The following is a 142,867-nucleotide window of genomic DNA, read 5'->3' as shown; positions in this document are numbered from 1 at the left end:
GTAACTTTATTTGATTCATTTCAGTGCTTTATTTAGATCAGATTTTTTTGCTAATATTCTTTGTTAGTTATTTGTTTAGGATATTTTGGTAATTGGGTCACACTGGGCACCTGGAGTCCCAGCATGCACCTGGGTGGGCCAATGTGTTTTTTACCAGGGAAAAGGAGAGAGCAGCAGGTGTTCTTTGTTCTTTTCTTTGTTTTATTGTTTTGAAATAAATAATCAGAAAATGCAAGAATTCATCTTGGACATTCATCTTCTTTTGCCTGCGTTAAACCACATTTCCCATGATGCATCAGTGGCCTTTTGATTTAAGTTTAATTTGTTTTTTATGGACAAATGGCCACTACAATCAAGTAAAAAACCATTGGCCCACCCAGGTGCATGCTGGGACTCCAGGTGCCCACCTACACAAATAGCTTCAGGTGCCCGGTGTGACCCAATTACCAAAAATATTCTAAACAAATAACTAACAAGGAATTTTAGCAAAAAATCACAACGAAAGATCGTCTTCATCCTCTGAACGAATATTATGAAAATATGATGCATAGTTCTCTCTAGAAATGCCATCGAAATGCGTACAAATGCAGATGCTTTCTTAAAATGTTGTGTCTTTCACAGAAAAAAGGTCGACAGTCGGCCATTTTCTTTTTTTAGCTGAGGGAAACTTGATAGTCACGTGACCTGGTCGCAAAGTAATGTAACTGAATTGGCCAAATAAAACGTGGTATTGTCACAATTTTAGGGTTTTCCCTTGTGGACCAACGTAGCTATTGCACGTTTTTCTGTGAGACTGGGTTGCACTTTCCCTCCTCGCTTGCCGGCTGTTTGATAGCGAGGTCAGGTTGATCCAGGCCCAACTCTTTCACCCGAAGCTTCCCCATCAAAGTTCTGCCCTCGAATAGGTCTTGAAGGAGAGATCTTCCAGAGTTGGGACGGTCTCATCTGGGTTGTCCTTCTGCCTGCTGTCATGGAGAAAAATGCTGCCAGTTGAGAGTAACTGCCTCAGTTTAGGTTTGGGGCGATAAAATTGTTGCCCTTCGTGGAATTATTTTGACAGCTCTGACTGGATAAATTTGTAAAATATGATTATGCTATGAATTGTTTGTAAAGCACTTTGAATTGTTTTGTACATGAAATGTGCTATACAAAATAAACTTGACTTTGATTATGCTATTGGCTAATCTGATACAAAACCCCACCTCCTCGGGGTGATTTTTTTTATATTTATATATTTTATGCTCATTATTGATATTTAGAAAGAGCTCAATTTTCTTCTTTTCAAACTGCTGCATTGATGTGCAACTGCTGTTTGCTGCAAGCAAGCAAATGGTTGTTCACTCACTCCAAACTCCAGCTGCTCTACAACTTAGGCAGACGTTAAGGCTGATTTAGAGCCTCTGTTGCTCCGTTGTCTGTTAGGAATATAGCACTAAGAAGAGTTTTGAGCCCAGTGGTTGGCCTCTCTTCAAGCCTCAGACTAAGGTTTCTCATCTTTCCAACCTTTCAGTTTTATAACCAGAAATTAGAGGTCCCAAAAGTTCCTCTTTCAACCAGATGGGCTAAAAGTGTGGTTTGTTTTAAATGGTGACTAAAACAACTATTCATATAAGCTATTAAATATAAATATAAATAAATATTCTACACCTGCTCCTATGTTCAGTCATCTTGACTCTGATTGTCAAATGTGTGTTCACTGTATGTAAATATATGTATTTATATGTATATGATCCCATTTGTGAAGACTGTGTTAAAGGAAATTAGTATTATCATTCTATTATTATTATTATTATTATTACGTTTTGCGTTTGTGAATAAGACCTTTACACAGAAAGAAAAACATAAAAAAAAAACAAGAAAACACTTGAGTCAGTGAGTGAATGATCAGCGTTGGCTTCCACTAACAGGGCAGCAGCGGTGGCAGCCGGAAGTGACGTTCCTGCCGCCATGTTTTGAGTTTCCTGTTCCAACCTTGAGCTTGGACTTCTCTGCCCCTCGCAGATTGGAACTTGTAAACCAGAGGGTTTTTTGGGACAATGGTCTCTCGCAATGTCATCTTCTGCCATATGTCTTGACGGCATGAAAGGACTGCTGTTTTATTGATCTAACCTTTCAATCAGAACCCTGTGACCTTGTTGCTATGGCAATATGGCGGCAAGGCGCGAAAAAGTAAATCTAACTTAAAAATAATAGGCGTTAAATCATATAAAAAATAATCACATTATATTACAACATACCCAGTGCTTTACACAGATTTATTTATTTATTCAAGTTTATTTTCCTCTTAAGTAGGTTAAATACATTTGAGCCCCTGTATTGCTGCTATTGGTTTAGCCTAACCCCCCCCCCCCGTCCGTCCGTCCGTCCGTGGAGTGGTATGGTCTGGTTGAACTTCTTCTTACATCGACTAACGGTCGGCCTGACTCTGAGAAGGTTTCTTATCGAGAAGTTTCTCATCGAGGATTTTTCTGCTAAAGTTTGACACGACGATAACTCAACAAAAATGGTAAGAACATTTTGAAAGTTGTTGAGAGTTTAGCTGGCCATATATGAGGTCTGATTTTATGTATTTGGGTGTGATTTGCTAATCAAACCGACCAACACTCAGTGGGTCTTAAATCAGCTCCTTAGCTGTGTTAAATATGTAAATATATTTTTTAAGTAAAGTTTTTTTTAGGAGATGTCCCGTCGTGCTTTTTTTTTTTTTTTTTGGTTCAGGAAGGGAAGAATGAACGAAAGCAGATTTGAGGGATTGAAAAACAGGCGGAATAAAGGGATTTTGCAGTCCAACCGCCGTAGCATTTTAGCTAGAAATGATTCTACCCCCTGTGAGCAATGGCCGTTACGGCAGTTGGCAGCAACCGTAGCCTAATTAATTGAAAGGGAGGATGTATATAGAAACCATTTACTACTGTGTAAGAAAACATGTTTGTAAGGGACACTATTTGGCTGATGAACACGTCATGTATCGATGCTAGTAAAGGTTTTTCGACGGTTAGCCTGAGCTTTAGTAGCTAACGGTTACCACTTTAAGCAGGGTTCACACTTTGGTGATTAAGGGGGTCAACGGTCTCATTTCGAACGCGGCAGCCTCAAGTTTAATGGTGAACGGGCCTAACCGTAGACATATATATATATATATGTGTGTATATTATGTCTATATATTTATGTTTTATATACGTAATATTATATATATTATATATTATGTTTATGGGCCATACCGTCTGCATTGTGACTGGTTGAAAAGCCTTTGTTTCCTGACAGTTGAGTTACTGTTGGCGCCTGAAACCATAGATACGAATAGAATGGCTAGATGTCTCGTCCGCGTTGCTGGGCAACGGAGTGGAACGTCCGCAGATGGCCGCCATCTTACCACAGGCAGCTCTCTTGCCGACCACATTGTGTTGATGGTGAAACATTCAAACATTCGAGACATAACTTGCTTAATTCTCAAACATTTAGGTTATTATAAACATCAAAGTAGTAAGCTAATTATCACACTACAGACGAAGTCCATATTTATTTATTTTTTAATAAAAACATAAATATTTCACGTTTATTTGCCCCATGACTCAACTTTATTTATCCCTTGGGATGACTCCCTCAGGGAAATTCAAGTCCCCAGTAGCTCCAAACACACACATAGGATCTCTATAAATCTAAAATACAGTATAATATAGAATAATTCATATAAAATATCATTAAAATATAGTTAATATAGAATAATCTAAAACAAAGTGTAAAAAAGAATATAGGCTATACAAGATATACAAAGTAAAGAGAGTTAAATAAAATAAGTTATAGCACTATGGTTGAGTTATTGCCCATATTGCACTACACTTGTGTTAATTACACATTGTATGCACATAGTCTGACCATAAATAGAAAATATATTGCACAGTAGTGACGTGAATTATTGCACAGATGAGCGAATAAATAAAATATCGCACAGGGTCTTTTATTATGTAAAATAGTGTAAAATCGTGGAGATTTCTGTGAGATAAGAGTAATAGCGTCAGAGCAGATCACTTACCGTAACTCAGTTTACCTCAGGTTTGACTGTTTCCCGTCCATCTCACCCTGTGGTAAGATGGCCGACTTGTGCGGACGTTCTAAACTCAGACGTAACACATCTAGCCATTCTATACACATCTATGCCTGAAACATCAACCGTTGAATTTGACCGTTATCGCGATACTACCGGGAAGACGTCACAAAGCGCGTTGAGAGTGGAGAGCAGTTTAAACTGGTTATGCTTCTATAATTGGCCATTGTTGATGCTAAATAATTGTTAATTTCTAAGTTTTGCCAAATGTAACTGTCATAAAACATCCTTTTTTGACCTACTTTAGTATATATCTGCAGTTTTTTTTCCAAATGTAAATGTATTTTATTTATACAGCCCTTTACAGACAATCCTTACGGTGTACCAAAGTGCTTTACAGCAGGTAATACATAAAGAGAAGAATAAGTAAAAACAATAAAAGAACAGCGAAAGCAATAAAATACAACAAAATCAAATAAGATAAAAGTGTCATCATACTACTACAAATGAAGAAGGACCCTGATTCACTGATGTAATGTTCTCTCCTCCAGCGCGAGTGTATCTCCATCCACGTAGGACAGGCCGGGGTCCAGATTGGCAATGCCTGCTGGGAGCTTTACTGCCTTGAACACGGGATCCAGCCAGATGGACAGATGCCCAGTGACAAGACCATTGGAGGAGGAGATGATTCCTTCAACACCTTCTTCACTGAGACTGGATCTGGGAAGCATGTCCCCAGAGCTGTTTTTGTGGACCTGGAACCCACTGTCATTGGTAAGTGTCATTTCATGGTCTGAAACTGATTTGGACACATTTCTGACTCTAAATATGTCTGAAACTGGCGGTTAACATTTTCCTCTCTCCCCTGCCCAGATGAGGTGCGCAAAGGGACCTACCGCCAGCTGTTCCACCCAGAGCAGCTGATCACTGGCAAGGAGGATGCTGCCAACAACTACGCCCGTGGGCACTACACCATCGGAAAAGAGATCATTGACCTGGTTCTGGACAGGATCCGGAAGCTGGTGGGTGAATTTAACTCTTAATTTAAAAGCTGATCATTAGAACATGAAAGTGAATCCCATTCCTGTAAGTAATGTTTGCTGTCTGCTCCTTCCTTTCCTCAGTCGGACCAGTGCACCGGCCTTCAGGGCTTCCTGGTGTTCCACAGCTTTGGTGGTGGCACCGGCTCTGGTTTCACCTCCCTGCTGATGGAACGTTTGTCCGTCGACTTCGGGAAGAAGTCCAAGCTGGAGTTCTCCATCTACCCGGCTCCGCAGATTTCCACTGCGGTGGTGGAGCCCTACAACGCCATCCTGACCACCCACACCACCCTGGAGCACTCGGACTGCGCCTTCATGGTGGATAACGAGGCCATCTACGACATCTGCCGCAGGAACCTGGACATCGAGCGTCCCACCTACACCAACCTGAACCGGCTGGTCAGCCAGATGGTGTCCTCCATCACCGCTTCTCTGCGCTTCGACGGCGCCCTCAACGTGGACCTGACGGAGTTCCAGACCAACCTGGTGCCGTATCCACGGATCCACTTCCCTCTGGCCACGTACGCCCCCGTCATCTCCGCCGAGAAGGCTTACCACGAGCAGCTCACCGTGGCCGAGATCACCAACGCCTGCTTCGAGCCGGCCAATCAGATGGTGAAGTGCGACCCTCGCCACGGTAAGTACATGGCGTGCTGCCTCCTGTACCGCGGCGACGTGGTGCCCAAAGACGTCAACGCCGCCATCGCCACCATCAAAACCAAGCGCACCATCCAGTTTGTGGACTGGTGCCCCACCGGCTTCAAGGTGGGCATCAACTACCAGCCCCCCACTGTGGTTCCTGGAGGAGACCTGGCAAAGGTGCAGAGAGCCGTGTGCATGCTGAGCAACACCACCGCCATCGCTGAGGCCTGGGCTCGCCTGGACCACAAGTTCGACCTGATGTACGCCAAGCGGGCCTTCGTCCACTGGTATGTGGGGGAGGGCATGGAGGAGGGGGAGTTCTCTGAGGCCCGGGAGGACATGGCTGCTCTGGAGAAGGACTACGAAGAGGTGGGCCTGGACTCTGCTGAAGGGGAAGGGGAGGAGGAGGGAGAGGAGTATTAGGACGCTTTCCACATGTTCTGAAACGTGTTCTGGACTCAGATGTTTGCCGCTTCGGTTCCAGATGTCGGCTCAGTTTTCTGTAGAGTTGGTAATAAATGTTATTTAAAGCATGTTCATTCTGTCTCAGTTTGATCTCATTTATTCAAACGATGAAACATCTCTGCTCAGTAAGGTCTAAAACCTGCTCTGCTGCATTCTCTGCAGAACACCTCAGGTAAACACTTTCAGTTTATATTTAAAAGCCAACATCTGGGGTTACATGAACCCCCTGAAGATGGATGGAAGTCTCTGCAGATGGACCCAGAACAGGAGGGTTTCAGTTACGTCATCACGGGAGCGCGCAAATTTAAGTTGGTGGGCAGGAAGCTTGACTACAGCAGCACCAACATGAAGATCAAATCAAAATCAAATCAAATTTATTTGTATAGCACATTTCATGTACAAACAGTTCAAAGTGCTTTACATAAAATAAAAGCATTGCAGCAGGGAGTGCAAGAAGCATTAAAAATACATAAAATAATATAAAGAGAAACAAATAAAATCATTTAAATGAATTTAAAATCAGGCAACAGTCTAGATAAGTTAAAAGATATTTCATGCATAGACACATGAGAAAAGAAATGTTTTTAACCTAAGATGAGTGATTATTGTAGTGGTTTGGAGCCGGCATATAGGGAAAGGTATTTGGCGTTAGTTGAGAAATACATTGGGCATGACACATACTTAATGAGAATTTTCGCAAGACCAGAACGATTTGCCGAATATAGAGGCTGTGGACATAACGAGCTACCTGGTTCTCCAGACGTCTAACTACACCAAGCAACAGATGAAGGCCCACAAAAGTTTGGAGCCATACAACTATTACCACAGCGGATGGATTATCAAACTGGGAGGAAAACGTCTACAGAATGATTGTGTTTTGGTGTTCGCCAGGGTAAGTTTGTTTTCTGTGTTGTTTATGGTGAATTATCCCAATGGAAAATGCAGTGTGTAGTGCAGGGCTGGGCAGTAAAGCAGAACTTAACTTAATGTTGAATGCCGAGCTGTGCATGTTGGCACTCAAATAACAATCAAAAATGTTTATGTTTTGATAAAACGGCATGAAAGGACATATTTATTTTTTAAACCCCAGCCAACTAGCCGGACTACCTTCATCAACACCAAAACGAGGCTGGAACTCTGCTCACAGGACGCAGCAGGGGGTAAGAAGATGTTCAGAAATGATGTTGCTGATATGGGATGTCATACAGCTTCATGTCAGAAGAGGCGAACTGTCCGTTTAATCTTCACAGGAGAGAAGAAATGAAGGTCCACAATCTCTTTTTCCTGGTGAACAGAACCAGCTTGATGGTGACGGATCTATGAAACCCTGTAGCACGTTAGTTAGAACCGGGGCCAGCTGCAGCGAGGACTATAGCCTCTGTACATGGGGCGCCTGCTCAGCCCACTACGCCACGGACCTGTTTTATTATTTATTTTATTATTGTAAAAGTCTGTAGCTCACAGGCTTTTATTTTGTAAAAGTCTGTTGCTCACAGGCTTTTATTTTGTAAAAGTCTGTTGCTCACAGGCTTTTATTTTGTAAAAGTCTTTTGCTCACAGGCTTTTATTTTGTAAAAGTCTTTTGCTCACAGGCTTTTATTTTGTAAAAGTCTGTTGCTCACAGGCTTTTATTTTGTAAAAGTCTGCTGCTCACAGGCTTTTATTTTGTAAAAGTCTGTTGCTCACAGGCTTTTATTTTGTAAAAGTCTGTTGCTGTCTGCTGTGGAACAGGAAAAGAAAGTAATCGGCGGATCCACCAAACATGGAGAAGGGTACGGAACTTTTACTCGGCCATTTTCATTTTAAAGTTCTTCCAGACAGCGGAGTCGACAGAACCAAAGTCATCTGTAAACTCTGCCAAGTTGAATTGTTTTCTCAGCGTAGTAGTTCCAGTCTAAAATATCACTTAAAGGCAAAACACACAACTGATAGCAGCAAGTCATTCAAGGAAACAGACAGTGGAGCGAGGCTTCTACATAAAAACTACAGAAAGATGCTGATGTTAAAAGTGTGTTTGCACAACAAATGTTATGGCACTTTCATTCATATGGCAGCAAATTTAAAATAAAGCTAAATGCTAAAAGCTATACACTACTTTTGGATTCATTTTGGGATTCTGCGTACAAATGTGATTAATCGTGATTAATCAGGGAAATCATGTGATTAATTAGATTAAACATTTTAATCGTTGCCCAGCCCTATTATAAACATTAAAAAACTGGGATAAACCTTGAAATATAGATACTTGACACATACCAAGTAATAAATACTTTAAAGTTTTAAATAAAGGGCAACATTCATTTAATTGCAGGGTCTTTTATTTAACAATTTCGTTTGTTTACCCAGTTATTTAATTTTTAATGCATTAAAAATAGTTTTCATGACCGCGCAGTTGTGATCATCTGTAGTGCCCTAACTCGGCCAAAGGGGGCGCTAAAGTAACAGGCGGAGCAGATTCCGTAGAAGAAGAAGTAGCGGAAGGAAAAAAGAACGAGAAGAAGAAGCAGCAAGGGTCACAACAATAAACACACGCAGAAAATATAGCCTCACCTGGCTTCTCCAACAGAGAATCTGCTGAATGGAGCTTCTTTAGGAGGAAACTGTTGGTTTAATCCGAGCCGACGGAAGGCTGAAGGCGCCATGTTGGCTCTTTTAACCCAGAAATAACACAAAATAACACACTGTTGTGATGCGCAGACGGTAGTGGACAGCTAACCGTTTCGTGAGTGTGTTTACGCCCAGCGAGCTGAGCTTTCCCCCCTTTTTTTCTGTTTAATGTCACTTGTCTTCGGTGCCGCCTGCAGACATGGAGAGTTTGTACAAGCGGAAAATGTTCGCGTCCATGCGGAAAACCAAAGTGGACGCGTCCAAGAAACGGCAGATCGGCCTGCCCGCCTCCATCCTGGATGACAGCGATGAGGGCTCCTTCTCCTCCTCCTCCTCCTCCTCCGGGTCCCAATCCGACTTCCAGAGCTCCCCGGAGGAGGAGTCCGGAGCCACGTCCAGCGACGACAGCCGGTCCGTCGCCCGCAGAAAGCGCTCCTTCCTGGGGGGCGACGACAGCTCCTCGTCGTCCAGCCGCGGCGAGGAGGAGGAGGATGATGAGGAGGAGGATGAGAAGGGAAACGGCAGGAGTCACCCGAAAAGGGCGGTGCAGCCCAAGAAGCGCAGCCGGCTGCAGCGGCAGGACGAGTCTGACTCTGAGCCCACGGAGGAGAAGCGGAAAGAGGAGGCGGAGAAGGCAAAGAGGAGGCAGAGGCACGACAAGCTGCTGGCGCTGTCCCGGAGGATGAAGGCCCGGGTCCCGAACCGCAACAGGAGGAGCCGCCTCAAGCAGGTACACCCCATGTATCCACATGGCTCCTATCTATCGAATTATATCGTATTGTATCGAATTATATTGTATCGAATTATATCGTATCGAATTATATCGCATCGACTCGTATCGCATCGTATCGAATTATATCGCATCAATTCGTATCGTATCGAATTATATCGCATCGACTCGTATCGAATTGCATCGAATCGAATTATATCGACTCGTATCGAATTATATCGCATCGACTCGTATCGCATCGTATTGCATCGTATCGAATCGTATCGCACCGTATCGTACCGAATCGTATCGAATTATATCGCGTCGACTCGTATCGAATCGAATTGAATCACATCTAATCGTATCGTACATGTACACATGGCTGCTCAATGTGACACCGAGATCTACCGGTTAATGAAAAGTTGTCATTTCAGGGCACCGGAGATGAGGAGGAATCCAAAGAAGGAGAGGAGGAAGAAGCTGGTGGTGACGGAAAAGAAACAGAAAACAACGGCAAGAAGGAAGGAACAGGAGGCGATGGAGGGAAAGAAGAGGAGGATGAAGAGAAAGAAGAGGAGGATGAAGAGAAGGATGAGAAGGAGGAGGAGAAGGATGAGCAGTAGATCTGCTCAGGGACCCATCTCAAAAGGACTCCCAGCTGTTGTTCTGTACAGTTTTTCTCTTTTTGCATTTAAAGGGAAAACGTGAGAACTTGACTTACAAGGATTTCATAGTTGCTGTAGATACGTACAGAGGTGGCATCGGTCAGAGAGACTGAGAGGGAATGTGGAGAGTCTCTGAGAACATGTTTAACATGTTTAAAGGGACAGTTCGCCTCTTCTGACATGAAGCTGTGTGACATCCCATATCAGCAGCATCATTTCTGAACATCTTCTTACCCCCTGCTGCGTCCTGTGAGCAGAGTTCCAGCCTCGTTTTGGTGTTGATGAAGGTAGTCCGGCTAGTTGGCTGGGGTTTAAAAAATAAAGCGTTTTGCTTCTCAGAACAATATGCGTTCAACAGAGTAATACATTTGCATCACAAAATGGTTCTCCAGGAAAAAGTCAGACCTCACATCGCTTGGCGCTATTTTTGCCTCCTTTGATATCAATGCGTCAAGCCACCTAGCGATAGCTGCACCTGTTACAGTGTTTGCTGCTCGGAAGCAGAGGACTGCTCGGTTTACATTGGACGCATTGATATGAAGGGAGGCAAAAATAGCGCCAAGCGATGTGAGGTCTGACTTTTTTCCTGGAGAACCATTTTGTGATGCAAATGTATTACTCTGTTGAACGCATATTGTTCTGAGAAGCAAAACGCTTTATTTTTTAAACCCCAGCCAACTAGCCGGACTACCTTCATCAACACCAAAACGAGGCTGGAACTCTGCTCACAGCACGCAGCAGGGGGTAAGAAGATGTTCAGAAATGATGTTGCTGATATGGGATGTTACACAGCTTCATGTCAGAAGAGGCGAACTGTCCCTTTAACAGAGTCTCTGTGGACAGCTGTATGTTTAACAGACTGAGAAGCTTCTGTCACACGGTGGTTCTTAGTGCTCAGACTCTGCTGATCTGCTGAATCTCCGCTCCCTGTAACATGAATAACTTGTGTGTCCTCTCCACATAACGAGCAGAACAACGGCTGCTTCTTTATCTGAGTTTCAGTCCTCTGTTGATGGGCTGCTGCAGCCAGAGTTCAGGGCCCCACGGAAAGCTGGTGAGTGGATCTTAAGTTTGTTGTTTTTTTGTTTGCCCAGTAGATCAGCAGCGATGCATCACTCAGGATCAGCACGTGACACTGAGAGGCTGTTCACATCTGTCCTGAGTTCACGGTGTTCACCTGGTTAACCTAAACTTACCCGCTCAGTATCCAGGTAAACATGTGATCTGATGCCGGTACCAGGCCTGAACAGCCTCTCAGATCAGAGTGCTGCTGTCTGAAACTGGGCTCTCCTGAAGCTGGATTCTGTGCTGCGTCGGCGTGATGGTGGGGCTTTTATCGGTATCTGCTTCCTGTCGTTGACCTTCTGCTTCTCTGTGTGAAACGTCTTTATATAGCGGTACATATCAACTTTAAGAGAGAAGCCGACCACGAGTCCCTCAGGGCTTTGCTGCAGGAGACATCCTGTCCTCAGTTTCCTCCCCCAGCTTCTCACTGAGCTCCGGTGTTGTGAATGTGATAAAACTCTGGGCTCTGGGCAGATCCCGGCCCCAGGGGCTTCTGGGTAATGCAGTATTTAGAGACTTTCAGTATACCCAACCGACTCTTGGATTCATCTACCTTGCACTCTCCTTTCCTTTCTTTTAATTATTTCTTTTGTTGTCTTAGCATGAGATTAAATTGTACCCCCCCAAAGTATTCACGGTCTGATGGAGGCTGACTGAATTCAACAGCCCCCAAACATGAACGCGTATTTAGTAGCTTTCTATTTATCATAGTTTATTTTTCTCAGTAGAAACATCCTAATCTGTGGGAGATTTCTGCATCTTTTATTTTATCTTCTATTTGTCTTTTATTTGATCTTCTATTTGTCTTTTATTTGATCTTTTATTTTGCCCCAAACTGCAGCGTCTTCACTTCTCTTCAGTCACTGTAAACCGGCTTCTGATGTTGACCAAAACGGGACATTTCAGGTGATTAAGACCTGGTCGCTGTTTGGCAACATTTTGTAAACTGAACGGATAATCAACAAACTATTTGACAATGATTCAGTGCAGAACAGTTTGGCAGATTTCTGCTCACAGCCCTGAATGGAGCTGACTTGGATTTGGAAGTTTGGACACAGGCACTCAAAATGTGATTGGCTGATGGCAGGAAATACATTCTTGTCTAAATTGACGGGTTTTTATTTTCATTATTCTCTCTCTAGCTGTTTATTTTTTACACGGAAGCTCTCAGACTTTAAACTTCCAACATTTCCCAGAAAGATGTCCTCTGGTAACATTCGAACCAAAAAAAAAAAGGCTCGGCTGCCTTAAAACTGCCTCGTTGAAACCTTCAGCACGATGGGTTGAGACTCGAAAAGGCTGAACTGAAATGTTCTTTGTCTCTGCTGAAGCAGATCCGTTTGATTCTGTCTGCAGAGTGAAACGATGACAATGAGAAAACATCGGCTGACTAATCTGCCTCGTCTCTCCTGGGTAGTGGAACGCTTTGGAAAATAATAAAGCGCGGAGGAACCCTTTAAAAGGTCCAAGAAAGTGAAAGATCTGGGGACTTCTGGTGCAGCTTTCTCTCTTTTCGTTTAGTTTCAAACCAAGTTAAATTAGCTGAATAAGCCTGTGAGATACGGGTGGTACTTCTAACTAACTCGGCATTCTTGGATTTACAAAAGATAACTGATGATTATGTTACATATTCAGTGTTTTTAATGACTAATGAACGACGGAGGTTATTCAAAGTGTTGCTCCTGTAAACCAAACTAAAACAATCGTCTTTGCCAAATCTGCTCCCTGGTTTTTACTTTTTTTTGCCCTCGGTGAAAGCTTTCAGGTCAGAGAAGCGCAGCGTAGAAAATATATTCAGTGACTTCTGTAAGTAGAGTTTGAGCAACTCACTCAAAAGCTCCGGCTTCCTGTTTCCATCTCGTTGGAAAACTGATGCATAAACTGGACGAGTCATGTCCATAATCAGAATTTGCTCCCAGTTTGTGTTCATTTCTTCTCTTTTTTCCCGCCTCTGTAATTATGTGTTATTATTATCATTATTATAATTATAATTGTCAAAGAGGACATGCCTGTGTACAGATCAGCGGCCATCGCTTAGCTTTGACAGCATTTAAATAAGCTTTCAGCTGCTGAGAAACTGGGCTGTGAGCTACGTTGGGTCCAGAATCTACAGAGTGTTTGAGAGCCTTGTGGCCTTTTTCTGCTTTTTTGTATTTTCAACAAATGGACTGTTTCTACAGTACGTATACCCGCAAATCATATTCACGTTTCCAGTACATTTTTTGGTCTTGTTTTTGCTGAATAAAGCTCTTCAGACCAAACCTCCTTTATTGATGAAGTCTCCTTCGTAGTATCAGCCGACATTAGATCTGAAAAGGTTTGTATTTTTTACTTTTTTATTTATGAACACTCAGTTCTGATCACATCTGAATCCGTAATTCAAAGAAAAATATGTATTTAATACAAACTATTAGTTGATGTTGAGTGATACATCTGTCATGGTACTTTGAGCACATTCATTCAGGTTTTTACATCAAAAGTGATGTAAAGAGACAAATGGTTGAGTAATTTGTTTGCTCGGTATTTTAATAATTTAAGCGTTTCGTTTAAAAATTATTCCTGTTTTTTATTTAAATTTTTTCTTCTTAGTGTTAATATTTCTCTGTATATGTATTATTTTTTAGTTGCTATTAGAAAATTAATACTTACATGAAGTTACAATTACCATTAGAGACATTACAAGTCCGAAAGTACGTTTTTTTTTTTTTCGTTGCCCTAAGTTTTTATTTATTTATTTATTTTAATTTTTAAATTTTTTTGTCTATTTAATTTTTGTTTTACATTACACATGAAGCATTTCTATATTATAAGTACAACGTTTCTAACACTTTCTCCTGCCCGTCAACCGCGTAGTTGACCTCTGCCAATCATATCTGAGGACGCGGGTCAGGTGACTCAGCTTGGCCGCCATCTTTGTTAGTGGCAGTGAAGCCTTTGCGGAGTGTGAGCAGAAACAGCAGCGGAGCTTAAAGCAGTCGCTATCCGAGCGTCTGTAAGTGCTCTCTGGACTGCCAGCATGGTTCAGACGTGCTCAGCCTATGGCTGTAAGAACCGCTACCACAAAGACAAAGAAATTTCTTTCCACAAGTAAGTTCAATTCAAGTGTTTACGTAAAAGCTAGTTAGCATTAGCCTTGGAAGCGTGTTTAAGCCTGTGTGTCGCACTGCTGATGGGACCCAGAGTCAGAAGTCTCTGGTTGCAAGATTGTTGTCAGTCGCACAGAAATGCAGAATAAGACAAGTGTGCAGATTTAAAATTTAAAATTGGACCACAGGTCATTGAAAAATGGAAATTTGTTGTATTTAAAGTATTTAATCTTGTATTTAAAGTTCCGTCAGTCGCTCAGTTCCCTTCTGCAAAAGTAACAAGTTACCTGGTCAAGTTTAGACGTCATCCTAATTAAATGGAATCACGGTTTCACAGGTTTAGATAATTGTAACACCCAATTTAACATGACATCACGCATGCGCTCTGAGGCACGATTCTAATCACCAGAATGTGTCAGAAACAGGAAAAGTGGATTCATTTAACTGACTGAGTGAATCAGACATGAGTCTTAAATAACTTAAATACCTGCAGTTCCAGAGCAGCTGTAACACCCAATGTTTGGTTTGATCAAATAAAATCAAATCAAATAAATTTTATTTGTAGCACATTTCATGTACAAACAGTTCAAAGTGCTTTACATAAAATAAAAGCATTGCAGCAGGGAGTGGAAGAGGCATTAAAATACATTAAAGAATATAAAGGGAAACAAATAAAATCATTCAAATGAATTTAAAAACAAGCAACAGTCCAGATAAGTTCAAAGATATCGTGCAGATTTCATGCATAGACACATGAGAACAGAAATGTTTTTAACCTGGATTTAAAAATGTCTCCATTTGGTGAAAGTTTAACCTCCACTGGCAGTTTGTTCCACTTGTTTGATGCTCATCAGTGCATCTTTCTGACGGGTTCCGGCAGGTTTCCTCTGGCACGTCCAGATGTTTGTGGGAAATGGGTCGCCGCGATGAGGAGGAACAACTTCAAGCCCACAAAGTACAGCAACATCTGCTCACAGCACTTCACCAAAGACTGCTTCAAGAGGGAGTGCAACAACCGGGTGCTGAAGGAGAACGCCGTGCCGTCGCTCTTCAGCCTGAACCTGAGCAGCAAGGTGAGGCTCCTCTGCTCCACACACATCAGACCAGAGGCATCAAACTCATGCGTTATTTATCTATCTCAAAGGGAAATCATACAGAATGGTATCTTCATGAAAGAAAACATCACATTAAAGCTTGTTCTTGTTTCACATTCTCTGAACTGTGAAAGTTTATTCGTATTCTTTAAAAATCAGTTAACTGTGAGGTTATTTCTTGCTGTTTTATGCATCTGATTTATAAGAAAAGTGGCTTATTTTCCACCTCTGCCCAGAAATATCTTCTGGGTCAGCTCTGCAGGCCCCAGCAGGCTCTGCCTGACATTGTTTGTTTGTTTGTTTGTTTGTTTGTTTTATTCAGTCACATAGAAAACAACAAATGTGTTCAGTACAATCATGACTGAAAAGGCTGAAGCGTAATGCTTATATTTAAGCCTGTCCTGTTGAACAAAATGAAGCTATCATCAACCTATATTTTTACAAATACTAAAGTAAGAAGAAAAAATAATCGTCAAAAGACAAAAAACAGAATTGCTTCCAATAAAGTCAAAAATAGAAGAATAATGAAGCAATATCATAAATAAACACAAAATCCTTCACAAATTATACATATATAAGTGATATTTTAGACTGGAACTACTACGCTGAGAAGACAATTCAACTTGGCAGTGTTTACAGATGACTTTGGTTCTGTCGACTCCGCCGTCTGGAAGAACTTTAACATGAAAATGGCCGAGTAAAAGTTCCGTACCCTTCTCCATGTTTGGTGGATCCGCCGATTACTTTCTTTTCCTGTTCCACAGCAGCAGACTTTTACAGAATAAAAGCCTGTGAGCAGCAGACTTTTACAAAATAAAAGCCTGTGAGCAACAGACTTTTACAAAATAAAAGCCTGTGAGCAACAGACTTTTACAAAATAAAAGCCTGTGAGCAACAGACTTTTACAAAATAAAAGCCTGTGAGCAACAGACTTTTACAAAATAAAAGCCTGTGAGCAACAGACTTTTACAAAATAAAAGCCTGTGAGCGACAAACTTTTACAAAATAAAAGCCTGTGAGCGACACTTTTACAAAATAAAAGCCTGTGAGCAACAGACTTTTACAGAATAAAAGCCTGTGAGCAACAGACTTTTACAAAATAAAAGCCTGTGAGCGACAGACTTTTACAAAATAAAAGCCTGTGAGCAACAGACTTTTACAAAATAAAAGCCTGTGAGCAACAGACTTTTACAAAATAAAAGCCTGTGAGCAACAGACTTTTACAAAATAAAAGCCTGTGAGCGACACTTTTACAAAATAAAAGCCTGTGAGCGACACTTTTACAAAATAAAAGCCTGTGAGCAACACTTTTACAGAATAAAAGCCTGTGAGCGACAGACTTTTACAAAATAAAAGCCTGTGAGCGACACTTTTACAAAATAAAAGCCTGTGAGCGACACTTTTACAAAATAAAAGCCTGTGAGCAACACTTTTACAAAATAAAAGCCTGTGAGCGACAGACTTTTACAGAGTAAAAGCCTGTGAGCAACAGACTTTTACAAAATAAAAGCCTGTGAGCAACAGACTTTTACAATAATAAAATAAATAATAAAACCTGCGTTAATGCGCGATAAAATATTTATCGGTATAAATAATTAACAAGTTAACTCGCCCAGCCCTAAAATAAATAAATAATTGTTCTTTAAATTTGTTTAATTGTTCATGGAGAAAGCAGCTTTCTGAATTCTTTCTGTCTCGCAGTCGGACCCCCTGGAGGACCCCTTCCCCTCAGAGATGGACTTCCCGCTGCCGCTGCTGCTGCCCGTGACCTCTGGCCTGACCTTGGAGGCGGAGCCCAGCAGGAGCCTGCCCGACATCTGCAGCGGCCTGGCGGTGGTCTCCTGCGACCACAACTACACGGCGGAGGACTCGGCGCAGCAGAAGAAGCGCATCGAGCAGCTGGAGGAGCAGGTGGAGCACCTGAGGAAGAAGCTGAAGACCACGCAGCAGAAGTGCCGGCGGCAGGAGCGGCAGCTGAAGAGGCTGAAGAGCGCCTGCGAGGCGCCGCGGTCCGGCAGCGAGGCGCCGCCGGCGTTCGGCGAGGGATACGTGATCCTGCCGAAATACATCTACCACGCGCTCAAAGGCATCGAGTGAAGAAGAGGAGAAGAGGGAGGGACGAAGGGCAGGCTCTCAGGTGCTGAGCTGAGCCCCAGATGTGTTCTGTTTGGGCGAACATCTGCACCACATCAGGCTCCTTTCTGTGTGTTTGGGTGAACATCTGCACCACATCTGGCTCCTTTCTGTGTGTTTGGGTGAACATCTGCACCACATCTGGCTCCTTTCTGTGTGTTTGGGTGAACATCTGCACCACATCTGGCTCCTTTCTGTGTGTTTGGGTGAACATCTGCACCACATCTGGCTCCTTTCTGTGTGTTTGGGTGAACATCTGCACCACATCTGGCTCCTTTCTGTGTGTTTGGGTGAACATCTGCAGCACATCTGGCTCCTTTCTGTGTGTTTGGGTTGCAGTGAAATGGCTTTTGTAGATCAGTAACTTTCGACTGAAACCGGCACCCTGGATTTGTTTTTCCACAGATCTTAACTCTCCTGAAACATCCCAAAGCTGCTTCTAAGTCGGCTCACGATGTGACTTAAGCTCCGAACTTCCCAAAGACGGGACGGATGTGTCCCTTCTGCTCACCAACACCGAAGCACATCTATGTTTTGCACTTTTCTAAGACTCTGATGTGGGCTTTGGGAGTAAATGTTCCACATTTAAACCTCCTCTGGTTTCTACAGTGTGCTCTCTCTCCATATAATCTGCATATTTATGCTCCACCTGTTCCCTGATGGACGCTCTGGGCCTGCAGACTCTGAGGAGGAGCCACGAACACCTGAAATGCAGGTTTACCTTACATGTGTGGACGCATTTTTTCCAGAATATTAGTAAAAAACTGATGATTAAAGATGAGTTTGCTCTCAGTGATTTATTTCTCCACTTTTTTCCCAATAAACTGGATGCATTTAAGCAAAGAAAACTCCTGAAAAGCTGCTCGATGAACCGATGGAGAGCGACTCAAGATATTCAGAAGTTTTCTCCTCTGTGCCCACCCTGGACTGTGAATCAGTTTTCTTCTGCTTTGGGCTTCAGGGTTGACTTCTTTGGGTTTTATAAATTTGTTTAGGTCCCATCATTGAAAGGAAATTAAAAGAAATATCCTTGATTATAATCACCATGTTGCACTAAATCCATCATGGATGGTACCACAAAAAAATCCTCCACCAAAACTCCCAGAGTGGGCAAGAAGGGCAATAACCAGGGAAGCAACAGAGGGACCAAAGCTAGCTTTCCACCTCCCTGAAGGAGAAGGGAAACCCGGGTGGGAACATCACGATCCGCACACTCCATAGAGTTTGGGTTTATGGGACGTTGGCCAGAAGAAAAGAAAAGTACGGAGCCCCTAAAGGGACCTGGAGGGATTTTTTTTTTGGCGAGATCTCGCAAAAAGTTTTTTTCCCACGTCAGTGAACCGGAAGTAAAACAGACACAGCGATGGAGGATCCTACCCATCATCTGTGGGAGAAGTTTATTGCTTTCTATTTTAGTAGTGGCCTAACATATAAAGGCATCAAATCCGTTCTTGCACGTAGACATGGCTTTGACATAAGTGAGAGACATCTGAAATGTCTGTTTTACTTCCGGTTCACTGACGTGGGAAAAAAACTTTTGCAAAAAAAAAAATCCCTCCATATCCCTTTAGGGGCTCCGTAAGAAAGAAAATTAAGAGTTGGCCCCAAGTTACCGTATGTGGGAGACTCCTCTGATACATGGAGGGTCTGCTGGTCAAACTATTTCAGGCACAAACCCAACAGCTCGTCTTCATTTAAATGATTAAACCTCCTGATTTTCAGCCCATGTGGCCTCTGATGCATTTATTGGTGTTTGTGTGCAAACTGCTCCGCCTGCACAACTCAAACTCTGCTGTAACAGAGTGTTTAAATGTGGCTTAATGTAAAGCAATCAGTGAAAAATGGATCAATCAACAGCTTTTTAAGCTTTTTAAGCACCGAAAAAAACAACTCATAAGATTTACTTAAAAAACCCTTTGTATTTGCACTCAAATGATTCAAGTAATATTTAATTCTGCAACATCAAGTAAATTTTACTCACCATAAAACATAACAGTTTTGAAAATATTAAGTAAAATTTACTTAATTACATCTAAGTTTTAAGTTATATTTATTTAAACAAATGAAGTCTACTTGTTTTTCATAGGCAGGAACATCATTTTACTCAAAATTTTAAGTAAATTTTATATATCTGTAGTATTTGCTGTTATGAAGTAACTTAGTAGATTTTAACGATACACTTTCAGAGTAAAGTTTATGTAGTATTTCTAGGTTTATGCACATACAACTATTAAACATTTAAATTGTATGAGGAAACCTAAGTAAAACTTACTCTTCCACCATAATTCATGTATTAATAAAATGTTTAATTTTACTTAAGAAGCTCTAGTTCTTACTGAATCTTAAAAATACAAGGTAGAGATGATGACAGTTACTCTAACAGAGTCCTACTGAGCAGCAGATTCAGATTAAAAGTGATTTAGTTGCTGCTGTTTTTCTAACTTTGTATTTTTTTTTTATTGGTTAAACTTGTGCTTAAACTCAATTATGTTATTTTCATCCAATTCAGTTAAGTTAGAAAACCAAAATGGTGTAACTTTTCCATCAGAGAGGGGAAGTAGATGTAGAAATGCAGCTTCCTGCCAGCAGGTGGCAGCACAGAGCTGTGAGTCAGTTTGGCCTGATGGTCAAAAGGAAAGCAGAGAGGCAGACTGTTGCTGGTTTGATGACTGAAACAGTTTTATTTTTACTGTACATCAGCTATGAATCTTGGTTCATTATAAATATGTGAATAAATGCTGAATTTAAGAGCAAAAGTTTACTGAAAAGGCACAAAAAGTCAGTGGAAGGTGATATTCTGACAGCGTAATGATGCATCCGTCATAAATGGCCTTTATAGTGGCTGTTCATCCTCTTGTGTCAATAATCAAAACAAAAAAATGTCAAAACCGTAATAAACTAAATGAAATCAAACGGCCACTGAGACACCTAGGGAGTGAATTTACGCAGGTAACATGAGTAAAAAAACGAGTTTTCTTTAGGTTTATTTCTCTAACCAAACAAACAAACAAAGAACAATCGGTCTTTGCTGCCTCTCTTGCCCTGATAAAAACTATCAGCCCTCCCAGGTGCCTGCTCATCTAAATAAACTCTCCCAGTGCCCCCCAGCTAACCAGTGCTTTCAAAATAAAAGCATAATCAAACTCAAACAATACTAAATATCATAAACAACCACAAAAGGTGTATCCCCCAAACTAAACCCCCAAAAGATAACTAAATAATAAGTGAGCCAAATATTACAAAAATAACAAATAGCTCCTGCAGCTTTTTTTTGGGAGGTTTCAGAATCAGAAAAACTTTATTTATCCCCGAAGGGCAATTAGAAGGGCGAAGAGCGGTACATTAAAAGGAGAGCAAGAAAATGGAATCACAAAGAAAATAAAAACACAAAAGGGGGTGACACAAAATAAATAAATAAAATATTTAGCAAATAAAAAAATAAATAAAAAATAAAGTATTTCGCAAATAAATAAAAATAAATAAAATATTTAGCAAATAAATAAAAATAAATAAATAAATAAAAATAAAATAAAATAGATAAAATATTTCGCAAATAAATAAAAAATAAATAAACAAATAAATAAAAATAAGGCGTCGATAAAATTAAAATGACAATGTGATTAAAGTGACATTGTAGTTAAAGTGTCAAGGTGATATAGTAGTTCTGCCACCAGGGCTGGAACATGTGTTCACTGTATTATTACCACGTTTTATTTCTGCCATTAGACGATGAAACATGTGGACTGTAAGTGATTCTGTGGGCTTTCTGGCAGCCCCGGTAACGGCTCGGGGGGCTTCTCGGTGGGGTTTCATGTCTCCTGGTGACCTGGACCCTCCTCAGGTCAACTCTGTGCAGCTGAGCTGGATCCAGGTGGACATGTTTTGTCTGAAGCTGCGACCCTGAGGCCGAACACAAGGTCGGCCCGTCCACCCAGAGAAGCGCCTCCGGCTGCAGGCTGACCGCTCTCATTAGGCAGCACCTGATGACCCACTGCTCCCAGCATGCACTGCTGCTGGAGGTAACACTCGGTTTGCTCCAGTCTTTATGTTCACAGAGCATTCTTTATTTCACATTTTACACAGAAAACGTGTAACACAGGTTAGGCTAATGTAAGCTGTTCTGATCACTCACAGAATATAAAATGTTAAATCAGAATAAAACCTCTTTTATCTGCATCAAACAAACAAAACTTCCAGGAAAAAAATAAAAAAAATCCCTTAAAAATGACATGAAATATCAAACTAAACATACAAAAGTGGAGTTATTTAACTCCTACATTCATTAAAGATGTAAAAGCTGTGCTTTCACAGTCATACGTGCATTTTTGTGATTAATATTTTTTATTTTCATTATTTCAGCAATACAATAACAACAGTAAGCCAAGCCACCACCATCCACGCTGATCCCTTCTTGGTTACCAACATCTACTACTGTGCTCCTTCATGTAGCTACACTGTTGGCATCAATGTAGACAACGAATAAATGAACTACAACAAAATTAGACACAGAAAATAGCTCCAAACAAGGTCGATACATCCAATGAGTAAAATAAGTGCTACGTCAGAGAAATAATTGGTTAACAGAAAATAAATTAAATAACAATAAGAAGAAGCACTGTTATGTATTTATCCACCACTACTTAAAACTTGCATCTCTCCACCATATGAACCCTTTCAGGAGCCCTTTAAAAAGTATTTGCCCCACTTTGCTTCATATAGATCCAGTCTGCCCGGTCGTTTATATGACATTTTTTCAAATGCTGCAACTGGTGGCATCTCCACAGCCCACTCTAGAAGTTAGGCCACCCCTCCGTCTTCCATCCCCTGATGAGTACTGGTCTGCCAGTCATGATGCTGGTTTGGATATAACTTTTGATATGTTTATCCTGTCCTGTCAGAACTGAAAGATCACCCAGAATAAATAATCTGGGGCTAAATGGCATTTGTATCTCTGCAATCTCACACAAGTTATCATAAATATTGGTCCAAAATAGTTGGACTTTATCACATGACCATAAAACATGAACTAAGCTACCTTCCTCAGACTTGATGTGGGTAATAATCCTAATCTAAATAATCTGGAAGCGATGTATAATTTTGCGCACTTTTGCATCCCTTGAAACTACTTTAATATTTTTACAGATTCTGTTCCAGTCTTCATCCCTACATGTCAGGTTCAGATCCCTTTCCCACGTCTTCTGCAGGGCTGAAATGGGCCAAGAGACCGAATCATCATAGAATAAGAGACGGCAGCCTCGTGTCCCTTTCCATAACTCTTTAATATTTTATCTTGGAGTTCTGCATCTTGGGGAGCCGATGCACCAGACCCAAACATACAGTCGTATGTGTATTAAATGTGGAAGTCATGAACTACCTTTAGAATTTATTCTTTAACTACAGATGAGCTTTTTTTAAAAAAATTAATTAAAATGATTTTATTTGTTTCTCTTTTTATTCTTTTATGTATTTTAATGCTTCTTCCACTCCCTGCTGCAATACTTTTATTTTATGTAAAGCATTTTGAATTGTTTGTACATGAAATGTGCTATATAAATAAACAAATTTGATTTGATTACAGAGATTTACTTTAAAGGCTCCGAACATTTATTCAACATATCTTTATGTTATAGAATAATCATATATCTGAGGCTACTGTACTGTATATATTATATATATATAATATCCCCCAGTCTGTGTGATCATGAGACTTTTTGCCGTTTTAGAGCTCCAGAGGTGAAAGATGAGCAGCGTCCACCTCGTGTTTCTCCTCAGATCAGATCCTTTTCTTCTTTTCTTCCGTTCAGACGCTTCTTTTCTGATTTCTGCTGCTGATGAATCTGTTCATCCTCTGACCCAGATGCAAACCGCACAGTTTCACTTCTTGTTCTCTTCACTCGGTTCTCGCTGCGTTGGGCCCGGAGCGCCGTGGCGCTCGGAGTAAATGGAGGTTAGCAGAATGATACTAATGACGATGTATATAAATATAAACACGAGTTTAAAATCTGCCCGGCAGCATCTGGCTGATCTCACCGCCAATAATCTGCTCCTTTCCTTAAAAACACATCAGCCCCCCTCAGGGCAGAAGCAGAGCGGAGGAGGAGTACGAGGGGTAGAAGAGGCCGAGGGCTTTAACTGTGGGCAGAGGAGAGAAGATCAGAAGGAGAGAGACCGAAACACTGGTGGGTTACACGGTGAGAGTAATTCCATTACAGCTACAGCTGGCTAATTCTCCTGGGATATATGGCGGTGAATGAATGGGATCAGAGGCACAAAGCGTGTCATAGCCCGGTATGATAGGTGGCGCTGTACCCATTCCAGCTGTTGCTCATAGAGCCACTTCCTGTTGACCTCTTCACCACCAACAACAACAACAAACTCAGGCGTTGGAGAAAGATGGAGAACGCAGAGCCAGATGAAGCTACGTCCCTCTACATTTGGTCTGTGATGAGCTGCTTGTTGCACAAACTCGATGCCCAACGGAGCATTCTCCATCGCGTTGTTTGTTTCTTTCTGACGGCGACAACAACAGGAATATCGTCTCCTTTGACTTCCGGGTCACGACCCCGGGAAAACATCTGGAGCATGCGCAGAACGCAAAGTCTGATTCACCACGTGCTTCAGCGTCTACAAGCAGGTTTAGAGTGACTTTCAACCCAGTTATCTCGGGGTCTGAATCCCATCCGATCCAGTTCTTAGTCAGATTAAGGTGTCTACATGCACTTAATAACTCAGTCTGATTGTAATTTAGCCAATAATCCGATCCGATCCAGTTCTTAGTCAGATTAAGGTGTCTACATGCACTTAATAACTCAGTCTGATTGTAATTTAGCCAATAATCCGATCCTTTCAGAGCCATGTGACCCCACTGAGTGTCCTCAAAAGAGAAAGCTCATGATCACCATGACCTGGATGATGAGAATCTTCACCATCTTCAGGAAGTATTCCTGACTTCCCGTTGGGGATCAAAAGTAAATCGATACCCGTGAACCATAACTGTGACCTTAACAAATCACCAGATGATGTTCTGTTTCCCAAACTTTAGTCGGGTCTGAATTGAGAAAGACTCAGTGAGATTGTTTGGTGTCGACACGTTCCGCCTTTAAAGCAACGGCAGCTGAAGTCGGTGCACATACTTTGGCTTTTTTCATGCTTTTTTCTCTCAAACCAACATGAGAGAACCTCAGTCTTTCTGGTTATCCCATTTTTACCCCACAAGAAGTCTATTTGAACACACGTTCACTGGACAGAATGAACCGATTGGCTCCTTTCTTAATGCCAGTTTTCACCGTCAGCCTTTAGAAACGGTCCAAAACTACCACCAACTATCTAAGAATGGGGTCCCACTGTACAGCGGAGGCTGCATTAGACCACAGTTTCTGATCAGTCTGAGATCATGGCTGTGTTCGAAACCGCATACTACGTACTACGTACTACGTACTACATGCTACATACTACATGCTACAAACTACATACTACGTACTACGTACTACATGCTACATACTACGTACTACGTACTACGTACTACATACTACATGCTACATACTACATACTACGTACTACGTACTACGTACTACATGCTACATACTACATGCTACAAACTACATACTACGTACTACGTACTACATGCTACATACTACGTACTACGTACTACGTACTACATACTACATGCTACATACTACATACTACATACTACGTACTATGTACTACATGCTACATACTACATAAAACATACTTCCATACTACGTACTACGTACTATGTACTACATGCTACATACTACATAAAACATACTTCCATACTACGTACTACGTACTACGTACTACGTACTACATGCTACATACTACATAAAACATACTTCCATACTACGTACTACGTACTACGTACTACGTACTACATGCTACATACTACATACTATGTACTACGTACTACGTACTACATACTACATGCTACATACTACATACTACATACTACGTACTATGTACTACATGCTACATACTACATAAAACATACTTCCATACTACGTACTACGTACTATGTACTACATGCTACATACTACATAAAACATACTTCCATACTACGTACTACGTACTACGTACTACATGCTACATACTACATAAAACATACTTCCATACTACGTACTACGTACTACGTACTACGTACTACATGCTACATACTACATAAAACATACTTCCATACTACGTACTGCATACTACATACTACGTACTACGTACTGCATACTACATACTACGTACTACGTACTAAATACTACATACTACATACTTCCATACTACATACAGTATGTAGTATGTAACATACTACATACTGCATACTACAAACTACATACTCATCGATCAGACAGTATGCAGAGCGTTCACCCACAATGCATTTCGCTCCTGTCCGAGCCGAAATCAGCCGGCCTGAAGCTGATTTCCCTTAAGCTCTAAACTCTGTAAACTTTAGCAACATTTGAAACATTTTCAGGTGAGAAAGTAGTCGTTTAGATCCCCAACGTGTTGAAAACCTGACAAAATACCGGCTGTTCACCATTTTGTTCCCACGAAATGCGTCTTGGGTAGTTTGAGTATGAGTAGTAACCTCATGATGCATACCCAACATTTCAGAGAATCTAGTATGCATCCGGGAACTTCTGCTTACTCAAACTCGCATACTAACTCAGAAAGTTAGTAGGAGTAGTAGGAGAAGTATGCGGTTTGGAACACAGCCCATGCCTCCATTTCCACGGGCCAGTTATATCTTTATTTTCACCACTTTTCTTCGGCCATTACGTCACAAAGGTCGTGAATGACGGAAAGCTTTGAGAATTTCTGCCTCTTTCATCACATAATCTGGCACTCTGACCCTCTCATCAGGTGAGAAAACTCAGGTCTCAGCCTGGATTAAGATGCTTCTTTCTGATTGGACCTTAAACTCTATTATTTTCAAACACTGTGAACCAGAGCTGTGTCTTTGCCATGTGTGCAATGCTCTGGAGGAAACTGGAGGAAACGCTTCTCAGGCCCTGGTTGGACAACGCTGCGCTCTGTTGTCTCAGATCGACGATGATCCTCAGAGCGTCGGCTCAGTGAACAGAAACGTCTTGTTGTGTCTGAGTTTGTGTCTTTTCGTGTCATCGTGACGCACAGCAGGGTGGAGACCAGATGACATCACTCCTGTGGGGTTAAAGGGCGTCACTGTGACACGCGGTAACCACGCGGTAACCACGCGGTAACCACGCGGTAACCACGCGGTAATCGCGGTAACCACGCAGTAACAACACGGCTTCACCTTCTCTGTGTGAGTGTGCTTCGGCCTCAGCTCGGCCAGGTGTGTGTTTTGGGTTTGAGTCATGTCTGACAGCTTAATTCCTGCCTGATGTAATGAGAAAGTTTGGAGGAAAACAGGCAGGAATGTCTGCTGTAAACACAGCAACCGACACGTTTACGGCTTCAGGGTGTTTTAAACTCTGCTGGATTCAGATATTTTCAGCTTTACATATGAGCTGCTAAATAAAGACGGGAGTATTAGTAGACCGAGTTTAAAGGGATAGTTCTCCTCTTTTGACATGAAGCTGTTTCCCCTGTTTAATTTCTCAAATGATATTATGTACATGTGACATTATTGTGGTCATTAACTCGTGTTTCCCTGTTCCAACAGGTATCCTTTGAATGGTGTTACAGTGTTTGTTGTCCCCTCTTTTCTGTCTTCTCAAACCCCAGCTGGTGGAGACGGATGAATTGGCTCTATATGAATGATTTGGATTATTTTATAAATAATTATGATTATAATGAATTTAATTCCAATTGGCTTGAATTGGACTTTAGTATCTAAGTGACTTGAGATGACATTTGTTGTATTTGGTGCTATATAAATAAAAATGAATTGAATATGACATCCCATACTGGCTGTCGGCCGGCGGCAGCAGGCAGTGATACGAAGGGAGAGAAAATAGGGCCAAGAGATTGTGAGGTCTGACTTTTTCCTGGAGAACCATTTTGTGATGCAAATGTATTACTCTGTTGAACGCATATTGTTCTGAGAAGCAAAACGCTTTGTTTTTTAAACCCCAGCCAACTAGCCGGACTACCTTCATCAACACCAAAACGAGGCTGGAACTCTGCTCACAGGACGCAGCAGGGGGTAAGAAGATGTTCAGAAATGATGTTGCTGATATGGGATGTTACACAGCTTCATGTCAGAAGAGGCAAACTGTCCCTTTAAGCAAATTGTTTATGAGTGATGGCTGGAAGGAGCAGGGGATGAATGGTAGCAGCTGAAGTTAGTCGCCTTCTGAGGCTGCCTTGGCTCAGCTTTAGACATAAGATGAAGAGTTTGTAGGTCAAAGGGAAAGCTTGAAACAGAGCTGCTCGACCTCAGCTGGTTTGGGTTAGTTAATTCAACTCTTTTAGTCTGAAGACAAATAAAAGTTTGAATTGATGATGCGTTTCTACAGTTCCTGCAGGGACAAACTCGATCCACTTGGGTCTAAAGAAATGCTAAAGGACTCTCGCAGCCCCAGCTTCTGGCCTCTTGGGCAAACAGAAATGGACGGTCCCATATGAGTATGACCTCATTTGGGAGTTTAAAGACCGAAGCATACACATGCACTACAAAGCTTTTCACGGGTTCTCACTAATGGAAAAACTCTGGAGGTGCCCGGGTGTAGCGCTAAGAAGAAGGACACCAGACAAATGACATTCTGCAGGAATCTAAAGGTTTCTGTTCTCTGCGTGTCCTCGATGGCAGAAACAGCTCCGAGTTATCCCTGATGGGGAAAAGTAGGGCTGGGCATTAATCTAATTAATCACATGATTTCCCTGATTAATCACGATTATTAATTAATCGCATTTGTACGCGGAATCCAAATCCAAAAGTAGTGTATAGCTTTTAGCATTTAGCTTTATTCTAAATGTGCTGCCATATGAATGAAAGTGCCATAACATTTGTTGTGCAAACACACTTTTAACATCAGCATCTTTCTGTAGTTTTTATGTAGAAGCCTCGCTCCACTGTCTGTTTCCTTGAATGACTTGCTGCTATCAGTTGTGTGTTTTGCCTTTAAGTGATATTTTAGACTGGAACTACTACGCTGAGAAGACAATTCAACTTGGCAGAGTTTACAGATGACTTTGGTTCTGTCGACTCCGCCGTCTGGAAGAACTTTAACATGAAAATGGCCGAGTAAAAGTTCCGTACCCTTCTCCATGTTTGGTGGATCCGCCGATTACTTTCTTTTCCTGTTCCACAGCAGACAGCAGCAGACTTTTACAAAATAAAAGCCTGTGAGCAACAGACTTTTACAAAATAAAAGCCTGTGAGCAACAGACTTTTACAATAATAAAATAAATAATAAAACCTGCGTTAATGCGCGATAAAATATTTATCGGCGTTAAATAATTAACGAGTTAACGCGATAATAACGAGTTAACTCGCCCAGCCCTAATTAACAGCCATCTGTATCTGATGCTGACTTTTGCATTCTGGCTGCTCTGCAAGATTAGAAACAAACACAAATAAAAACAAATCAAGGCTGCAGCGCAGGAGTAAAAACAGGGAATCCTTCATATGCACTAAAGAGATTAAAGCAATTTAAAGCCATGCAACACATGCTTGATTTTATTCTGCTGTAGAAATGTAAGCAGAAAATATAACTACAAAAGTAATAATTACCAAAACATGGAACTACAGAAAGCAGTAAAGGTGTTTCAGACACCATAATTCAGCTGAGATAAGAGGAACCTGGAACAGAAATAGTTTACTTTTTCTGTCTGAAACGTGTTTGGACAAACATGCAATCATCACTGTGTGTGTGTGTCGTCATAAGTCTCACAGCTAATAATAATCTGAAGGTACAGACAGAGTAAGTAATCACCAAAAACAGCTCACATGCACCTTTCATCACGACATTTTCTGGGTGTCGGATTTCATTCAGGATCAAGAGAAGCTTCAAATATTAAGGCTGAAGAAAGTGAAGCTGCAGATGCTCCAAAAACAAGTAGATATGAACTCTTGTTTTATGGAAACTACGCACAATAAAAAGAGTGCCAGAGGTGGGTGGAGCAGCCAAAAAGTGTACTCAAGTAAAAGTACTGTTACTTCAGAATAATATGACTCAAGTAAAAGTAAAAAGTATTCATCCAAATAATTACTTGAGTAAGAGTAAAAAAGGGCTCAGTGAAAAAACTCCTCAAGTACTGAGTAACTGTTGAGTAACTTCTGATTTATTTGTTAACACAAGCATTCAATCAGACAGACAAAAATACTAAATAATCATCTTTAGGCAAATTAGAGTTCATCCAATTGATAAAATAAATTAAAATGGATTCATTAATTACAATCAGTCTTCCAAAGTAAGTCTTGCCGTTCTGGTCTTTGTCTGGTAGTTGTATTTGTCTTGTAGTCGTCAAAGTCATAGTTATGGTTTCCCTATTTGCCTTGTTCTTCCATTTTCTGTTTTTGGATCTTGCCTATAACCCTTTTTGGTTATATTAAAGATGCCTTGTTCAAACTCCCTCAGCCTTCGATGTAGTAATATAAAAACTACTTTTGCTTATAAAGTATGAAAGTAAAAATGATCAAAAACAAGATATTTAAAGAATACTTGGAATATTTAATCATAAATTAAATTGATTTCAAAAGATGGAACAAAGAGAAACTCAGCCAGCATGAAATAACCTGGGAAATGAATGCGGGTCATTTTTTACCCATGTTGCGCATCAAAGGGTTAAAACAGCCGCATCACACCTTAAATGGATGACATAATCTTTATTGATACCAGATTTTAGAAAATCAATACAGACAGACACAGAAAACTTTATTTTAGTCAAGTTCAATGACTTTAATAAAAACAAATTAAGGTGAAAATCGTACCAAGTTTCGGTGCTTTTTAATGGAATGTGTCCTGGGAATAAATCTCTCTGAAAGGTTGGACGGCAGGACGCAGGTATGAAAGATGGATGAATGGATCCTCACACGAGTCAACTTCCTGAGGGAAGTCTGCATCTGATGTGTTGATTTCACCCTGTTAATTAGTCATCTTTTACCCTGTTAATTAGTCATCTTCGTGGTGATGATGAGCAGCTCGTTGCTTTGGGCTTTTGGCCTGAGTTTTCTTTCCCCAAATATCATTTTCAGCCTTGACTGAGTTGTGACGGCCCGCCGGGGCTCCACTGATGCCCTCTGACCTTTAGAAGCGATCTTAGAGAAAACAGTTCTCAACATCAGACCTGATACATGTTAAAAGATGGAAGTTTAAAATGGATATTTCGATTAAAAAATGTAAAATACTGTGAATTCATCTGTAAAGTCGAAGGAAAATATGAATGAAAGGCCGGCGAACTGCAGCCAGAATCCGTTGAAATCACTGAAAGCTGCTGTTGAGCCGGATTCTGACCTCCGCTTTGAACACTAAACATTTGAGGCATTATTATTTTTAGACGAGCCGCGACCACGACTGGGTGGAATTAGTTTATGGCTCCATGAACGTGCAGCGCCCCCCCCCCCCACACACCACCACCACACACATCCTCAGAGTCGACTCTGCACCGCTGGCCTCGTTCTGAATGTGGCTCTGATCAGATGTGATCAGTTTCCGCTCAGCTTGCTCTCCCAGAGCGTGAACACAAAGAGGCAGCAGCATGAATGTCTGCGCTGCTTTGCTCTGTAATTTAATGCAGTGCAGCTGCTGCTGCAGGCCTTTTCCTTCCACCGTCCGTCCGTCCAACAGGCCGACCGAGGGTTCAGGCCCAGCTGAGCAGGTTGCAACTCGACTCAAACTGGCATTAAACCTCTGGGATTAGATCATTTTATATCACATATATCTCACCGTGACTCCTCAGGGGAGACTGAGAGAATCAGGCCTCAGCTAAGCAACAGCAGCAGGACTCAATATGAACAAGAAATATGAAAATATGCACAATTTACTCAAGAAGAATTTACAGCAAAGCTGCTATGAATGTTCAGGAGTTCGAGCAAGTGTGAGGAACCACGGTCTGTTTGAAGAATGAATCTCAGGGTGAAATAAAGCTCTACAGGTGACTTCCTGTGTTCTTAAAGGGACAGTTCGCCTCATTAAAGGGACAGTTCGCCTCTTCTGACATGAAGCTGTGTAACATCCCATATCAGCAGCATCATTTCTGAACATCTTCTTACCCCCTGCTGCGTCCTGTGAGCAGAGTTCCAGCCTCGTTTTGGTGTTGATGAAGGTAGTCCGGCTAGTTGGCTGGGGTTTAAAAAATAAAGCCTTTTGCTTCTCAGAACAATATGCGTTCAACAGAGTAATACATTTGCATCACAAAATGGTTCTCCAGGAAAAAGTCAGACCTCACAATCTCTTGGCCCTATTATCTCTCCCTTCGTATCACTGCCTGCTGTGCAGACCGAGCAGCAAACAAGCGCGGCTGTCAGCAGGCGTATTTCCTTTCCTTTCCTTTCTTTTCCTTTCCTTTCCTTTCCTTTCCTTTCCTTTCCTTGTCTTTCCTTTTCTTTCCTTTCCTTTCCTTTCCTTTCCTTTCCTTTCCTTTCCTTTCCTTTCCTTTCCTTTCCTTGTCTTTCCTTTCCTTTCCTTTCCTTTCCTTTTGTTTCCTTTCCTTTCCTTTCCTTTCCTTTCCTTTCCTTTCCTTTCCTTTCCTTGTCTTTCCTTTCCTTTCCTTTCCTTTCCTTTCCTTTCCTTTCCTTTCCTTTCCTTTCCTTGTCTTTCCTTTCCTTTCCTTTCCTTTCCTTTTGTTTCCTTTCCTTTTCTTTGCTTTCCTTTTGTTTCCTTTCCTTTCCTTTCCTTTCCTTGTCTTTCCTTTCTTTCCCTTTCCTTTCCTTTCCTTTCCTTTCTTTCCCTTTCCTTTCCTTGTCTTTCCTTGTCTTTCCTTTCCTTTTCTTTGCTTTCCTTTTGTTTCCTTTCCTTTCCTTTCCTTTCCTTTCCTTTCCTTGTCTTTCCTTTCCTTTCCTTTCCTTTCCTTTCCTTTTGTTTCCTTTCCTTTTCTTTCCTTTCCTTTCCTTTCCTTTTGTTTCCTTTCCTTTTCTTTCCTTTCCTTTCCGTTCCTTGTCTTTCCTTTCCTTTTCTTTGCTTTCCTTTTGTTTCCTTTCCTTTCCTTTCCTTTCCTTTCATTTCCTTTCCTTTCCTTTCCTTGTCTTTCCTTTCCTTTTCTTTGCTTTCCTTTTGTTTCCTTTCCTTTCCTTTCCTTTCTTTCCCTTTCCTTTCCTTGTCTTTCCTTGTCTTTCCTTTCCTTTTCTTTCCTTTTGTTTCCTTTCCTTTCCTTGTCTTTCCTTTCCTTTTCTTTGCTTTCCTTTTGTTTCCTTTCCTTTCCTTTCTTTCCCTTTCCTTTCCTTGTCTTTCCTTGTCTTTCCTTGTCTTTCCTTTCCTTTTCTTTGCTTTCCTTTTGTTTCCTTTCCTTTCCTTTCTTTCCCTTTCCTTTCCTTTCCTTTCCTTTCCTTTCTTTCCCTTTCCTTTCCTTTCCTTTCCTTTCCTTTCCTTTCCTTTCCTTTCCTTTCCTTTCCTTTTGTTTCCTTTCCTTTCCTTGTCTTTCCTTTCCTTTCCTTTCCTTTTGTTTCCTTTCCTTTCCTTTCCTTTCCTTTCCTTTCCTTTCCTTTCCTTTCCTTTCCTTTCCTTTCCTTTCCTTGTCTTTCCTTTCCTTTCCTTTCCTTTTGTTTCCTTTCCTTTCCTTTCCTTTCCTTTCCTTGTCTTTCCTTTCCTTTCCTTTCCTTTTGTTTCCTTTCCTTTTCTTCTCCCTTCGTATCACTGCCGGCTGCCGACAGCCGCGCCTGTTACGGTGTTTGCTGCTCGGTCTGCACAGCAGGCAGTGATACGAAGGGAGAGAAAATAGGGCCAAGAGATTGTGAGGTCTGACTTTTTCCTGGAGAACCATTTTGTGATGCAAATGTATTACTCTGTTGTAATACAGCTTTTAGCTGTTATGCTGCTCACAACTGGAACAAACTACCAGCAGAACTGAAATCAGCCCCAACTGGAAGCACTTTTAAATCCAGGTTAAAAACATTTCTCTTTCCGTGTGCTTATGGTTGAGTTTGTATTTTTCATTTTCCCCTCTTCTTTGATTGCTTTTAACTGTGTTTTAATTTTTTATTCTATTTTTTTATTCTCTTTAAATTGCTTGTTTTTATGCTTTTTTTTATGTTTTATGCATATTGTTCTGAGAAGCAAAAGGCTTTATTTTTTAAACCCCAGCCAACTAGCCGGACTACCTTCATCAGCACCAAAACGAGGCTGGAACTCTGCTCACAGGACGCAGCAGGGGGTAAGAAGATGTTCAGAAATGATGCTGCTGATATGGGATGTTACACAGCTTCATGTCAGAAGAGGCGAACTGTCCCTTTAAAGAGGAGAACTGTCCCTTTAACATTTGTTCCACCCTGCTTTTATCCTTCTGACCCAGGGTCCCGGGCAGCCGCCCTAACTGCTGCGATCACTGCTCCATCTGGAGCTGGTTCCCTCTGAGTGACCGCTGGTTAGCTTCCTTTATCCGGGACTCCACGATGGTTCCACCTCTAAATTTCCAGCCTGCGTTTGGCTCGGCTGCGCTGATTTGTTTAGTGTCTGCAGATTGATCGCGCTGGTATGTGTTTAACCTACTTAGGCAGAGAGTGAACGCGCTAAGCCGAGTCCCCTGCAGGATTTAACATTTCCAACTGTCAGGATGAATTAACCGGCACTAATACCACTTTCATCCCTTGCTGGGCTCCTTCAGAGGAGTGACTCACGGCTCCGTGACGCCGAGCAGGAGGATGCTGGAACACTTCGGAGAGTTATTCTTTTAAATATCCATGTTGATTAGACTCTGATCTGCTCCTAGGGGCTTGTAGAGGGGAAAAAAAGCTTTGGTTCACAAAACAACTGTTTAGGAAGAGCCTATTATTAGCCTGCACTTCAGCACAGAGTGCATGTTGGGGGTGTAAAAAGCTTCTTTTGTTTTTTACATTTCATCACAAAACCTCAACTTAAACACGAGTTTAAATTCCTAGGTGATGTATCCCGAAAATGTTGGCAGCAGGAGGGTTCCAGGTTCGATTCCCGGCTGGTTCTTTCTGTCTGCATGTTCTCTCCGGGTCCTCCGGCTTCCCTTCACCACCCAAAAACATGCACGTTAGGTTCACTGGATGCACTAAGCCAGTGATGCTCACTATTTATTTCACCAGAGACACATTGGCAGCAAAATCAAGGGAAGAGACACTTTTACCACAACATACTAAAGTCCCCTTTAGTAAATATGCATTTCTATATATAAAAAAGAAACAACACAGCCAATACATTTTCAATTCAGACCACATTTACCTTAATACTGGGATGAGCGGAAGTTGGCGTGCATGTCCTCGACTTTCTTCATGTTGTATTTGTAGTTTGTTGTTGTAATCATAAGCCTCTTTCACACTGCGACCCGCTACTTTAGCGGGTCCAAATTGCACCTTCGACCCGCGTCGAGTAATGTGAACGCTTGGTGTGTCAGGGTGACCCGTGTCGCCTGAAGCCGAGTTCAGGGGGCGTGGCCTAGTGGCAGAGCGTCACACGAAACACATAAAATGCTGGGCGTGTACAATGACGTAGGCACAAGCCATGCGTCGGAGGTAGGCCTAAATACACCTGTCTGCTTCTAATTTTTCAAACAAACGATGGCGGGACACCTTGAGGACTCGTTTATGCAGTTCATGGAGATGTTACTTTACGGTGCGTGGGAAACCGCGCTCTCCCATCTTTCTGGCCAGCCCTTCCAGCAGAGGTCCATCTTTCACCGTCCCCGAAATGTGGCGGTAAATAACGTCCTCTGCTCGGAGGCTGAGGAGCTCGCGGACCTCCTTGTCTCCCCAGTTGGCCATATTAAAAAATGTCTCCAACTTGATGTAAAACAGAGTAAAACTTGTCCTCACCTGTCGCTGTTGTTCTGAATCAGCTGTCCATTCTGTCTTTTAAACTCCTCACGCCACGCCCACGTCCGACCCGCGTCGATTGCGTTCACATCAAACTCGGCTCGGCAAAAAGACTAGGGTCCGACGCGGGTCGAAAGATGAGTCGAGTTGACGCGGCAGCCCGGGTCGGCAGTGTGAACGCAACAGCGGACACGCTAAATTCGCGAATTAAACGCGGGTTATTCGGCAGTGTGAAAGGGGCTATAGTGAGACATTCAGGATGAGCATGGTTTTTCTGCTGGTTTTCTGCTGGTTTTTGTGCCGGTTTTTCTGCTGGTTTTCTGCTGGTTTTTGTGCCGGTTTTTGTGCTGGTTTTTGTGCTGGTTTTTGTGCTGGTTTTTGTGCTGGTTTTTGCCCTTTTTTTTTATTACAAACTGATCCATTGTGCCTTCATCTCGCGCTGGCTAAAGGAGCTAGCGTGCTCTGCGGTTTAAGCGGGCTGCGTTGCCAGGTTTAACATTTCCCCCTTTGGGAAACACCATTAAGCCTTAATTAATACTTAATAAAAATACTATGCGAGTGCGAGCCGCCAATTAAAGCTCGAGGAGCCGCGCAATGAGTATCTCTGCTCTAAATTGTCCCTAGGAGTGAGTGTTTGTCTGGTTTGTCTCTGTGATGGCCTGGCGACCCGTCCAGGTGTCCCCCGCCTCTCGTCCAATGACAGCTGGGAGTGGCTCCAGCCCCCCCCGCGACCCTAAATTGGATTAAGGAGGGTTAGAAGATGGATGGATGTTGGTAATCCTTGGGCTTGTTTCCTGAACACCACCATGAGGTCGACATGTGTTATTCTGAGTGCATTTAGCCTAATTTGCTCCGTACTTTGGTTTCTAAAACAGCATCAGCAGAACTGATGTTACCTTTATGTCTTGGTGGGAAGATTCTGTTAAACTTTCTTCTGTTTAGCTCTAAGACCAAACAGCTAATTCCACCAAAATGCTTGCGTTCCATTCAAATCTATAAACTTATATTAACCCTTTGTGCGGTCTTAACATTGTGTTTACTCCCCTTGTCATACGGGTCAGAAATGCCCCGCCCTACCAAAGCCCCAAAATAAAGCAACTTAATTGAATTTTAAATCCAAAATCTATTTTGTATGATGAAACCACCTGTTATTTATCTATTCAACTCAACTCAATACATTTTTTATCATGTAGTTTTTGTTACACAATACAAAAAGACAATCACCAGTTTTCAGGATTACACTTTTTTTTTTTTTAACCACAAACCAACTGTCAGTGGGACCAACAGTTTTCTTGTTTTCTCAGTTTTCTTTTACATAATAAAGGTTTATTATTGCTGTTATATAAATGTGAAGTAATTACTTCTGAATAAATTATATTGAAAGGGAAAAAAACAGTGAACTTTTTTCTGGTGTTTAAATGTTTTTATACTTCACGGGTCAAAAATGACCCATAAGACAATCTTTGTACCCTAGTGGTGTACAGCCCACATGGAAACATAAACAAAAATAAAGTGTGACTTTTTCTAATGATGGGGTCCCTTTAGGAAAAGTCATAACATTTCAGGTTGGAAAAAGATAGTTTAAGGTATTTTTTCTGCAGCTAAACATGGTGGTGGCTCACTTTGGACCCGCAGGACAACAGGAGGGTTAAGAGAACATATTGTGACGCAGTTTCCAGACAGTTTCACCGTCACATCTTCTGTCTTGGAAGAATATTTGTGAAGTGCTCCTCGCTGTAACATTAAACTTTGGTCTTTACTGCTGGTCGAGGTGTGAAAGATGAAAGATTAACTTCATAAACTGATCAAACATACTAATAAATGTTCTCTTTAAACACTCCACGCTGTTAAACTTTCTTCTGTTTAAACAGCTAATTCCACCTAAATGCTTGCGTTCCATTCAGATTAAAAACTTCTATTTATAGAACATATTGTGAAGCAGTTTCCAGACTTCAGATTAATGTGAAACGATAGGTTCTGATTTAAGGGGCTTTTCTGGGGATGAATATGCATGAGGAGGAAAATTGCAAGGATTTGGAGCTGAGGATTTTAGCCTTTTTAATCAGATTTTAAATCTTAATATCATCTGTCTGGTTCTTGTTCTTTTGGGTTATGGTTGACCTTGTAATATTTTTTTTTGTTTATTGCCCTCTGAGGGAATAAATGAAAGAAGTAGAAATAAGTTTGTCCCCATAACCCAGAGACACACAGTGTGGGGAAACATTTAGATTAAAGAACCGAATTAAACGGTGAAATCAGTTTAATTGCAGACACAGAGCCTCCTCCAGCACCACATCCACCTCACATTCATCAGACTGCGTAAAATTCAAATGAGCCCCTCACTCGGCTCCAAATCCTGGAGAAAATACACCTCCATGAATTATAGATGAGCGTGAAGAGGATTAATTATAGTGCAGTGAAACCTGTAGCTAATGTGCTGCATTCAGAGCGACACTAATGCTAATGACAGAGACAGAATATCTCCACACAATTTTCTCTGCGGGGTTTGGATTTTCATTTTTATTTTTTACCTACAGACTGGCTTCAGTTACTCTGTGGGCAAAAATATCCAAATGAGTTAATACAGGCTGTCCTGTTTCCTCCGAGGAATAAATATCACACGCAGAATCTTTTGGGCTGGTCCCAGAGGTGTTCAGAAGTTTATTAAACAGTGGAAATGAATGTGATCCAAAGTACTGAAAGTAAATAAGGAAAACCCAGTGAACAAATGAAACAAGAATAATATTCTTGCTCATTTCTGAGTTAAGTACGTGACCCTCCATGATAAGCAGCTCATTTTAAGCTGATGTTAAGACAATCAGTGGGAATCCAGATTGATCTAAAGTGAAGAATGTGTTAAAGTCTGAGCTTCACAACATGTTTGTGGATCCATAATGAACAAAGAAGTTTTTCATGCTCATCAGGCTTGAAAAGGGGAAACAACATCTCTCGTTTCACCAAATTCGTCTGTACAGATAAAACAACCAACCGAGTAACAGAATCCGTAACCTTCAGACAGAATAACCCTTGTGTGGTGTGCTTGTTGGGATATTAAATTGCTTGAATACCCACTTCTCCTTGGATAAGAAAGATTTACGCCTTGACTTAAAGAAACTCACGACTTGTTGGTGCCAACTCTGATTGTTGGGCTTTGTGGAAGCGAATAAGATTCGGATTCTCCTCCTACGTTCTTGACAATTCTATCTTTCTTCCTGTCAAAGAATGCGCCGTTCTCTCGGTTATCAGTCTGTAGACGTATGAGACGGCCACGCGTCAGGGCACCGATCTGCAAGAAGATACAAGATCCTTTCTCCAAGCCGTGCAAACCCAAAGGAAAAGCATGATGCATCGTCCTAAAGTGGAGGAAGTTAGGAACTGCCTGGCCAAAGTTCATTAAAATGAACGTAACCATAGAGCCAGCGGTCCCTATGAATGAGTTATTCTCATGGTGGAACCTTACAGATGGAAGTAATTCTCTCTAAAAGGCACATGAATTCGCTTAAAGTCATCTCAGTGCTTTGAACTGATTAGATAATGTGACTCTGAGGCCACAATTAGAAAACCCAGCAATGAGGGTGCAGGATAAAGCCATCGATGGTATGTATCTCATGTGTGAAAAGGGCTGATGATACCGCAGGGGATCATTAAATCGGGCCATTAGACTCGGACTGCACTGCACCACAAACCCTTTTAGCGCCACTTTCCCACATGCAGCGTCAACATCAACATGCAAAAAGCTCATTTTAAGACGAACAATAATCTTTTTTCCGCACTCCAGCCAAGTTATTTGATGAATAAACTGATGTCACTAAGACCAGGCAACGTTTCGCCATGATTGCACTTGGCTGTGGTGTTTTGGTTGAGTTCTGAGTTTCAGGCAGGCTGAGCAGGTATCCAGGAAGTCAGGGGCGGAGTCAAGGGGCGGAGTCTGGACCAACACACCTGTTGTTAATCTTCACTCATATAGAGCAGCTTCTTAATGATCTCCAGTCTTTGCCAGATTGTTCTCACTGGCTGCGTTCGAAACCGCCTACTACTCCTACTACTCCTACTAACTTTTTGAGTTAGTATGCGAGTTTGAGTAAGCGAGAAGTTCCCGGATGCATACTAGATTCTCTGAAATGTTGGGTATGCATCATGAGGTTACTACTCATACTCAAACTACCCAAGATGCAACGTAACGTGACGTCGCCGATCGTCATTTCCTGTCAAAACGGCAGTTTCAAGCTAGCTACAACGAGGGTAGGTTCACTTCCTGTTTTCAAAACAAAAGCACCAATTGTATGGTAATGGCTTTCCCTATGATAAAAGGCAACGGGTATTTTATTTTGTGAAAATAACCGGAAGTGCGTTAGCTCACTGCGGCTAGCTTTAGTAGCGCCGAATTTGTGGGAACAAAATGGTAAACAGCCGGTATTTTGTCAGATTTTCAACACGTTGGGGATCTAAACGACTACTTTCTCGCCTGAAAATGTTTCAAATGTTGCTAAAGTTTACAGAGTTTAGAGCTTATGTTGAGTTTCTGCTGAAATGTGCGTTTGTTTTGGTTGACACAGAAGACACATAATGTAGCTGCTGTTTCTCACTCTTTGTAAGGTAAACATGCTTTCAGTATGAGGCCTCGTCTGCGTCTTCATTTCCCACCGTTGGTTCTGACATTTTTCATCTGTTTCTTTGTTTGTTTGCTACGACTGCTAATGCTAAAGCTAACCCGTCCCGCCGCTGAGATCGAGTACGGTCACGTGACCAGACTGCACGGCTGCGTCTGATTGGTGGAACACAGTCAGGTCGTAGAGCCTTTGGCGGAAGTCTCTCTCTCTCTGTCAGAATAAAACATTAAAATGAGGCGTACGCGGGGGGATAAAAATAATGAGGCGTAGAATACCAAAGAGGTAAGAAGAAAAGTAACCAGCTCATTGTAGCCTAATGTAGCGGAGTAAGAGGACAGTTTCTGCTGCACACATCTACTCAAGGAAAAGGAAAAAGTATAGAGATTTAAAACTACTCCTGGAAGTATAATGCTTTCAAAAACTTACTCCAGTAAATGTAACTGGTTACTACCCACCTCTGCTCATAACACCAAACTGAAGGAAAGGATCACAGACACTTTCATGACGGTTGGCTTGTAAATTCCACAGAAAAAAAGTCATTTTCTTACAGTTCAGAACAGAGTTGGAGGATGTGATCATCCACCATCACACCGCCGGCCCACATACGCTACACCAGTGTGTGCGTCTGCAGGCATCAGCCAGCGTAGCTGCAAGGAAAAGGCATCCACACACACTTCTGTGAGGAACACATGCAGCATCTTAAGTCTTCTCACCGGTTTAATGAACACGGTTCATCTATTTCCATCATTTACTCGATGATCTGCAGATGTTCTCCAAAGTTTTCTGCTGTTGGAGGCAAAGTCCAGTCGGGATTTAAAGAGCTAAAAGCCCCGTTTATCAGCACCCATTCTGGGATTTTTTTAATAAAAACAGTTTAATTGATGTATATTTCCAGAATGTAAAAGTGAGAAATTTAATTTCTGTGATGGCGCAGCTAACAAAGAATCAGACCTGATGTATAAACTGCTGCGTTTTTAGGGAATAACGAGCTCCTGAAAGTTCCTTAACCCCTTAACAACTATTGTCGCATATATGCTACAAACCATTTGACTCAATCAACCAGCTGAGATAGCATCTTTATTCCCCCAATGCCGGTTAGTCCATATTCACTACGGACCTAAGATATAAATAAATATGTAAAAAAAAAAGGGTGAATAAAAAAACATTGTTTATTCACTGTTATATTACTGTGTTGTTGTTATCTTATTATTGACCATTATGCCTGGTGTTGCAAATTTGCAACATACCAAAATTTCTATTTATTTTTTGTGCAAAAGTGAAATTAATAATCTCAGCATTATTTACCAACTACTTAAAGGCTAAAACACACACAAAACATTTTTTTATATACAGCTATATACATACATGTGTTAAGTGGTTAAGTATTTCTTTTAACCACCAAACAGCACCTGCACTTGAACTATTCTGATTTTAGCACAAACATGCAACAACTCCTCATTATAATGAGCAGAACAGGCTGAGAGGTGAAGCTCAGGGTGAAACGGCAGCATCTTCTAAGCCCCTGTCTGTTCCCTAAATCCCTCATCTTGTACGGATCTGGAGGGCTTAAAAAAGCACATCCACTGGTGGGCAGATGACAGCCTGTCGGCAGAAAACGGTGTAAGTTCGGCTGTAGGAGTGCACGGACGGTATCCTGCAGGCCTTAAGGCGAGACACGGCAGGCAAAAACAGGGATTTCATGCAGTGGTCAATTTTTAGATTTTGGGCCAGTCTACTCCTTCAATATGTGTTATTCCAAAACATAAATTAAAATGTTTATTCCATCACATTTTGTTTAATCGTGGCCGTACGTTTCGCCCAAATTTACCGAAATGAATTCCCCTATTTAAATCTTTGCCGTTGCATGTTGTCGCCGTCAGAAAGAAACAAACAACGCGATGGAGAATGCTCCGTTGGGCATCGAGTTTGTGCAACAAGCAGCTCATCACAGACCAAATGTAGAGGGACGTAGCTTCATCTGGCTCTGCGTTCTCCATCTTTCTCCAACGCCTGAGTTTGTTGTTGTTGTTGGTGGTGAAGAGGTCAACAGGAAGTGGCTCTATTAGCAACAGCTGGAATGGGTACAGCGCCACCTATCATACCGGGGTATGACACGCTTTGTGCCTCTGATCCCATTCATTCACCGCCAGATATCCAAGCTCAGTCTGATTGTAATTTAGCCAATAATCCGATCCTTTCAGAGCCATGTGACCCCACTGGGTGACTGTCTGGACTTTGAATTATAACTGCATAAGAACTGCAGGTAAGTCCTCTTTCATTCACAGCTCTGAATGAGAAGCCAGAGTTTTTATCTCAGTGTTTTCACAGGACCCTCGGGGGACTCTTCCTCCAACATTAGGTTTTTTAAAAGCAGACTTTGTGAAGTGTGCTGGAGCCTGGAGGTCAGAGCTAAAATGAGATCAGATCTCAGGAAGGTTTAATCTGGACTGACAGCCGAATCTGCTCCTCAGAACTGAAGAATGAGCCGCCGCCGCTGCTGCTGCTCGGAGAGAATGAAACGGCCCAAACGCCGGCAGGGAGTGATGCGTTCGGACAGAGTGAGGATGACAAGACGAGAGAGCGGTCTGCAGCGACCTTTGACCTGTCGTGTCAACGTGAAGCCGAGACACTCCGCATCATATGTTCCTCTTCAGTGATGGAGGCCCGCTGAACTACGCACTGCAAAAAATGTCCAACCAGCCACTGCATGGAGCACTTGGGATGCACGTGTCCCAGGAACAGGCTCCCAGCTGCATTCATGATTAGTTCTTAATGAATCTCGTTAATGATTTCCTAATTTTCACTTCCAATTGTTTTGCCCTTTATAGCCCCCCCCCCCCCCATGGTGCCTGTTTCAGCTGGAAAAATAAAAGAATAGAACTTCAATTTGTGAGGAATTGTTGTGTTTTAATATATTTTGGTGAGAAGTACTTTTTATTTTTGGGCGGGGGGGATATTTTATCGGATAAAAGGCACCCAGTGTTAGTGATGGTGTATGTTAGAGTTCAGGGTTAATTAGCCTTTTTCACTCAGTGGGGTCACATGGCTCTGAAAGGATCGGATTACTGGCTAAATTACAATAAGAGTTAACTCGTTATTATCGTGTTAACTCGCTAATTATTTAACGCCGATAAATATTTTATCGCGCATTAACGCAGGTTTTATTTATTTATTTATTTTTTAATTTAAAAAATAATAATATTTGGGCTTTTGTGCCTTTAATGGATAGGAAAGTTCAGAATGACAGGAAGCAGGGGGCAGAGAGAGGGGGAACGACATGCAGCACAGGGCCATCGGATGTGGGACTCGAACCGGGGCCAGCTGCCGTGAGGACTATAGCCTCTGTACATGGGGCGCCTGCTCAGCCCACTACGCCACGGACCCCCCTGTTTTATTATTTCTTTTATTTTGTAAAAGTCGGGAAATCATGTGATTAATTAGATTAAAGATTTTTATCGTTGCCCAGCCCTAGTAATTCTCCTTGGATATGTGGCGGTGAATGAATGGGATCAGAGGCACAAAGCGTGCCATACCCCGGTATGATAGGTGGCGCTGTACCCATTCCAGCTGTTGCTAATAGAGCCACTTCCTGTTGACCTCTTCACCACCAACAACAACAACAACAAACTCAGGCATTGGAGAAAGATGGAGAACGCAGAGCCAGATGAAGCTACGTCCCTCTACATTTGCTTTGTGATGAGCTGCTTGTTGCACAAACTCGATGCCCAACGGAGCATTCTCCATCGCGTTGTTTGTTTCTTTCTGACGGCGACAACAACAGGAATATCGTCTCCTTTGACTTCCGGGTCACGACCTCGGGAAAACATCTGGAGCATGCGCAGAACGCAAAGTCTGATTCACCACGTGCTTCAGCGTCTACAAGCAGGTTTAGAGTGACTTTCAACCCAGTTATCTCGGGGTCTGAATCCCATCCGATCCAATTCTTAGTCAGATTAAGGTGTCTACATGCACTTAATAACTCAGTCTGATTGTAATTTAGCCAATAATCCGATCCTTTCAGAGCCATGTGACCCCACTGAGTGATGAAGGCTGTCGATCAGAGGCTGAACGCGTCTGCAGAGCTTCTTTCACATGAATTCTCATGTTGAATTGTATTAATGAGAAAGAAAATTCATATTTTGATGCAAAATACTGTTTTAGTCATACAAATTTCCACAAGAACATTTCTATTAAAAACACTGAGATGGATGGACAGGTTTCGGTGCAGTAAAAAGCTCGTGGCGTGGCTCTGATGAGCGGTGGCAGACGAGCAGCCTACCTGTCCGGGCTCCTCTGCCGCAGCGTCTCTGAGACAGAAGCTTTACGTAACCTCAGAGCCTGAGCTCATTAGACGTGCTCAGAAAGGAGCCGTGACTAAACAAAGTGTGGAGAGCAAAGAGTCGTGAGCGGAGGCTTAGAAAAAGTTTGGACGAGAGTGACAAAAAAAAGTAAACTTCTGATGTTTGGACGCTTTACATAAGACGAAATCATCTCGACTCAAACACACTTTCTTTTTCGCCTCCCTGACATTATGATCGGGGCTCTTTGGAAGCCAGACATCCAACTGGAGCTCCTCAAGAGCGTGGATGGATATTTGGGTATTTGGGCATAAATACATCTAAATCAAATAGATCAAAAATCCAAAAATGTTTCTAAAACATCGCACCAACCTGGAGGTAAACGAATCTGTTCCTTGTTCTGTGTGAGTTCCCGCTCAGTAACATCCAACAAACAGATACGAGGGGTAAAAAAACTGTGAGAAACAGTCAAATTCTCACTTTACTGACATTTAAATCAGGTACATCACACACACACACATCACACACTCATGGAGTACTTGGTGGTTCATGGTGACTCAGCGAATCTGTGGGCGGAGCATCTGAGTCACCCTCAAACAACCGGAGAGCCAATAATACATTCCTCCATCCCTGCAAACCACCCTCATCTCTCAGAGCAGCGTCGATCATGAAAATTCACCATAACGTTTGCTAATTCTGAGCTGAAGATAGAGTTAGATCTTTATTGTATTTAATACAATAAAACAATCCAGTTACTGCTTAAAAAGGGGAAAAGTCGCAATTTGAGTAAAAATGATATAAAAATGAAAACACAAGCAGTAATTAAAGAATTAGGTTTAGTTTAACCGGGTTGTTTTATCCGTCCACTTCTGGTGGGAAAAGGCCATTTGGCGTCTGTTTTGTTGGGGGTGTGTTGGGGTTGTTGGGTCTACTTGAGGGGGGAGGAGACAGTTCCTGGGGTGTGATGGATCTTCTCGTAGCTCGTGTGAGGAGGCGGCTCGAGTAAATGTCACCCGGGTCTGTGAGAGAAGAGCCTCCCAACCCGTTGCAGGTCCTTTTTCTCTGCAGCAGAGTTCCACACAAAACAACGGTTACATAATCTGCTTTCACCAATGTGATTATTATTATCATAACATCCTGATTACAGTTTACAGGCATGCAGGGATGTTTATTCCCATCCTCAGCCCTTCATTTCTTCATTCATTCTCTTAATCTTTATTTTCTTATTTATTTATTTATTTATTATTTATGATTATTTATTATTTTATTCTTCTTCTTTTTTTTTATTTTATTATAATCTTTATAAATCACTTTGAATTGCCTTGTGTACGAATTGTGATCTACAAATAAAATTGCCTTGCCTTGCCTTATTTTTTCTTTTTAATCTTAATCTTTTTTTATTTATTTTTTCTTTTATTTTTTTATTTAGTCATTTATTATTATTATTATTATTATTATTATTATTATTATTATTAGTTAGTAGTAGTATTTTTTGTTAGAATTGGTATTATTAATGTTTTTTTTATTATACAATCATTGTAAATATCAATAATTTTTTTGAGCTACTTGACTAATTTGAATTCCCCCCATTGGGGGATGAATATTTTTCTATTCTATTCTATTCTATTCTATTCTATTCTAATCTGACTGTTGTTGATGCAGTTTTTCATTAATTTAGCTAAGAGTAAAAGTGATGAAGGTGAAGGTCAGACAGAAACCACAGATTCTGAATAATGAATTCCACTCCGTGAGTGTTTACAGATGTGTTTTACAGGCTCCTGCCCGTCTTTTGATTTTTCTTCATGCGCCTTTTCGTTTCCAGCCAGCGTCGCCATAGCAACGTGGGATCCAAACACCCAACAAAGACGCAGCTGAAAACTTTCACAGTGTGTGTTTGTACGCGGTTATGTAACAGGCGGCGACTCTTCGGTTCAGCCGAGAGGAAGAGAGAAAAGGTCAACCAATCAGAGGCCCCCCCCACCTCTGGTCACAGCCCGGAGGGCTCTGGTTACCCCCGGGACCCCCGTTCACTCATTACATCTTTTCTTATAATGCTCCTTATTATTATTGTTTTGATTTGCTGTTTCTACCAATTTTGCCTTCTTCTGTCGTTTGTCGACCGCCACGATGTCCGATTAGTTCGCCGTCACGAGGTTATCGGTCCCAGAGGATCTCAGCCATGTTTGGAGGCATCTTCCAACCCAAACTCAGTGCAGATGTTCTTCTACACTTTTCCAGCCTTGGTTATGGGATTCCCTGTGTGGTCCCAGTACCTACCTGCATTTCACACAGTGCTTTCACAAAAATTTAAATGTGGAATTTACATCTCGTCCCTGTGCCTGTGCAGATGTTCTCTGTGATATCCAGCTTCCCTCTACAGTCTTAAAGCACGTATATCAGATTAAGTGCTAACTCTAACGTGCACGGCTGTTTTTCCTGTGTTCTAACCTTGTGATGAACCAGCAACCTGTCCGGCCTGCACCCCACTTTCACCCTCTAACAGATGGGATGAGCTCCAGAGCCCCCAGAGTTCGGGGGGCTACATGATTTGTGGCTCAAGTTTTTCTTCCTGAGAGAAAGACATTTTGTATTTCTGGAACCACAATTAGTCCCAATCTGTAGGGCTGAGAGAAGGATATATTTCAGTTTAAAGGCACAGAATGTCCATGATTCCATCCCAGCAGACTTTTAATGGATTCATATTAGGGCTGGGCAACGATTAAAATGTTTAATCTAATTAATCACATGATTTCCCTGATTAATCACGATTAATCTCATTTGTACGCAGAATCCAAAAATGAATCCAAAAGTAGTGTATAGCTTTTAGCATTTAGCTTTATTTTAAATGTGCTGCCATATGAATGAAAGTGCCATAACATTTGTTGTGCAAACACACTTTTAACATCAGCATCTTTCTGTAGTTTTTATGTAGAAGCCTCGCTCCACTGTCTGTTTCCTTGAATGACTTGCTGCTATCAGTTGTGTGTTTTGCCTTTAAGTGATATTTTAGACTGGAACTACTACGCTGAGAAGACAATTCAACTTGGCTGTAAATGCAGGATTTAAAAAAACATTTATTTTGAAATACGTGCTTTTATGTTGAAACCAGTAAAACAGGAAGTAGCGCCAGTTAGCTCCGTTAGCTTCACACCTGTAGCAGTGATGTTAGCTGCTAGTTTATCTTTATTTTATTCCTCCATGCTTCGTGGTGTTTGCTGTAACTGTGTGAATGTGATGCATTCAACAGACTTTTACAATAATAAAACCTGCGTTAATGCGCGATAAAATATTTATCGGCATTAAATAATTAACGAGTTAACGCGATAATAACGAGTTAACTCGCCCAGCCCTGGTTTCAAGTTTATCTTCCTGAAAGAAAGACATTTTGTATTTCTGGAACCACAATTAGTCCCAATCTGAAGGGCTGTGAGAAGGATATATTTAAGTTTTTAGCTATTTTTCGCCTTATAGGCACAGAATGTCCGTGATTCCATCCCAGCATACTTTTAAAGGATTTATTTACAACTAGATTAAGATTAGATGAATAAATCTGCATTTGATGCCGTGTTCTCACCAAACTGAACTCAGAATCAGGCCAATCGAACACCTCTGGGATTATTTTGCCACATGTTTGGTGTATCTCGGTTTTAACTGACAGTCAGACTCACCGTCTAAGATGTGAACCGCTGCCCTTCACCCCTGCACGCTGCAGGTTCTGAGGCCAACAATCAGCTCGCTGGGTGACAGGATTGGTTTGGACTGAGGAGCTGAAGCAGACGCTGCTGTCAGTCAGCTGCTGTTAGACACTCAGATTTCTGCTCCCCGTCAGATCCAGACTGATGTCCAACATGTCGTATCGTTTTTCCCCCTGAGAGCCGCTCACATCAGGAAAACCGCTGTCACCTCAATACGACATGGCGGCTGTGGGCGGCGGGTTGACGCCTCAGGTGAGTCTCATAAGTATTCATGGAGGCAGTGGGATGAAATTAAAGAAGTCAAGACGCCGACTTCCCTGCAGGTGTTGGGTGGAGGCTCCACTGCTGGTGTGTTCCAGCGCTCTGACCGAGGTCAGCTTCAGAACATGAAGCTGAAATTGATCTAATTTACATACGCAGATATTAATCTTAACGTAATCCAACTTTAACAGGGAGTCTTTTAGTTCTTTTGCATGTTTCAGGTGGTGACAGGATGAACCAGAATGTTAATTCATCCCCAGGAAGTCACTTTGGACAAACCGAATAACTGAATAACTAAATGTAAAATCAAGATTACCTGTAAATGACAGTTAAAGGTCCACTGCCGGCCTTGTTTGTTGCTGTGCTCATCCTTTTAATATGATCATATAATAACAATCCTGACAGAATAATCTGAAAGAGGACTGGAAATATAGAGCACATCATTTTCATGTGATGGGTCAGACGATAGCTTTTCAACTTTACGGTAGAATTTAGAAATCATACTTTATGCTGTTTCTACACGAAGCAAAACATTAAAAATAATGTGTTTCTAAGTTCAGCAGCATCAATAATAACTGCTGCAGTAACTTGAGTGACAGCGAAGCATAACCGCAGGCATTAAAAGCTGCTTGTGTGGATGATCTGTTGGTGATTTTCTTTGGTAGTCAAGTCAAAATCGATTTACATTTGATGTATTTTAGGTTAAATAACTAGGGCTGGGCGAGTTAACTCGTTAATTATCCCGATAAATATTTTATCGCGAATTAATGCAGGTTTTGTTATTTTAATTTATTTAAAAAAAAAAAAGGGGGCTTTTTTAATGGATACAAAACTCGGGATACAAGACTCGAACCGAGGCCAGCTGAACCCACTACGCCACGAACCACCCCTGTTTTTACTGTTTATTTTATCATTGTAGAAGTCTGTTGCTGTCTTAAAGGGACAGTTCGCCTCTTCTGACATGAAGCTGTGTAACATCCCATATCAGCAGCATCATTTCTGAACATCTTCTTACCCCCTGCTGCGTCCTGTGAGCAGAGTTCCAGCCTCGTTTTGGTGTTGATGAAGGTAGCCCGGCTAGTTGGCTGGGGTTTAAAAAATAAAGCGTAAAAGTCTGTTGCTCACAGGCTTTTATTTTGTAAAAGTCTGCTGCTGTCTGCTGTGGAACAGGAAAAGAAAGTAATCGGCGGATCCACCAAACATGGAGAAGGGTACGGAACTTTTACTCGGCCATTTTCATGTTAAAGTTCTTCCAGACGGCGGAGTCGACAGAACCAAAGTCATCTGTAAACTCTGCCAAGTTGAATTGTCTTCTCAGCGTAGTAGTTCCAGTCTAAAATATCACTTAAAGGCAAAACACACAACTGATAGCAGCAAGTCATTCAAGGAAACAGACAGTGGAGCGAGGCTTCTACATAAAAACTACAGAAAGATGCTGATGTTAAAAGTGTGTTTGCACAACAAATGTTATGGCACTTTCATTCATATGGCAGCACATTTAAAATAAAGCTAAATGCTAAAAGCTATACGCTACTTTTGGATTCATTTTTGGATTCTGCGTACAAATGCGATTAATCGTGATTAATCAGGGAAATCATGTGAATGAACTCAGATCTTCTTCTCCTGTGGTGCAGATGCACAAAAGGAACAATTCCAACAGTTTTTGGAATTATGAAAAAGCGTATTTGGTGTCTTGTGGTGTTGCTTTTTATGGGAAATTGCCTCATAAAGAACTCCAAAAACAAGTTGACAAATCTGCTGACACAATAAGAGAGTTTCAGTCGGACTAATTTATCTACAGAACAACAATCACAACATCGTTTTAGACTGTTAAAAAAGAAATGCAAGTATTCTAATCAAGGGTCCACATTTAGCCTAAAAGTGCAAAATGTCACATTTTAGGACCCTTTGTTGGACTTAGTTTTCATTTGAGACGCAGCATGAAGCAGCAGTGAGTGTTAGGAAGGAGAAAACATGCAAAACTACAATAATAGGCTCTGACACTCACTGTCAACACGCATTTAATGTTTTTATTCTTAATAAACAGAACCATCAGAGAGTAAAGAAGCAGTAAAGCATCATGACAGAGAACACGCCAGCAGAGCTGGCTGTGAGTGTGTGAGTGTGTGTGAGTGTGTGTGTGTGTGTGTGTGTGTGTGTGTGTGTGTGTGTGTGTGTGTGTGTGTGTGTGTGTGTGTGTGTGTGTGTGTGTGTGTGTGTTGAGGTGTGGGTGGAGGGGGTATTAGTCACCAGAAATGGCAGAAAGCCTCCCTCTCTCTTAGTAAGTGGGTCACTCCATCTGGAGCAGAATATGGAAAAAACAGCAACACAACATTTTCTACCAAACAACTCAGACACTTGAGAAACACTTGATTGTGTTTGTCGGTTTATCAGAGAGAGATAAAAACATTAAAAAACAAGATAAAAACAGCGTAATCTGCTGATAATTCGCCTTTTTTCCAGATCATCTCTGCAAATTTATCAAAGCTTTGCTCTTATTTTCTGTACAATGCAACAGTCCAAAAAAAGTCTAGAAATGTACAAATGATTTAAGATTGACCTAAATATGCATTTTCTATACCAGCTTCCTCCGATTTAGGGAGCTGGAGGCTGGAGGCGGGGTTACCCCGGCCGCCCATCCCAGGGCCACACAGAGACTTAAAAGGTCTTTTTTCTAGGGCTGGGCAACGATTAAAATGTTTAATCTAATTAATCACATGATTTCCCTGATTAATCACGATTAATCGCATTTGTACGCAGAATCCATAAAATGAATCCAAAAGTAGCGTATAGCTTTTAGCATTTAGCTTTATTTTAAATGTGCTGCCATATGAATGAAAGTGCCATAACATTTGTTGTGCAAACACACTTTTAACATCAGCATCTTTCTGTAGTTTTTATGTAGAAGCCTCGCTCCACTGTCTGTTTCCTTGAATGACTTGCTGCTATCAGTTGTGTGTTTTGCCTTTAAGTGATATTTTAGACTGGAACTACTACGCTGAGAAGACAATTCAACTTGGCAGTGTTTACAGATGACTTTGGTTCTGTCGACTCCGCCGTCTGGAAGAACTTTAACATGAAAATGGCCGAGTAAAAGTTCCGTACCCTTCTCCACGTTTGGTGGATCCGCCGATTACTTTCTTTTCCTGTTCCACAGCAGACAGCAGCAGACTTTTACAAAATAAAAGCCTGTGAGTAGCAGACTTTTACAAAATAAAAGCCTGTGAGCAACAGACTTTTACGCTTTATTTTTTAAACCCCAGCCAACTAGCCGGACTACCTTCATCAACACCAAAACGAGGCTGGAACTCTGCTCACAGGACGCAGCAGGGGGTAAGAAGATGTTCAGAAATGATATTGCTTGTATGGGATGTCACACAGCTTCATGTCAAAAGAGGCGAACTGTCCCTTTAATGGGAAAAATGAGCAGGTTTTCGTTGTCATATCAGTCAGGAATGGCAGCTTTACTTCACTGATCTGAGCAGAGTGAAGTTTACCTGCTGGTTAGTGTATCCAATCACCAACGAGTTCACCTCACCTCAGCGTACATTCATTTAAAAATGGATTCTTAACAAGCTTATCATTAATTACAGTCAATTAGCACTAAATAAAATGCTTTTGGTGATGTTATTTTTCTCTAATAGAAAGATATTCAAATGAAAACATGTGCCACACACTAAGCATACAAAGTGTTCCCTTACAGCTGAGATGTGTGGTGAGTAATCTGGTTCATACAGATAAAGAACTCAATGGAACTGGATTTATTCCGAGTTTATTCTGAGTTTATTCTGAGTTTATTCTGAGTTCCTGGGCTTTAGTTACGAAGACCCAAAGGAGCTCCTGGAGACATTAAGGCTGGACCTTTTTCATGGAACAAAATGCAGAACTGTGCAGCTTTGCTGTGGTCTGACTGAAGGTGTCAGCGCGGCTTCCAGCCTGCCTGTGAGAGGTTTCCTGACCGAGCCGGGCATTTATAACACTAAGACATCATCATTGAAGGCTTTCTGTAAACACAGTCATTAACTCTGGTGACGGCTCACTTTGGCTGCAGCCTCATAAACACTTATGAGTCAAACCCTTCGTCCTTTGGGCCACACTGTAAACATCACCTTTATATCCAATAGATCTTAAAAGGTATTTCAGAGTGTGTTGATTCATAGAATCTTAAACAATCTTAATCTTTTGTCCCAAAAATCCTCCAGCATTGTCCGTGTTTATGAATCAATATTTTTCTTATGACACTTGTTCCTTTCTGACTGAAGACCAACTCTTTTTCACCCCACTATCCCACCTCATGGCTAACCAACATGTTGAGCACGTTAACATGCTCCAGATAACCCTAATAAAGCCAGTTTTTAAAGCTATAAATCCCAGTAATAGATGAGTAACGGCTCACTGTTAGTTCTTGGTATGTTGATAGAATTAATAATAATATTTATTGTATGAAAGAGTTTTAGTTCTGAGAGAAAACTCTTCATTTATGTGTTCAACATGTACAACCTGCTTCAGATTCTGTGATGTTTAGAATATTTATCATAGAAATATATACTTTAATAGACTGTTTAAAAGGGCTGGGCAACGATTAAAATGTTTAATCTAATTAATCATTTACTTGAGTCATATTATTCTGAAGTAACAGTACTTTTACTCGAGTACAATTTTTGGCTGCTCTACCCACCTCTGGTCGTGAGATTATGAAACTAAAAGGAAAGCCAGAGATATATTTTCATTGTGGTTGTTGTATGGGAGCAGTTTAATCAAACTTCAGCAGATTTATGGATGTATACAAATGCTTGAAATCACATCAGTTGGTCATTATCTGAGTTTAATTTCACCAGGATTACATAGAAAAGGACACAGAGAGAACACGTTCAGCCAGGCTGACGTAGAGGCCCAGAGACATCCAGAACAAGTCCAGAAATGATGTCCTAACAGGTCACAATCCAGATGTGCGTGGATGGCTAGAATGATTAATTTCTACTGAACTTTTGGACGTCCAACAGCAGCCAGAATGAGTTGAGAACAGACTCTCTATCGGGTCATTAACTGAGTGAGCACGGACATCCAGGGATGAGTGAAATGAGTTCATAAGTTCATAAACCTTGGATGATCACTGTGGATCCTTCAGATCACTTCATGTTTTCTTTCTTAGCGAATACTTTTGCATCTACACTGGAAAAGTTAAAAGTTAAGTTAAAAAAAAAACAGCAAATACAAGATGTTTTTGCTTGAAATGAGCAAAAAAAATCTGCCAATGGAACTAGTAAAAATCGGCTTGTCAAGATTTCTTGAAATAAAATGTGATATTTGGGACTTTTGAGATAAAAGTGATCTTGAAATTAGCTTAAAAACCTCTTCAAATGAAAAAAAAAAGCTTGTTTCATATGATATGTGACTCAAAACAATTTGTTTTCAAGACTTTTTCATTTAACAAGATATTCCAGATGTATTGTCTTCAAACAAGTCCCTATATCTGGCTGAAATGGTACTTGTTAGGCAGTTGTGTCTGATATTAAGTGTAATGAGATATTTTGACTAGAAATGACACAAATATACTTGGTAACTAAAGTATTTGACCACTTTTGTGTACGATTTACTCAGTCCTGCAAATTCAAAAGGCCGGTTGCAGTTCTGGTTTAAGGTTTCATAAAGTCTCTGTAATTAGAAAGTGTCGGATCCACACATATTCAGGCTCTGAGCTCCGTGTGTAACTCTAAAAAACTCTAAAAAAGAAGAAGAGCAGCAGCGGCTGAGCTTTTTATCACTTGTATATTGACACAAACATGTGAACACAACAGAGCAACACGAAGAAACAATAAATCTGCACATCTGTAACAAAAAAAAGACTCAATAAATACAGACATGAATCAATCAGATCACACACACACACACACACGTTTAAGTATATTAATAACAGCTTTTGTACATTTTCACAAAAATAGAATCATCACAGATGTGAAAACCCTCGTTTTTCTACTTCGGAAAATAAATATTTGGACAACAACTTGCCAACAGTCTTTTTTTTTTAAACTCTCTCGTTTATCAAACACAAAAACACGGAACAGAAACGTGACTTTTCCCCCACCTGACGTTGATGTTCAGGGAAAACAGCAGTGGAGTTTTATTGGACAGAAAAATCAGATGTGCGTCACTCTCCAACACGTTTGTCAGTCCGACTGAACAATAAAGTTTATCCAAAACAGGCCAGAAAAGAAAAAGGCTTCATGATCTTCATGGCTTACAGTTTGTTATAAAATATCAATGAGGAGTTGGTCACTCTACCAGGAAATAAAGAGTCCACGCTGCAGATCTGAGGTGTATCAGCACAGAGTAAGAAATACACATAAAAGTGTGAAGTTATCCAACAATAACCTTAGAAAAAAGAACTGCCATGTAGATTAATTCAATCATACCCTGATAAAAAGAAACCCGGGCTGTGATTGGCTCTCAGAAATCAGCTGTCAGACGTGCATACCTCCAACAGAACTGTTGTTTTTGCATATAAAATAGCAGGTAACTATGGCGACGGTGCTGAAGTTTGAGTCCACTTGAGGATCCTGTGGTGTTCCTTGAGGAATTTGTCCCGCAGAACACAAACGCGTACATCTACAACACCGTGAAGCATCACAGATTGTCCGTAAGAACCACGCAAAACTTTCCAGAGACCAAAGGAATATACGTTAAGATGTCCTGGGGGACCTCTGCAGGATCCTTGGGGCCCTTAACAACAGAAATCCCTGATGTCCTTTAAAATACACCCCAAAAAACCTCCACAAGATGTTAGGAAACTGCATATATTCTGCAAGTATCTGCATATATCTTAATTTCATCTGTACATTTTCATTTGAATTAAATTTTTTTAGGCTGAAAACCTTTCAAGCAAAGAAAGTTTTACCTGGAAGGCCAAATTAAATAAATAAAATAGACTTTTCTAGCATAGAGTCCTTACCCTGTGGGAGCTCACAATGTGTTCTGGATAAAACAAGTGAACAAATATGGACGGCATCAATAAAACAACAAATTTTGTGGTGCAAAGTCAAGATTCTGATTTTCCAGTTTTTGGCAGTGATGTTTATCCATAAAGTCTGCGCACAAATATTTATAAAATTAAGTTTAATATCACAACTATAATTACATTAATATGTTTTCAGTGTAGAAAAGTTAAATGAAAATCACATTGAATATAATATAAAACTCTAATCTTACTATCAATGCCAGTAAAAGAGATGTCACATTTTTTCATCTTCATTAAATGTTCAGTTTTATTTCTGCTGCTACAATCAGTCAAATACACCAGAACTATGTTTAAATGCTCCCCCATAAAAATCAAATGTTAAACATTTAAAATTCATTCATTTCAACGTTTTGCATAAAGGAAACAGGAATAAGTCCGTTCTGTAAACTGAAACAAACACTTAAAGGTCTTAAAACCAGAAATAATCAACAGTGACTGGGTTAACTGGGTTAACTGGAGCGGAGCTTCAGTTCCAACCACGTTAAAGAGACCGCAGTAATCAGATTACATATACGTTTAATTTTTAAAGCAGAGCTCTCAAATTTAGCTATTTTTTTTTGTCAATTAGCTGCTCTTAAGATGCATCAGCGCACAGGTGGACAGTAGAAAACATGAAGAGGTTAGATCAGTAATCATATGACAAAAAAAAAAGCATTTTACAGGAAAAAATGGGAGAAATCAAATTGTTTTTCCGTGCAAAACTGAATAATTACACAGTTACAGTTTTCACTCTTTCCCCAAACTAACATAAATATGTGTGACAATGTTTTCCATCATGTTTTATTTTCCACGTATGAAAAGTCACCATGTAAAACTGTTTGTAGGTTTTAAATGCACACAAAGTTTATTCCATCGCTGAAGTCTTTAACGTGTTTTTAACGTGAATAAAAAAAAACGTTTCCACTTGTGTTCAGTTCTGAGCTAAATTGCAACGATATCTGAAACTGTAGAAGACGAAGAGCGAAGTGAGGAAGTTGGCGAGCGATAAAAACGATTTGTTCGGGAAACTTGGACATCTAGCAGTAAATGAAGTCCACCTGCTCAGGTGGATCACAGACAACTCAGTGAGTCCCTTCTGTTCATTAATAATTCACCGTCAAGATGTCCGAGGACTCGTTCGCCCTCCTGTTTCCTCTGTTTTCTAAGCTCCGCCCCCCTCTGGCTGGATAATTGACAGAACCCGATTGGTACCCCTCAGGTTATGAACATCCTGCTGAGGCAACACTTACACCAAGATGCTCATTCTCTGCTAATTCTGACTAAGAGCTTGAATAGTAAATGGGAACCTTCCGCCTGGTGGCTTATCATCTCCCCCCGGACCTTCTCAGCAGCTGGAGTCCTCACTCCTGGTGCCTCCTCCTCCGGATTTGGAGGCGGCCGCCGATCCGACGGCGATTTGGCAGCCGTTGGTGACGTGACTCATGACTTTCTGTTTGAGCTGGGCGACCTGCTCCCGCAGCATGGCGGCGGTGGAGGCCAAATCAGAGTTCTGGTTCTTCAGGACCTTCACCTTCTCCTCCAGCCTCGAAATCCGCTCCAACTTCCGCTTGCGGCACTTGGACGCAGCGATGCGATTGCGGAGCTTCTTGCGTTCCGCTTTGATGCGCTCCTGCGTCTCCAAGTCAATTGGGGAGAGGGATGGCGGGGAGATGGGGTCCCCCGGTGGGTGAGGCACCTCTGGGACGGTCTGAGGGGCGTCCAGGCCTCGAGGATGAGGCTGGTGGGCACCACCGCCACCGTAGCCCATCTGCCCGGCAGAGTAAGGAATCTGGCCGGGGTTGTAGCTGCTGAGGTTGGTGTAGACGGGCATATCTGCAGCGGACATCAGGTTCCTCTGATAGGACGCTTGCAGGGAGACGCTGGAGGACGAGGACGGGGACATGGACCCGCCTCCTACCAGCTGGTTCTGCTTGTGAAGGTCTGCCAACGCCTTCACGAAGCCGTCTGCGAACCCCTCCTGCTCATTGGTGGCCTGGCCGCGGTAGATGAAGGGGTTGGTGGAGTTGGACCCCGGGCTCGTGGTGACCAGCCCCTGGTTGGACTGGATAATGAGATGTTCCAAGTCGGGGGACGAAAGCTTCAGCAGGTTTATGTCTGCCGAGGACGCTGCCGAGGCTGCTGCCGACGCCATCATGCTGCTGTTGCCGGCGAGCCCCAGGTTATTCGGGTTCCCGCCCCTTCCTCCTGCGCCGAGGAAGTGATGACCGCCCGCCACCGACATGCTCTTCTTGCTCATCAGCATCTTGTTTCCAGGGTAACGCTCGTACTCCGCAACCTGGCTGAACCCAGGGACGGCGGGAGAGTCGTCATGGTAGAAGGGAGTCTCCATCTTGGCCGTCATTGACAAAGAGGCGCCTCAGAGGGAATCTACATAATCAGATTAACCTGAATGCCGAGGCAGATTGAAAGGTTCCACTGACGTTTGCGGCTGGGGGATGATAGCGGGATGAAGGGATGAAGAACGGAGGGGCAGTCTGCGGGAGAAACAAACATGTCAGTCAGTGGAAGAAGAGGGCAAACAGAAGGATTGCTGGTGTGCAAAAGGTCAAGCGATGCCGACACTGATGCCTCCACGTCTGTGAAGTCTGAGCATCTGTTCATCTAACGAGCCCCGACACCTCTCCGTGTTAAAGGGATTCAGAAACTTCTCCACATTCAGGTTTAATTACCATCTGTAACATTTTTCTGCTTCATCTTTTTACTTATATTTTGATTTATCTTCTTTTTTTCCCCCAACCTTTTTATCTCTACTTTAACGGCAGAAACAAAAGAATAAAACAAATGCAAACCATTATCATATTTTCTGGGACTGCCCGGTCATGAAGGACTATTGTTTTTAACCCGGACTAAGAGATCTGAACACATCACAGCAGCTTTAAAATCTTTACTCTGGCTTCCAGTCAGTCACAGAATAGATTTTAAAAGCCTGCTGATGGTTTACATCTGTGATATGTTCAGAGAATATAAACCCAGCAGAGCTCTTAGATCCAAGGACTCAGGTCAGCTGGTCCAGTCCAGAGTCCAGACTAAACATGGAGAAGCAGCATTTAGCTGTTATGCTGCAAACAAGTGGAACAAACTGCCAGTGGAGATTAAACTTTCACCAAATGGAGACATTTTTAAATCCAGGTTAAAAACATTTCTGTTCTCATGTGTCTATGCATGAAATCTGCACGGTATCTTTGAACTTATCTGGACGGTTGCTTGTTTTAAATTCATTTAAATGATTTTATTTGTTTCTCTTTATATTCTTTTTTGTATTTTAATGCTTCTTCTACTCTCTGCTTTTATTTTATGTAAAGCACTTTGAACTGTTTGTACATGAAATGTGCTATATAAATAAATTTGATTTGATTTGATTTGATTTGATTTGATATTGGAAAGAGATACACGATGCCCTACAGGATATCTTCAAATGCGAAATACCCCTCGACATTAAGACTATGTGTTTCGGACACATACCTGAGGGATGGCTGAAAAGAGATAAGCACCTCATAAATATCCTGCTAATGGTTTGTAGAAAGAATATTGCCAGGAAATGGCTGTCACAAGAGAGCCCAACTCTCAACATCTGGATGGACATCACAATGGACATGTATAAAATGGAGAGAATAACAGCATTTGTTAATCTTAAACTGGAGAAATTCGCCTCATATTGGGAAAACTGGGTCAAATATGTCACGCCCCATAGGCCCGATTTTATTTTTTACAAATCAGTAACTACGCCATATAAAAAGGATCCCTCCCCACTTTGTTTCTTGTGTTTTTTGTTGTTGTTTGGTTCTCTTTTCATCGTTTAGACATAAAACAAAAATACCACTTTGGCATTTAGGACAGACTACAGATACAAGATGTGTGCACATGTACCGGATGGGAATGTTTGTTTCTGAATGTCAATAAAAAAGAAAAAAAAGAATGAAACACGTCTCACTGCTCTATGACACAGTTTGCATGTCTCGGTCAGTTGCTTAATCTGTAAATCACAAGGTGCCGGAACACAAAGTGCCTATGACAGCGCAGGGATGAGGAGACGGGCACAGAAAACAACATACAGATGCCCACTGACGATGCTGTGGGACTCACAAGCCTTCATTTCAAATAATATCCATGTTATGACAATAATTTACAATTATTTTAGGCTATACTGCAAAGCACAGGCTAGCGGGCAACCTGCCGCGGTACCGGTGTAGGTACCAGATCGGCTTGGGGTCCGTCATCTGCTGAACACGTCACACAATACAGCCGTACGCTTGAATGGAAGTACATTGTGATTGGCTCGGACAAACTACGTTGCATTTGACTTTCACAACAGATAGATAGATAGATAGATAGATAGATAGATAGATAGATAGATAGATAGATATTCATCTATCCATCCAGATATATATATATATATATGTAGTATATGTATATACACACATATCCAACAGAGTACATTTATGTACAGGAGTCCATAAGTCAAAGAGGATATTGCTGCACAATAAGGATACACAAAACTGAAAATGAAGCCTCTCAAACTAGATTTTAAAGGTTTGGGGCGAGTGGTGGTGAAGGTGTGGTACACACTATTTTGTAGGAAATATTTAACTTCTTCGTAAAAGCTCTCCATAGCTGCTGCCGATCACCGAAAGACCGCGAAAAAAACTCTCCGACGCACAGCGCCTAGTTACGGTTACTATGGCTACTACAGCCAATCACAATGTACTCCCATTCAACTGGACAGCCATATTGTGTGACGTAATCAGCAGACGACGGAACCCGAGCCGATCTGGTACCTACACCGGCCTCCTGCCTTGACTCCTACTACTCCTACTAACTTTTTGAGTTAGTATGCGAGTTTGAGTAAGCGAGAAGTTCCCGGATGCATACTAGATTCTCTGTAATGTTGGGTATGCATCATGAGGTTACTACTCATACTCAAACTACCCAAGATGCAACGTAATGTGACGTCGCCGATCGTCATTTCCTGTCAAAACGGCAGTTTCAAGCTAGCTACAACGAGGATAGGTTCACTTCCTGTTTTCAAAACAAAAGCACCAATTGTATCCTAATGGCTTTCCCTATGATAAAAGGCAACGGGTATTTTATTTTGTGAAAATAACAGGAAGTGCGTTGCTCACTGCGGCTAGCTTTAGTAGCGCCGAATTCGTCGGGAACAAAGTTGTAAACAGCCGGTATTTTGTCAGGTTTTCAACACGTTGGGGATCTAAACGACTACTTTCTCTCCTGAAAATGTTTCAAATGTTGCTAAAGTTTACAGAGTTTAGAGCTTAAGAGAAATCAGCTTCAGGGCGGCTGATTTCAGCTCGGGCAGGAGCAAAATGCATTGTGGGTAAACGCTCTGCATACTGTCTGATCGATCAGTATGCAGTATGTAGTATGGAAGTATGTAGTATGTAGTATATAGTATGTAGTATATAGTATGTAGTATGCGGTTTCGAACACAGCCCTGGTCTCGGTGCCACAACAGTGTTCGACATCGTGCTAATCGATGACGAACACATTTAAATGCTGGAGATAGACGGATCCCACAAAATGTTTTCCACTGTCCTTTAACATCTTCCCTTTGCTCCCACTCATTTCTTTCTTTTCTTCTTTATCTTACTGGCAAATGGTTAGGATCACATGGTGAGGCTTTGAATGAACACACATGGTTTGGTTTACATGTAACACGACACATGGTTAGGGTTAGAAAAATATACATGGTTAGGGCTTACACATTCTACTGTTGGTGGGTCATCGTTAGCATCATGTCACGTGGTTGCAGCCCTACACAAAACAACACCCTGAGGACATACTACCATCCCTCTATATCTAACCATGGATTCTATCACTGCTGTACTGACATGTGGAAAAAGTTACCATCACATGCTTTGTGGTGGAGAGAGGACTACACTGAATATCTGCCGAAGAACAACACAATGACTCATACAAAAGAAATCCCTTCCAACGTGTTATGTGACCTGCTGGAGTTGTGAGTTGGTGTATTTTTCTTCCTCTGTATCTCCCTGATTTCCTCTATTTTTGCTGTTGTTTTCGCAGCTTGTTGTTGGGCAGCAACCTTCCGTCAGAGAGTGATAAGACACCGGCCAATAAAAACAAAGTGATCGGTCAAATCACCATCCCACCCCCCTCACTTTAAGCACAGCCTTCCCTCTACACCTGTTCATGCTCGGTCTGCAGAGGGAAACTTGCACCATCTGGAAGTGTGACCAGATTAAATCAATCTTTAAGAATGACTTTTTAAATCTGTAATTTCTTTGATTTGGTGCTTTGTTCTGCATCTAGTCATGGATTTCTGGACATCACTACAACAAGCCAACTGACTCGGACACATTAGCACTTTAGCTAACTGCTGATGAAGATAATCTGAACAAACCACAAGACTTCTGGAACATTGGGCCTCATCCGACAACCGTTCGTACGCACAGATTTGTTCTTAAATCGTACGTACGACTGATTTAAGAGAATTTGCGCATTCACCAATCTTTTCGTATTTTACGTTTTCTTTCAGGTACGAACAGAATTTACAGTGATCCAGAGCTGTCGTAGGAGTTTCCTAAAATAGTCCGCTGTTATTCAAATCAAGTTTGCTTGACTAATGGATTGTATATTTAATTACTTTGAAGAAAAAATTAATAAATATACATTAAACCCCATAATTATGCTGACATTATTCTGTTTGACTTAAATTATGCACTAACTGAAGGTTAGGCTCTTGGAAGAGAGCGTGTGTTCCGAGACTGTGTAGATATCCTGCGGAGACAGACGAATGGCTGACATCACGATTTAGATCACCAAGGACTGTGCTGCTGCTAATATGCAGCTTGCTGGAGCCACAACTCCAGAGAGAAACACGCCGATCAAACCCAATTCCCCCACACGTCCAGGTCCTCACCACCCTTGGATTTTTGGCCATGAACCTTTCAGAGGGAGATTGGAGACAGATTGGGGGTGTCCCAGTCCTCTGTGAGTCGTGCGCTCCCCTTGGTCATCAAAGCTCTCATCAGTTTATCACCCATGGTACATCAGATTCCCATACACCGCTGTCCAACAAGTACAGATTAAGAGGGACTTTCATGCCGTGGCTGGACTGCCAATCATAATCGGAGCAATAGACTGCACACATATACGCATCAAAGCATCCGTGAGCTGAAGGCCAGGTGGGTGTGTCTCGATACAGCGGGGGGGGTAAACTGCTCTATAGCCCACAGAAGGCATGCCAGATTTGCACAATATTGCCATGAACGAGGCTCTCCTACTACCTGAACCAGCCCAGGCAGACCAGAAGGTGCCAGAAGACCCCCGTCATGGACCCCCCATTTTTTTTAAGCTATTTTCATATTAAACCATTTCTTTTTTTTTTATTTCGGTGACATTACGAACCACAGGTGACATTGAATTAACAACACGCTTCCCAACACTGCAGCGAACCATCAACTGGCTGACGAGCTGAATGTGTTCTACTGCAGGTTTGACACATTCACCCCCCCCTCAGACACTAAAGACCCATTGACATCACCTGCCACTCTGCCACCTCTCCCTTCTGACCCCCCACCAGCACTCACGATCTGTGAAGAGGATGTTCTGTCAGTCTTTCACAGACAAAAGATCAGGAAGGCACCCGGCCTGGACGGTGTGTCACCCTCCTGCCTGAAGGTCTGCGCTGACCAACTGGCCCCCATCTTCACCCGGATCTTCAACAAATCCCTGGAGCTGTGCGAAGTCCCCTCATGCTTCAAACTCTCCACAATAATCCCGGTCCCCAAGAAACCCACCATCACAGGACTGAACGACTACAGGCCTGTTGCCCTCACATCTGTAGTCATGAAGTCCTTCGAGAGACTGGTGTTGGGGTACCTGAAGGACATTACAGACCCCCTGCTGGACCCCCTGCAGTTCGCCTACCGAGCGAACAGGTCAGCGGATGATGCCGTTAACATGGGACTGCACTACATCCTGCAACACCTCGACTCTGCAGGGACGTACGCCAGGATCCTGTTTGTCGACTTCAGTTCGGCGTTCAACACCATCGCCCCAGCCATCCTCCGCAACAAACTCACCCAGCTCACTGTGCCCTCCTCCACCTGTCAGTGGATCACAAACTTCCTGACTGACAGGAAGCAGCAGGTGAGGCTGAGGAGCATCACATCCAGCACCCGGACCATCAGCACAGGTGCCCCCCAGGGGTGTGTACTCTCCCCACTGCTCTTCTCCCTTTACACCAACGACTGCACCTCAAGAGACCCGTCTGTTAAACTCCTGAAGTTTGCAGATGACACAACGGTCATCGGCCTCATCCGGGACGGTGACGAGTCTGCATACAGACGGGAGGTTGAACGGCTGGTCTGCTGGTGTGGTCAGAACAATCTGGAGCTGAACACGCTAAAAACAGTGGAGATGACAGTGGACTTTAGGAGAAGCCCCCCCACTCTGCCACCCATCACCATCACCAACAACGCAGTGTCTGCTGTGGAATCCTTCAGGTTTCTGGGCTCGACAATCTCTCAGGACCTGAAGTGGGAGACCAACACAGTCACCACCATCAAAAAGGCCCAGCAGAGGTTGTACTTCCTGCAGTAGCTCAGGAAGCTCAACCTACCTAAGGAGCTGCTGATCCAGTTTTACACCGCCATTGTTCAGTCTGTTCTCTGTTCATCCAGACTGCAACGGACAATAAGGTCTGCAGAGAAGATCATTGGTGTCAGCCTGCCCTCCATCCAGGACCTGTACCTGTCCAGAGTCAGGAAACGGGCAGGTTACATCTCTGCAGACCCATCACACCCTGGACACAAACCGTTTAAACTCCTCCCTTCTGCAAGGCGCTACAGAACTCTGTACGCCAAAACAGCAAGACACAGGAACAGTTTCTTCCCTCAGGCTGTCTCTGTGTTAAACAGCTAAAACCGGACTTCAGTATATCTGCATATCTGTACATCTCCTGGAAAAATCCATCCTACCATACTGTGAACTCTGTATTTATATTTATATTTTACTATCCAACATGCACCAATTTGCACTTTCTACTTTAGCCTTGTTCTATGTCTTTTTTTTGTCTATTTTTGTACTTGTTGCACTAAAGAGAGCGAGGTGTAACCGGAGTCAAATTCCTTGTGTGTGTCCACATACCTGGCAATAAAAGCGATTCTGATTCTGATTTCTTGGCTTTAGCAGGTCCTGTAATTCCACTGCTGACTCTGCTAAAAATGACAGATTTTCCTTTCTGGATCTCTGAAAGCAGAACTTCAGTCTCAGAGCCCCTAAAGTTGTTCTTTTTGCACCTTGATGCCATTCTCATGACTCAACACTTCTTGCCACAGGAGAGAGGAAGCACAGCCTTACATGGTATCATTTTGGGCGTGGAGTATGCAAATCTACTATCCATGTGCATCATTTACGCAGGTCGGTTACACACTTTTTCCCAAGTTAAGATCGTTTGTTGAATCTGACGTGGCGTGTTCGTACGAGAAAAGTGAGAGAAATTTAGAACAAAAATTCACTTTGTTTCTCACACACTGCTGCTGCCAGCTGCTGGATCAGGGGTTCACTTAGTTTCTTCCTCACTGCTGCTGCCAGCTGCTGGATCAGGGGTTCACTTAGTTTCTCACTCACTGCTGCTACCAGCTGCTGGATCAGGGGTTCACTTAGTTTCTCACTCACTGCTGCTACCAGCTGCTGGATCAGGGGTTCACTTAGTTTCTCACACACTGCTGCTGCCAGCTGCTGGATCAGGGGTTCACTTAGTTTCTCACACACTGCTGCTACCAGCTGCTGGATCAGGGGTTCACTTAGTTTCTCACACACTGCTGCTACCAGCTGCTGGATCAGGGGTTCACTTAGTTGAATAAAATCAGACTGTTGACAAAAACATTGCTTGAGATTTTGAGAAGTTTAATTGTATATACCTAATGTTTATTCACTATTTTTATTTTATTTTATTTTATTTTATTCTATATGGACGTTTTTTAGAGAAATTTACAACAGATACGCAACATAAGACACCTTTTTAAACACAAATTATGCAGCTGCCTCGACTCAGCACAAAACAGCCGGTTTTATAGCACGACAAGATTCAGATTATCTGAAGTATCTGAAGCAAAAAACATCCACACATACATATTTATACCTTATGAATACTGTCGTCCTAATTCCTGAATGCTGCGTACTGCTGTTTGCACAAGAAACTCGGATAAAAGAACAAATGGGCCACATTGAAGTGGTTAAAGCTCCTATTTACTGTAAACCTTAAATCATGTTAACATAGCTTTACCCTCAATTATCTCAACCGATCAAGCTGGAAAACATTTTTCTGGCTAAAAAAAGATCTGAAGGCTTGCTGGGAGTCTGATGTCTTTTGTCATAACTGCTGCTCTCATCGTCTCCCCATAAATTTGGGTTTCGTTAATCAGGTTTTTTGAGATTCAGAGTAAAGACTCGACAGCGACATGCAGCCAGAAATACACTGAGACACGCATTCGGATAGAATGAGACATGCAGCCCGATACAAACAATATGATAGCTGGCGCTGTACCCATTCCAGCTGTTGCTAATAGAGCCACTTCCTGTTGACCTCTGCACCACCAACAACAACAACAAACTCAGGCGTTGGAGAAAGATGGAGAACGCAGAGCCAGATGAAGCTACGTCCCTCTACATTTGCTCTGTGATGAGCTGCTTGTTGCACAAACTCGATGCCCAACGGAGCATTCTCCATCGCGTTGTTTGTTTCTTTCTGACGGCGACAACAACAGGAATATCGTCTCCTTTGACTTCCGGGTCACGACCCCGGGAAAACATCTGGAGCATGCGCAGAACGCAAAGTCTGATTCACCACGTGCTTCAGCGTCTACAAGCAGGTTTAGAGTGACTTTCAACCCAGTTATCTCGGGGTCTGAATCCCATCCGATCCAGTTCTTAGTCAGATTAAGGTGTCTACATGCACTTAATAACTCAGTCTGATTGTGATTTAGCCAATAATCCGATCCTTTCAGTGCCAGGTGACCCCACTGAGTGTGTTTGTGAGTTAGACTGAGAAGACTTCTACAACGACGTGTGATATTTCAGTGCATTTTAAATGCAGCGGCAGCCAGTGCAAAGAAAGAAGCAACAAGAAAATGTGAGAAAATAAATGCTAAAACTGAGACTTCTGAGGATTTTTGGGAGATTTTCAGATTTGACAAATTATTAAAACAAATTGATTTTACTCAAGGACCACGCTCTTTTATTAGACTGGGTCCTGATGCCCTGCTATACTTTAACACTACTATATTTCAGAAGGAAATATGGTCCTTTTTACTGAACAACATTTACCTGAGAACTGAAAACATTAAACCTGCTCAGTTTTAATTAAACTAAGTAATTTATTAGATAAAAGCTCAAGTTACTTTTGGTGTGATAGAAGCAAAATTCCACCTTTTTGAAAATGTGAAGTTGTTGCTTTTCTTTCCAATAATTTAGCTTATTTCAGGTTTGAATGAAGCAAACATTGCGATCGGGTCTCTTTGAGCTCAGGGAAACAAAAAGCCAGAACAAAGCAGCTGAAGCTGTCAGAAGTTCATGAATATTCTCCTCACAGCAAAGCCTTTGCTTTAGTTTCTGATTCAACATTTTATAAACTGCTAATATTGTTGGGTTATTGTGTTGGTTTGTGAAGCGATAACATGGCTTTGATTTTAAACTAACCCCTTTAAAACACACATGGATCTGCAAATCCATCCGCCTGTGAGAAGGTTAGCAGCGCACATCCATTTAAAGGGACAGCAGGCAGTGATACGAAGGGAGAGAAAATAGGGCCAAGAGATTGTGAGGTCTGACTTTTTCCTGGAGAACCATTTTGTGATGCAAATGTATTACTCTGTTGAACGCATATTGTTTTGAGAAGCAAAACGCTTTATTTTTTAAACCCCAGCCAACTAGCCGGACTACCTTCATCAACACCAAAACGAGGCTGGAACTCTGCTCACAGGACGCAGCAGGGGGTAAGAAGATGTTCAGAAATGATGTTGCTGATATGGGATGTCATACAGCTTCATGTCAGAAGAGGCGAACTGTCCCTTTAAAACCAATAGAGCTGAGTCTGCGGGCAGCTTGCTCAGACCTTTGGGCAGTGAGTGATGTCACTGTTGGTAAAATAATGACTTCACACCGTCAATAACTCCTAAATAATCTTAAAGTGGAGAACTGGTGCAGCTGTTTGTTAGTGAGCAGCAACTCAGAAACCTGAATATGATTCAACTTTCTTTCACGGTGCTCCAACAAACATATTTAGCTTTGCTTATTATGGGATATTTATATTTGTCACATGTTAAAAAGCTGATGTACAGCAAAGCCCCCAGTTCCTCTGTTTCGGATATACACACCAACGTGTACCCAAAGCAGTGTTTTACACAATATGTCATGCTGTTTCCTTGTAGTAAAAATATAGTTTTACTTCAGGATATTAATCAGTGTTAAGACACCAATACAGAAGAGAGAACGGAATCCCCCCCCCCCCCCTTTCCTTCTTCAAACTATTATTATTATTTACTTTATTTTATTTATTTACTTATTCATTTATTTATTTTATATTTTAATTAATCTTACTTTATTCTATTTTACCCTTATTATCATTATTATTATTACTACTATTGTTATTACACATTTATTTATTTTATTTACCCTTTTTAAATATATACTGTATATGTATATTTCTTAAGATATCTGAATGTACTTATCTATCACTTATTTTATTTCATTATTGTTATTGCTGTCTGTGTGTCTGTTCGATAATTCATTGTTGAAAAATCAATAAAAATTGTTGAAACTAAGATATTAATCAGAGTGTAACCCAGTATTTAATGTGAGCGCCCTCTAACGGACAGATTGGGCAGCACTACTTCCACAAGCCTTCCACCATCTCAACATCTCAACATCTTTATATCCTGATCAGCCGACATGTGACAGCCTCCAACACTAAAATAAGACTTAAGTTTGTTATAGTTGTACAGCTCGGGTTTAACTTGCATCGCATTTCTTCATTTGCTTCTTTGGTTTTTTTTTATCGTTGCTTTAAAACTAAAGTTTTGCATGATGAACAGTTGAAACCCTCACAGCTCAGTGGCGCATCAAGCTTTTACGTGCACAACAGCGCAACTGTGCACAAAAAAATGAGATATCATTAGATATCAAGTCAAATGATCAGTTATTCCCTTCAGGTGTTAAATAGGCAGCATGGTTATTGTTTTAAAGGTAAGTCCCAGCATGAAGTGGCCCCTGGTCCCCCATCAGCTGCTCTCATCCTCCCAGCAGACCCGGAGCAGACCTACCGTCAGAGCATCCTCCTCCGGCCGGGCAGCAGAACCAGAAGCGCGGCAGAGTTTCCACCAGAAGTCCGGCACCAGAGCGGCAAATATCAGCCCCAAAATAATGTTTAATAAAGCTTAATACTCACACAGAGACACCGAGAGCTGCACAGCGATCCGATAGCAGTGAGTCACACGCAGAGCGGGCTGAGCACGCGCACGCGCACACGGACACGCGCTCTCTCTCTCTCCTTCACAATGTGACTCACTCTGATGTTTTCTGTTTTCTGTTGAAGGTTCTCATTAACGCGTTTCTAATGAAGTCATCCGGCTCAGGTGTTCACTTACTTTCTGAGAAGTCCTGAAAGTAAGTGAACTGTAAAAAAAAAGTAAGTTCAGCACAATTTACATTTTCATCACATTTCCATCACACAGCTCAGCTGTGACATCATGAGGGAGTTGAATGCAAAGTTAAAAAATAAGGTGTCTCCTAACCATTTCAGTTGTTTTATCTGACTTTAAGGAAAAAATCAAATGGAATTCTTTCAATTTGAATGATTTGTTGTTGATTTCCTTTGTTGAAGCATTTCTCTGCTGACTGCAGAAAGAGCTCAGAGCCGGCTGGTTGTTTGGTGCAGAAAAGTGCATCCCCATTCACAGGAGCGCCCGTAAACAGGTGTGGATTACTACATTTTTCAAATTTTCCAATAAAGTTAGAGTGATAATATTGAGCTGACAATGTTGTTTGTTTTTTCATTTCTTCATGTAGATGAGTAATACATGTGCACTTCTGATAATCTGACAATTGTACAGTTTAGAGCATCCCTTTCACCTATTATTATATTATTGTACAAATATTCCAAAGTAAGGGCCGTGACTCACACGTTTGTAGTTGGAGATATTTTCTGTGAATATTAATATTTACTCAGGAACTGTGACGACATGAGATGGGAAAGCGATGCTCAGCCTGTCTCTGCAGGTGACTTCCTCATCAGGGTTTGCATTTCATTCCTGCAGTTAACAATAAAAATGATGAAGCTGAATCAGAATCCAGAAAGTCTGGTTCTGCCGGAAGTTTTTTTTTTTCCTGTCAAAAGAAAGTTTGAACCAGAAGGACAGGATTTTATATTAGATTAAGATTAAAATGAACACCTGAGTTTCATATAAGAGCAACACAGAGAAGGACATTTTGAATATTAATCTGCTTCAGACTTGACTAAGTTTAGCTCAGTTCATCATAAATGTAAAAAATTGTAATAATAATAATTTGATTAAAGACAAAAAGACAAAAATCCTCAGTGGAAACTGATACTACGATGGAAATTTTGAACAGAATTATCTGATGGATGATTCAACCTGATCAGATTCTGATTTGAATCTCTTTCCGTTTCTAGTAGGGCTGGGCGAGTTAACTCGTTAATTATTTGACGCCGATAAATATTTTATCACGTATTAACGCAGTTTTTATTTTTTTAATTAAAAGTTTTTTTGGGGGGGGGGCTTTTGTGTCTTTAATGGATAGGAATGTTCAGAGAGACAGAGCCTGCTCAGCCCACTACGCCACGGACCACCCCTGTTTTATCATTTATTTTATTTTGTAAAAGTCTGTCGCTCACAGGCTTTTATTTTGTAAAAGTCTGTTGCTCACAGGCTTTTATTCTGTAAAAGTCTGTTGCTCAAAGGCTTTTATTTTGTAAAAGTCTGCTGCTCACAGGCTTTTATTTTGTAAAAGTCTGCTGCTCACAGGCTTTTATTTTGTAAAAGTCTGTTGCTCAAAGGCTTTTATTTTGTAAAAGTCTGCTGCTCACAGGCTTTTATTTTGTAAAAGTCTGTCACTGACAGGCTTTTATTTTGTAAAAGTCTGTTGCTCACAGGCTTTTATTTTGTAAAAGTCTGTTGCTCACAGGCTTTTATTTTGTAAAAGTCTGTTGCTCACAGGCTTTTATTTTGTAAAAGTCTGTTTCTCACAGGCTTTTATTTTGTAAAAGTCTGCTGCTGTCTGCTGTGGAACAGGAAAAGAAAGTAATCGGCGGATCCACCAAACATGGAGAAGGGTACGGAACTTTTACTCGGCCATTTTCATGTTAAAGTTCTTCCAGACGGCGGAGTCGACAGAACCAAAGTCATCTGTAAACACTGCCAAGTTGAATTGTCTTCTCAGCGTAGTAGTTCCAGTCTAAAATATCACTTAAAGGCAAAACACACAACTGATAGCAGCAAGTCATTCAAGGAAACAGACAGTGGAGCGAGGCTTCTACATAAAAACTACAGAAAGATGCTGATGTTAAAAGTGTGTTTGCACAACAAATGTTATGGCACTTTCATTCATATGGCAGCACATTTAAAATAAAGCTAAATGCTAAAAGCTATACGCTACTTTTGGATTCATTTTTGGATTCTGCGTACAAATGCGATTAATCGTGATTAATCAGGGAAATCATGTGATTAATTAGATTAAACATGTTAATCGTTGCCCAGCCCTAACCAACTGGCAGCCAGCAGCAGACCTGTGGCTGTGAGCGTTCCTGATGCTGTGATCAGTGCACGTTGGAAGCAGGACGAGGCAACTCCATGTCACGTCATTTCAGACGTCAACGGGTCCGAAGCTGAAGGCGGAGCAGCCTCAGAGATTACCTTACTGCTCTGCTGCTAACAACAGACGCTCGCCAACAGTTATGTAGGTCACTTAAGTGAAGAAAGGTGCAGGGTGTGGAGGGGATGACGGAGGCTTGGGGGGAAGCTTTGGCAGGCCTAACATGGGATCCATACATTAGGTTAGCAAGAGAAAAATATAGTTCTGGGATTTATTCAATGTGCTGTTTCTGTCTTTCAGCTCCTGAGTTTTATTATTTATTCTCTTTTATTGTACCAGCACAACTTTAGACAAAGCTGCTCTCAAAAGATTCAACAACTGAAGTAAGAAAGCAAGAATTTTGACAAATAGATTGATGTAAAGATGGGTCAAAAACAAGAAAATCAGAGTGAAATGATCGAATTTAACATTAACAACTCGTTTAAAACGAGTTTTCTGTCTCATAAATAGATTGTTAAAGTACTTAAAGTAGTTCAAATGGTTCAAATAGAAAAATATAGAAGCTTTTCACATGGATAATGTGCCGTAACTTCCCCGGTAACTCAACCAGTGTAAAACCACTGAAAGAAACAACTCATAAGATTTACTTAAAAAACCCTTTGTAAGTATTTGCATTAAGTAATATTTAATGCTGCAATATCAAGTAAATTTTACTTACCATAAAAAACAACATTTACCTAATTACATCTAAGTTTTAAGTTATTTTTATTTAAACAAATTAAGTAAAGTCTTCTTGTTTTTCATAGGCAGGAACATCATTTTACTCAAAATTTGAAGTAAATTTTATATATCTGTAGTATTTGCTGTTATGAAGTAACTTAGCAGATTTTAACGATAGCCTACTTTCAGAGTAAAGTTTATGTAGTATTTCTAGGTTTATGTACATACAACTATTAAACATTTAAATTGTATGAGGAAACCTAAGTAAAACTTACTCTTCCCCCATAATTCATGTATTACGTTAATAAAATCTTTAATTTTACGTAAGAAGCTGTAGTTCTTACTGAATCTTAAAAATTAAAAAAGGTAGAGATTATGACAGTTACTCTAACAGAGTTTACTTCACCAAAAGTCACTTTTTTCAGTGCAGGCAGGGTAAAACGTGTCCGTCCCAGGGTGAGAGTCTGTGTGTCGGATCCTAAAGCGACCGAGAGTTCATGAAGTTGAGCTGTCACACTCCCCACATGTTTGCATCCAGAGAGGAACTCGTTTTCCTCCGGGGACATCTGGAATGTGATGGAAAAGAATCCGTCTCTCACATCTGAAAGTTATCAGCCGACATGACATCATCTGAACAAACAGACGCGATGACATCATACTGTGCAGGAGAAAGAGAAAGAGGGGAAAACAGGCCGACTGCAGATGGCCGAGTTACACTTTTCAGACCTGAAATAGCTTCAAATGTGAAGACAAAGTCAGTTTCATCCTCACATGTTTCCAATTAAAGAACAAAACAAAGTCACAAAGTCACTGCCTCCATGCTTTAGTCATGTGAAAAAGTAAGTACACCCTGTTTCAGCTTTAGGGTTTTACGATTAAATTAAAAAAAAAGGTCTTGAAAATTGAGATAAATTGATCAAAAGATGAGATAAATCTGTGTCATTATTTATTTATTTTAAAAGAATTAAACAAAAACACAGAAGCAGTGTGTGAGAAACTAAGTGAACCCCTGATCCAGCAGCTGGTAGCAGCAGTGAGTGAGAAACTAAGTGAACCCCTGATCCAGCAGCTGGTAGCAGCAGTGAGAAACTAAGTGAACCCCTGATCCAGCAGCCGGTAGCAGCAGTGAGAAACTAAGTGAACCCCTGATCCAGCAGCTGGTAGCAGCAGTGAGAAACTAAGTGAACCCCTGATCCAGCAGCTGGTAGCAGCAGTGAGTGAGAAACTAAGTGAACCCCTGATCCAGCAGCTAGTAGCAGTAGTGTGTGAGAAACTAAGTGAACCCCTGATCCAGCAGCTAGTAGCAGCAGTGAGAAACTAAGTGAACCCCTGATCCAGCAGCTGGTAGCAGCAGTGAGTGAGAAACTAAGTGAACCCCTGATCCAGCAGCTGGTAGCAGCAGTGAGAAACTAAGTGAACCCCTGATCCAGCAGCCGGTAGCAGCAGTGAGAAACTAAGTGAACCCCTGATCCAGCAGCTAGTAGCAGCAGTGTGTGAGAAACTAAGTGAACCCCTGATCCAGCTGCTGGTAGCAGCAGTGTGTGAGAAACTAAGTGAACCCCTGATCCAGCAGCTGGTAGCAGCAGTGTGTGAGAAACTAAGTGAACCCCTGATCCAGCAGCTGGTAGCAGCAGTGTGTGAGAAACTAAGTGAACCCCTGATCCAGCTGCTGGTAGCAGCAGTGAGTGAGAAACTAAGTGAACCCCTGATCCAGCAGCTGGTAGCAGCAGTGTGTGAGAAACTAAGTGAACCCCTGATCCAGCAGCTGGTAGCAGCAGTGAGTGAGAAACTAAGTGAACCCCTGATCCAGCAGCTGGTAGCAGCAGTGAGAAACTAAGTGAACCCCTGATCCAGCAGCCGGTAGCAGCAGTGAGAAACTAAGTGAACCCCTGATCCAGCAGCTGGTAGCAGCAGTGAGAAACTAAGTGAACCCCTGATCCAGCAGCTGGTAGCAGCAGTGAGTGAGAAACTAAGTGAACCCCTGATCCAGCAGCTAGTAGCAGCAGTGTGTGAGAAACTAAGTGAACCCCTGATCCAGCAGCTAGTAGCAGCAGTGAGAAACTAAGTGAACCCCTGATCCAGCAGCTGGTAGCAGCAGTGAGTGAGAAACTAAGTGAACCCCTGATCCAGCAGCTGGTAGCAGCAGTGAGAAACTAAGTGAACCCCTGATCCAGCAGCCGGTAGCAGCAGTGAGAAACTAAGTGAACCCCTGATCCAGCAGCTAGTAGCAGCAGTGTGTGAGAAACTAAGTGAACCCCTGATCCAGCTGCTGGTAGCAGCAGTGTGTGAGAAACTAAGTGAACCCCTGATCCAGCAGCTGGTAGCAGCAGTGTGTGAGAAACTAAGTGAACCCCTGATCCAGCAGCTGGTAGCAGCAGTGTGTGAGAAACTAAGTGAACCCCTGATCCAGCTGCTGGTAGCAGCAGTGAGTGAGAAACTAAGTGAACCCCTGATCCAGCAGCCGGTAGCAGCAGTGAGTCAGAAACTAAGTGAACCCCTGATCCAGCATCTGGTAGCAGCAGTGAGTGAGAAACTAAGTGAACCCCTGATCCAGCAGCTGGTAGCAGCAGTGAGTCAGAAACTAAGTGAACCCCTGATCCAGCAGCTGGTAGCAGCAGTGAGTGAGAAACTAAGTGAACCCCTGATCCAGCAGCTGGTAGCAGCAGTGAGTGAGAAACTAAGTGAACCCCTGATCCAGCAGCTGGTAGCAGCAGTGAGTCAGAAACTAAGTGAACCCCTGATCCAGCAGCTGGTAGCAGCAGTGAGTCAGAAACTAAGTGAACCCCTTGGGGTGACCTTTAACCTTTAACATGCTAACTGAGGCCTGCAGAGTCTGAGATGTAGCTCTTGGGTTTCTGACCTTGGGGTGACCTTTAACCTTTAACATGCTAACAGGCCTTTATTTTCCACACTGCTTTTAGTTTTTGGTAAGTAAATGAGAACATAGTGTAATGTGTCACATGCTTTTCTTCTAAGGTTCTATTTATATAACTCACAATCTGGTAAGAACCAGAAGATTTCTTTTTTTTTTTTTTTAACTTTGTGTTTATATTTTAAACCCACAAACTGAAACAGGGTGTATTTTCTTTTTTCTCATGAGTAAAGGAAATTAATTGATGGTTTAACAGGTGTTTTTAGGACCTGATCTGATCTGAAAAACAGAAATGTAATTAGACTTTGGTTCTGATTACAACTTTTATGAGCATCACTGGAGAAAGACAAAGAGAACATAAAGTCAACCTTACACAGTATAAAGAACATTTTATTCCATTCACTCTTAAATGACTCAAAAAGGATGCGACAGTTCTTTGAAAATCCAAATATTTCTGAGCTGAGACATCAATGTTATATATATATATATATATATATATATATAACTATAGTAGATCAGTATGTGCTCTCTGTCCCTGTCCTAAAATGTGTGACAGCTCACTTTCAGCTCAGGATCTTCTCTGTAATGCAGTGCTGGCGCCCCCTACTGTCCACAACTCGCCATGCAAACGCCACCTGGTCACATGGTGCTATGACTGGATGTTAGGGCTGTAGTTCTTCCTCCATTTCTCATCTCCAGGACTTTGTGGGCCAGACCACACACATTTCCAAACTGTAATGACCATCATTTTCTCTTCTGAAATACAGCTTATTTACAACGAATATGTACAGAAAGCAAATGTTCTAAAAAAAAAAGTCACAGTGAAATGTTGCAGACAAACACACATGGTTCCACAGAAAGTTTTCATAACCTTTCAAGTTTTACAGCCTTTTTTGTTTTGCCATCATCTTCCCACCATCAATCAACCTCCGATTCTCACGGTTCTAACAGTGTTCTAACAGTTCTAACTGTGTTCTAACAGTTCTAACAGTTCTAACAGTGTTCTAACAGTTCTAACAGTGTTCTAACAGTTCTAACAGTGTTCTAATAGTTCTAACAGTTCTAACAGTGTTCTAACTGTGTTCTAACTGTGTTCTAACTGTTCTAACAGTTCTAACTGTTCTAACAGTTCTAACAGTGTTCTAACTGTGTTCTAACAGTTCTAACAGTGTTCTAATAGTTCTAACTGTTCTAACAGTTCTAACAGTGTTCTAACTGTGTTCTAACAGTGTTCTAACAGTTCTAACTGTTCTAACAGTTCTAACAGTGTTCTAATAGTTCTAACAGTGTTCTAACAGTTCTAACTGTTCTAACAGTTCTAACAGTGTTCTAACTGTGTTCTAACTGTGTTCTAACTGTTCTAACAGTTCTAACTGTGTTCTAACAGTTCTAACTGTTCTAACAGTTCTAACAGTGTTCTAACTGTGTTCTAACAGTGTTCTAACTGTTCTAACAGTTCTAACTGTTCTAACAGTTCTAACAGTGTTCTAACAGTTCTAACTGTTCTAACAGTGTTCTAACAGTGTTCTAACAGTGTTCTAACTGTGTTCTAACAGTGTTCTAACTGTGTTCTAACAGTGTTCTAACTGTTCTAACAGTTCTAACTGTTCTAACTGTTCAAACAGTGTTCTAACAGTTCTAACTGTTCTAACAGTTCTAACAGTGTTCTAACAGTTCTAACTGTTCTAATAGTTCTAACAGTGTTCTAACAGTTCTAACAGTTCTAATAGTTCTAACAGTGTTCTAACAGTTCTAACTGTGTTCTAACAGTGTTCTAACAGTGTTCTAACAGTTCTAACAGTGTTCTAACAGTTCTAACAGTTCTAATAGTGTTCTAACAGTTCTAACTGTTGTAATAGTTCTAACAGTGTTCTAACAGTTCTAACAGTTCTAACTGTTGTAATAGTTCTAACAGTGTTCTAACAGTTCTAACTGTTCTAACAGTTCTAACAGTGTTCTAACAGTTCTAACTGTTGTAATAGTTCTAACAGTGTTCTAACAGTTCTAACTGTTCTAACAGTTCTAACTGTGTTCTAACAGTTCTAACAGTGTTCTAACAGTTCTAACAGTGTTCTAACAGTTCTAACAGTGTTCTAATAGTTCTAACAGTGTTCTAACAGTTCTAATAGTTCTAACAGTGTTCTAACTGTTCTAACAGTTCTAACTGTTCTAACAGTTCTAACAGTGTTCTAACAGTTCTAACTGTTCAAATAGTTCTAACAGTTCTAACAGTGTTCTAACAGTTCTAACAGTTCTAACTGTTCTAACTGTTCTAACAGTTCTAACTGTTCTAACAGTTCTAACAGTGTTCTAATAGTTCTAACAGTTCTAACAGTGTTCTAACAGTTCTAACTGTTCTAACAGTTCTAACAGTGTTCTAACAGTTCTAACAGTTCTAACAGTTCTAACTGTTCTAATAGTTCTAACAGTTCTAACAGTGTTCTAACTGTTCTAACAGTTCTAACAGTTCTAACTGTTCTAACTGTTCTAACAGTGTTCTAACAGTGTTCTAACAGTGTTCTAACAGTGTTCTAACAGTGTTTAACCAGGAAGTTAAACTATAGCACCTTTCACACTGAGGAAGAACCCGCGTTTAATCCGCTTATTTAGCGTGTCCGCTGTTGCGTTCACACTGCCGACCCGGGCTGGCGTGTCAACTCGACTCGCCTTTCGACCCGCGTGGGACCCTAGTCTTTTTGCCGAGCCGAGTTTGGTGTGAAAGCAATTGACGCGGGTCGGACGTGGGCGTGGCGTGACGTGAGGAGTTTAAAAGACAGAATGGACAGCTGATTCAGAACAACAGCAAAAGGTGAGGACAAGTTTCACTGCAAGTTCTACTCTGCAAGTTCGAGACATTTTGCAAGATGGCCAACTGGGGAGACAAGGAGGTCCGCGAGCTCCTCAGCCTCCGAGCAGAGGACGTTATTTTCCGCCACATGTCGGGGACGGTGAAGGATGGACCTCTGCTGGAAGGCCTGGCGAGAAAGATGGGAGAGCGCGTTCTCCGCATATGTTCTTCGGCGGCATCCCACGTTGTAACCATCCACACCCCGTAAAGTAACATCTCCATGAACTGCATATACAATTGCAAAAACGAGTCCTCAAGGTGTCCCGCCATCATTTGTTTGAAAAATTTGATGCAGACGGGTGTATTTAGGCCTACCTCCGACGCATGGCTTGTGCCTACGTCATTGTACACGGCCAGCATTTTATGTGTTTCGTGTGACGCTCTGCCACTAGGCCACGCCCCCTGAACTCGGCTTCAGGCGACACGGGTCACCTAAAGGGCAGATTACAGTTCTGCGTCTATCGTCTTGACGTGTTGCTTTGCTCTGGTCGCGAACCACTTTTCATGTTATGGTTCTGCAACCTCGACCTAGAATTTCTAGTGACGCATAGCAGTTTCCCGCCAAAGCGCTAGTGGGAGCCCATTCGAGAACTCACGAGTCGCGAGAACTTCGGTGGGGGGAGTGTATATATTCCGCTGACACGCTGATCCTGGTCAACCGGAAAGGCACACCGAGGACCAATCACAGCCGCTTTTGTCTGCGCACTTCCGTTGGTGGTCTGCGTGCGTCTGTCGCGTAGTCAGGATTTTTTTGAGGTGCACGAGAACGCGCGCAGAGCCTCTGCGTGGGTGAGTGGTCAAGATTTTGACACTCGCAGAGGCTCTGCGTCCGAGCGTCAGAGGCTCTGCGTCTGAAGCATAAATCAGGCTTAACACGCCAAGCGTTCACATTGCTCGACGCGGGACGAAGTGGCAATTTGGACCTGCTAAGGCAGCGGGTCGCAGTGTGAAACAGCTTAGGAGAATTAAACCAGGAAGTTAAACCAGGAAGTTAAACCAGGAAGTTAAACCAGGAAGTTAAACCAGGAAGTTAAACCTGGAAGTTAAACCAGGAAGTTAAACCAGGAAGTTAAACCAGGAAGTTAAACCTGGAAGTTAAACCAGGAAGTTAAACCAGGAAGTTAAACCAGGAAGTTAAACCAGGAAGTTAAACCAGGAAGTTAAACCAGGAAGTTAAACCAGGAAAACATTCTGTTAACCAGAGGAGCGAGACGTGTCTGCGCTGCCTTTCTGTGCTCACAGTGTCAGACGTTAAAGGTCTTCACTTTTGGTCCAGCTTTGTGTATGTCCTCTGCTCTTTGGGCTGAACAATGTTTTAGCTTGTTAAACTTCTACCTATAAGCAATCCCATCCAGTTTATGGTTGTTTGTAGCTCAGATTTCACAGCAGTATATGGTGGAAAGGTGCATGATTCACCCGTCTGTGTTGTCACCGCCTCACACCACGCATAGCTTGACTGCCTGATGAACTAAGCCGTGTTTAAAATCATACTGCAGTCCTTAAATGTGCTCACATTTATAACTCTATGTGGAAGATAACTGGGGTAATGAAATGTAACTGGAGACACAGGTAATGGTGTTCTCAGGATCCTCGTCGGCCTGTGTCAGACTGAAGGTTTCCGACCGCCTCTGAGGCAGGTATCCCCCGGAGGATCCCACCCTGAGCGTCTCTGAGCCGGGCCGCTGATCCGCTCTCTGCACCATCAGGTTATACGTTGGGTTGGGAAACGTTCCTCTGAATGGAGAAGAAGGTAAACCTGAATGAGATGGGACGGTGCGCACATGGAGGGGCGGTGGGGTGCGCTTTCCAAGGGGGTCGTTGTAGTAACAAGGATTCTGTGCAACATGCATCCTGGGGCTGATATAATCAGTCACCAGAGGTTCAGATTTATACAGCAGCTGTGGAATATCCATTTTTTCCTCACTGTGGTCGGTGTGAAAGGAAGTAAAACTGTGTACAGCCTGTAGGACAGAAAAACAGCAGCTCAGACTGAGACTCACAGCTGCTAAAACAAAGACAAATGGAACCGCCTACATCTGGGAAATCAGTACTCACAGGCGCCACCAACACTGGCTTCGGGATCGGAGGATAGACCTTCTCTTTGATGCTATATGATGTAAAAATGCATGAAAAATCAGTCTCACAAATAAGTTAACAAAAGAGTCAAATTTCATAGAAAAATGGATGACTGTTCGCTCACTGTTCCCAGTGTCTGTAGCAGAAGATGGTGAAGAAGGAGAGGAGAACAAAAGCTATCCCCAGCGAAATGAACATCGACTTCATCAGGTTATCTGCTCGAGAACGGAAACAGCACAGATCAAAATCAAATGTATTTTAATGCTTCTTCCACTCCCTGCTGCAATGCTTTTATTTTATGTAAAGCACTTTGAATTGTTTGTACATGAAATGTGCTATATAAATAAATTTGATTTGATTTGATTTGATAAAGTTCTGCACAGATGTGCACAGATGTGCACATTCAACAAAGTAGTCGGTCAAATCTACGATTCAACTTTGATGTTTGTTTTACTACAAAAAAAAAAAGAGTATTTCTGCGTCACCGTGTTGGTGGGAAAGAGATGTGAAGCAACGTACTCTGGGAGCGCAGAGTGGCCGTGATGCCCTCGCTGCAGCACTCTCCCAGGCCCGTGCGCGCCGTCACCGTGAACGTGAGCGTCTGCGCCTGCAGGTTCGGCGCTCTCAGGCTGGTGGCCTCAGGACGGTCTGAACCAAGAGAAAACCAACGGCTCAGAATATCCCACAAGTCCTCATCCAACCAATAAAGAACAACATCTTCAACATTCCAACTCCAAATTTACATAAAATAAAGTTAGATGATTTGGACCTAGTAAGTGAAAAATGTAACAATAAATGTTTAAGACAGTATTCAGTAAACACCTTATATCCAGGTGTAGCAAAAAGCTCATTCATTCTTAGAGATTATAACAAATCTGAAAAATCAACCATTAGGACAAAATACTTAATGTTCCCCAAAATGTAAAGAAGTTCATTTAAAAATACATCTATCCCTGAAAAATGAATTTTTAAAAAGAAGATTTAAATTTGTTGTAGAAAACTGCAAATAAAAGGATAAAAATATATAAAAATATATAAAATAAAAATTATATATATAAAATATATTTTAAAAAAATTGCAAAAAAATCTGGAAACAACAGAACACCTATTTTATGAATGTGAGACTGTCCAAAATTTGTGGAAATCTCTCCATGACTTATTTTTGTCCAGTTCCATAAACACTGATTTCTGGTCTTTTCAAACCATCCAAGTAAGTGTAATCCTCAAAGATAAAAAAAAAACCTTTGAAAGCACCTGTTGATAATCCCACGTATCCATCAAAATGATCCTCCATGGGAATGTTGTCATTTCTTCTGTGATTAAGGTGGGAGTTCGTATATTTCCACAGTGTTGCAGTACCTGTGCTCACATTGAAGTCTTTCCCATCGTCCCGGTAGCTCAGGATGTAGCCTCGGATGGAAGCAGTCAGCGTCCTCAGAGGAAGAGGGTCCCAGGATATCTCAGCATCCGAGTCCAGCTCTTTAAATTTTAGCTGTTTAAACAGCTTCTCTTCGATTCCTAACAAAATGAGGCACGGATTAAACACTTTTCAGTAAAAAAACAGCAGAATATTGTGAAAGGAATCGTTGGGTTCTGTCCTACTCGTCTCCCTGGCGTATCCCTCCCTTTCCTCCAGCAGCACCGGAGCTCCCTGGGTGCAGGCGTACACTGACAGCCAGTATCTCCGTCCATCCTGGAAGTTTTCTGAGAAATAACAGATTACACGCCTTACTTCTGACTGGCACTGCACACACAGCTGTGGACTGTTCTTTTTTTATTACTTATTTATTTATTTTTATTCATTTTATTTTTTTAATCTATTTTTATTTATTTATTTATTTATTTATTTTTATTTATTTTTATTTGTAATTAATTAATTAATTAATATTTATTTCTATTTAATTATTTTTTTATCTATTTTTATTTATTTGTTTATTTATTTTTTAATTTATTTTAATTTATTTTTATTTGTGATTAATTAATTAATTAATATTTATTTCTATTTAATTAATTTTTTATCTATTTTTATTTATTTATTTATTTATTTATTTATTTATTCATGTATTTATTTTTGTTCATGTATTTTTATTTTTTTAAAGCTGTGGACTGTTTTATAGGCTGAGCATCACCTGAAGTTATGCGGGCACCGGTCTGATTGGAGGGCAGTTTCAGCCACTCCACGACGCCGCTGGCAGCTGCAGGACGCCAGTCCACGATGTACCCACAGCTCGCCGCTGGACTCTCAGCCCACCACAGGTCGAAGCCTCCGTTGGTGCCATCGATCCAAGAAGTGTTCACTCTGGTTTTCTCTGAAAGGGAAGACTTTAAATCTTAGATTTCACAGGTTAATCACGCTGATGAGAGAAATTATTCATCATTTTGTCCCCTGTTTTTGCTTAATATCTAATTGTGTGACTGAGCAAGTGGAGTCTGTGTCACGGAAGTAACCAAGAACCCCCCTAACATCGTGTCTGAAGACTCTGAATCAAATCAAATCAAATCAAATTTATTTATACAGCACATTTCATGTACAAACAATTCAAAGTGCTTCACATAAAATAAAAGCATTGCAGCAGGGAGGGCAGATTAACAGAAGCCACTTTCATTGAAATACATGATAGTATTAGAGTTTCACAGCGTTTAAAGGAGTGTGTGAATATGTGAAATAAACCTGATCTCTGAGGGCAGAAACACGGGGCAAACATCAGGCACCGAGCTAATTTAATTCCAAAAGAAATGTACGTGTTAGTCAGATCATGGTCTGTTATCTACCACCTCTGGAGCTCGTCTTAGACTTATTCAATTTAAGGAAAAGAATACAATTCTCTATCCAAATTGTATTCGGAAGTGGAAGACAAATGTGATAAATGTTTTTTCTTTGTCCTGATCCGAAAGGTTTCTTTTTTCGGGTTATTTTTCCATCATGTCCACTGTTCTTGGGGTAAATATTCAACCATGCCCTCTGGTTGCCATATATCCTGACCCCTCACTTGCATTTAACTCCACACAAAAGGATGTTATAGCATTCACTTCCTTACCAGCAAGACGTTTATTATTGTTGCTAAATATCCTTCTATTTCCCGGTGGCTTAAAGATGTCGTGTTTTTTTAAATTAAAACTTGAGAAAATTAAATATACGCTGAGAGGATGTACAGTCAAATATTTTCACAAATGGCAACCCTTTATTTCCCATTTCACTAATTTAGAGGTACTACCTGATTCAATGTGTGCCTGTTACTGTTATACCTTTTATATTGCATAAATAACCAGTAGTAATAATAATAATAATTAAAAATTGTTAATACTGTTCAGATACCTTATACATTTTCTTTTATTCTCATTTTATATTTTTTATTCATTTTTATTCATATTTCATTTTTAATTTTAATTATCTTTTTATTGGTAGCAGGACAAGGAAGAACTTCACTGCACATTGTACTGTGTATGATTGTGTATGTGACAAATAAAACTATCTTGAATCTTGAATCTTGTATGGGGGGGGGGTTGTTCACTGTTTATTACTCTGTAAATTAATTTAATTATTTTCTTCTACATTTTTATCAGAGTGTTTTTGTTTTGTTTTACGTATGTAATCGATTACATATGTGTGTGTTAAAAAAAAAAGAAACGGCAAATTGTATGTCTGAAACTTAAAGTATTGTATTGTAGCTTTCAATAAAAATATTTAAAGATAAATAATAGATGATGGTCTGTTATGGGATGCCTCTCAGGAGCATTAACAGGTCAGAACTGAAGGAGGTTCTCACAGCGAGTCTTTAATTCTTCGTACCTGAACTGACGCTTGGAGCGATGATGCTGGATGGGGATGAGCTGCCGTAAATGTTCCGAGCCGTTACCGTGACAACGAGCTCCTCTCTGGTGTCCAAACTGAGCGTGAGACTGCGCTTGGTGTGAGGCACTTTGGTTACGTTTGGTTGATCTCTCTCGCCGGTCTTTGCCCAGGTCACCTCAAAGTCCGTGATGTTTCCATGACTCTGATTGGCCAGCGGCATCTGCACGGATAACTTCGGTTTAAATGCCACTAAAATGTATTTATCGTGCTTAAACTCTAACAACAGTTCGTATTAATCCTGTAAATAACCTTCAAAATAAATTTAAAAAAAAACTCCTGCATTTACTGCCAAGTTGAATTGTCTTCTCAGCGTAGTAGTTCCAGTCTAAAATATCACTTAAAGGCAAAACACACAACTGATAGCAGCAAGTCATTCAAGGAAACAGACAGTGGAGCGAGGCTTCTACATAAAAACTACAGAAAGATGCTGATGTTAAAAGTGTGTTTGCACAACAAATGTTATGGCACTTTCATTCATATGGCAGCACATTTAAAATAAAGCTAAATGCTAAAAGCTATACACTACTTTTGGATTCATTTTTGGATTCTGCGTACAAATGCAATTAATCGTGATTAATCAGGGAAATCATGTGATTAATTAGATTAAACATTTTAATCGTTGCCCTAATGTTAACACATATCAAACAGTTTTAGCCTGTTAGAGTTCATTCTTAACTGTCCAATTTGATAGAATTCAACACATTTACTGTTTAGAAACTGAGATTTCATTTTACGTGTTAATATTGTGATTTAAGAATAATGTGGCTCACCGTCCAAATGATCTCGATCTGGCTTTTCTTCTTCTGCATCCAAACATCGAGCGCATCTGGAACTGTGATGCAAACAGATCAAACTCTGGACTTCCATGTTTTTCTGTTTCTTTGCTTCTTATTTGATGACAAACACTCACCATCACCCTCTGTGTGGAAGTCGATGCTGTCGCTCCAGTCTCCCCATTTCCAGAAGTACTGAGCCGTTCCACATCGTAGTTTCACTTTATAGTTCCAGTTTGGGATCAAGTTGTCCAAAAGTGCAACTTTCAGGCCGACTCCAAAGTCTTCAGTCTGGAAACACAGTGTGGATAAAAGTGAGTGGAGATGAGAGAGATTTTTACTTAATAGAATAGAAAAATACTTTATTCATCCCCCAATGGGGGAAATTCAAATTAGTCAAGTAGCTCAAAAAAATTACAAATATTTACAATTATTGTATATTAGCAATAACAATAGTAATACCAATTCTAATAAAAATATTACTACTACTAATAATAATAATAAAAATAAATGACTAAATAAATAAATAGAAAATAAAAAAAAACAATCAATCAATTTGAGAAGAATTCAATTAAATTAAAATATTTACAATTATTGTATATTAGCAATAACAATAGTAATACCAATTCTAATAAAAAATATTACTACTACTAATAATAATAAATGACTAAATAAATAAATAAATAATAACAAAATCAATCAATCAATTTGAGAAGAATTAAATTAAATTAAAAATATTTACAATGATTGTAAATTAGAACATAAATAAATAAATAAATGTGAGAAGAACTCAGCAGTCACTGTTAAAAAGCCTTATAGCTGTGGGAACAGAGGACCTCCTGAACCTCTCAGTCCTAATCATATTTTAACTACTGATTTTATCTGTTGTTCTTATTACTTTCTTTTATGTTTAAAATTTAAATCGTGCTTTTTATTTCTACTGTTTTAATGTCTCTGTAAAGCACCTTGTTGTTAAATTGTGCCGTACAGATAAACCTGCCTTTTGATTAACTTACTGTGGTATTTCCGTCACCATCGCTAACATCTAACTGGCACGTTAGATTGAGGTGGTTGTACTTCGGCACCGTCCAGCTCCACTGCAGGCGCACATTTCTGGGGTTCACATCTGAAGCGGTGACTCCGTCTGGAGCAAACATGTGTACTGAAAAAAAAACAGCTGTCAGTTCAGTTTATGAAAAGCAGCCATTTTGGTTCAGGAAGTGGTAAATTTGTTCATGAAGCTTCACCTCTTTTTGTCAGGTCTGCACGGTCACGGAGCTCCAACTTTCCGACCTTATTTTGCACTGTTAAGGTCCAGTTTTGTTCTCCGGCTTTCACTTCCGTCTTTTGCAAACATCTTCCATCAGATCCTGAACACTTCCTGAAACACAAAAAGGAATCTGCTTCATTTGCTCCTACAGCGTTAAGATGGAGGCCATTAAAACTACTAATAACATTTCCCTTTGGGATGAATGAAGTTCATTTTAATTTAATTTAAAACTTTCAATTTGTCAGCAAATTGGTTCCAGTTTGGGAGGCAGAGCCTTCAGTTATCAGGCCCCTCTCTGTGGAACCAGCTGCCAGTTTGGGAGGCAGAGCCTTCAGTTATCAGGCCCCTCTCTGTGGAACCAGCTGCCAGTTTGGGAGGCAGAGCCTTCAGTTATCGGGCCCCTCTCTGTGGAACCAGCTGCCAGTTTGGGAGGCAGAGCCTTCAGTTATCAGGCCCCTCTCTGTGGAACCAGCTGCCAGTTTGGGAGGCAGAGCCTTCAGTTATCAGGCCCCTCTCTGTGGAACCAGCTGCCAGTTTGGGAGGCAGAGCCTTCAGTTATCAGGCCCCTCTCTGTGGAACCAGCTGCCAGTTTGGGAGGCAGAGCCTTCAGTTATCAGGCCCCTCTCTGTGGAACCAGCTGCCAGTTTGGGTGGCAGAGCCTTCAGTTATCAGGCCCCTCTCTGTGGAACCAGCTGCCAGTTTGGGAGGCAGAGCCTTCAGTTATCGGGCCCCTCTCTGTGGAACCAGCTGCCAGTTTGGGAGGCAGAGCCTTCAGTTATCGGGCCCCTATCTGCTGATTCATGAATGAATTTTGAATGCAATGAATTGGATTTGATTGGATTGCATCTTTAAAGTGCCCTGAGATGACATTTGGCTCGATATAAACAAGATTTAATCGAATTGAATTGCATTTTATGGACATTTACTCACTTCCACTCCAGTTTTAATGTCAGTATAGTTTTTTTCATACCTTCCGAGCAGCTGATACTCAGTTGGATTCCAGGGCTTCACTGTTCCCACAGTCCAGTGACACACAACTGATTCCATATCCTGCGTCTCACACCGAAGATCTTTGGGTGGATCTGATTATGGAACAAAAGAAAAAGAGACAGCGTTTATCAACAGGATTTACTGAATGAAACCAAATGTTCCGCTGCTGAGTCGTACTTACAAACAAAGAAAGTAGTAGCTCCGTAGCCCCCCAGGTTAGTTTTACATTTCACATCCAGGATCTCCTCCCGGTGAAAGCTGAAGCTCAGGGCGTACGTCTGATTTCTGATCTCCATGATGCTCGTGTTAATGCTTCTGTAACCACTCAGATACATTTTCTCAAAGCTTTGCCCGTCCGGTACGAAGCAGCAGAAAGTGGCCACGCTTCCAACTTCAAAATATCTGTCCTGTGGGTAAACACGGATTTTTGGGCTTGTGATTCCTGGAAAAACAACGAGGAGACACAATCAGCCCGACGTGTGACACTGAAAGAAATAGGATTTAACCCTTTGTGAGGTCTTAACATTGTGTTTACTCCCTTTGTCCTACGGGTCAGAAATGAGCCGCCCTACCAAAGCCCCAAAATAAAGCAACTTAATTGAATTTTAAATCCAAAATCTATTTTGTATGATGAAACCACCTGTTATTTATCTATTCAACTCAATTCAACACATTTTTTATCATGTATTTTTTGTTACACAATACAAAAAGACAATCAGCAGTTTTCAGGATTACACTTTTTTTTTTTAAACCACAAACCAGCTGTCAGCTGGACCAACAGTTTTCTTGTTTTCTCAGTTTTCTTTTACATAATAAAGATTTATTATTGCTGTTATATAAATGTGAAGTAATTACTTCTGAATAAATTATATTGAAAGGGGAAAAAACAGTGAACTTTTTTCTGGTGTTTAAATGTTTTTATAATTAACGGGTCAAAAATGACCCATAAGACAATCTTTGTACCCTAGTGGTGTACAGCCCACATGGAAACATGAACAAAAATAAAGTGTGGCTTTTTCTAATGATGGGGTCCCTTTAGGAAAAGTCAGAACATTTCAAGTTGGAAAAAGATAGTTTAAGGTATTTTTTCTGCAGCTAAACATGGTGGTGGCTCACTTTGGACCCGCAGGACAACAGGAGGGTTAATCTGAGGTGAATGCTCACCAGAGAGCGTCCTCTCCTGGCTCCTTGGGCGGGTGTGATTGTTGTATCTGGAAGTCAGCCGGACTGAATGAGTAGCACACTCTAAGGGAAAACGGGAGGTCCAGCTCCAGGAGTGAGTCGATCCGATCCGCTCGGGTGTCACAGTCACTTCATCCTGAAACATTTCAGTTTATTCGTCTGAAAGTTGTGATTAAAGTCGGCCATGCTGGTCTGTTGCTGTCGGTGAACTCACATGATGTTCTTCCTGGTCTGCTATGAGAACCGTCAGCTCATAGGTGAGCGGGTCACGCAGAGCTGAGCATGACGGGTCATCTTCCCATGTCAGCAGCAGCTTCTGAGCCGAGCTGTTCAGAGCCAGATTCTGAGGTCCGCAGTCCAAAACACCTGAAACTAAACAACAGCCGATGTACTGACTATCTGTCTATGAAAATAATGGAAAAAACTGGAGCTGGGCGAATTAACTCCTTATTATCGTGAGTTAACTCGTTATTATCGTGATTTAACTCGTTATTATCGTGAGTTAACTCGTTATTATCGTGAGTTAACTCGTTATTATCGTGATTTAACTCGTTATTATTGTGAGTTAACTCGTTATTATCGTGATTTAACTCGTTATTATCGCGAGTTAACTCGTTATTATCGTGAGTTAACTCGTTATTATCGTGATTTAACTCGTTATTATTGTGAGTTAACTCGTTATTATCGTGAGTTAACTCGTTATTATCGTGAGTTAACTCGTTATTATCGTGAGTTAACTCGTTATTATCGTGATTTAACTCGTTATTATTGTGAGTTAACTCGTTATTATCGCGAGTTAACTCGTTATTATCGAGTTAACTCGTTAATTTTTTAACGCTGATAAATATCTTATCGCGCATTAACGCAGGTTTTATTATTTATTTTATTATTGTAAAAGTCTGTCGCTCACAGGCTTTTATTTTGTAAAAGTCTGTTGCTCACAGGCTTTTATTTTGTAAAAGTCTGAAGCTCACAGGCTTTTATTTTGTAAAAGTCTGTTGCTCACAGGCTTTTATTCTGTAAAAGTCTGTTGCTCACAGGCTTTTATTTTGTAAAAGTATGCTGCTCACAGGCTTTTATTTTGTAAAACTCTGTTGCTGTCTGCTGTGGAACAGGAAAAGAAAGTAATCGGTGGATCCACCAAACATGGAGAAGGGTACGGAACTTTTACTCGGCCATTTTCATTTTAAAGTTCTTCCAGACGGCGGAGTCGACAGAACCAAAGTCATCTGTAAACACAGCCAAGTTGAATTGTCTTCTCAGCGTAGTAGTTCCAGTCTAAAATATCACTTAAAGGCAAAACACACAACTGATAGCAGCAAGTCATTCAAGGAAACAGACAGTGGAGCGAGGCTTCTACATAAAAACTACAGAAAGATGCTGATGTTAAAAGTGTGTTTGCACAACAAATGTTATGGCACTTTCATTCATATGGCAGCACATTTAAAATAAAGCTAAATGCTAAAAGCTATACACTACTTTTGGATTCATTTTTGGATTCTGCGTACAAATGCGATTAATCGTGATTAATCAGGGAAATCATGTGATTAATTAGATTAAACATTTTAATCTAATTTCATTCATATTTCAAAATAAAAATGGCCGAGTAAAAGTTCCGTACCCTTCTCCATGTTTGGTGGATCCGCCGATTACTTTCTTTTCCTGTTCCACAGCAGACAGCAGCAGACTTTTACAAAATAAAATAAATAATAAAACCTGCGTTAATGCGCGATAAAATATTTATCAACGTTAAATAATTAACAAGTTAATGCGATAATAACGAGTTAACTCGCCCAGCCCTATGAGAAACATAAATTGGAAACAAAGGGAAGGGAAAGTATCCTTCAAAGAGAAGAATAAACTCAAAGTCTATCGATGCTGAAAGCTTTTTGGTATTTGGGATAATTCCAAAGAGGACGACGTGCCGGGAAGAAAAAAGGCTGATTGTCAAATCTAAAGTCTTCCACGAACCTCTGAAAGAGTTCCGGAGCTTCGGTTCTGCTGGAAATAAAATAACTAACAATGAAACATACGGTAAATCTTTTTTCCAGTAGAAAATAAGCTCTATTAAAAGCCTTCATTTCAGGTTTAAACACAGCAGTTTCACCTTCACAGCTCTGAGATCAGAACCTTTCTCTGGTGTAATGTTTGTTCTGCGTTCATGTTGTGTGGAAACACTAACACACATTATTCAGAGTTATGAAGAATCCAGGGAGTAACTCACCATTTTCTTCCCCATGTGAACTCCTCCAGAGCAGCGGCAGCAGCAACAGCCAGGTCATCATTTTTACTGTCGCTGTCATTCAGGAACTGCAGCTGTGATCTCTGCAGAAATAAAACTGAATTCACTGGGTTATAATCGCTCCTGGAGAGGTTTTACCAGGTAAAGTGAAACACTTACATGAACAGGACCGACTGGCTCCTCCTGACAGATCCATTTTGGTGTGAAAGCTGAGCTGAAAGGCTCCTGGTGTCGGATTACTCCCTGAAACCGCAGCCAATGAGACATGCTTTGGAAATCTATTGATGATGAAATCCATGTGGAAATGAAGCCGCTGTATTCTGGTAACTGTGAGTCAGCTAGAGCTTTCAGATGCTTGGAAAGGAGTTACAAGTTTCCTCTCAGGGAAACACTCAACAGTTTGCATGAACACGGACTGCAGCCGAGTTTTCTCAGCTTCACGGAGGAAACTGAGGCCACAGGTGTGCCGAGATGAAACAGTTCAAGGGAAAGTGCAACAAGATTTCATAACCGACTGCGTGGGAATGTTCACACTTTAACAACAGCTCCCAAACTGCATTTTACTGCTTCTTTCACTCAGTGGGGTCACATGGCTCTGAAAGGATCGGATTATTGGCTAAATGACAATCAGACTGAGTTATTAAGTGCATGTAGACACCTTAATCTGACGAAGAACTGGATTGGATTATTATTATTAATAAAATACATTTACATATACAATATATTCAGTGATTTTCTAAATCCAGCTCATGCAGTAGTCCTCCAACACTGAGCTGACAGGACATGAAACTGCTCATATGCATGGAAAGGTTTCCTGAGAAGAACCTTTTAATGTTGCAGTTTCTCTGAGGAAAAAGTGTTGAAAGGAACTTATTCCCTTCATGTCATTCTAAAAGCTTCACGCCTCACACTCGCTACAGATTTATGGTGTCCGGGGAACACAAATGTTAACCGTTTCAGTTCAACAGGAGTTTAATATACTGAGAAGTTAAGGCAGTTTGGGGTTAAACTCCAAACATATCATTTCATGGACCAGCTGAATCAAAATAAACATCTTAAAAAGTTCCCGCCCTCCCTTCGTCATTTACTGAGAAACTTGGCAGATGTCTGAAATTCCTAGGAAAGAGCGGATGTGGGCCGTTCCAGTTAGGCTGTGTGTGCATGTGTGTGCATGTGTGTGTGCATGTGTGTGTGCAGGAGGGAGTCAGACGGGGAAGTGAAAGATAAACATGTGTCAGAGTGGGCGTGTTGGTCTGCGTTCTGCAGCCACACACAGAACATCATGTTTTCTCAGGTCTGAGGAACTCTGAGGCAGCCAGTGAATATGCAGCATTGAGCTTCTAAAGAGTCGATATTCAGCTGCGGTGCAGATGTGAACCGTGTTCTTAAATCTGCTGAAAAGTTGAAACAACCTCTGGGAAATGATAACAAATCATTGGACTTTCCAAGTGTGTCAATTATTTTAAGATTCTGGCATCAAAGCATCAATATTTGACTTATTTGAATATATTTGACACATCACATCTGTGGTTTCCTCCATTAATCATCAACAAGGATGGACGTAGGTGCAGGAAGTATGTTCTTTATGTTCTTAGGGTCCCATTCTGCAAAAGACCAGCGAACTAAAGAGCTTTGAGGTCATTTTTTTGGTGTGTAAATCAGCTGTCTATAGTAAACAAAAAAAATTCCTTCAAAAATACTAATAAATACTGCATACTCATCGATTAGACAGTATGCAGAGCGTTTACCCACAATGCATTTCCCTCCTGCCCGAGCCGAAAGCTCTAAACTCTGTAAACTTTAGCAACATTTGAAACATTTTCAGGTGAGAAAGTAGTCGTTTAGATCCCCAACGTGTTGAAAACCTGACAAAATACCGGCTGTTTACAATTCGGCGCTGCTAAAGCTAGCCGCAGTGAGCAATGCACTTCCGGTTATTTTCACAAAATAAAATACCCGTTGCCTTTTATCATAGGGAAAGCTATTACCATACAATTGGTGCTTTTGTTTTGAAAACAGGAAGTGAACCTACCCTCGTTGTAGCTAGCTTAAAACTGCCGTTTTGACAGGAAATGACGATCAGCGACGTCACGTTACGTTGCATCTTGGGTAGTTTGAGTATGAGTAGTAACCTCATGATGCATACCCAACATTTCAGAGAATCTAGTATGCATCCGGGAACTTCTCGCTTACTCAAACTCGCATACTAACTCAGAAAGTTAGTATGAGTAGTAGGAGAAGTATGCGGTTTGGAACACAGCCAAACAACCATGCATCATTTCAGAATCACCAGTTGATAACAAACAATGATTTTGTTCACACGTGATTTTTATACTTTGTGTATCTATAAAATGAAAAAAATTATAAAAAGGTGAAAAGTGATTTGAAATATTAGCATTTATTTCAGGAGGAAATGTCAAAAAACTCACAACAATCTTATTGTTACGGTACAACTTTAAGGCAGTAAAATCAGCTTTATTTCCATAATCTCTTCCATTAAACCGTCTGAATGTTAACAAAGACAAACTGGCTCAGCCAACACAAAACACTTCAAATTTGTTGCATTTTTAATGCAACAGCAGCATTGATTATGCATGGAGTGACAGGGCACGCCCATTGCATAGAGCACTTCACGGTGAGTCCAACAACCCAAATTTAAGTCCGATTGTTGGTGGTGTGAAGACTTCTGATATCAACTTAACCCTCAGACCTGATTTAAAACTAAAGGAATGGGAGTTCTGACATTTCTGTAATCTGCCGTTGCAGAAAAACTAAAAAGCTGTAAAAACTGATGTTGTAGCTCATCAATGACATATCCCAGACCTAATAACCCCCCATAGAATATTTCACTTTGCATTGCATACATTGAAAATACAGCAGTTTTTGTGTGTTTTTTTTAACAGAAATTGGTGTTTACCTCGTATACACTGGTATTTAAAGGGTTAATTTTTGAAAATAATTGAAAACTTTGTAGTTATGATCAGAACTGAAGTGGAAGAAAAGATTTATGAAAAAAAGTGGAAAAAAATATTAACATATGGTATTTTGGGGATCATTTTAGAAGGGGACAAAAATGTCCCTTTTCAGAAAGTAAGGAGTTTTTTTTTTTTTAAATTAGGCATAATAAAAAAATTTAAAATCCCTAAAAATCAATTTTTGTTGCTAATCATTGACATATCCAGGACCATAATTATCCCCGCTCAATAATTCCACTTTGCATTCCATACTTTGAAAATACTGGCACCTAAAGGCTTAAAATTTGGGCTAAAAATTTCAAATTAGCATCTAAAGGGTTACAATTTTTTTAAATAATTGAAAACTTGGTAGTTATGATCAGAACTGAAGTGGAATAAAAGATTTATGAAAACAAAAGTGGAAAAAAATATTAATATATGATGTTTTTAGGTCGTTTTAAAAGGGGACAAAAATGTCCCTTTTCAGAAATTAAGGAGTTTTTTTTTCTACACAATAAAAAATTGCATTGTATATGATGTGTGTTTGAAATTCGAAAAAATAGTCAAAAATGCACAACTGGACCAAATATGATAAGTATCACTATCTACAGTGTGAAATTAGAGGAGAAAGTTCACCCCAAGTGGAGAAAAATGTCCCCCATCAGGGATTAGGGTTAAGGAACATACTTTGAACTGAATATAAACCCAAAAGTTAATGTCATCAGCAGCAGAATTCAATGATTTGTAATATTTTAGAACTTTAAAAGCCTTTTTACTTTTTATCTTGAGTTTGATGACGACGTGCCTGAAAATAGCTGGAACTGGGCGATATTGAACCCTTCTGCGCAGCCTGGGAACATCTGGGGAATGAGGAGGCCAGCAGCTGGACCTCTGACAGGGAAACGTTGGCCCATTGTTGCTGTACAAATGCCCAAATAAACCTCATTATTAACATCTTAATGAATGCCTGCATCACTCCAGTGTGATCCGTTCTCCTGGTTTAAGGGTCAAACATTTAAAAAAACATCTAGAATAAAAACGCTTGTAAACATCCAGAAAGTTGATCGATTTCTTTGCGGTTTCACTCTTTAACATCGAGGCCGATCGGTTTGCTTTGTGGATTTTCCTGGTGCAGAAATGAGATGAAATGAAATGTGCAGAAGCCTGATTTACGGCCCAATGACGGGGTCCGTGTCTCAGGGGTCTCTGCAGAGACCTAAAGCTTTCAGCTCAGATAATATTCCCTTACTTTACACCCAATCCTACAGGTGGGGGCAGCCATGTTGAATGTGTTGCCGCAGATAAGACGGTGACTTATATCACCACTTATCTCTTTTTTTTTTATTAATAACTTTTGACTGAAATCAAGCCAAAGGCCACACGGTCCTGCAGCTTTGCTTTGACCTTTGACCTCATCTTTCACAGGTCTAAGGCACACCGGTATGAACCGGATTCTTTATTGATTGATTTAAAATGGTGTCTGAGCAACAGTCCAAATGGAACTGCAGATTCCTTTTCAATAAATTGACTAACTGCTCTGGAATCAGCCGTTTTCCTTTTTTCAGTGAAGCAGAAACGTCTCTAAGGCGGATATCCGTCCGTTTGGGACTCTAAACACAAAGTTCCTGCTGCCTCCGCTGCCTCTCTGCAGGCGGGAATCACAGCTTTGCTCGGGGAGCTCGTTCCAGCGCCGCCCTCATATCCATCAGCGCGCCCTCCACCGCCTGCGCCAGGCGTCCTGCGTCGGTCTCCTCACAGGTGTTAAAGGACGACATGGCAAAGTTTATGTGGTCGTTCATAGGGTTGTAGCACACGCCGTACCCGTCGGGTACAACCGGACCGAAGCACATGACGCAGTCGGTCTTGGATGGAACCTTGAGAAGGAAACAGAACTGTTTTACCATCTTTTATTTTACATTTATGACCAGAGGTGGGTAGTAACGAGATAAATTTTACTTTGAAAACATTATACTTCTAGGAGTAGTTTTAAATCTCTATACTTTTTCCTTTTCCTTGAGTAGATGTGTGCAGCAGAAACTGTCCTCTTACTCCGCTACATTAGGCTACAATGAGCTGGTTACTTTTCTTCTTACCTCTTTGGTATTCTACGCCTCATTATTTTTATCCCCCCGCGTACGCCTCATTTTAATGTTTTATTCTGACAGAGAGAGAGACTTCCGCCAAAGGCTCTACCACCTGACTGTGTTCCACCAATCAGACGCAGCCGTGCAGTCTGGTCACGTGACCGTACTCAATCTCAGCGGCGGGACGGGTTAGCTTTAGCATTAGCAGTCGTAGCAAACAAACAAACAGATGAAAAATGTCAGAACCAACGGTGGGAAATGAAGACGCAGACGAGGCCTCATACTGAAAGCATGTTTACCTTACAAAGAGTGAGAAACAGCAGCTACATTATGTGTCTTCTGTGGCAACCAAAACAAACGCACATTTCAGCAGAAACTCAACATCTAACTTGAGGAAACATGTAGCGCTAAGTTTCCTAAACTCGTTTTCCCCCCATGGATAGGTGAATGTTTGTTTTTAGGTTACATATGGGTTACATATGTTTTAAACATTTCCTAAGTCTCTTATTTTTTATTGAAGTTCTTGAATTTACCTGGATTATTTTAATTTAAGCTATTTTGTAATTAATTAATTCATTTTAATTTATTTTATCGATTGGATGAACTCTAATTTGCCTAAACATGATTATTTAGTATTTTTGTCTGTCTGATTAATAACTAAATCATTTTTTCTCTCTGTGACTGCTGCCTTATTTCACTTGACTTGGTTGAATAAATAAAAGAATAAATTTAAGACTCAAAGTGACCTAAAAAAAATGCTGTAAAAAAAAAAAAAACACAACTGGAGTCTAACACACAAAATGACCACAGAGGGGTGCAACAACCACAAAGAACAAAGACATAAAGCAACAACAAATTGGCAAAGAAAAAAAAAAAAGGTAAAACAGCCACCAAGAGTCACAAAAAGAAGCCCAAAAACAGACAAAACAAAGCACAAAACAGACAAAAAAAAGCACAAAACAGACAAAAGAAGCAAAAAATAGACAAAAAAGAAGCAAAAAAGACAAAAAAGCACAAAAACAGACAAAGAAAGCACAAAAAAGACAAAAGCACAAAAACAGACAAAAAGGAGCAAAATATAGACAAAAAAGAAGCAAAAAAGCACAAAAACAGACAAAAAAAGCACAAAAACAGACAAAAAAAGCACAAAAAAGACAAAAGCACAAAAACAGACAAAAAGGAGCAAAATATAGACAAAAAAGAAGCAAAAAAGCACAAAAACAGACAAAAAAAAGCACAAAAAAGACAAAAAAGCACAAAAACAGACAAAAGAAGCAAAAAATAGACAAAAAAGCACAAAAACAGACAAAAAAAGCACAAAAACAGACAAAAGAAGCAAAAAATAGACAAAAAAGCACTAAATAAATCAGACGTTACTCAACAGTTACTCAGTACTTGAGTAGTTTTTTCACAGAGCACTTTTTTACTCAAGTAATTATTTGGATGACTACTTTTTACTTTTACTTGAGTCATATTATTCTGAAGTAACAGTACTTTTACTGGAGTACAGTTTTTGGCTGCTCTACCTCTGGTTTAAGGCGCGCAGGAAGCTAACATTTAGCTAACGTTTACCTGACTTGTAGACAGCTGGTAGTGCAGCGCTTTGGTGTAAACAGAATCCTTGAAGATCTCAGGTATGGACAGCTTTTCCTCAATGGCTTGCAACTTGAGACCCAGCAGGTGTCGGTCTATGGCCTGGCCGTTGATGGCCTGTTGACAAAAGAATTCACCAGATTCAGGTTACTTTCAGATCAAATTAGTCACAACTGAGGGGGGCGTGAATGCACCCAACAACAAGACTGAAGCAACTGCAACACATTTAGACTGAGTGATGAGGTTAGAAAACTAAGTAAAATGAGCAGCCGTCCCTTTGCTGCTGCACGGAGAACCTCCGGTGGATCAAGGTAAGAATCCCCACACATAACAGTGTTTGGTTGGTGGGCAGATCTGCATCACCTGGACAAAGCTGACAACTTCTGGGAAATCTGTTCAGATTCATCTGGATAAACTGCTCAAAGTCTGCCCATAAAAAGCTTAATATGTGCTTAAAATGGCTTCTGCAGGGTTCTGAATGCTTTGCTGACGTTTTTCTCACATAGAACTCTAAATAACCACCAGATGTATGGGATAACTCCCCTACAACTCAGTAAAGTGTAACATTTAAATGGCCTTAATACATACAATTCCTAAAGACAGAATTCCACTGGACTATCTGCCAACCCTGGTGTTGTGAGGGCTCACCATGTTGGTGTACGACCTGTGGGCTTTCACAGCTTTCTCCATCAGATCCACCTTCTCCATGTTCTGTGCAAAACAAGAAAAAGGTTACTTTAAACTGTAAAACACAACATTAACATTTCCTGAAATTAGAATAAACAGGAACAGGACTCATGCATTCACATGGTCTGATGTTCTCTTCCTGGATCATAATCAAACCCAAGATGCTGCAGCAAGGACTCGACCTCTCCTGAACACCGTGGCTGTGTTCCAAACCGCATACTACTCCTACTACTCCTACTCCTACTAACTTTAACTTTTTTTAAGTTCCCGAATGCATACTAGATTCTCTGAAATGTTGGGTATGCATCATGAGGTTACTACTCATACTTAAACTACCCAAGATGCAACGTAACGTGACGTCGCCGATCGTCATTTCCTGTCAAAACGGCAGTTTCAAGCTAGCTACAACGAGGGTAGGTTCACTTCCTGTTTTCAGAACAAAAGCACCAATTGTACCGTAATGGCTTTCCCTATGATAAAAGGCAACGGGTATTTTATTTTGTGAAAATAACCGGAAGTGCGTTGCTCACTGCGGCTAGCTTTAGTAGCGCCGAATTCGTGGGAACAAAATTGTAAACAGCCGGTATTTTGTCAGGTTTTCAACACGTTGGGGATCTAAACGACTACTTTCTCACCTGAAAATGTTTCAAATGTTGCTAAAGTTTACAGAGTTTAGAGCTTAAGAGAAATCAGCTTCAGGCCGGCTGATTTCGGCTCGGGCAGGAGCGAAATGCATTGTGGGTAAACGCTCTGCATACTGTCTGATCGATCAGTATGTAGTATGCAGTATAAAGTATGTAGTATAAAGTATGCAGTATGTAGTATGTAGTATGCAGTATGCAGTATGTAGTATGTAGTATGTAGTATGCAGTATGCAGTATGCAGTATGCAGTTTGTAGTATACAGTATGTAGTATGCAGTATGCAGTATGTAGTATGCAGTATGTAGTATGCAGTATGTAGTATGCAGTATGCAGTATGCAGTATGCAGTTTGTAGTATACAGTATGCAGTATGCAGTATGCGGTTTGGAACACAGCTCTTGTGTTCAGATTTGAGTAAAGACTCCCGTATCAGGGGTTAGGGTTAGCCGGTTGGTTTAGTGTTAAAACAGATGCAGACCTGTGTGCTGGGGTTATCGAAGGCTTTCACAAAGGAGGCCGAGGCACTTGAGGCTGATCGGATGGTGTCGGTACGACCCAGTCTGTACATGCGCAGGGAGGCACTTTCATATGTGGCACAGCAGCGCCGGTACAACCTGCCAACAGCAAAGAGGGAACCCTAATCTTAAAGTTCAGCCCCATCTCAAGTAAATCAGGTGAAGAACACCAGGTGAGGACATCTGTTCTGTTACCTGTAGAAGGCCAGCTGCAGCGCCACCTGTATGAAGGCATCAGGGCTCATCTTGTGAGCTTTGGGGACATTTTTTCCAAAGTGGCTGAACACAATAACCTTTATGTCCAGGTCTCCAGCCAATCTGTGGAGGGAGAAAGGTTTAAGGACGGCGAGCGCCAGAACAAGAAGGATGAATGCGTCCAGAACGCTGCGCTCACGTGTCGATGCTGCGTTTCGCTTCCTCGATGTCGCTCTTGATCTCAGGCGTGATGTTGAAGTGCAGTTTGCGCGGCGTGGGCAAAGACGCCGCGGGGGAACGAGCCGTCTCTGGTTTTCTCCTGTCAACACAAACAACAGAAAACAAATGACACGTAGAAATAAACCAGGGCTGGGCAACGATTAAAATGTTTAATCTAATTAATCACATGATTTCCCTGATTAATCACGATTAATCGCATTTGTACGCAGAATCCAAAAAATGAATCCAAAAGTAGTGTACAGTATAGCTTTTAGCATTTAGCTTTATTTTAAATGTGCTGCCATATGAATGAAAGTGCCATAACATTTGTTGTGCAAACACACTTTTAACATCAGCATCTTTCTGTAGTTTTTATGTAGAAGCCTCGCTCCACTGTCTGTTTCCTTGAATGACTTGCTGCTATCAGTTGTGTGTTTTGCCTTTAAGTGATATTTTAGACTGGAACTACTACGCTGAGAAGACAATTCAACTTGGCAGTGTTTACAGATGACTTTGGTTCTGTCCACTCCGCCGTCTGGAAGAACTTTAAAATGAAAATGGCCGAGTAAAATTTCCGTACCCTTCTCCATGTTTGTGTTCGAAACCGTATACTCCTACTACTCCTTCTAACTTTCTGAGTTAGTATGCGAGTTTGAGTAAGCGAGAAGTTCCCGGATGCATACTAGATTCTCCTAAATGTTGGGTATGCATCATGAGGTTACTACTCATACTCAAACTACCCAAGATGCAACGTAACGTGACGTCGCCAATCGTCATTTCCTGTCAAAACGGCAGTTTCAAGCTAGCTACAACGAGGGTAGGTTCACTTCCTGTTTTCAAAACAAAAGCACCAATTGTATCCTAATGGCTTTCCCTATGATAAAAGGCAACGGGTATTTTATTTTGTGACAATAACCGGAAGTGCGTTGCTCACTGCGGCTAGCTTTAGTAGCGCCGAATTCGTGGGAACAAAATGGTAAACAGCCGGTATTTTGTCAGGTTTTCAACACGTTGGGGATCTAAACGACTACTTTCTCTCCTGAAAATGTTTCAAATGTTGCTAAAGTTTACAGAGTTTAGAGCTTAAAGGGGAATTCCTGTATTTTCAACATTAAGCCTCTTTTCTGAGTCGTCTGCAATGTTTTAGAACCCCCCTCACCGCTTTTTTGATGTTTACTGCTGTCTCTGGTATTTGCCTAATTTTGATTCTTCTCAACCTGCTTCAGAACGGCAAGTCATGTGCATGTCTTAAAAGGTCCGTAAAAGCACAATAAACGTCCGTTTTCAAAATCATCAGCTCACCGGAGTGGTTACTGGTGTGCACTGGTAATCCATATCAAATTTCGTAGCGAAAAGTTGCTTCTGTCGTGTTTTATTTGACATTTTGTAAATCCCATTGAGTTGTATTGAAGACTGGATGTTCGTCGATAGCGGACATGATTGTAGTTCTCTCGCACCGGAAATGCAATACACCTAGCAGCATTTCCGGCAGCAATAAACGTCCGGAAAACGGACGTTTATTGTGCTTTTACGGACCTTTTAAGACATGCACATGACTTGCCGTTCTGAAGCAGGTTGAGAAGAATCAAAATTAGGCAAATACCGGAGAAAGCAGTAAACATCAAAAAAGCGGTGAGGGGGGTTCTAAAACACTGCAGACGACTCAGAAATGAGGCTTAATGTTGAAAATACAGGAATTCCCCTTTAAGAGAAATCAGGTTCAGGGCGGCTGATTTCGGCTCGGACAAGAGCGAGATGCATTGTGGGTAAACGCTCTGCATACTGTCTGATCGATGAGTATGCAGTATGCAGTATGGAAGTATGCAGTATGTGGTTTTGAACACAGCCCATGTTTGGTGGATCCGCTGATTACTTTCTTTTCCGGATCCGCAGCAGACTTTTACAATAATAAAATAAATATTAAAACCTGCGTTAATGCGTGATAAAACATGTATCTGCGTTAAATAATTAACGAGTTAAGGCGATAATAACGAGTTAACTCGCCCAGCCCTAAAATAAAGGTTTTCCACCTGTGGCTGTGATGTGCAACACCTGCTGAAAACTGGCAGAAATGTCCCGACACCGATAATCTTTGGCGTGCTTACGTGTATTCCACCACATGGTCGATCAAGGCCACAATGGGCGGGCCCTCGGCTGGGGCATGCTCATAGTTTGCACCACACGTCCCATCTTCTCCAACAATAAACTGAAAAAAAAAAAAAAAAAGAAAGAAATGTGGTTACTGGACTCCCCTTTACTGAGTTTTGTTCACATGACATGTAAGAAATCAGCAAAGTGGAGAAAATCAATGCTTACTCATTATTTAATCATTTTCCGGAGATATGTAGCTTGCTTAATGAGGAAGGGTATGTACATAAATATATATTTATAAGCAACATGTTGAAACGTCAGCCATCTTCACCGGAATAAGAGAATACTGAAAGCTTCTGCAGGGACCTGCTGCTTCTCATCTGGTGGAGAACACCGGAGAAAGCCTGACAAAGCTCGACTAAACCGGGGATTTCATAGTGCACGCTCAATTTGAGCGGATGTGAGTGACATTTGTTTCATTCCAATGTAACGTCCAGGAATTGGAAAGGTGACGGTCGGTTCATGAGAGCGATGTGTAAGAAACTAAAAAAAATTAAAAAAGGAGTAGAGTGTAATAATCTGAGCCAAATTCTAATGGCTGGACAAGCTGTTCAGAATCTGTATGAAACAGAAAGTCTTGGAGCATCACCTGTACAAGATGCAGCAGGTTATACTATAGCTGCCAGATATAGACCAAAAATCCTTCGGGGTGGTACCTCAGATGTATCCAGATGTTGTCTGGATGTTAGCTGATCAGAACATAATGATGGAAAACGGAAGGAGACTTGGAAAAGGGCAAGTGCAGCATCCACATAACAGAGGAGGGAGACGGCTGAGCCAGAAATCCAACTGGCACAAATCAAACCTCACAAGACGTTTCCACCCAGTCGAGGACGTAAAAAACCCGGTTTGCTGCCAACCGGAAGAACACTGAACGAGTAAAAACAAGCTTCTGAAAAACTTTGTGTCCTTATTTGGCTTGAGACCCAGTGCTTTGCCTTGAAGCTTTGCTGACTGATGCGTTCCCTTTAGATAAAGCGTGAGGTCACCTGCAGCGTCTTGTCGAACCAGCGGTTGCCGCTGTTCCACCGGCTGCCTCCTCCGTGCAGCATCTGGACGGCAGCGCAGCTGCGGGACATCTCCTGAGTTACTTCAGGCGTAGCTCCATCCAAACACAGGGTGAAGATGCTCTTTTGGATAGCTGCGACGGACTCTTTGTTGGTCTTATCTGGACACAAAAAGTACACAAAAGGGTTCTCGCGTATTATAAGTGTCAGACTTAAACAGCTTGAGATTTTATTCCTTTACAGAACTATAATTCCTGATAATCTGCTGTTGAATAACTTAAACTTGAATAATCTAAAATACAGTACCTGTCAAAGGTCTGTACACACCTACTCATTCGTTTTGAATGTGCAGTTGTGCACAGACTTTTGTCCAGTTTAGTGTTGGACGGTATACCGATACTAGAAAGGTATCACGATACCCTGATGCAAAAAACGACGTGATAAGGTCTTATTTTGGTGTCGATACTTCTCTTAAAATAACGTTCTGTGTCTGTGCAGCGAGTCGGTCATTCTCTGGTCACACTCCATGCACGCAGGGGCTGGTGGGCGGGGCTAACTGGCTTTCCTCCTCAGCTACACCAGCAGCAGGTGAGCAGTGAGGGAGGGAGAGAGTAACGCTAGAGATGGCGACAAGTTCGGAAACTCCTGCCGACCGCCCCCGGCTTGTAAACCAAAAAGACGGGAGAAGCGAAATCTGGAATTATTTTGCTTCCCTCGCAGATAGTGAGGGCAAGCCGACAGACACTGAAGCCGGTGTGTAAGACACGCTACAGCGGAGTGCAGACGAAGGGAGGGAACACGTCTAACATGGCAAAGCACCTCGCTGCTTTATAAAGAATTCAAAGACCGACAGGTTAGCGAATGTGACTGAAATCACCATTAGCCCTACACCAACAGCCCCTTTCTTATCGAGTGTATGAAACAACATTTTTCCCAACACTTGTTCTTACTAGGGTTGCAATGGGGCGGAAAACTTCCGGTAAATTTCCATGGGAAGTTAAGCTTGGGAATTTTGGATATATTCCATATTGGAAAAGTCATAAGAAAACATCCACACAAAATGTTTTCAACAGATATTTCAACAGATTTATTTGTAAGTAGAGTAGAACACGTGCATGCATACCCAACATTTCGGAGAATCTAGTATGCATCCGGGAACATCTCGCTTACTCAAACTCGCATACTAACTCAAAAAGTTAGTAGGAGAAGTAGGAGAAGTATGAGAAGTATGCGGTTTCGAACACAGCCCTGGTTATCTTTTAACAGACGGTTAATTCAGCCTGTGCACGGCCCAGAAAACACAGCCACTGGAAAACGATGCTGGTTCTGCAGCAACCTTTGGCACAGTGGCTCAGAGGGTCGGAGGTTTGAGCGGACTCACCCTTTATGAGCCTGAGATAGGCCTCGCCCCAGCTGTCTCTGTGCTGGGTGGTGAGGATGCCGACAGGCTCGGCGTTCATCTCCTGTGACGCACTGCAGATCCTCTCCAGCTGATGGCGGAGCTGATCTTCTGTCAGTGGCGTCCCATCGCTGTTATACACATCCAGCTGGAAGAACTGATATCCACAGCTGGTCAGGTTGAGTTTTACCAGAGGTAACAAACAGCTGGAGCTGGAAAAATGTCAACCTGCCACATGGCCCAGAGGGCTTTAACCTAATCCCTGATAGGGGACATTTTTCTCCACTTGAGGTGAACTTTCTCCTCTAATTTCACACTGTAGATAGTGATACTCATCATATTTGGTCCAGTTGTGCATTTTTGACTATTTTTTCGAATTTCAAAACACACAGCATATACAATGCAATTTTTCATTGTGTAGAAAAAAAAAACTCCTTAATTTCTGAAAAGGGACATTTTTGTCCTCTTTTAAAACGACCTAAAAACATCATATATTAATATTTTTTTCCACTTTTGTTTTCATAAATCTTTTATTCCACTTCAGTTCTGATCATAACTACCAAGTTTTCAATTATCTAAAAAAAAAAAAAAAAAAATACCCCTTTAGATGCCAATTTGAACTTTTTAGCCAAAATTTTAAGCCTTTAGGTGCCAGTATTTTCAAAATTGGAATGCAAAGTGGAATTATTGAGTAGGGATAATTATGGTCTGGGATATGTCAATGATTAGCAACAACATTGATTTTTTTTTTTTTTTAGGGATTTTTAATTTTTTTGTTATGCCTGATTTAAAAAATAAATAAATAAATGAAATTTCTTCATTTCTGAAAAAGGACATTTTAAAATGATCCCCAAAATACCATATGTTAATATTTTTTCCCACTTTTTTTCAGAAATCTTTTCTTCCACTTCACTTCAATTCTGATCATAACCACCAAGTTTTCAATTATTTTTTAAAAAAAATTAACCCTTTAGATGCCAATTTGAACTTTTTAGCCCAAATTTTAAGCCTTTAGGTGCCAGTATTTTCAAAATATGGAATGCTAAGTGGAATTATTGAGTCTGTTAAAAATGTCCCTTTTCAGAAATTAAGGAGTTTTTTTTTTTTTTTTTTGTTAAATCAAACATAGCAAAAAAAATTAAAAATCAATGTTGTTGCTGATCATTGACATATCCCAGACCATAATTACCCCCCATCAACAATTCTACTTTGCATTCCATATATTGAAAATACAGCAGTTTTTGTGAGTTTTTTTTTTTTTTTACAGAAATTGGCGTTTACATCATATAAACCAGTATTTAAAGGGTTAAATTTTTGAAAATAATTAAAAACTTGATAGTTATGATCAGAACTGAAGTGGAATAAAATATCTACGAAAAAAAAAAGCGGAAAAAAATATTAACATATGATGTTTTTAGGTCGTTTTAAAAGGGGACAAAAATGTCCCTTTTCATAAATGAAGTTGTGTTTTAAATCAGGTATGAGGGGTTAAAGCAGCGCTCCTCACCTGGAAGTTGTGAGTCACAGAGATGTGTTTGGGAGGCTGGGAGCTCTTGGCATGGTTCACTATGGAGTCTCTCTTTAATCCGGGGATGCGGCACGATGAAAGTACTTCGTAGTACTGGTTCATACACAGGGGCTTCCCTCCCATGTTCTCTACTGGCAACGTTTCACTGAAAAACACACAAGTTGTGTCATTAAATGCTTACACAGCCAAACAATGACAAACACAATAAAGTCTGAATAAGAAAACGATAATTGATCACAAACATTGGAAAATCTTTTTTTTAAAGGAATATGTTTAATTTAAAGTGCACACCAAAATATTTTGATTTATCACTGGAAGACAGAAAGCTGTACTCACTTGTCGATCATCGTCTTAAAGTCCAAAACACCTGCTATGAGTTTGGCAGCAAACCTAAAGAGCGAGAATATAGATAGATATATAGATACAGTAGATAAGTACTTTATTCATCCCAATTTTGGAAATTATTGTGTTGCAGCAGCGTACAGTATAAAAGATATGTAAACAATTAAAGTAAAAACAAGCAAATAGAATAGAATAAAAATAGAGAATAAACATCAGCTATATACAAAACTACAGTATGAAGAGTAGGGTAAATAATAATAATAGTAATAATAATAAACATCAGTAAACTAAATAAAAACAGATTTGTACATTTAACAATAACGGTATAACAATAACGGGGATATGGATAATTTACATTATATTGTACTATGATGATATTTGTGCAAATGTTATTAGTAATATGATTATTCTAATATGATATATTATATATATACATACATATTATAATATGATTATTCATTTAATCCAGGGCTGTTCAAATGGCGGCCCGCGGGCCACATGCGGCCCAGAAGCAATAACCCGAGTGGCCCAACTTGTGGTTCAGCCAAAAAAAGCAGAGCAAAACCATGAAAAACACAGTTCGTGAAAATTAGCTCAGAATTCCTACAGTAGATCATGGCAGCACGTTGTTTTGAAAGTTACTGATAGAACCATGTTAGCAGGTTCCAACTGGAAAAGTACGTCTCTCTCAACCCTCAGACGATGAAAACCGTCGTTTTAACGGACAGATACCGTTTTATTTTACCACCGACGCCACACCTGTGTGTTTACTTTGCAATGACTCTGTTGTGGTACTTCAGGAGTATAGAAGTATAGAAGATGTTCAGAAATGATGTTGCTGATATGGGATGTCACACAGCTTCATGTCAGAAGAGGCGAACTGTCCCTTTAAGGTTGGTATGTGTCCACATCGAATAAACACACAATAATTTACTTTGTGTGAAACACAGCGTCAGGCTTTATGAAACACTGTAAATGGCTCGTTTGGTTGTTACTTTAACCTCAATAACTGTAAACATAAAAGAAAGAAACACTAAAACGAAACAGTAAAATAGTCCCCGAACATGGAACCACCTTCACTTTGTGTTTGATCACCTTATTTGTCCCAGCTTATCGTTGAAGTCCATGCGGGGCAAGACTAGCCCGGGACTGGAGTGGACCACCACAGGCATTCGGTACTCCAGATAAGCGAGTTGCACCCACCACTCTGACAGCTCCAGAAACAAAGAGACACAGACTCAGACTGAGTGAATCACAGGCTGAGATAAAGAAGCTTATCAGACAAACAGGAACAATCCAAGTTTGCCTTCGAAGATTTGAGGAAAATTAGACGTTTTTTTCATGTAAAGTTCTTTTTTTACATTTAATTAAATCAGATATATCATTCATTTATACAGTACCAAGTCACAAAGCCTCTGATATGTGCAGATTATATGGAAATGCCCAAAGTTTCTGGCTCAGTTTTACCCAGTTCTCAGTGCTGCGGGCTCTCTTTTCGAGGCCTTTCTGCAGCCTCTCTCCCAGCCCTCCTGCTTTCTGGAACTCTTCCACCAGCTTCTTGGTGTGCATCAGCTCATCGGCGTCTGCAATGGGCTCCAGAGCGGTGACGTACCGCTCACAGGTCTGCTGCAGAGGGGGCACGGGCAGACATGGCAACCCTTTCTGGTGGCTCAGGTATCTGCCAGCCACCCGAGTCGCTGATACGGGCTTGACCAGGTGTTGGGGTCGAACGGACCCGCCGGTCTTCGCCATTCCCACCTTGCCCAAAAATACACAAATATAGATAGATAGATAGATAAATACTTTATTCATCCCAATTTGGGAAATGATTGTGTTGCAACAGCCTACAGTATAAAAGATATGTAAACAATTAAAGGAGAAACAAGCAAATAGAATAGAATAAAAATAGAGAATAAACATTCGCTATAAACAAATCTACAGTATAGTATATAGCACATAGCATATATATATATAGCATATAATAAATGCAGGTTTACGAGTCAGTTGCAAAAAGTATTTTTTAAATGCCAACATGTTTGTGGTCAGAAGTATTAACCCTTTGTGAGGTCTTAACATTGTGTTTACTCCCTTTGTCCTACGGGTCAAAAATGACCCGTCCTACCAAAGCCCCAAAATAAAGCAACTTAATTGAATTTTAAATCAAAAATCTATTTTGTATGATGAAACCACCTGTTATTTATCTATTCAGCTCAATTGAATACATTTTTTATCATGTATTTTTTGTTACACAATACAAAAAGACAATCACCAGTTTTCAGGATTACACTTTTTTTTTTTTTTTTTAACCACAAACTGTTGGACCAACAGTTTTCTTGTTTTCTCAGTTTTCTTTTACATAATAAAGGTTTATTATTGCAACTATATAAATGTGAAGTAATTACTTCTGAATTAATTATATAGAAAGGGAAAAAAACAGTGAACTTTTTTCTGGTGTTTAAATAATTCACGGGTCAAAAATGACCCATGAGACAATCTTTGTACCCTAGTGGTGTACAGCCCACATGGAAACATAAACAAAAATAAAGTATGACTTTTTCTAATGATGGGGTCCCTTTAGGAAAAGTCAGAACATTTCAAGTTGGAAAAAGATAGTTTAAGGTATTTTTTCTACAGCTAAACATGCTAGTGGGTCACTTTGGACCCGCAAGACAACAGGAGGGTTAACTGTGAATTTCTATTTCACATCACTAAAAAGGCAACTAATGTTGACCAAAAACACTGAACAGCAGATGCTCGATAAATGCATTTGATCACGGATCTTTAAATTGTAAGTTGGAGCATAAACAGACAAAGTTTGCAGACTTTCAAACCCATCAAAAACCTAACCAGGTGCAGTTTTTAGTAATAAAAACACATCAAAAAGCAACAAGTTCAAACCAACTAAAATGTGTGACAGCTGGTAGGAACACACATGCAACCATAATGTGTTTAAATGGTCCTCAAAGTTTTCTTATTCGTGATGCTTAGAACAAATAAAGTGAATATGTTGTCAGTCATGCTTTAACTGGGTCTGTACCAGGACTACTTTCCTTTTCTGTGCCCTCAGCTTGGAGATTTGTGTTTAATTTCTTAAAGACTACAGGACTTTTTGAAAGGATTTAGTTTATTTTTTTTATTTAGTGAATTGTTTATTTATATATATATATATATATATATATATATATTTTTTTTTTTTTTTTTTTTTTTTTTTTTTAATTTGATTTTGTCACTCCTTCGTCGACGCGCCACACCCGCAGTTACATAATTGTACCGTTGGTGGCGGTAATACAACATTACGGATGCTAACCGCCAATAAATTACAAGAAGAAGAAGAAGAACTGGGTCTGTTGTTGGCTAACACGAGTCACCTTTGACCCAGTTCGGTTAGCTTGTTCAATAACGACCGTTATCTCCTACAACAGCTATGCTAACAGCTATGCTAACAGCTAGCTATCAAACGTTCCTCTACTTTCCGGCATTATTTAGCTACCATTATATTAACTGATATTTTTTTAGAGTCATTAAACCTATTTTAAAAAGGATAAACGAGACTCAAGTCAATGTCATTATTCGCAGGCAGTCAGAAAAAGGTAGTTTAACAACATAAGCAGACATGACGTTGTTCGTACTCACCACAGTTCTGCTGCAAATGCCCCACATTCTGCGCCGGTGAAAGATCCGCCCACAGGCTGCGATCTGGGATCCAAGTCCAGCAAGGTGTAGCTCCTCCGCCCGGTGTGTTTGTTCTGTGTGGAAACAGCCAGAAAGTCTGCAGACAAACCCGGAGGCAGAGCGGTGTAAAACCCCGAAGCTGCGCTCACTGCACAAAGCAACGCAGCCGCTGCACAGAAAGCATGCTTAAAATGACCAAGCTGTAAAAGTCAGGTGTCATAAATACTGCCATAAATAAGAGCTAGGTGGGATACATGACCGAGTTACCGAGTTATTAATGCAGCAGGAGCACTTCCATTGAATACTGCGGGTGCTGAAAGAACCGACATACACTACAAAACGTTAAACTAGATTAAATAGATGTATGTTGTTTATATTTTTGTGTCATTTCTACTTAACATATATACATTTTTATATCATATATATGTACATATATATATTCATTTTGTGAAAACACAAAATAACTATTTGCTAGAATTTATTGTTCAATTTAATAGTTCAAATTAAACCTCCAATACTTTGTGTTGTCAGTACACAAGAGCCCCTGACCTCTAGGTGGCAGTAATGAGCATCGGCTATTTTTAAATCTACCGGAAAAAACTCCACGAAGAAGACAGTCAGCTTCGCCATGGCGGAAACAGAGCAGCAGTCAGGTAAAGCTGATATGGATGCTTCTGCTCAGGACTTCCAAGTTCTGCGCTGCTTTTTGCTCCCACTTGTGAAAAAGCTTCAGCGCGAGCAGATGCTCTGCTTTACCACGTGGGAATCAACTTGTTAAACTCAGGAAGGCACGTGCCTGCGTATGCCATGCAAAAAGCTGGACCCATAGTCACCCACAGACCTGCTGTTGTGCTTAATTTGCTCATTGTTTTGAACTTGTACTCTTGGCATTATTAAGCACTGCTTAACAGACTTAAAAAAAAACAGCTTCTCGGCTGTTAAGAGGAGTTTGGGTCGCGCAGAGGATGAAATAGCAAAAGACAGTTTTCACTGCTGCATCCCTTAATTTGAATGTTTTTATTTTAAATGAATGTGTTAGATAATCCGTATTTAGAAGTCTGTGGGTAATACAACCTAAACAAGGTGTGCTGCTGTTGTTCTGGGTCAGGGGGAAGCTGAGTGAGATACAGGGAGTAGAACTTTGGAGGCAGAGGTGAACTTTTAGACCTTAATTTAACCAAATAAGGAGCTCCAACCTCTTTAATGCCTGATTTGTTAACGTCTGTTGTAATTAGTAGCGCATTAAAATGGTAATACTCCAGTTAACTTAAAGGGGAAGTTCGATTTTTTTTTTAAACCTGGACCTTATTTCTGGCATTAAATACGTTAATCTACTCACCGATAACAGTCGTTTATCCATATAACGGGAGAGAACAGGGCAGAGACAATACAGCCTCTAAATAAGGCATTATCTGTCTTTATTTCACCAGTACTTTAAGATGAATGAATGAATGAAAGCGTACTATTGCACTGTTAGCTCAGAATTGCCGTGTTGTTGTTATCCGGGGCTATCGGGGGCTTTCTACATGGCGCGCGTCTATGACGTCATCAATGCGCGCCTACTACAACTGTCAAAACCTGTAGAATTACCCAAAAAGGATTGGCGGTCACACAATATGTAGGTCGTGCGTTACCATGGGAACCATGCATTCAATTAGTGAATCAGAACGGGTTATAAATATTTTAGTATTTATATTTTAGTATTATTTTTATTTTTAGATTATATAGCTGTTTTATGTCTTTTCATTTATTCTTGTATTTTATTCTTTTAATTTTTTTGTTTTTATTTTTCTGAACAGCACTTTGGTCAACTGAGGTTGTTGTAAAGTGCTTTATAAATAAAATTGGATTGGATTGGATAAATGCTTCTAAACTTTTGCCAACTAATCCACTCTGTTGCCCAGTAACTGGTATTGTATCTAAGACACACTATAAGATGAATTAGTCATGGAAAATCCTCAATCAATAAGATCTCACTTCAGTTTGCTCACTGGCTTACATTATTTCCATGAATATTTTGGTAAAAAAAAAAGAAGTGCTTTGTCGTATTTGGGCCTAAATATCTGGATTTGTAATTTACTGAAGATAAAGTTTTGGCTCTTAATTATTTTAGGATCCACTCCTGAAGATGAAGCACCTGAAGTCACATTCAGCATCAGCTTCATGGTGCCCAAAAAAGAAGTCAGCATGGTGCCTGACATGGGAAAATGGAAACGATCTCAGGTAGGTCGCATCCAGAAGGCTTTTTTCCCTTCAAACTACACGATGAAAGGGTTTATAAATCACATGCAGCCTGTAAATCGTGTTGTTCCTCAGAGCAGGGTTCAAGGAAAGTTCTGAAAATGTTGATAAATCTGCATTTATGTATGAAACATTGAGATTAATTTGAAGTAAACTGTGTTGTGTGATGACTTTTTTTGTCTGTTTTAGGCTCTCATTTTGGAACATACTGTAGTTTAGGGCAGTGAATCAGTCAAATTATTTTACCTGATCTTTATTTTAAAACTTGCTTGTACATTTTTGATGCACATCTTGATACATGTCATTTTCCAACATGCCTGCTTTCTGCAGGCCTATGCAGACTACATAGGGTTCATCCTGACGCTGAATGAGGGTGTGAAGGGAAAGAAGCTCACATGTGAATATAAAGTTTCAGAGGTACGTCTTTACTGTCACCGGCTTATTTAAAAGTCTTTCTAAACATTTTGTTTGGCTGTAAAAGATCTTTGTGTTGCTGTGTGTGAGGGAGAGAGACCCTCACTCTGCCTCCTTCTGCTGCTCCTTACAGACTTGTGAAAAAAAAGCTCTTACGGTCTCGCCCCATCGTATTTATCTGAGCTTTTAACAGTCCTGGTAGAGCTCTGAGGTCAGCAGATCAGTTTCTGCTGGAAGTGCCCAGGTCAGAATACAAACCCTGGGGTGAGCGAGCCTTTTCCCAAAGCTGCCCCCAGGCTCTGGAATAAGCCCCCCGTCCAGCTGCGTCTTATTTCTGACCTGGGCCTCTTCAGATCCAGGCTAAAAACCTGCTTATTTAGGATGGCTTTAATACCCAGTAGTATGATGACACTTTTATCTTATTTTATCTTATTCTATTTTGTTGTATTTTATTGCTTTCGCTGTTCTTTTATTGTTTTTATTTGTTTTTACTTCTTCTTCTCTTTATTTATTACCTGCTGTAAAGCACTTTGGTACATCGTAAAGATTGTCTGTAAAGGGCTGTAGAAATAAAGTACATTTACATCCACATTTACATATGGATTCATAGGTCATTTAAATAAAGCTGCAACCGATCGATTCGTTTTTAGATTTTTATTCAATTTGTTGATTCGTTTGGCTAAAGATCAGTTTTTTTCTGAGATCACAACATCGAATCCTTTTGTTTAAAACAGATTTGAAGCAGCAGATTTTCACCTTTTAGAGGCTGGAAACAAAAATATTTGATGGATTTGTTTAATCATTTTCTTCACTGAAAGCATTGCTTTTAATACCCAGTAGTATGATGACACTTTTATCTTATTTGATTTTGTTGTATTTTATTGCTTTCACTGTTCTTTTATTGTTTTTATTTGTTTTTACTTCTCCTTCTCTTTATTTATTACCTGCTGTAAAGCACTTTGGTACACCGTAAGGATTGTCTGTAAAGGGCTGTAGAAATAAAATACATTTACATTTGTGTGTCAGTCATTCAGCAGCGTCGGAGCGTTTTTACTCTTCACAGTTTTCAATACTGATATCTGCACTTTTCATTCATGATTATGATAATATGTCGGGTTAAAAGCGCTTACTTGAGCTCAGTTTTTGATGATAATTCAAAGTAAATGCACAGCTTAGCTTTTGGAACTTTCCTGTGTTGTGTGACAGACGGTGGAGAAGCTGCTGGATCTTCTGGAGACGTTGAACCGATGGATAGATGAGACGCCTCCCGTCGACCAGCCTTCACGTTTTGGCAACAAGGCCTACAGAACCTGGTTCGCCAAACTGGAGGAGGTTGGTTGCACATGTTTTTTTTTTTTATCACGCGCACTCATGAACGGCTTCAGGTGGCGGCTCACATTTCTGTGTGTGTGCAGGAAGCCGAGGCCTTGGTGTCCGCCGTGCTTCCTGCTGACAGAACCGCCGCGGCTCCGGAGATCGCCGTCTACCTGAAGGAGTCTGTGGGGAACCCCACCAGGATAGACTACGGAACAGGTACCCGTGCTGCGTGCCCCTGCCCATATTTAAAGGGACAGTTCGCCTCTTCTGACATGAAGCTGTGTGACATCCCATATCAGCAACATCATTTCTGAACATCTTCTTACCCCCTGCTGCGTCCTGTGAGCAGAGTTCCAGCCTCGTTTTGGTGTTGATGAAGGTAGTCCGGCTAGTTGGCTGGGGTTTAAAAAATAAAGCGTTTTGCTTCTCAAAACAATATGCGTTCAACAGAGTAATACATTTGCATCACAAAATGGTTCTCCAGGAAAAAGTCAGAGCTCACAATCTCTTGGCCCTATTTTCTCTCCCTTCATATCACTGCCTGCTGCCGCCTGCCGACATATCTTTTATACAGTACGCTGCTGCAACACAATCATTTCCCAAATTGGGATGAATAAAGTATCTATCTATCTATCTATCTATCTATCTATCTATCTATCTATCTATCTATCTATCTATCTATCTATCTATCTATCTATCTATCTATCTATCTATCTATCTATCTATCTATCTATCTATCTATCTATCTATCTATCCATCCATCCATCCTCAGGTGAACCTTGTTACCTTGAACTGGGTAGAATTTCTCAGTGGTAAAACGAGGAAAACGGAAGCAAACTGATTCTTGTTGTTGATGTTCACTCATCGTAACTTCGAGCAGAACGGTGCCGCCTGTGGTGACTTGGTGTGAAGCTGCACACAGCTGCTCAGTTTGTCCGTCTCTTCAGGTCATGAAGCAGCCTTCGCAGCTTTCCTCTGCTGCCTCTGTAAGGTCGGCGCTCTCAGGGTCGACGATCAGCTCGCGATCGTCTTTAAAGTCTTCGACAGGTGAGCAGCTTCTGTTAACCGTTCCACAGTGTGCAGTTAAACTGGTGTTCCCATCAAATGAATGTTATTAGAGATAGATTTTATTAAAAGACTCGTAGTCCAGATCACATAGAAAAACAATTAAAAGATGCTGAAATGCAAGTTAAAATGTGATCAAATGATTTCCAAAAATGTATTATTTAATTTTTTTAAATATTTTTTTTTTAATCTTATTTTCTGGCATTGTGTTTATGTATTTTAGCATTTATCCTAATTTCTTTCTCTTATCAGCCATGCTGCTTTAAACTGTACAGCACTTTGGTTGTTTTTAAATGTTAGCTCTATAAATAAAGTTTGAGTTGAGTTGAGTATTTAGATTTTTATTTATTTTGCTTGATAACACAAACTTGTGATTCCCCATCACCTCTCTTTAGTTTCTGTAATAACCTCTGGTTAATCTGACCCTTTGGTGACCCCCCCCCGTCCTTCTGCTGGTGTGTTGAAGGTATCTTTCAGTGATGCGGAAGCTGCAGAAAACCTACAGAATGGAGCCGGCTGGGAGCCAAGGGGTGTGGGGCCTGGATGACTTCCAGTTTCTGCCCTTCATCTGGGGAAGCTCCCAGTTTCTAGGTAACATGGTGCCGTTCACTGCAGGGGTTCATGTGTGGAGGTGGACAGTAAAGCGCTAAATATGACTGCATTTATATTTATATCAATTTATAAAATTATATTTATATTTCACAGATTAGGTACATTTATTTTAATCATATAAACAACAATCTTCTACAATAAGCAAAGAATAACCGAAACATTTGCTTTTTAACAGAAGGTTGGCGTTGCTTAGCACAGTGGTTTTCAAAGTGGGGGCCCGCCAGGGGGCGCTGGGGGGGGCTCAGAAAATTGGAGGGAAGATAAGAAAAAAATGCAAAAATAGAATCAAATTTTTTTAAACATCATTATAAAAAATAGTCACATTTTTTTATTCAGTATTGTAAAATACAATTTATAATAATATATCGAAATGTTATTTTCCATGCTTGTCTTTCTGATTGGCTGCCAGTCAAAACATCGTAGCTCTCAAGCTGCTCTGCTCCTAAAGCTAGAGTGTAGGTAGCTAGCCAAAATTTGTTTTTGACCAGGAAGAGACCGAAGGAACAGACCAACAGCCCTGCTGTGGTGGACACTGCTGCAAAAAAAACCTAAGAACTGGCCAACTAAAATCAGAAAGTATGAGGCAGCAGACATTAAGTTTGGCTTTACAGCGTCCTCTGTCTGGAGACCCTCTCAAATGAGTGTTTAAAACCTTCGAAACTTCCAAAAACATCCGGCAGAGTCCGAAAAAAGGGTCGACTTCTTTGTGATTGATCAGTTGATCAGCTCATGGAAATCTCAGCTAAACTAAAAGAGATTCAGATTGCTGCATCTCTGACCCTCTGGCAGAGCCGGTTACTGAGCTCGGTTAATATGAGGATGTAAGGCGAAGCCGACACGGTGCCGTCATGGTGCTACTGATGCCTCTACTGCTGAAAACACGTTGCCATGGCATTCTGTTTGTTCACTGTTAACAAGCCACTAGGAGTCCTATTTTGGGTTTCACCTGTGGACAGACTCTTTGGATCTTGTCCAGTTTTAACAACCTGAAGGTCGGCTGCGGCTGATTTCTTGGCTGCAGCTCGGTCCGTAGTGAGAGTGAAACACTGCTACAGATAATTTTTTTAATGTTTAACAACATATGAAGTGTGTTTTGCCTTTTATTGGCAGTTAGAGCAGCAGAGTGTGGTGTAGTGCACGGTTCTGTCCACTAGGGGTCATCGGTCCAACGTCGGACTCATCCTGCACACAGAGCTGTGCAGCTGCTCCCATTAAAAACAAGTGTTTTATCTCTAAGTTTACAGCTTCAGTTACATTATTAAATTAGTTAGTGTCCTTCCATCAGGGAAACCTTCTCTCTGTCTGTGCACTGGCTTTAAAAAGCCTTTTCCTTTCAGTTCCGGTCCTTTTTTATTTACCTATTTAGAACAAAAGTGGTTTTAACTTGAGAAACTTATGAGAAACCCCCGGATTGGACAGTCATGTTGCTGTCGTGGTGCTAAAAGACGACAGATCGGAGGATATTTTAACCACCAGATGAGGAGAAAAGACGACCCTAACTTTACCTTTTTGTATCCTTATGAAAGAAGAAACAGAAATAATAATTTCATAACATCGTAAAAGAAACAGAAGACACAAACTCATCACCATCTCTGATTGAGACGAGGAGCCCAATATGGCCGCGCTGTCACCATGGTTACCATATTATCCTGCATAAACACAGACTATGTACAGTTAGGTGTGAAAGCACCCTTCAGGGATTTAATTCCATAGAGTGGCTGATATATATATATTTTTCTTAACCTTGGGTAAAGTTTTCCACTTAGTCTGTTTTAAATCAGTTTTTAAATCTGGTCCATTTAATTTACCTGTAACATCAGTTTGTGTCCGAGCATCTTCTCTGTTAGCGTGGATCTTTGTGCCGATGCTGAAACAAGGACAACACCTTAAGTTGCTCTGTGTTATTATTTATTATTACTTATTTACACATTAAAAACAGGTCAGTTGGAGGATTTTAACCTTTAAACAGCAGATTCTGCTAAATCTGATGATATTACTTTGTTTAAAAACTTAGATTCAATAAGACGAGTAAAAACTTAGCAGTACACCTATTTAGAACACATTTTCCCAAATTTCTAAAGGGTGAAACTTAGATTAAAGGTGCAGCTGGCTTTGTATTTGAGATACTGTCCACATGTCACATATCATTCTTATTATATTATCCTTATTATATTATCATTCTTATCAAGTTATTCTCTTCATATCATTCTTATTATATTATTCTTCATAAATTATTATATTTTTTAATTATTATTATTATTATTATTAATACTATTATATTACTCTTAGACACGTCTTTGGATCTCTTGTGTGCCTGTTGGAGTTGCTGAATGTTCTGGTGAATGGGAACACCTGGTGGTGACCATGTTGACTTACAAGCTGGTCTGCCTTCAGATCACCCAACACTGGAGCCCCGACACTTCATCGATGAGAGGGTGGTGAACGAGCACCACCACGACTTCATGTTCCTGGAGTGCATCAAGTTCATAAATGAGGTGGGAAAATTAAACTCTCTCTACACTCTAAATCCTATTCTGAATCTGTTCTTCTGTCGGCTCCTGTGTTTCATATTTAAACACGCACATTGTTTTAGGACCTTTATATTTGAGCTAATTTTGAGCTCATTTGATAAGAAAATAAAGAAAATGAACAATCGAATGTTTTCCTGAAAGTTATCAGGATTCCTTCCAGTCCTTCATCTTTTCTTTCTGAATGTCTTTGGAAAAATGAGTGGAGGCAACAGGAAGATTTATCTCGTTTCTGCTGTTTAATGCCACAATAATCGTACCTTCCCCCCCCGACTGTCTGATGTGAGTCCGCTTTATAGGGGCGTCAGACTCCTTTTATGAGGCTCAAGTAACAGATCCCTTAGTGCAGTATGAAAGGTTTTACTCTCAATGACAGATTTATTCCATTTTGCTGCTCCCTCAGCTCTAACTGCACTATTTTAGCACATTTCACTTTCTTCTTTTTGGGTTTTACGGCCCAAAACGTCAATGTTTAATCCCATTTTAAAAAACTCCTGGAACTTAAACTGCCATCAGAGAAGTTAAAGCTGTTAAAGCCGCACGCTATCGCAGATCCATGCTGTTGATAACATTCTGCAGCCTCCATTTTGTTTTTGGTCCACGTCCATTGAAAAGAAAAAGAAAATCAGGAATACAGATGTGTCACAATGGCCACATTTACAGATTTCCTCTGATGTCACCTGGGACGCCTCCGAGCCCAGAGAAGTCAAACCCTTGAATGAGGATAAGTCTGTGTTGTACTGTAACCTTTTAAGTAGGGCTGGGCAACGATTAACATGTTTAATCTAATTAATCACATGATTTCCCTGATTAATCGCGATTAATCGCATTTGTACGCAGAATCCAAAAATGAATCCGAAAGTAGTGTATAGCTTTTAGCATTTAGCTTTATTTTAAATGTGCTGCCATATGAATGAAAGTGCCATAACATTTGTTGTGCAAACACACTTTTAACATCAGCATCTTTCTGTAGTTTTTATGTAGAAGCCTCGCTCCACTGTCTGTTTCCTTGAATGACTTGCTGCTATCAGTTGTGTGTTTTGCCTTTAAGTGATATTTTAGACTGGAACTACTACGCTGAGAAGACAATTCAACTTGGCAGTGTTTACAGATGACTTTGGTTCTGTCGACTCCGCCGTCTGGAAGAACTTTAACATGAAAATGGCCGAGTAAAAGTTCCGTACCCTTCTCCATGTTTGGTGGATCCGCCGATTACTTTCTTTTCCTGTTCCACAGCAGACAGCAGCAGACTTTTACAAAATAAAAGCCTGTGAGCAGCAGACTTTTACAATAATAAAAGCCAAAATAAAAACCCGGTTCGAGTCCCGCATCGGACGGCCCTGTGCTGCATGTTGTTCCCCTTCTCTCTGCCCTGTGCTTCCTGTCTCTCTGAACTTTCCTATCCATTATCCAAAAAAATGTTTTAAATTAAAATAAATAAATAAAATAAAATAAAACATGCGTTAATGCGCGATAAAATATTTATCGGCGTTAAATAATTGATGCGTTAACGCGATAATAACGAGTTAACTCGCCCAGCCCTAGTTTTAAGTGGCATCTTCTCATGTAATTGTGTATTTTAGTGCTTCACAAAAGTTTATCACAGTAATCCCCCGACACAGCAGTCGTTTCAGCTCCTGATAAATGATGGTTCTTGATGCTACTTTAGGGATCAGAGCTCGTGGATTTTCTCAAACAATTGTTAACATATTCCAGATTCTTTGCCCGTCTTAGCTCTTTAAAGACTGCCTTTTGCGGATTGTACTTTTATGAGGTCAATTATTCATTGTTATTAATTGCCCCCGTGCCAATGTTATTATTAATATGTTGCATTCTTAAAATGCAAACATGACATATATAGATTTATAGAGACGAGACAAGAAAAATCGCAGGTTCATCGTGTCTGCAAAGAAAATGTAAAAGTCACCGCTTATTTTTTTTAAAGAGCATTTTCAGGACACAAGTTCCGTACATTGTAAATTACATAATAACATACACAAGGTGCCACATTGCTGTGTCGTTTCCAACCATCATTCACAGTTATGATCCATGTACTTGCTGCTGCTGCTGTTGTTGCTGTTTTTGTTTTTTTGTTTGTTTTGTGCGTTTTTTTTTCCCTCCGTTTGTCTTCTTCAGGTTCTGCTGATGATTCTTTGCCTGGTTTCCCTACAGAGGCCGTAGGATGTTTTCTGTTTAGTCCTTCTACAGATGAAGCAGCTAGTTGTCCAGTTCTACCTGTTTTTTCTCATCGTCTTCTCATATAATTTCTTTGTATCTCTGTCTCGTTTCCCTTTCTTTTCCTGTGCTAATATAAACTATAGGGCATAACATAAACTATAGGGCGTAACATAAACTATAGGGCATATATAGTATATAAACTATAGAGCGTAATATAAACTATAGGGCGTAACATAAACTATAGAGCATAATATAAACTATAGGGCATATATAGTATAGAAACTATAGGGCATATAAACTATAGGGTGTAACATAAACTATAGGGCATATATAGTATATAAACTATAGGGCGTAATATAAACTATAGGGCATATATAGTATATAAACTATAGGGCATAATATAAACTATAGGGTGTAACATAAACTATAGGGCATATATAGTATATAAACTATAGGGCGTAATATAAACTATAGGGCATATATAGTATATAAACTATAGGGCATAATATAAACTATAGGGCGTAACATAAACTATAGGGCATAACATAAACTATAGGGTGTAACATAAACTATAGGGCGTAACATAAACTATAGGGCATAATATAAACTATAGGGCATATATAGTATATAAACTATAGGGCGTAACATAAACTATAGAGCATAATATAAACTATAGGGCATATATAGTATATAAACTATAGGGTGTAACATAAACTATAGGGCGTAACATAAACTATAGAGCATAATATAAACTATAGGGCATATATAGTATATAAACTATAGGGCGTAATATAAACTATAGGGCGTAATATAAACTATAGAGCATAATATAAACTATAGGGCATATATAGTATATAAACTATAGGGCATAATATAAACTATAGGGCGTAATATAAACTATAGGGCGTAATATAAACTATAGGGCGTAATATAAACTATAGAGCATAATATAAACTATAGGGCGTATATAGTATATAAACTATAGGGCATAATATAAACTATAGGGTGTAACATAAACTATAGGGCATATATAGTATATAAACTATAGGGCGTAATATAAACTATAGGGCGTAACATAAACTATAGGGCATAATATAAACTATAGGGCATATATAGTATATAAACTATAGGGCGTAACATAAACTATAGGGCATAATATAAACTATAGGGCATATATAGTATATAAACTATAGGGCGTAATATAAACTATAGGGCCTAATATATCAGTCTTTATTTTTCCATGCAGAGAAGTTTGATTTGTCTCAGAAGTTTCTCTTCAAAGTTAATTTGCATCGATGACCTCAATGGGAAAACATCTGTATGATTTAACAATGCCATTTTCTTAAATATGTTTAAATGTTAAGCTTTGTCCACCACACACATGATCTTCTTAAACATTAGCATCACCTTGTTCTGGTTTTTACGCCCACGCAGCTTGTGGAAATAAATTGCGGCCCTACAGCTGAGTGTTGGTTTTGTCCGGGAAGGGGAAGATGAAGCAGGGGAGAAGGCAGATGGATTGTTTTGGTGTGATGCCAGAGCAGGAACTGTGAGCTTTGTTTTGGGTTTTTGGAGGAAAAAGGAGGGGAGGGAAGTAGGAGAGGGCGTCATTGGAGCAGCTACATCCTTTTCCTTTTCCCAGCGCAGACACACCGCCTCCTTTCCCCTTTTCTTCTGCATCTTCTCCTCTCGCTTGATCTCTCTCATCAAAGGTTTTTGTTCGTGGGTTCTCTCAATATTTGTACTCATCACTCTTCTCTTTTCTGGTTTTCATCATTCTCCGTGCTCTTGTTGAGTTACGTTATAGCTTATTACAGCTGGGTTAAAGATGGTCATCAAAATTAATCAGGGACCAGAGGTGAGTAGAGCAGCCAAAAATTGTACTCAAGTAAAAGTAAAAAGTAGTCATTCAAATAATTACTTGAGTAAGAGTAAACAAAGTGCTCAAGTACTGAGTAACTGTTGAGTAACGTCTGATTTATTTGTTAACACAAGCATTCAATCAGACAGACAAAAATACCAAATAATCATCTTTAGGCAAATTAGAGTTCATCCAATTGATAAAATAAATTAAAATGAATTCATTAGTTACAAAATAACTTAAATTGAAAATAATCCATGGAAATTCAAGAACTTCAATAAAAAATAAGAGAGACTTAGGAAATGTTTAAAACATATGTAACCCATATGTAACCTAAAAAACAAACATTCACCTATCCATGGGGGGAAAAACGAGTTTAGGAAACTTAGCGCTACATGTTTCCTCAAGTTAGATGTTGAGTTTCTGCTGAAATGTGCGTTTGTTTTGGTTGACACAGAAGACACATAATGTAGCTGCTGTTTCTCACTCTTTGTAAGGTAAACATGCTTTCAGTATGAGGCCTCGTCTGCGTCTTCATTTCCCACCGTTGGTTCTGACATTTTTCATCTGTTTCTTTGTTTGTTTGCTACGACTGCTAATGCTAAAGCTAACCCGTCCCGCCGCTGAGATCGAGTACGGTCACGTGACCAGACTGCACGGCTGCGTCTGATTGGTGGAACACAGTCAGGTGGTAGAGCCTTTGGAGGAAGTCTCTCTCTCTGTCAGAATAAAACATTAAAATGAGGCGTACGCGGGGGGATAAAAATAATGAGGCGTAGAATACCAAAGAGGTAAGAAGAAAAGTAACCAGCTCATTGTAGCCTAATGTAGCGGAGTAAGAGGACAGTTTCTGCTGCACGCATCTACTCAAGTAAAAGTAAAAAGTATAGAGATTTAAAACTACTCCTGGAAGTAGAATGTTTTCAAAAACTTACTCAAGTAAATGTAACTCGTTACTACCCACCTCTGGCTATCGTTAAAACAAAAAAGTTTGCAGAAGAAGTGAGAAAAATGAAGAAAACGTTGGAATAAGTTCTGCTGTGAGGAACTTCCTGTGTGTTTTATGTTTTATGAGACATCAGGATTCCTTAATGTCGGCTGTAGGAGCTATTTCTCTATTTTTAGTTAAGTCTTAGAATTTAGATTTATTTTATATTATTTGTTTATTTTTTGGTTGATAATTAGTATTTTTTGTGTAATTTTAGTTGTTTAGGATAAATTGGTTTGTAATTAATTTAATAATTTTTTTGTTTGGGGAAATGGGTGTTTCACACATAAATGCATATGTTTCAGGGAAAGGTTACAGTTTCTTCTGCACAAATCTACTCAAGTAAAAGTAAAAAGTATAGAGATTTAAAACTTCTCCTAGAAGTATAATGTTTTCAAAAACATACTCAAGTAAATGTAACTCGTTACTACACACCTCTGCTCAGGGACTAAACTCGATTGCCGGTTATATGGATGAAGTATTTGCTGTTGCGAGTTGCACTGTGTGAACGAGTTTTTGTTTACGTCATGTTTTGTAGCGTTTTCCATAAACCAGATGACCGTTTGTGGATGCCATGTCTGCTTTGACCACTCACCACTCACCTCAGACTGTCATACTCCCACAGTGATGTTTACTCATCACTTTCAGCACAGCAACAGGCTCTGCGTGACTTCACATTCTTTAAGTCAGCAGCCATGACAGTGAAAGTTGAGTCGGCTGATGATGTCATAAAAACACAGGCAAAGAGACGGTTTAGAAACAAATGACAGGTTGGAACAAATGTGCTCAAACTTAATGCATCTGCTGACGTCTCAGAAACGGGTCTAAACAGGAAGAAGGAACCAAAAAAAAGCCCTCAGAGGCACATTATGGAGGCTAAAGTCTGTCACAGCAGGTCTGCCCCATCATAACTGCACGCCAGCTCTCATTAAAGGTGAAAGTCGTTGTCAAAGTTTAGACCGAACCCTAAACCAGATCAAAAAGGTCGTCCTGAAACCTGGAGGGAACTGAAGCAGCTGCCCAAAGTTCCTCTACAACCACGAGAAAGACTGATAACATGCAAAATAAACTTTATTCCAAGTTATCGCTGCAAAATGTGGCTCTACAAGCTCATTGGGTCATAACTGTTACGCACTGCCTGATGGACCAAACGTTTCCTTTAGGCTAAAGTATGGAAACGCATCTTTACTGAATATAACTGATGAGTGTAAAGTGATCCACATGCAACGGACCAAAGTTCTTGAGTTTCTGTTAGGGCTGGGTGAGTTAACTCGTTATTATCGCGTTAACTCGTTAATTATTTTACGCCGATAAATATTTTATTGTGCATTAACGCAGGTTTTATTATTGTAAAAGTCTGTTGCTCACAGGCTTTTATTATTGTAAAAGTCTCTTGCTCACAGGCTTTTATTTTGTAAAAGTCTGTTTAACACAGGCTTTTATTATTGTAAAAGTCTGTTGCTCACAGGCTTTTATTTTGTAAAAGTCTGTTGCTCACAGGCTTTTATTTTGTATGCTGATGTTAAAAGTGTGTTTGCACAACAAATGTTATGGCACTTTCATTCATATGGCAGCACATTTAAAATAAAGCTAAATGCTAAAGGCTACACACTACTTTTGGATTAATTTTTGGATTTTGCTTACAAATGAGATTAATCGTGATTAATCAGGGAAATCATGCGATTAATTAGATTAAACATTTTAATCGTTATCCAGCCCTAGTCCTGTGTGACCTGATAATGACTGGACAGCACCGACTGCAGGTGTGAACAGGATAGAATCGGGACACATTCAGATATGATCACATTAAGGTGGTCCAGGAACCTTCAGCCCTAATCTGAGCATCTATCCTGGGGACTCTACCTCCATGGAGTCCCATCTGAGGTGATCCAATGCAAACAGTGGAGGTAAAATAAAGGATTATTTCGTATTCTCCTAGTTTGCATATTTTATTAGTACGTCCGTGCTGAGGGGCTCGGCTGTCGGGACAAATATCTTCTAAACCTTTCACTCAGTGAATCAGTTTGACCTTAAATCCTTAGAACTTATGTTTAAGACTTTAACTTTTCTCATATATCAAATGAAACTATGAATAAACCAGTGCATCCGTGTTATTTAGTGACTGCAGTTAGTGTGAAACGGATTCAGATCCGTGTGACCTGTTGGACAAATAACACCAACACAGCGGCTCAATAGCAGCTCAGTAGTCTATACTTCTATACTCACTGGGATTTCCTGGTTTAATACAAACCCGCTCATCCATGCATAATCAAGGGCTGTGTTCGAAACCGCATACTTCTCCTACTACTCCTACTAATTTTAACTTTTTTAAGTTCCCGGATGCATACCAGATTCTCCGAAATGTTGGGTATGCATCATGAGGTTACTACTCATACTCAAACTACCCAAGATGCAACGTAACGTGACGTCGCCGATCGTCATTTCCTGTCAAAACGGCAGTTTCAAGCTAGCTACAACGAGGGTAGGTTCACTTCCTGTTTTCAAAACAAAAGCACCAATTGTACCGTAATGGCTTTCCCTATGATAAAAGGCAACGGGTATTTTATTGTGAAAATAACAGGAAGTGCGTTGCTCACTGCGGCTAGCTTTAGTAGCACCGAATTCGTGGGAACAAAATTGTAAACAGCCGGTATTTTGTCAGGTTTTCAACACGTTGGGGATATAAACGACTACTTTTGGAATTTCCCCTCGGGGATTAATAAAGTATAATTGATTGATTGATTGATTACTTTCTCACATGAAAATGTTTCAAATGTTGCTAAAGTTTACAGAGTTTAGAGCTTAAGGGAAATCAGCTTCAGGCCGGCTGATTTCGGCAGGAGTGAAATGCATTGTGGGTAAACGCTCTGCATACTGTCTGATCGATGAGCATGTAGTATGCAGTATGTAGTATGTAGTATGCAGTATGTAGTATGCAGTATGTAGTATGTAGTATGTAGTATGCAGTATGCAGTATGTAGTATGCAGTATGTAGTATGTAGTATGCAGTATGTAGTATGCAGTATGCAGTATGTAGTATGTAGTATGCAGTATGCAGTATGTAGTATGCAGTATGTAGTATGCAGTATGCAGTATGTAGTATGTAGTATGCAGTATGTAGTACGTAGTATGTAGTATGCAGTATGTAGTATGCGGTTTCGAACACAGCCAAGGACTTTATTTTTGTGATTATCGGGGTCTATAAGAGTGTGCAAAGTTGGTTTAACTGCAGGTAACCGTCTCTGGTGAAGTGAACCAACAGGAATGCTCATGCTAACACACCCTGATGCATTCTTTGTTTCGTTGGGTCTGTTCACGGCCTTGTGTCGGCCTGACTTCCAGGCTGTTTGTCCTCCTTTGTTTACGGTTATTCAGACAGGCGTATGTAGCATAAACAGCGTCCACGCCCAATTATTTTCCTCCCATTTACATAAATGTGGATGTTTCAAACTCACGCTGGATTTTTCTTTCCTTCAGACACAAGATTTGAGTGTGTGCACGCGGGCCCTGAACATGAGTCACTTCCTTCCCCACATGCTGCTATGAATCACTCCTTCCTCCAGGGAATACGAGCTGTCTCCACCCCCTCCCTTTCCACCCTCCTCCATGCCCTTCCCCCATGCGTTCTCATGCAAGGCTTGGAAAGTGTCGAGCAGTGTTTGGGAGATGGGGGTTGGGTGGGGGGGATGGAAAACGGAGAGGGTATTTGGATTAATGCTCCAGGGTCTGGGTTTGGGCTCCTCAGCCTCTTGGGGGGGGGACACAGTGGGAAAGCTGTGCACAATCCTCACTTTTTTTATCCTAATATTAAAACATTTACATTTATTTTTTGTCTGTCTGTAAGCTGATAATGTTAATTTCTAATCATTCAAACCTTTTGTTCTTTTATCTACGATAATCAAATCAATATTAGAAACATTTTAAGCACAAAAAAGCAGTTTGTTTGTTTATTGCATTTTTTTTGCTTAGATATGTTTTTACATTTGATGTTTTTGAAAATAGAAAACAAGATTTTCTGAAATAGCTTAACAAATTATGCACAAACAACCTTTTTATTATCAAATCAAATTTATTTATATAGCACATTTCATGTCCAAAACAGTTCAAAGTGCTTCACATAAAATAAAAGCATTGCAGCAGGGAGTGGAAGAAGCATTACAAATACATAAAAGAATATAAAGAGAAACAAATAAAATAATTTAAATGAATTTAAAAACAAGCAACAGTCCAGATAAGTTCAAAGATATCGTGCAGATTTCATGCATAGACACATGAGAACAGAAATGTTTTTAACCTGGATTTAAAAATGTCTCCATTTGGTGAAAGTTTAATCTCCACTGGCAGTTTGTTCCACTTGTTTGCAGCAGAACAGCTAAATGCTGCTTCTCCATGTTTAGTCTGGACTCTGGACTGGACTAAAATGATAGTTTTAGAAGATACAAAACCAAGTTCAACATATTGGGGTCTTTATAGGGTAACTAAGACAGTCCAGAGTCTGTTCAACCCGGGCCCGTTAGCCTTTATTCTGCCTGTGTTTGGACTGGTCATTGCACCTTTAACGTGGTTAAAGAGGTGTTATAAACAATCCAGACGCCATCAGACCTCCAGTTTGCTATCTGATAGCACGCATACGTGTTTATAACAGCTGCTGAAAAGAAAAAATCTGTGTGTGAAAGGGAGAAAATAGTTTCTGTAGGTTAAAGCTTCTGAACCACTTCTCAGGAAGGGAAACCAGACGGTTCGACTTGGCTAAAACTGGGATGATGAATCCAGTTTTGAGAGTTGGGGCTTTAATTAAAGGACGAGCTGGACTGGAGAAATAATTCTGAATGTGACAGTGGGGAATTTTCAAGTTTAGGTGTTTTAATTACACAAATTATCCTTTAATATTCAACTATATCTCTGTGGAAAAAGTATGTGAACCCGTATGATCCGCGGTTAATGTGATGGAGAAATTAGTCAAGTGTTTTCAGTCAATTTAATGACAAGGTTTAAAGATAAGGTGTGTGTAGGTGTCCTGATAAGAGCAGGAATCTATCAAACTCTGATTAGAATAGTAATAGAATAGAAAAATACTTTATTTTTCCCCCAATGGGGGAAATTCAAATTAGTCAAGTAGCTCAAAAAAATTATAAATATTTACAATTACAATAATAATACGATACAATTACATATACATTTATATGATACAATTATAAATACAGCCCTAAAAATGTATTATGAATATTAACTAGGGCTGGGCGAGTTAACTCGTTATCGCGTTAACTCGTTGATTATTAAACGCCGATAAATATTTTATCGCGCATTAATGCAGGTTTTATTGTTTATTTTAATATTATAAAAGTCTGTCACTGACAGGCTTTTATTTTGTAAAAGTCTGCTGCTGTCTGCTGTGCAACAGGAAAAGAAAGTAATCGGCGGATCCACCAAACATGGAGAAGGGTACGGAACTTTTACTCGGCCATTTTCATTTTAAAGTTCTTCCAGACGGCGGAGTCGACAGAACCAAAGTCATCTGTAAACACTGCCAAGTTGAATTGTCTTCTCAGCGTAGTAGTTCCAGTCTAAAATATCACTTAAAGGCAAAACACACAACTGATAGCAGCAAGTCATTCAAGGAAACAGACAGTGGAGCGAGGCTTCTACATAAAAACTACAGAAAGATGCTGATGTTAAAAGTGTGTTTGCACAACAAACGTTATGGCACTTTCATTCATATGGCAGCACATTTAAAATAAAACTAAATGCTAAAAGCTATACACTACTTTTGGATTCATTTTTGGATTCTGCGTACAAATGCGATTAAATAGTGATTAATCAGGGAAATCATGTGATTAATTAGATTAAACATTTTAATCGTTGCCCAGCCCTAATATGAACAGAAGACCGTCGGTGTTAAACGGTGACAGTTCGGCTTTAACCAACCCAAAGAGTTTCGGTTAAAGACCGAAGCCCACAGGAGTCGTTGAGAATGTGTGTGACAGAAAGAAGTCGCAAAGGAGAGAAGCGTCTATCTCATTAATTATTACTGATGTTCAATAGTTTCATCACAATGCTGATCGTCAGCTGCAAAGAGAGAAGCTCTTCTCTCAAAAAGGAGCTGCAGGTGTGCAGTTTGCTGAAGGTCCTGCGAGAAGCCGAAGGATTTCATAGGAAAATGGGATCAAAAAAAGAACCAAGTGGTTGATTTGAGAGGTTTCATGTTCGGAGAAAGACAAACACTTAGTTGCAGAAGAAGAGCAGAGCTGTCATGATGGAGCAGTTCACTTTAAAGGGACAGTTCGCCTCTTCTGACATGAAGCTGTATGACATCCCATATCAGCAACATCATTTCTGAACATCTTCTTACCCCCTGCTGCGTCCTGTGAGCAGAGTTCCAGCCTCGTTTTGGTGCTGATGAAGGTAGTCCGGCTAGTTGGCTGGGGTTTAAAAAATAAAGCGTTTTGCTTGCTGCATGATGTTGCTGATATGGGATGTCATACAGCTTCATGTCAAAAGAGGCGAACTGTCCCTTTAACATTGTAACAGCAGCTCTGAAGGAAGATGCCGGCACATTTGTCCATGAACTAAATCTTAAGAGACGATGACCCCAAGAACACAAGTTGTTCTACCAAAGAATGCTGGAAAAAGAGTGGAGCTGCTCATTTCAGATGAGCTAAAGTCTAACCGTTGGAAAAGTTGTGCAACAAGCAGTTTGGAAGCAGTTTGGAAGCAGTTTGGAAGCAGTTTGGAAGCATCCCTGAGGTGAAACATTTCTGCAGGTGAACAAGTTGGGGACACGCCAGCTATCGCCTCTAAAACATCCTGCGAAGGAATAAAAAAACGAGTAGAATGTTCCCTCCAGATGTTAAAATAATGTGACAAAATGTTTCGTCTTAAATTACAAATGAATACAGAAGGTGAGGATTCTGTTCCATGGAGGGAAACTTGTGTTTTATGAATGAATCCTTCATTAACTTCAGTTAAAAATCCAGATTCATTTCCAAGTTAATCAGTAATTGGGATGTTTGGTGTCAGCTTTATGTTTTTTGCAGTCTGCCTTCCAGATGTGCTGTCTACTTTCTCCTCTCTCACTCTGCCACTCTTTGTGTGTCCTGCAGATGAAGACGGGTCCGTTTGCCGAGCACTCCAACCAGCTCTGGAACATCAGCGCCGTTCCCTCCTGGTCCAAAGTCAACCAGGGTCTGATCAAAATGTACAAGGCAGAGGTACGCCGGCTGCCCCCCTCCCCCTCTTCCCAAAATTTCAATCAGAATGAAAAGAACAAAGTTAAATATCCACATAGAGTAATTTGAGGGAATGTGTTTATATTGTGGGGTGATACTACTAACTTTATTTGTTAAAGTCTGCAGACACAACTCAGTGGTGATCAGTGGTCTTTAAAGCAGGCAGTGACATGAACAGCTAAGGCACATTTCTACTACGTCTTTGCACTTCCTTGATCTGGGAGCTAAAGTAAGATGAGGGTTGATCTACTACTGTAGACAACAAAGTATATGCTATATTCTACATGAATTTTTATGTTGTAGAGTAGTGAAATTATTTTATCAATGGAGAAATTGAGCAGCCTTGCTTTGTTGTCTACAGTAGTAGATCAACCCTCATCTTACTTTGAAGCTCCCAGATCAAGGAAGTGACGTCGACGCAGCTTCAGCAGCAGAAAAGCTATCAGGCTTGTGTTGATGATAATAATAAACTCCTGGACTATGTACAAACTTCCAAATGCATCGTTTTGTGAGTACAGACCATATTTGTACTACTGTAGAAGTTTGGTGTCATGGCATGTGATTTTAGTGTGGTCATTTTGGAGATACTGCCAGGGTCCGTTAGCGCTTGTACTAAGCTATTCGGGATAACTCAGTAACTCAGCTGATGTTCAGCCAATATCGGAAAAACTGCGGGTGGGCTACTTGGCTGGATGTCACGGTTCAAATGACCCCAGGGTGAATCTACTCCGAAACACTTTCTAAGGCTGCATCGAACGGTAACGTTGTGTCTGCTGTCATGTTGGATTAACGCTCTACAAGCTTCGGTGTAGCGCATAGACGTCGTCATCGTCTTGCTGCCCCCCCCCGTTCTGTGATTGGTTCCCAAACTCAGGCAAAAATAAGGGCGGTGGTTTCCAGGCTGACTTTGCAGTGAGAATGAAATCGAGCGCAAAGCAGCATGGGAATTCCCAGGCTAGAGGCTCCGAAGAGTTTAGCTTTATTTCAGTCTGACTTACATATTTACATCATAATAATTTTTTTTTCTTTTCTCGTGTCAGTTAAATGTCCGACTCGTTAACCTACAGCATACATTCCCACCTTTTTGATACCTGGTCATGCGGCTTCTCTACATCAGTTTCCATCTGCAGCTCAGGGAACCTTTTAACATGTTAAGAAAGAACATTTAAGTGTTGTTAGTGGGATGTAAAAAGGCTCTGACCAGAAAATAGCTTAAGAAAGAAAAAACAACGATAAATGAGTGGATTGATGTCATATATAATACTTTGTATATATGTTATGGAGAGTATTACATTGAAATTAATACAGATCGAGCTCAAACCCTCTATTAAGATTTTATTTTAAAAAAAATGTCCCTATTTTTGAGCAGCATCCTTATATTTCTGTGTATCAGAATCAGAATTACTTTATTAATCCCTTGCGGGAAATTCCTTTTCTGCAGTACACTCGTTTACAGAAAAAATATTAAGTCAGTAAATACAATAGAGCAAAATAAATATAATACAATAAGACAAAATAAGATAAAGTAAAGAAAAAAAAGAAAAAAGAAAAATTACAACCCCATACAGTAAAATAAAATTACACCCCTCCCATATAAACAGTGAAAAAATAAGATATAAGAATAAGATAAGGAAAATCTCAGTATATACAATAAACAGTATTTACAATGCTGCTCAGTACCTAATAATGTGTTTATGTTGATTCTGCCATTTTACTTTGTGCACAATCCTCCCTTCGTCATGTCATGTTATGTTTTTGTGCCCAACTGGCACATATGTGTATGTTACCAAGTAAAAACGACTAAAAAGTAAATAAAAAAAAAAAAAAGAAAGAACATTTAGGTCAGAGAACATGTAAATCTCTTCAAAAGCTTCCCACTTCTCTCACTATATATATAATTTTTCTTTGAAATGTGTTTATCTGAATAAAGTCCAGTCAGAAACCCGTTCAGGCACTACATGACCAAGAAACTAAAATGAAAAAAAACGTGTTTTCTTGACTGAAATTCTCGTTCTGCGGCTCGGGGGAACTGTGTCCTCTTGTTTCTCACAACTTTTAAGAAATCAGGTAGCTGTGAGCAGGCTCCTCGGGAGGAAAACACCCAGACGGACCGGTTCTTTGGCAGGAAAGGGTTAAGCAGGAACAGAGCGAATGGAATTGTGTGTGTGGGCGGGTGGGGGTGGGGTTGGAGGGATGTCTAAACCCGTTCTCCCCGCCTGCATGCCCACATCCTGTGTTTTTCAGAGCAGCCTGCGAGTCTTCCCAAAGAGCTGAGGGGCCAAGCTGTCTGCCTCTCCCTCCCCCCATCCCCTTCATTAAATCCTCCCCTCCCTCTGTCCCGACCTTCCTCCGAGCCTGGAGCAACCATCAGCAGACTTGCATTCCTCTCTCCCTTTTCCTGGCCCCACACAGGGTTTCGAGCCGAGCTGCAGTCGAGCACAATCCTCCATTTTCACTCTGAAATGAGTCAAATTGGGGCCGAGCTGCGAATGTGGAAACTATCTTTGAGGGATGATGTTTCACAGAAAGAATTGTCCATAACTGGAGTAAAGCATGAGTCAAGTGGAGTTTATTCTCTTCTTTTCTCTAATTTGGCCTAATTCTACTGCTTCCCCACACGTCCACTGACTGATTTTTACTTGTATTGTTGTCAAATACGAGTAAAGTTTCAGTGAAATAATGTGGAATATGAAAGCTGGGGTAAAACCCCTAAAAAAGGCCGAATCCAAACCTGCGTCGGCCTCGTTGCTTTTACACTTTCCTCCTCAGCTAAAAGAATAAATCTTTATTTTTTTAATAGTAAAGCTGATTTCAGTGGCACATTGATACCCATTTTAATCCTTTTCAAACATACGCTCATTATAATTTATTATTTAAGTCACAATACATGCAGAACCAAATGTTTTTATCTGCTGTTGCCGAGCAGCCAGAGTATCTTGAGCTCTTTTAAAGCTTTGAAAAGGTCTTTCAAAGCTTTTTTTCTTTGGACTTTTGCTGCTTCTTTACTTGTTTGACAGACCTGAGAGACGCAGGACTGTCTGCCACCTCAGCTGATCCACCCAAGGTTTGGCAAAGAGCTCTGAGGGAAAGACCGCGTTGATTCAAAGGACGTTATGTCTGTCAGACTGCGTTCTGCTCGGCATGTTTCATAGATGGCGCTACAAAAACCAAATGGAAACAAATATTAAGAGATGCAGTTTAAAGCTTTGCTAAGTTGTCTGGTATGTGCAGAGATAACATCGGTCCATCTCTTGAGTTAGTCAGGGAAACCTGGACTGATGATGAGTGGAAAGCAGCCAATGTCTTAAGAAAACTGTGAAAGATATTAAGTTAAAGACCACTTTAAAGCTTTAAAGACAAAGTACCTGAAAAGCTAAGATTATAAAGGATTCCTAATTCACTGCACAGATGTTGTCTTTAAGCTACTTTAATGATGATTTATTTTATTAGGTCTGTATGGATTTATATAGTTAATGAAGAAGAATAAAAACTTGAAAGCTTTTGGAAAGTCAAAATTTAGCAAAGAGAGGTGTGGTTGAAATCTTATTGGTTGTGGTGTTGTTGCTTGGTAACAGCTTAGATGATCATGTGACTCACCATGTTAACGGGTCACGACTGGTGAACATCCAGGATTACATCTGTTGTTAACGAGCACCGAAATCCCTTTCCTGCTACCTCCTTTCCTGCTACCTCCTTTACTGCTACTCCTCCTTTACTGCTACCCCCTCCTTTACTACTACCTCCTTCACTGTTACCTCCTTCTCTGCTACCTCCTTTACTGCTACCTCCTCCTTTACTGCTACCACCTCCTTTACTGCTACCTCCTCCTTTACTGCTACCTCCTCCTTTACTGCTACCTCCTTTACTGCTACCTCCTCCTTTACTGCTGCTACTTCCTTTACTGCTACCTCCTCCTTTACGTCTACCTCCTTTAATGCTATCCCTCCTTTACTACTACCTCCTTTACTGCTACCTCCTTTACTGCTACCTCCTCCTTTACTGCTACCTCCTCCTTTACTACTACCTCCTTTACTGCTACCTCCTTTACTGCTACCCCCTCCTTTACTACTACCTCCTTTACTGCTACCTCCTTTACTGCTACCTCCTTTACTACTACCTCCTCCTTTACTGCTGCTACTTCCTTTACTGCTACCTCCTCCTTTACTTCTTCCTCCTTTACTTCTACCTCCTTTACTGCTACCTCCTCCTTTACTGCTGCTACTTCCTTTACTGCTACCTCCTCCTTTACTGCTACCTCCTTTCCTGCTACTTCCTTTACTGCTACCTCCTCCTTTACTGCTATCCCTCCTTTACTGCTACTTCCTTTACTGCTACCTCCTCCTTTACTGCTACCTCCTTTCCTGCTACTTCCTTTCCTGCTACCTCCTTTACTGCTACCTCCTCCTTTACTACTACCTCCTTTACTGTTACCTCCTTCTCTGCTACCTCCTTTCCTGCTACTTCCTTTACTGCTACCTCCTCCTTTACTGCTACCTCCTTTCCTGCTACTTCCTTTACTGCTACCTCCTCCTTTACTGCTACCTCCTTTCCTGCTACTTCCTTTCCTGCTACCTCCTTTACTGCTACCCCCTCCTTTACTACTACCTCCTTTACTGTTACCTCCTTCTCTGCTACCTCCTTTACTGCTACCTCCTTTACTGCTACCCCCTCCTTTACTACTACCTCCTTTACTGCTACCTCCTTCTCTGCTACCTCCTTTACTGCTACCTCCTCCTTTACTGCTGCTACTTCCTTTACTGCTACCCCCTCCTTTACTTCTAGCTCCTTTACTGCTACCTCCTCCTTTACTGCTGCTACTTCCTTTACTGCTACCTCCTCCTTACTGCTACCTCCTTTACTACCTCCTCCTTTTTTAGGGTTGCCCCTTGTATCCGATCCTGTTTTTGATTTTTGGTGTCTGGTTTGAGAACCTCAGGGTCAGTAGTCTGCTTTTTGCAGATGATGTGGTTATGTTGGCTTCTTCAGGCCATGACTTTCAGCGTGCTTTGCAGCTGAGTGTGGTGATGGGCACAGGCAGAGGAATTTAAAGGGACAGTTCGCCTCTTTTGACATGAAGCTGTATGACATCCCGTATCAGCAGCATCATTTCTGAACATCTTCTTACCCCCTGCTGTGTCCTGTGAGCCGAGTTCCAGCCTCGTTTTGGTGTTGATGAAGGTAGTCCGGCTAGTTGGCTGGGGTTTAAAAAGTAAAGCGTTTTGCTTCTCAGAACATTATGCGTTCAACAGAGTAATACATTTGCATCACAAAATCGTTCTCCAGGAAAAAGTCAGACCTCACAATCGCTTGGCCCTATTTTCTCTCCCTTTGTATCACTGCATAGAGAAAACGTGGATAAGTGGAATGAATGGATGGATGCATCATCTTTGTGTGTTCTGAGAAGCTCAATTTTGTATGATTTTGGTTGGAGTAAATGCATTAATTTACCTGTTCTGTACTCAGGTGGAAGATGCTGATGTTTTTATAATGAATGTGAACCACCTTTAAATTTTCGTCTGAATGGGATCAAATCTATTTGCTCAGTTTGAATCGTTTTGGCACAGTGAAGCTCTATTGTTTAGAAGAGTAAGATTAACTAATAATTAACTAATAATTCAGAAAAAAAAGAAGAATTTAGCCCTAAACTTTAGCCACATGGTGTACAAACATTAAAATGAATGAGCAGCACAGACGGATACAGATGCGGGTTAACTAACTGCCATAAGGTTTCAGCAGTGATAATTACATCTAAATTATACAATCATTTCTAAGAATGTTTTTTTTTTTTTTTTTTATAGTTCTTTGATAATAATTGATCTGCATCCAGTGACCCTCTGGATGGTGTATCTGCTAAGACAAAGGGTCTCTGAGGCGTGTTTCCACCCCAGTTCTGCCCAGATGATCGTGACTGATAGTGTCACTGCACAGACAGGCTGAGCACAGGAGTTTGGTTGGACTGTGTTCTCCAGCCTCCCAGCCCCCACTGCAGCCCACCCAAGACCCCCACCATTACCCCCCCAAAAAACTGGGTCTGTTTTCAGAGCACACAAAGAGCCTCCTTCTGGGCTCGTCTGCAGCCATTTTGAACACGGTCAAAGTAAAAGTGGAAACAGTTGCACCCGCTTCAGGTCCACCAAAATCACTTTTATCCATCCACCAATGAAGAGGCCTTTTATAGAATCCTCCATTCTTACAACAAACATCAAACAAAAACAACTGATCTTTGTTTTATCTTCTCCATTTGTGGGTTTAAAACCAGCCGGAGGAATTCATGGCTCTGCCTTAAGGGGTTACAGTCGACTTAACCTGACATGTACTGAATGCATTCTTAAAAATCTTATGAGCCTCAGAGACTTTATTCAGCCGTGACCAGTCAGCTTGGGAGTTTTTCTACCCGTCTGTAGTAACCGGTACCTTCACAGCTAAACTAACTGCCATCAAAGCTGTAAATATGTTGATGTTTGATTTTTCAGGCCATTACTTACCAGAGGTGGGTAGAGCAGCCAAAAATTGTACTCAAGTAAAAGTACTGTTACTTCAGAATAATATGACTCAAGTAAAAGTAAAAAGTAGTCATCCAAGTAATACTTGAGTAAGAGGTGAAAAAACTACTCAAGTACTGAGTAACTGTTGAGTAACGTCTGATTTATTTGTTAACACAAGCATTCAATCAGACAGACACAAATACTAAATAATCATCTTTAGGCAAATTAGAGTTCATCCAATTGATAAAATAAATTAAAATGAATGAATTAATTACAAAATAAGCTTAAATTAAAATAATCCAGGTAAATTCAAGAACTTCAATAAAAAATAAAAGAGACTTAGGAAATGTTTAAAACATATGTAACCTAAAAAACAAACATTCACCTATCCATGGGGGGGAAAAACGAGTTTAGGAAACTTAGCGCTACATGTTTCCTCAAGTTAGATGTTGAGTTTCTGCTGAAATGTGCGTTTGTTTTGGTTGCCACAGAAGACACATAATGTAGCTGCTGTTTCTCACTCTTTGTAAGGTAAACATGCTTTCAGTATGAGGCCTCGTCTGCGTCTTCATTTCCCACCGTTGGTTCTGACATTTTTCATCTGTTTCTTTCTTTGTTTGCTACGACTGCTAATGCTAAAGCTAACCCGTCCCGCCGCTGAGATCGAGTAAGGTCACGTGACCAGACTGCACGGCTGCGTCTGATTGGTGGAACACAGTCAGGTGGTAGAGCCTTTGGCGGAAGTCTCTCTCTCTGTCAGAATAAAACATTAAAATGAGGCGTACGCGGGGGGATAAAAATAATGAGGCGTAGAATACCAAAGAGGTAAGAAGAAAAGTAACCAGCTCATTGTAGCCTAATGTAGCGGAGTAAGAGGACAGTTTCTGCTGCACACATCTACTCAAGGAAAAGGAAAAAGTATAGAGATTTAAAACTACTCCTAGAAGTATAATCAATTCAAAAACTTACAAAAGTAAATGTAACTCGTTACTACTAATATTTATCTGTTATAAAAGAATTAAACCAATTTAGGTATTGCACAAGCCATCGTCACCCTGTATAATTAAGGACTGGAAACGGTTACCATGGTAAAATGATGCAGACTGAATACATATAATCCAAGTAAAAGTAGTAATTATGTTGTTTCCAGTTGGGTTGGGAGAAAATTTGACTACAAATTTAACAAAATGTCTTTCAAGAGGGGTTTAGATCCTCCTCCTTTACTTTTACCGTTTTCTCTGCAGTCTCTGTCTGCCTGTAACGTCTGAAACCTACGCAGAGAGCAGTCAGTTGTTCCTGCAGCCATGTTATTCCTGCTGGTTCTTCTAGTTTACCTCACATTTCCCGAGAAGAAAAAGGGAAGAAGTGGTTTAAACTTCCTCCTTTTTTCTCTTCGTTTTGTTCCTGCTCTGCATCCCAGACATCTTCTCCTGTTAGGCTCATTTGGATTTTGCATCTTTTCCAGTCATTACTTGGGGTTAGGAAACCCAGTCTGAGTCGGGATGGTTGCATGTCGTAAGAGATGTTTAAATAAAAATGCCAGAATTACTAGCAGAAAGCATCCCAGTAGCACATCAAGACTCATGTAGGAAAATGCCCCTAAAAAATGCCCTATTGGAGAAGCAAGATGTCCAAAAAAAGAAATGGTAAAATATATGAAATGTATGCTTTTACTGTTTTAACAATGAAACAGTAAAATGATGAATTAAGATTAAACTTTGAGCGGAGCTCAGAAGACAGATGCAGCTTTTCGTGCACTGGTAATTATCTTGTTTCCAGCTGGGTTGGGTTGAAAATTCAGCCATAAAATATGACATTTGTCATAATTACATATATTTTAAGATGGGTTTAGATGTAGCTCAAAGTCCATGTTTGACTTCAGAAGTGTGAAGGATTCCACCTGTGAATGATTGAGTGGAAGAGTATGGTTGATCATCAACTTTGGAAGGTTAAAACCTGCAGAATACATTAAACTTTGTCTTCACCGGGATTTAAATAGAAATGTTCTGTCTTCAACATTCAGTGGAATCGCACAGAAGTAGGGCTGGATTTTTTTTTTTTTTTTTTTGGATAGAGCTGCATTTTGAAAATACACAGGTCAAAAGTCCCAACCCCTTTCTTCAGACTTCCCCCCGAAGCCACGCCTCTAGAGTACATGAACGCGCAATGCTTGTTCACGAGCACGAAGGTGCACGAGCGCTGTTCTGACAGCAAGCATCGACTGGTTTGGCTAACTTTTGCTAACTTTTTCTCATGGCGGATTCACAGGTAAGAAAATACCTTTCAACATCATAATGAACCGTTTAATAATGCTAGGTGCTAGCCAAGCTGGCTCTAGTTTAGCTTCTGGACGCGTAATTCGTTCACGGAGCAGGGTACGCGCACAGGGGGAAGGAGGGGGAGGGAGGAGCAGATTGCAGTTTGATAGACGGCATCAGAATCCAATCATCGTTAACAGTCCGTTCAGTATGATTGGATAGTGTTTTTCCTGGATTGTTTGTTCTAGAGGCCACTAAAACTTTAAATTTTTGTGTCAAAACTTTTAATTAATTGGTTGCAATGGGGGTGTGAAGAGTATTTCAAGCAATATGTAAAAAAAATGCTCCAGAAAAAGATCCCCTACCCTGCCTTTAAGTCGTTTTTTAACGCCGATAAATATTTTATTGTGCATTAACTAATTTCATTATTGTAAAAGTCTGTTGCTCACAGGCTTTTATTTTGTAAAAGTCTGTTGCTCACAGGCTTTTATTTTGTAAAAGTCTGCTGCTGTCTGCTGTGGAACAGGAAAAGAAAGTAATCGGCGGATCCACCAAACATGGAGAAGGGTACGGAACTTTTACTCGGCCATTTTCATTTTAAAGTTCTTCCAGACGGCGGAGTCGACAGAACCAAAGTCATCTGTAAACACTGCCAAGTTGAATTGTCTTCTCAGCGTAGTAGTTCCAGTCTAAAATATCACTTAAAGGCAAAACACACAACTGATAGCAGCAAGTCATTCAAGGAAACAGACAGTGGAGCGAGGCTTCTACATAAAAACTACAGAAAGATGCTGATGTTAAAAGTGTGTTTGCACAACAAATGTTATGGCACTTTCATTCATATGGCAGCACATTTAAAATAAAGCTAAATGCTAAAAGCTATACGCTACTTTTGGATTCATTTTTGGATTCTGCGTACAAATGCGATTAATCGTGATTAATCAGGGAAATCATGTGATTAATTAGATTAAACATTTTAATCGCTGCCCAGCCCTACACAGAAGTGAAGTAAATCCATGTGGAAAAGTTCAACTTTCCATTTTAAATAAGCTCATATTTGTTAGAGAGAGTCAGAGTTATTAGTTAGATAACTGACAAGACAAGACGGTCATCATTTTTGTTTCTTTCACAAAGTATTGTGGGACAGCCTCATATTCTTTCTTCTTCGGTGTATAGATATATAGAAGATTCCACAGTCTGATATCTCTGTTTCACTCAGTTTTAGAGTAAAAAAATGACTTTCTAACCACAATCAGTCTCAGGTCCTCCTCAGCATTTATACCCTGTGAGCATAAACTCTGTGTTTGTGTTCCATTTGCAGTGTTTGGAGAAGTTCCCGGTGATCCAGCATTTCAAATTCGGCAGCCTGCTGTCCATCCAGCCAGCAAAGCCTTGATACGACGCCCGTGGAGGAAATGACCAAAGCCCCCAACCATCTAACCGACAGCGCTCCCTTCCTCCAGCATCCTCACAGTCCAGCGTTAGCAGAAGGTTGTCTGACACCAGCGCTCCCACATGTGCACGCCATGTGGAGGCCCTGAAAGACATCCATAACTTTAGTGTGAAGCATGTTCTGGATGTTATCTGATTCTTGAGCATCTTTGTATTTTTGTGTTATTTATATAACGGCTCGAGTTTAATGAGGTGCTGGTGAGATCCTTCACACAGTAGAGCTGAATAAGAACATCTACTGTGACACTTTCTTCTTCTTTCTTTCCTTTTTTTTGCTATTAATGCCAAATGTTTGAATGAGCTATTTGTTGAGTAACGGCTGTAGAATTTAATGCTTCCATCGCAGCTCATTCAACATGTTTATTCTTTTTTTTTTTCCCAGATTCATCCGCTTGGTTCCTATAGACTCTGTAATTTGAAAAGAACTTAAATAAATTGTTGTGGTTGTGCAGTGATGGTTATTCTTTCTAACAGAAAATTATAGTTTTAGCTCCAGTTTAAAAGGTTTAGCATGTGTTTCCATTAGCGTGTTTTAAAGATCACAAAATGTGCTTTATAATTTAATAAAAGAAAAGTAAAAGCTATTTTTTGGGAGCTTATAACTCGGGTACGGTGCAACAAATTTAGGATTTTCCACTTTAAAAGATGTGGTAAATAAATCGATTTGCTCTTCAGGCCCTTAATGACAGATTTGCCTCACAGGGCTTAATAATCAGCACAGAAAATAACACTTTTGTCTCCGAAACCTGAGCACAAATACACATAAACTGTAAAATGTAAACAAAAAAACTGATTAATTCAATGATTTGAAGATTTAATAAACTGTTTTTTTTTTCACAAACCCAGAAAAAAGAGAAACAGACTCTTTTGGAATTCTAAAACAAGGCATTAAGTGAAAAGTGTGATGAAAAATAGATTATATACGTATAAATGAAAAATTCTTCTGAAAAATAATGCTAAAACTATCATAAAAGACAGTTTGTCCTGGTTCATTTGTCCTCGGGACCTTGAGGAAGAAGGCAAACAAAACCAGTCGTATCAGCAAACTGTGACAAATGGAAAAAAGGTTTTCAGGAATTTCTTTCAACTCGATATGTTGTGATTAGGGCCGGGCGAGTTAACTCGTTAATTATTTAACGTCAATAACAATTTGATCTCGCATTAACACAGGTTTTATTATTTATTTTATTTTGTAAAAGTCTGTCGCTCACAGGCTTTTATTTTGTAAAAGTCTGTTGTTCACAGGCTTTTATTTTTTAAAAGTATGTTGCTCACAGGCTTTTATTCTGTAAAAGTCTGTTGTTCACAGGCTTTTATTTTTTAAAAGTATGTTGTTCACAGGCTTTTATTTTTTAAAAGTCTGTTGCTCACAGGCTTTTATTCTGTAAAAGTCTGTTGCTCACAGGCTTTTATTTTGTAAAAGTCTGCTGCTCACAGGCTTTTATTTTGTAAAAGTCTGCTGCTCACAGGCTTTTATTTTGTAAAAGTCTGCTGCTGTCTGCTGTGGAACAGGAAAAGAAAGTAATCGGCGGATCCACCAAACATGGAGAAGGGTACGGAACTTTTACTCGGCCATTTTCATTTTAAAGTTCTTCCAGACGGCGGAGTCGACAGAACCAAAGTCATCTGTAAACACTGCCAAGTTGAATTGTCTTCTCAGCGTAGTAGTTCCAGTCTAAAATATCACTTAAAGGCAAAACACACAACTGATAGCAGCAAGTCATTCAAGGAAACAGACAGTGGAGCGAGGCTTCTACATAAAAACTACAGAAAGATGCTGATGTTAAAAGTGTGTTTGCACAACAAATGTTATGGCACTTTCATTCATATGGCAGCACATTTAAAATAAAGCTAAATGCTAAAAGCTATACGCTACTTTTGGATTCATTTTTGGATTCTGCGTACAAATGAGATTAATCGTGATTAATCAGGGAAATCATGTGATTAATTAGATTAAACATTTTAATCGCTGCCCAGCCCTAAAAGATGGATTATATTTATATATATATGTGAAAAATTCCCCTGAAAAATAATGTTGAAACTACCATAAAAGCCAGTTTGTCCTGGTTCATTTGTCGTCAGAACCTCGGGACCTTGAGGAAGAAGGCAAACAAAAGCAGTCGTCTAAGCAAACTGTGACAAAAAATGGAAAATTGGTTTTCAGGAACTTTCTTTCAACTCGATATGTTGGGATTATTCTCCTTCAAAGGTCCTGATATTGAGGTTTTACACACCAGAACGTAACATAAATCATCTGGTGCTTAAAAGATCTTAAAATGAGGTAAATACCACCTCAGCTGAACAACACCACAGGAGATATGTCGCATGTGAGACCCCGTGTGAAACAGAAAGAAGCCCGTCGGACCACCCTGAGCAGCAGTAACCTGAATCAATTGTTTTCCGGACGCCATCGGAGGATTCGGCTCTTCTTTGGAGCACGTGATCCGTGCACGAGCACCACTGCTGTATGTGACCCAGAGATGAACCCAGCAGAGAGGCAGATGGGTTCTGAGATGAGGGAGAGAAGCGTTGAATATTGCATGAGTAAGTCTTCTTTACACGACTCCCCCGTGTGAAGGAAGATTTCTGTGGATGTGGTCATCAGGAGCCGGGGGAACTCCAGGAGAAACTCACAAGGCTCTTTTTTTAACTCACTATCGTTCTGCAGTCTGAGCAGAACGGGCGGAATTCCCCAAACTTACAGGATGCTAAAATAAACTGAACACAAATGTAGTCGATCCAGAAAGTCAGCTGTGTCTGATTTTGGTTTTAATGTTCCCTTCGGGCTGATAAAGCCACGGTGCAGGAGGCCTTTGTGTCGAGCTGATTTATTCTGTCATTAAAAACCATTCGTTAAGATAAAAGATCTGAAGTTAGCTCCCTTTACGTGAATAGATTACCTGTGTTACCACCAGAGAGAGCAGGGAGAGACCACCTGCTCCCAGTTCAGCTCAATAAGCCTCAGTGGTCAGATGTAAAAGGTGTAAAAGTGTTGGTTCTCTTTGGTGCTTAATTGGTGCCTTTTTTACTTTAATTTAATTTGAAATCCAGTCACAACTTTTAACTTAGGGCTGGGCGAGTTAACTTGTTATTATCGCGTTAACTCGCTAATTATTTAACGCCGATAAATATATATATAGATAAATAGATATATAAAAGTCTGTTAACACAAGCATTCAATCAGACAGACACAAATACTAAATAATCATCTTTAGGCAAATTAGAGTTCATCCAATTGATAAAATAAATTAAAATGAATCAATTAATTACAAAATATCTTAAATTAAAATAATCCAGGGAAATTCAAGTACTTCAATAA

At 40.6% G+C, this 142,867-nt stretch overlaps 7 protein-coding genes across 9 annotated transcripts; 4 read left to right on the top strand and 3 right to left on the bottom strand.

The window, feature by feature from the left end:
* The first annotated feature begins 4,593 nt into the window (after nucleotides 1-4,593).
* LOC142372417 (tubulin alpha-1B chain-like) lies at nucleotides 4,594-6,266 on the top strand. Its single transcript, XM_075455316.1, has 3 exons — nucleotides 4,594-4,819; nucleotides 4,919-5,067; nucleotides 5,170-6,266. Exons 1-3 carry the CDS (start codon nucleotides 4,699-4,701, stop codon nucleotides 6,148-6,150), a joined length of 1,251 nt encoding a protein of 416 aa, XP_075311431.1. The 5' UTR covers nucleotides 4,594-4,698; the 3' UTR covers nucleotides 6,151-6,266.
* Nucleotides 6,267-8,649: 2,383 nt separating this feature from the next.
* On the top strand, nucleotides 8,650-10,390 carry LOC142372418 (uncharacterized). Its single transcript, XM_075455317.1, has 2 exons — nucleotides 8,650-9,529; nucleotides 9,943-10,390. Exons 1-2 carry the CDS (start codon nucleotides 8,999-9,001, stop codon nucleotides 10,129-10,131), a joined length of 720 nt encoding a protein of 239 aa, XP_075311432.1. The 5' UTR covers nucleotides 8,650-8,998; the 3' UTR covers nucleotides 10,132-10,390.
* A 542-nt stretch (nucleotides 10,391-10,932) lies between these two features.
* Nucleotides 10,933-18,429, top strand: thap1 (THAP domain containing, apoptosis associated protein 1). The gene is made up of 5 exons (XM_075455748.1): nucleotides 10,933-13,555; nucleotides 14,092-14,325; nucleotides 15,205-15,397; nucleotides 17,120-17,555; nucleotides 17,957-18,429. Exons 2-4 carry the CDS (start codon nucleotides 14,255-14,257, stop codon nucleotides 17,513-17,515), a joined length of 660 nt encoding a protein of 219 aa, XP_075311863.1. The 5' UTR covers nucleotides 10,933-13,555; nucleotides 14,092-14,254; the 3' UTR covers nucleotides 17,516-17,555; nucleotides 17,957-18,429.
* Nucleotides 18,430-53,089: 34,660 nt separating this feature from the next.
* Nucleotides 53,090-68,795, bottom strand: june (JunE proto-oncogene, AP-1 transcription factor subunit). 2 transcript variants are annotated; one of them, XM_075456215.1, is made up of 2 exons: nucleotides 68,726-68,795; nucleotides 53,090-57,770 (listed from the first exon to the last, which is right to left on the bottom strand). In XM_075456215.1, the coding sequence occupies exon 2, from the start codon at nucleotides 57,635-57,637 to the stop codon at nucleotides 56,621-56,623; it is 1,017 nt and encodes a 338-aa protein (XP_075312330.1). In that variant the 5' UTR covers nucleotides 57,638-57,770; nucleotides 68,726-68,795; the 3' UTR covers nucleotides 53,090-56,620. The 2 variants fall into 2 exon arrangements, with proteins under 2 accessions (XP_075312330.1, XP_075312331.1); XM_075456216.1 differs by lacking the exon at nucleotides 68,726-68,795 and adding an exon at nucleotides 68,601-68,715.
* Nucleotides 68,796-75,042: 6,247 nt separating this feature from the next.
* On the bottom strand, nucleotides 75,043-90,380 carry LOC142372808 (leukemia inhibitory factor receptor-like). 2 transcript variants are annotated; one of them, XM_075455782.1, is made up of 18 exons: nucleotides 90,095-90,380; nucleotides 89,918-90,018; nucleotides 87,908-88,065; nucleotides 87,676-87,829; nucleotides 86,693-86,953; nucleotides 86,492-86,603; nucleotides 85,499-85,632; nucleotides 85,268-85,413; nucleotides 84,389-84,542; nucleotides 84,249-84,310; nucleotides 83,416-83,638; nucleotides 81,755-81,934; nucleotides 81,228-81,329; nucleotides 80,985-81,143; nucleotides 80,145-80,273; nucleotides 79,750-79,840; nucleotides 79,605-79,656; nucleotides 75,043-79,510 (listed from the first exon to the last, which is right to left on the bottom strand). In XM_075455782.1, exons 2-18 carry the CDS (start codon nucleotides 89,994-89,996, stop codon nucleotides 79,073-79,075), a joined length of 2,634 nt encoding a protein of 877 aa, XP_075311897.1. In that variant the 5' UTR covers nucleotides 89,997-90,018; nucleotides 90,095-90,380; the 3' UTR covers nucleotides 75,043-79,072. The 2 variants fall into 2 exon arrangements, with proteins under 2 accessions (XP_075311897.1, XP_075311898.1); XM_075455783.1 differs by lacking the exon at nucleotides 90,095-90,380 and having other exon boundaries at nucleotides 89,918-90,084.
* A 1,933-nt stretch (nucleotides 90,381-92,313) lies between these two features.
* Nucleotides 92,314-109,114, bottom strand: crata (carnitine O-acetyltransferase a). Its single transcript, XM_075455598.1, has 14 exons — nucleotides 108,885-109,114; nucleotides 106,719-107,009; nucleotides 106,347-106,465; nucleotides 105,246-105,299; nucleotides 104,889-105,054; nucleotides 103,364-103,538; nucleotides 101,965-102,143; nucleotides 100,930-101,030; nucleotides 98,805-98,924; nucleotides 98,606-98,728; nucleotides 98,374-98,509; nucleotides 97,215-97,277; nucleotides 96,546-96,683; nucleotides 92,314-94,763 (listed from the first exon to the last, which is right to left on the bottom strand). Exons 1-14 carry the CDS (start codon nucleotides 108,909-108,911, stop codon nucleotides 94,548-94,550), a joined length of 1,908 nt encoding a protein of 635 aa, XP_075311713.1. The 5' UTR covers nucleotides 108,912-109,114; the 3' UTR covers nucleotides 92,314-94,547.
* A 362-nt stretch (nucleotides 109,115-109,476) lies between these two features.
* ptpa (protein phosphatase 2 phosphatase activator) lies at nucleotides 109,477-139,999 on the top strand. The gene is made up of 10 exons (XM_075455291.1): nucleotides 109,477-109,576; nucleotides 111,037-111,146; nucleotides 111,495-111,581; nucleotides 112,785-112,910; nucleotides 112,994-113,111; nucleotides 113,843-113,942; nucleotides 114,427-114,551; nucleotides 116,967-117,067; nucleotides 129,228-129,335; nucleotides 139,418-139,999. The coding sequence occupies exons 1-10, from the start codon at nucleotides 109,552-109,554 to the stop codon at nucleotides 139,490-139,492; spliced, it is 975 nt and encodes a 324-aa protein (XP_075311406.1). The 5' UTR covers nucleotides 109,477-109,551; the 3' UTR covers nucleotides 139,493-139,999.
* Nucleotides 140,000-142,867: the final 2,868 nt, after the last annotated feature.

The sequence above is a fragment of the Odontesthes bonariensis genome, chromosome 22, assembly GCF_027942865.1.
Source record: "Odontesthes bonariensis isolate fOdoBon6 chromosome 22, fOdoBon6.hap1, whole genome shotgun sequence".
NCBI lineage: Eukaryota > Metazoa > Chordata > Actinopteri > Atheriniformes > Atherinopsidae > Odontesthes > Odontesthes bonariensis.
The sequence above is the reverse complement of the archived record's forward strand: the minus strand, read 5'-3'. Positions and strand labels throughout refer to the sequence as shown.

Bases quoted from the DNA above. Each gene is read 5' to 3' on its own strand.
- LOC142372417 (XM_075455316.1), top strand. From the start codon at position 4,699: ATGCCCAGTGACAAGACCATTGGAGGAGGAGATGATTCCTTCAACACC. The intron at 4,820-4,918 runs GTAAGTGTCATT...TCCCCTGCCCAG, and splicing joins CCTGGAACCCACTGTCATTG to ATGAGGTGCGCAAAGGGACC. The intron at 5,068-5,169 runs GTGGGTGAATTT...TCCTTTCCTCAG, and splicing joins TGGACAGGATCCGGAAGCTG to TCGGACCAGTGCACCGGCCT.
- LOC142372418 (XM_075455317.1), top strand. From the start codon at position 8,999: ATGGAGAGTTTGTACAAGCGGAAAATGTTCGCGTCCATGCGGAAAACC. The intron at 9,530-9,942 runs GTACACCCCATG...TTGTCATTTCAG, and splicing joins GGAGGAGCCGCCTCAAGCAG to GGCACCGGAGATGAGGAGGA.
- thap1 (XM_075455748.1), top strand. From the start codon at position 14,255: ATGGTTCAGACGTGCTCAGCCTATGGCTGTAAGAACCGCTACCACAAA. The intron at 14,326-15,204 runs GTAAGTTCAATT...GGGTTCCGGCAG, and splicing joins AAAGAAATTTCTTTCCACAA to GTTTCCTCTGGCACGTCCAG. The intron at 15,398-17,119 runs GTGAGGCTCCTC...TCTGTCTCGCAG, and splicing joins GCCTGAACCTGAGCAGCAAG to TCGGACCCCCTGGAGGACCC.
- june (XM_075456215.1), bottom strand. From the start codon at position 57,637: ATGACGGCCAAGATGGAGACTCCCTTCTACCATGACGACTCTCCCGCC.
- LOC142372808 (XM_075455782.1), bottom strand. From the start codon at position 89,996: ATGACAGCGACAGTAAAAATGATGACCTGGCTGTTGCTGCTGCCGCTG. The intron at 85,414-85,498 runs GTGAAGCTTCAT...TTTTTTTTTCAG, and splicing joins TGCAGACCTGACAAAAAGAG to TACACATGTTTGCTCCAGAC. The intron at 84,543-85,267 runs GTAAGTTAATCA...CTGTGTTTCCAG, and splicing joins ATGGTGACGGAAATACCACA to ACTGAAGACTTTGGAGTCGG.
- crata (XM_075455598.1), bottom strand. From the start codon at position 108,911: ATGTGGGGCATTTGCAGCAGAACTGTG. The intron at 98,925-100,929 runs GTAAGCACGCCA...TTGTGTTGACAG, and splicing joins GACCATGTGGTGGAATACAC to GAGAAAACCAGAGACGGCTC. The intron at 98,510-98,605 runs GTAACAGAACAG...TGCTGTTGGCAG, and splicing joins CTGCAGCTGGCCTTCTACAG to GTTGTACCGGCGCTGCTGTG.
- ptpa (XM_075455291.1), top strand. From the start codon at position 109,552: ATGGCGGAAACAGAGCAGCAGTCAG. The intron at 111,582-112,784 runs GTACGTCTTTAC...GTTGTGTGACAG, and splicing joins GTGAATATAAAGTTTCAGAG to ACGGTGGAGAAGCTGCTGGA. The intron at 112,911-112,993 runs GTTGGTTGCACA...GTGTGTGTGCAG, and splicing joins GGTTCGCCAAACTGGAGGAG to GAAGCCGAGGCCTTGGTGTC.